Consider the following 103561-nt stretch of genomic DNA (forward strand, 5'->3'; position numbering starts at 1 on the left):
TTTAATTCTTTCAAATTCTCAGCTTTGCAGTTAGTGCATATTGCCCAAAGATCTTTAATATACATGATACCAGGACACTCTGCATTTCAGTCTCAATGAGAACCCCAGGCTTTTTGCAATTAAAGCCTTTATTTATTTATCTTTTTTTTTTCTCCCTAAACTTTACAGGAAAGCAAAACCAAAGCACCTTTATGTGTGAATTCTGAGAGGCTGAAAAATCTTTTTGCAGCATTTACCAGTTGAGTTTATTTGGTTGCACTTGGAAAGCAAGTCAAGGTAAATGTTCATCATATGTTCTAAAATGAATGGCATTTTTCTCCCTAGTTTATATGAGAAATAGTATTTTTCTAACAGGAGTGGACAACAAAATAATGTGCTGCTTCCATCTTCTACACACATTTAAAGAAAGCTCTGTTGGGAAGCAATGGAGGTCTGGCACTTTTTCCTCCTCCTCCTTCCATGGAATTAAAAGCCAGTAATGACAGTTTACAGGAGCCTTTGTGTGCTGCACCATTGCCACGTGGATGATAAAGGGATGCAGGGCAGGAGGTGATGATTGCCAGTGCACACCTTCTGGGTGTGTTGTGCAGCTCATATTTGAAACATGCAGTTCTCTCACCACACCCCAAAAATCTGGTTTTAATGGCTCTTAGGAAATGCTGCTGCTTGAGTAGGACATGCAGCCTGAGCTGAAGGAGTGCTGGTGGTTTCTGTGAGCAAGGCAGAAGAGCACACAGGATAAAAATCATCTTTATGTGCTTAGAACCTTTTAGTGCTCTGTATGGTCCATTCTCAATCACCCACATAATTAATTGGTCACAACAGATAAGCAAAACAGTTGTGACTAAAGTACTTTCATCTGTTATTCTTTTGTCTTTCAAACTGCAGTGTTATAAATGTTCCTGTAATGCTTATTTTTTTCTTAAAATAATATTTTTGTGATATGTTTTGATCTCAGAAAAGCAGGCAGGAACTGTTGAATTTCTGGATTTAATTTTAGTAATTTAATTTCAAATAAGGATAAATCATACAAAATTCTCTGAGAGCACTCAGGGGTATCTTTAAATTGTTCTTTTAAATCTTCTCTTTGGAATTGTCCTTTCTTTGGAAGTGGCAGTCAGCATAGATAGTGCTGTGGGAAAACTGAACCCGTAAGTAAAACTCCTCCTGTATTTACCTCTGCTGTAAGACACAGTTAATTAGGGATGGGCAGTTATCTCTGCTGCTTCTCTCATGCTGAGGAATTCATTCATCTGCATCTCTTAGCTATATATCTATAATTCACTGTTCTATCAAGTGCTACATATTGTTGCATATGTTTGTAATTAGTGAGGTTTTTAATCTGTCAGCTGTAAGCACTCAAATGGGTTTTGTATATTGAAACTGCAATCAAATCACACTCTTAAGTCCCAAGGAAAAGCTGAATAGCAAAGTATTTTGGGTCCTTTAAAGTGCCATTCCCATGGTGATGGGTGTGGCATAATAACCTAGATTAGAGCTTACTAAAATGAATGAGTAATAAAATCTGTAATGAGGTGGGTATAGCATGAGCAGGCATCACTCACATTTTCCCACAGATTCCTGTTGGCATAAGTCCTTGTGTTTATTTACAGCACTTGGAACATCAAAAATATTTTAAAATGCTCATGCACGTCTAAAAAATCAAATCTCTGCAAAATTCTGAGTATCAGTCAGGTGGGAAGTTGTGTCTTAAAAAGATCCAAATTCCTGACTCTAAATTTTTATAACCCAATTCACAGCGCTCAAAACGTCAAGAAAAGAGAAACAGCTGAGATTCTAGAAGATATCTGAAAGACGTGGTAGCTGCTAAAAATAATTATTTCACTGCAAGCTCTGTGAGGCAGCATAGCTGGGTAAAAAAAAAAGAAGAAAAAAAAGAGAAATGAAGGGGAGGAAAAAGCTCCAATCTAATCCAAGGGCTTCAGTTGCCATGGAAGCCCGTAGCACCTTCATTCTGTGCCATGGCTGTGCTGCCCCTGGGAAGGGAAAGCCACTGAAGATTGCTGCTGTTCCTAAGAACACAGTGCACAGTCATTGCTACATTTTGGGGGGTGGGAGGGGATGAGTCAGAGGGAGAATCGGTCGTGATTCCTGGAGCAGCTTTTAGAAAACAGGATGGATTTAATAGCCTGGTAATTACTGTGTGACAATTGGGCACTTCCTAGACTTCAGACAACTACAGCAGCAGAGATGTTTGCAATGTGTGTTTAGTTGTGACCCATGACTGAATGAACATGTATTTACCCCTTCTTTAGAATTCTGCACTTGATAGGAACAAAATCCTTCTGCTTTGCTTCGCTGTAGGTGAGAATTCAGCTTTTATTGCTATTTACATAAGTGCTGGAATGATTTGCATCTTTATTAATAGACTGGTTCCTCAGTTATCAGGGAAATGAAATATTCATCAAGAGGAACATTATTGTTAATTTAAGTATCTTGTTTAAACCAGAATGCAGAAAGGATTCTTGTTTAATTTGTTTAAATACTGCTCCCCATTGTTTTAGCCGTGTTAGGGTAGAACAAATAATGTAAAATTGGATGAAAGCTAGTCTTGAGTAGCTCAGCAAAGAACATGGGGTTGGAGAGCTTTTTCTTTTATTGCTGCTGGGTAGTCTGGCTGACCTGGGGAAGGGAAGCAGTAAGTACATTAGCAGTGAAAAGACTTCTTGCAGCCTTTACAGAAAAGAAACTACAGAAAATAGTAGTGCAAGTGCTGGGATTTTTGAAGCAGCACTTCTGAGATAAAAAAAAAGCAATTAGCTGCCTTTTCTGTAGCAGATGTGACCATCAGTTCTGTATAGGAATTGCCAGATGTGCATATTGAAGAGATCATTGAGATGGAAAAAAAATCTTAACTCAGAATTCTGGTACTTGGGTGAATACATCCCATTAAATAGAAAAATGGATTTCTTCTGTCAAGAGATCCTTACATTCAAAGGACAACATTTTAGCTCTTTAGAAAGCTTCAGCAACCTTGGAGCCTTCACAAATCTGAAAAAAGGCAGAAACAACTGCAACTGGTGTTCCCACATTATTGAGAATTCTAATTTCAAGGTGAGCCTTGTACTTGTGGCCAGGATGGCAGTAGTTATGTTGGCATCCTGAATTTCCCTGAAGCATCCAGCAATTCCTGTTCTCATGGAATTATGAAAATGCCTATATATTATTTGTTGACTGATCTGATCATGCAGATCAGAAAACAGCCACCAGGACTGGAATCAAAGATATTCTGGCTTTCAGTCATAGCTAATCCTGTACAGGAGTGTGGTTTATAGTACCAGCATCTTTTATTACAATGATTCCTACAAATTGGCTGTGCCCTGTGGGTGCAGGCTGGTACACAGAGGCTGTCAGCCATTTCCAGCTGGGATGAACTGAAGTTGCAGTTGCTCCAAAGCTACATTTTTATGGTATGAAGTTGATTCTGGTCAAAGAATGGATAACAAACTCTCTTTTTTTCCTGCAGGATCTTGAAGCTGTCTGTTCAGTACGAATTTACTGGAAAAAACAGTGGCACATTCTCTTGATCTTTGTGACATTCTCAATTCCTGCCTTTGTCCAGAACATTTTTACCATAGCTTTGCAAGGGAGTGAATCAAAATATTTACAGATTTAAACACATTTTATCCATTATTTCCCCACTGTTACTGCTCCCACATGATGACAAGTTCTACAATAACAGCACAAAGTTGCAGCTTCTAGTTTTCATCTTTAAACTGTTTTGTAGTTGCTGTGCTGTGTCCTAGATGCATCAGTCTGATATTGCTCCTGCAACTTTAATGCTGTGCACTGAACTGCAAGCATTTGAGATGGACTTGCATGGTGGTAAATTAACTGAGACAAAACATCAAATTAATGATGGAGGATGATAGATACACTTAGAGAAAAACCCATTCTACGGTAGCATCAGATCAGTACAGAAAGCTCCAGTCTGCACCACCAGAAAGAAGCACAGAGGTTCACCACTGCAGCTCTCAAGCCAGCAGATATTTTAGGCAAGTGTTCTGTAAAGTTAGTACAACTCTCCGGTTTCTACCCTTACTGCAATTTTTGTGGGATTATTTCCATTGCTAGGGGCTGCAGGGTCATTTTTTTTTTTTAAAGCAATCCTTTGCTGGCTCTGCACTTCTGAATGCAACCCAATGTTTAAATCCTGAAGTCCTTATTCAGCAAAACTTTTATCAAATTTTGCAGGGAGAAAGAGGGGTGGCTGTACATGGATTCGAATTCTGTTTCACCATATAATGGCCATGGCAAGAGATTGTGTTTAACGTTTAGGAAGTGAAATTCTAACAAACATTGCTAAATGCTGATGTAGTTGAAACCTATTATTTGGGGGAGTGCATCACACCATTTTGTGCTTTACCGTGCTGGATTAATGCCAAAGAACGAAGCCAAAATGAAACACAAATTGCAATCAGTCCCTAGCAATGGAACTGCTTTCTCATCACCCTTTTGTTCGAATGGCATCATGCAGAAACCCAACAAGCTCTGAGGCTGCAAACTGAGGTTTGCTTTGTGAGGAATTCAGTGGTGATGGGCCAGCTCTGGCTGGGATCCACTGCCTGTTTATAAGAGAAGAAGAAGTGGAGCAGAGCTGTTTGATTCTGCCTTGAAAATCGGTATTAAATTGTTGATGGTGGCATTGGAGCTGCTGCTCCAGCTGTTTAAACTTTAGCAGTGGGATAACGCCAGCTTCCAATGTGTTGCTTCACAAACACAATGAAAATAAAAATATTCAGTGCTTTGGGATAATAAATTTCTGCATGATGAATTTCTGGGCATCAGGACAAAAGGAAAATGGAGCGAAGCAGCAGACAGTGAAGTTATTCACCCACTAGAGCGATGTGCTTCACACCTCCCGTCTGTGCCCACCCTCTCCCCCTCCCACCCAGCCGGGCTGTGCCGCAGCGGCGGCTCCGGGACCACCGGGCGCGGCGGGGTCACCCCGAGCCGGGGCACAGCCGCTCCCTCCCCCGAGCTGCGGCTGCCGCGGGGCGAACAAAGCGGGGGGCGGACAAAGAGAGAGGAGGGGGCGCGGGGAGCTCGGGGGCACCGCCGGTGCCGCTGCCGCTGGTGCAGTCCCCGCCCCGGCGGGCGCAGACGTTGTGCCCGCCCCGCTCCGCCTCCTGCGAGCCGGGGCGGCGCCGCTGCAGAGGGGCCGCGGGAGAAGGAGCAGGAACAGGAGCGGGAGCAGCAGCCGGAGGAGGCGGCGGCGGGAGCTGCGCTGGCGGCGGGGCCGGTGAGGCGGCGGAGCCGGGGCTGGGGGGGCCGCCCTGAGGAGCGCGCGGGGCGACGGCGGCGCCTGAGGGCGGGGGGAGCCGCGTCCGCCGCCTCCCGCCTCGGGGCCTCCGCGCTTCCCGTCCGGGCGCCGCGCTGGGCGGGTCTGAGGGCGCGGGGGTCGGTGCCGAGGGGCCGTGAGGGGCAGCGGCGGGGCCGTGAGGGGCGGCGGCGGGCCGGGCCCCGGCGCTGAGGGCTGTTAGCGGCCGCCGCACGTGCTGCCCGCGCCGCCCCGCAGCGGCCGCTCCGGCGGGGGCCCGGCCGAGCCCCGGCGGGACGGGGCGCTGCGGACGCGGGGCCGGCGTGGAGCAGCAGCGGGACGGCCTCGTCTCCCCCAGCCCCCGGGGTGGTTGTGCGGAGCGGGGACGCGAAGGTTGGATCGCAGCCTCTGCTGGAGTCTCGCCCTGGGAAGCTGCGGCGCTGTGCTGGGTTAGTGGTGGCTTGAGCGGCTGATTCTGAGGGAAGAGGTTTGGGTATTCCTTATGTTCCTTGGTAAGTGCTGACCTGCATTTCCCAGCATTTGCATACGGATATTTTACTAATAATCTACCTTGGTATTTTTGGATTTGTTTTTTATGGCCGCTGCCCATCCTCGCGTTATAAAACCTCCTGGTTTCCAGGTGAGCTGCTCTGGCATCCCCTCAGGTGGCTCAGGAGAGTTTGCTGCCATGTTCTAGGCAGTGTCGGAGCTGCGGGATTCCCAGGCACAGGCGCTGCTCCAGGCCCCTCCTGTTCCCGCTATCGTGCTGTACCTCGGGCGATGCAGTGCTCCCTTTTCTGTGCCATGGCTGTCATGGGGCACAAGGTAATTGCTGCTGTTACTCACAGGGTAATGTGGCTCCTGCTGCATAAAAAAATCAGCAGTTAGTTTTTCCTTTCATCTTGGTGCTCATTCCGTGTTTTAAATATTTTTTCAAGATATAAACAAACAAAAGCTAACACCAAAGAAATTTTCCAAAATAGAGCATGGGGAGGAAAGTTTACTCTGTGATTGTATATGTTGATGATTAAATATATGACTGTGAAATGAGGACTTGTTCCTCCCCACCCCTTCATTTACCCACTGTGCTGAATGGGCAGGGTTTTATAGAAGTTCACAGGTTGCTTTGAGATCTTTGAGCAGAAGGATTTTAAAACATGTGATACTTGTGTTGACACGTAGGAAGGAGAAAGAAAAAGAGGTACAAAAGAGGAAGTACCTTGATGCTGGCTGCTTTGCAAAGTGTTTTATTGAAGGAGCAGAAATATGCATTCTGAATGCAATGTAAATTTGAAACTAGCAACGACAGAGAGTGGTTTTCCTGAAGTGTGTCCGTGTGCACCTGCTGCAAAAGTAGGAAGATTGCAAAGTAGATACTGTGAAGGAAAAGTAAACACCTCCCCTCCACCCACAGCAGCATTTCTTATTCTAAGGAAATTTTAACTGTTCATCTTTTACATTCTAAGCATTGTTAGTTCTTGCTGTAAAATGATAAGATTCCAGGGTTCTTTTCCTGCCCAGTCCTTGTATGCATGCTGGGAGATTTTCTAACTGTGCTACAGTGCACTAAAGCTTTCTGTGTACTGATGAGTTGTCTGAAACAGAAAAGCTTGGAAATTTGACCTTAAATGTCTGTATCTTTAGGGATCAAGAGGGAGATTTTATTTGGCAAAAAAGAGTTTTACATAATTTGTATGGTTCCCCTTAAAGAGAGGATCTCAGCTTTCTAGGGAGGGCAGAACACCAGCTGTCTTGCAGGCTCATTCCAGATGTATTCTGCAGGGAATAGCAGCATCTTTCCTCGTGTGATTGCACTGTAGGAAGGAGCAGGGCTCTCTCTGCTGATTGCTACAACTTGTAGAGCTCCTGAAGATTTCCTGTCTGACTTTCAGGTTGTATCTATTTGCCGTCTTCTGACTGTGGATAGCCAAGACAGACTTTATTTACTCAGCTTGGGCAGATTGCATAATTCATTTAGTGTTCCTCCCTTTATTTTTTAGCCCTGTTAAAGTTTTTCTTGGGAGGGACTGAAAATATATCAAAATAGATCCTCCTTAAAAAGAAATAGAGAGCTCTGCCTTGCCAATATGATTTTTCAGAGCTGCTTTTCTTTCTCTTTCTAAAACACTCGGGTCAAATGTTAACTCTGTATGTTGAATGCAAGTTTTCTAATGTTTGAACATGACAACCATGAATGAATGCAGCTCTTGTTTAATCCTTTGGCATTCCTTAGGGACTACTGGCTCTGCTGGCATGTATAAAGAGTAGCTCACTGGAATCCTTATTGGAGCAGCATGTTTGGAAATGCCTCAGATGGCTGGTGTTTTGTTATTTCATGAAAGGCAATTATATACTGCATTAGCTGTAATCTCAGCTGCTCTCAGCCCCATGCCAGTTTCTTCTGGAGCAACCATTTCGTTGGTGTGGACCAGCAGAACTCTGTCAGCAGCTCCCTGATGATTTAAACACCTCCTGCTTGTGCAGGTGTCTGTCCTCCACGTCCATTTGTTTTTGTAGAGTGAAGCTGCACTCTGTGGCTGACCCTTAGAAATACTCACAAATCTGGTACTGGCTCCTGGCCCCCAAAAGGCTGTGAAGGATTCAGGAGATGTATCCAAGGACAGGCTGTACAAGTTTATGCTTTAACACCAACCTAAGTTTTTCCACGTGGAACATCTCATTAATTATTTGTACAAACTCATAAAAATAGTACCATACAGTCTTTTAATTTATAAGATATGTCTTCACTGTATCCAGAAGAAGCACCATTAAAAGCTATTCATTTCCCTGATCCTCATAATCTTACTGTCTGTATTTTTAGCTTATTATGAGGGAAAATTGCAAGGCAGAGAGAGAAACTCAGTATTGTATAGAACCAGCTTATTTGCCTCTCATTCTGCTGCTCTGCTTGGCAGCAGCATCCACTCAATCACAGGAGTATTTATCTGAGTTCTGAATTCGTGTTTCTCCTGAGCTCTCTGCCAGCCATGCAGCAGTCATGGTGCTGATTTCAAAGGCTGAGCTATAAAGAGACAGCTGACTTGATGTTTTCACCCAGTGTGAAACAGTTACAGTTTCACCCAAGTCTATCAAAATTAAATCCGTACTATAAAAAGCAGCATCTTTGTTTCAGCTGCTTGGGTTGTAATTGTATTAGGGAGAAGCCTTTGTGCCTTTAAATGCTTTGGGGTTTGAGGCTGAAGGAGATGATGCTTTCTTTCTCAAAATTGAAATTCTAGATTCCAAATAACTTAAACTTGAGACTCTGTTATTTCAAAGTCATCATTTTATCCTGACTGATTGCACTTCCTGGGATGGCTGAAGTGCATTACCATGAACAGAAGTCAGTGTGGATAGTCAAACAAATTGTTCTTTTTCTTAATGAAATTTAGGTCTTTGGAGAAAAAATAATTTCCTGAGAAAAATGTAAGAAAATTAGTAAGTGACAATAATGGGTTTACCAGAAGAGGTGGCAATTATTTACTTAATTGGAAACTTTCTCTACACCTCAATCCTTGACTCCTTCTGTAGGGAATGATGTGTTGAGAAGGGAGGATCATGTGCTTTCTGATCTTTTAATAGACCAGAGCAGCAATGTTTTTATAATCTGTGTGCACAGTGGCAACTTGAAGTGTTAGAGTTTGCATCATATTAACAATTATCAGCTCTTCCTGATTAATTAAAGGCAGGCAGAATCTTTTTAAAAGGACTGATCAGGCTGTGTTTGAAATAGAAATGGATTGAGAATAAAATTACTCACAAATTGCTGGCCCAAAATAGTTTTTTACATTTGTGCTTCATATTAAACAGTCTGTGTTTCAGTGTTTCTTTACTGAGGATCCTGAGGGAGCATAGCAAGTTCTAGTATAATAAAACAGTGTGACTTAAAATGTCCTTGATGCAGAATTAAAATCCATAAGCAGAGCTGAAGCTTTGATGAATTACCTTCCTCATAGCAGTGCTGTAATATCTGACTGATGGTTTGGGCTCCTAAGCCTCTTACAATCTTTGATCTGATTCATCTTCTTAGAACAGTTTCTGAGATATCAGAATTCACCCCGCCTTTTCCCTTTCCCTGGCATGTGCTGGGACAATCCTGTTTATACAATTTGCAGCAAATATCCTGCACTTCCCAAGGTGGAAAAACAGCCTTGTATCTTATTTAGCAATTCCCTAAAACCAATTTTCAGTGGATTTGGGTCTCATAATGGTTGCCTTCCTAACTATATTAAGTTCAAGGTTTATATTATCTCCAAGTAAGCTGATAACCTGCTGCTGACAAATGTATTGATGGCAAATTTGCTTCAGAAATCAATTGTTCTAAAGGTACTGGGAGAAACTCAAACTCTTTAAACACAAGTCCCCCTCCTCCTGGGTCACCTGCTTCTGTGAAACTTGTAGGAATAGGATTTATTTTTATTAGAGATCTCCTGCCTTTTATTTTTATTTAGTTGAAATTACCCAGCAGGTGAAAATCAAAGGAGAAATATAGATTTGTGTGCAGGCTTGGCTGATGTTGAAAGATGATCTAAAATCTTTCCCAGGGTTCTGAATACCCAAGGATCTGTAAATTCACATGGAGAGCAGTTCCAGTCATCTCTGTGGTACAGAAGCACAACTTCTGCTCTTGGTTTCAGTTAAGAAATCAATCTGAAGTTGCTGGTTGAGCTGTAGGTTCCCATGTCCTTAACAGTGCTGTGGGGCTTTGGGATTCCCAAACATTCTTCCCCAGTCCCTCTCAGTGTGTAAGGCAGAAGGAGCATCTCTGAGATCTGAGGGAAGCAGGGATTTGCTCTTTGGAGTGAAAACCCAGGAGCTATTTTGGGGATGTCCTCAGTCCCGGGGCAGTGGTTCTGTGGTGGGATGAGTGATGACAAGGCTGAATGTTTGTGCTCGGAGATCCCTGTGTGCTCCTGTCTCACTGAACACACACTGCCTGCCTCACACCAAGGAATGTTTATCCAAACCAGTGCCCTGGAAAAATGAGTTGGAAGGTTTTTCAGGCCCTCTGCCACTGATAGGACAGCTCTGTTTCACTTTCTGTTGGTTTTTGCCACTCTTCGTTTGAGATTGAGTTCATCACATCAGTGCCACTGTCAGAGGAGCTGTGTCATCCCAGTGGGCACACTTCCCAAATTCCTGCAGGCTTTGGGCTCGTGTTATTATGGCAGCAAAAGCAAACTGTGTTTGGGTTAGACTAAAGCCCTACTCAAAGTTGCATGAGGCAGTAATTTCCTGGAGTTATCCTGGTAGCTACTGTGAAGTCACTTCAGAAGAGCAAGAATTGCTTTTGTTCGGTTAATGTAATGGTTATGCCTGGTTAAATGAAGTGGAGATGCACTTCTTCAAAAGTCTGTCTCTAGTAAAATTCATATTTATGTTAAAAAACAGAATATAAGAAACTGTGGCTTTGAGGTTTCTGTAGGATAAGTGTTTGCCTTTGTGAAGGGGTGACCTCTGGAATTCCTATGATGGTTATGTTGGATTGGGCTGGAAAGCAGAATGACATAAGGATCCTGTGTAAGTTATGAGATCTTCTCGCTTATTTCCTTACAAATTTTTTATTTTCCTGTTCCTGCACCTGCAAACAACAGATCTGAAAGGTCTGGATTTCTTTTGTTGTTTTTTACCTGATCAGTTCAGTTATAAATGCAATTTTTTTTCTACCTTTAAAGGTGAGGTACAAAACATTGGTTTCATGTGCAGGTACCAGCCCTCATGTTTTGATGTTGGCACTAAGCAGAGCATAGTAACCCAAATAAATGTTTTCCTGGCACTTGGCATAACAAACATTGAATTAAATAATGTCTTTTCTTCTAGTAGTGCTGTATCTGATGGCTATATTCAGATCATAACATTACTTGAGTAATTGACATAAAAATCAATGGTTTCTGGAAGACAAAATGAAACTGAAGCCATGTTTTTAAATGTTCCCTTTCTCTAATTGCTGTGTGTTGAATGAGTAATCAAAATTGACTTCCAAATGCCAACTCTTTTTGTATTGAAATCTTAAATTTTTTATTCTGTTTGTTTTCTGTTTTATATACAAATTCTTTCTTAAATTATCTTCATTTCAATGTGACTGATACCTGAAGATGCCTCTAATTCCAGTGTAACCCCTGAGCAGAGCAGTTAAAACCTTGGGCAAGCTCAGATGCTCAGTTTGGTTTGACAGTGGCTCTGCAGGGGCTGTTCCCTCAGTGCCACCACAATTTGCTGTTTGTGCCTCTCTTTGTGAACAAATGCCTACGGTGCTTTCTGGTGTGGCTCAGTCTGAGCTCGCTGCCCATTCAATAAATGCATCAGAGCTGACAAAACACAGGGAATTTGCAGTGAGTCAGGAGCATGAGGGTCACAGAGAAGTTCATTTGCCTTTTCACTGTCTGGCTTCAGTGGATCAATGCAGAGAGACCTGGATGTGAGTTCATTGCTCCAAAATTGTTGTATGTAAGTAGGGAGTGGCCAGGAGTGCTGCATCACTCCAGAGAAGCTCTGTAAAGTGAATTCATGAGGGCTTCCAAATCCATCCTTCAGGTTTAGCAACTTGTAATTGGGCAGGACTGGCTTTGAAGCTGAGTGAGACTTTTACAGTGGATATTGTGTGCTCTGGAATATTTCATTGTCAGTGTAATCCACTGCTTGCAGAGTGGTTATTCAGACTTCTTGGGTGTCCAGTAAGAAATTTCTCCAATAGACCCAGAATGCAGCAGAGGGGGAGTCAGGATTAGGAAGATTTTTGTTGTAGGATTCAGCTTCTCTTGTGCCCCCTTCCTCCAGAATTGTTCCTGGGAGGATGCTGCTGTGCATGTCCCAGTCTGGTCAGTGTGTGCACCTGCTGTGCAGGAATTACTCCCCTCAGAATCTTCCACAAGTGTGGCTCTGATCTGGCTCATTCTTGCACACAAAGAAATATTCTCCAAGAGGTAGCAAGTAGCGAAGAGCAGTGCAAGGAGAAGGCATTGATTTTGTTCAAAGCTAAAATGGGCTTGTATTTTTTAATCAGGTATGAATTTCAAAAGCTTATCAATTCAACTGTAACTATTCAGTGCTTTTGTAAATAAATACACTCAATTTTTACAGGAGTGTAATAACAGCCCTGGAGACTGCAAATACAACTTGTGGAGCTGTAGGAATTAGATCTGAATCATAGAGAACATGTTTATGTGCTTTAGTTTTAAGGCTGCAGTAATTTTAGGGGTTGTGTTCATAACTGTAGGGTCAGAACTCTTGGAGTAACTCGTGGACTGGAGGGGAAATCTTTCCAGGTCCAAAATTCCAAGTTACTTTCTCTAAACTCCAGATATTTGAGGAATGATTCATGAGCTCCCTCAAGCTTGGCAGCAGCAGCTGGACAGCAAATATGAAACAGGTATTTGAGAAATGCTGTTCAGGCAGAGATTTCAAACAGTGCTTCTTGTGCTGAGTTTGTTTTTCTCTCAGGAAGGTGAAGTTACTGCATCATTATGATCTTGGGAATATATTTTCCATTTAGCTTTTCTACAAAAGGATTTTCTGTTTTATTTTGGTCATTTTCCTTTTCTTCATGGTATGGGAATTTGTTTTCTAGGTGCTTATTTCTGACTGCCACAGGGGTTGCATGTGAGGGTCTCAGCTTACAGGGTCCTGTGAGACTTTTCAGCAGTTATCTGTTCTACAAACCCCTTTAGAATATTTACTTTTTATCTTTTAGTGTCACTGTTTAGATGTGATTTGCAAAGCATCTCCTCTATGCTCAGCACAATTAACAAATCAAGCGGTCTCTTTTTGAGCTTGGAAATGCGTTGGCATTGCAAAGCATTTTCCAGCAGTATTTTGTCTATTAATGGTGTTAACTAAGTTTAATATTAATCTTTCTAATTTGAAGTGTTTTGAAGAACTAGGAAAAGCTGGACTTAATTATCTTAGAGGCCTTTTCCAACCTAAACTATTCTGTGGTTCCACTGGTACTCCTAAATTCTTGCAGTGACTACAGGGTTAAGTAGAGAGAGCTAAGGTTTTTCTCCCTGTGTTCTTATTTAATTTAGTTCTTTTTAGAGTACTATTTGTTGAAAATAGTCTTGAAAGGAATGTTGGACAGCTGCTTTCTTTTTATTATAGGAATTCCTTTTTTGACAGTTGAAAAATATTCTGCTCTTGTAATTTTGTAATTACGTGGCTACATTTTATTTATTTTTTTTTAATATCAGCTTGCCAACAGAATTAATATCTATTATCACATAGCACATTAGTAGGATTTATTTACTTAAACCAATGGTTCCCAGCTTGTTCCTTGATCCATGCAATACTTAGAGGTCTTTAAAAGGTAAATAAAAATAATTATATCATGAATCAGTTAAAATTCATTTTGTGTGTAGTTACATATTTCCAGTAATAGCACAGGTGCAAAGCCTGTGCTTAAAATCTCTTTTTATGCTCATTTTGTTACTGGTAGAACACTTCAGTGGAATATATTATCAGAGGCTTTCTGGACCTTTCTTTAGGTTCCTGACAGGATATTTTGGGGACACAGGAATATTTTGTCAATTGGTTATAAGGATCCTTTTTCAGGAGATTCAAGGCAGGAAAGAACAAATTGAGACAAGCAGTGAGCTGCTGTCTTTTATGAGAACTGAAGTGAGATCATTGACATCTGGAGCCTGTTAGGATATGTTGGAGTGTAATGCTTAAAATCACTTGATGCAAATTTATGTGTTTTATGAGCTCCATTAGGCAATGCTGCTCCAAAGGCCCTGTCCCTAAGACCAAAATTTGCATTTTAACTATTGCAGTGAGGCAGTCAGTTATCAAAAAGTGTTGCCTATGATCTTAGCTTTTATTTTGTCTGAATTAAGCTACAATTTCAGTAACTCTGAAACCAGGACAGGAGGGATTGTGTTACTTCTGGCCTAATTGAAGGTCTGTGTGTTGAGAAAAGCAAATGACACAGCAAATATATAACCCATGACTGTGGAGAGCAAGATTAAACTATGAATGAGCACCCTGAGCCAAGAAATGCAGGGGTAGAACATTCTAACTTTCTGTTGAGCAGAGGCTTGTAAACCATCTATTAATAAATAATTAACTGAAACTGGCAAAGTCTAATTTGGGTGGTAATGCAGTGTGTGCTTTCTCGTGCTGTTCTTGTCCTTGCACAGGGCAGTTGTGCTGGGGCTGGAATGGTTTTTGGGGGCCAAAAAAGAGGTGATGATGTATGGACAAGAATGGCAGAGTGCTGGGGAACAGTTCCAGCTTCCAGGCTTTAGGAGAAACCTTCCTTAAGGAGGACTCCCCTTGGCCCAAATTCCCATCAGTTTGGTCTTTGGCACTGACTGAACTAAAAAGGACTGACCATGATGCTTCCTCTGTTTCTGTATTTGTACCAAATCCTTCTTTATCTTGAGCAGTTTCTGTGTTTCATGGATTTTGATGGGTTGAGGAAGGTAAGGGAGGTGAGCATGGAGATTCTGGAGTTGGAGAGGAGGGAATAGTGCCTGTAGCCTGAGGAAGGGAGCACATTTGTAAGAGAGAAGAAAAGGCTTTTCAGGCCAGTGGTGTGTAAGGTCAAAGTGCAGTTTTAGAGGATTTCTGAAAGGAAGGGTAAGGAAATGTGATGCAGAGTCATAACTCTGCAGGCAGGTGGGTGACAAACTTCTGGCAACACTAGAAAAAAAAAAGGTTCAGAAATCTCCCCAGCACTTCATAATTTTGATGGAGCAGAACTTAAATTGTAGGCAAACACAATTACATTCAAGGTGGTAATTCATGCTTTTTAAAATATAACATTGTTGCAGACTTAGAAAATGCCTTGAATTTGGCATGGCAGGTCTTGAAATAACATAAGGAATGTTTCACTTTGGTGTTCAGGTTCACAAAGCAGTGAATTGATTTTTAGGAACGCTGATTAATAATTCATAATACAGGAGGGATAAATCTTAAGACTGCTGCACAAAGACAGGATTGGTTTATTCTCCTTAGTTCTCCTTGCTGCAGCAGAGCTGTCTCTCCTGGCAGGTTTGTTTCACCTTTAACTGGGTGCTGAGCTCCCAGTTTGCACCCCTGGGCACTGGGAGGCTGCAGCTGTCCAACTTTCTGTCCTGACAGTGCCAGAGTGCTGAGTAAAGGGCAGGACCAGGACCTGCTTTGTACTTCTGGTTCGACGTGTTCTGAGCAAACAGCTGAGCAAACTCGCTGCGTGCCCGCTTCCTTTTCCCCTTCAGGTTTTTGTTGAGGTGAGGTGTGTGCTGCTGCTGTTGAAGTGGTGTAGCTGTTCTGGCAGTGCCTCATGTAAAAGTCAGCACAAAGCCAAGCTGTGTTCACACAGAATCGTTTATTCCTTTGAAGGGGGGAGAGCAGTCACCTTGAAGTCTGGCTTTGAATTCGCATTCGAGGTAGGAAAAATATACAGATTTTTCATTAGAGATGAAAAAGCCTTTCTGAAGCTTTTGTAATCAGAAAGAAAATGCCTCCTGTGGCAAAACACGTTCCCTGAAAAGCTTGGAGCTGGCTTCCAAGTTCTATCCTAGCAACGTTGGGAAGAGTCCCTCCTCTTAGCTGGGGCACCGGCAGGGGCTGCGAGCCAGCCTATCTTGTGATCTGAGGTCACACAGAGCTGAGGTGGCTCTTTGCTTTTCAGTTGTCATCATGTAACTCTTCAACAATTTAAGCTTTTCAGTTCCAATCTCTTAGAAACTTTACTCCTTTTATCCTGAAATTCCTCGCTGTCTTGATTTCTGTTGCTGTTATTTCTCTAGTCTCAAGTTGGTTTTGCTGGGATGTTGCAACATTGGAAAAATGTGACTGAAAGCAGTTGTGTGTGTGCAGCAGTTAAATCTATGTGTAATGTTAGCTATGCTGTTAAGGGTTTTGTTTTTCTTTCTTAAAATAGCCTTTTAGTTTAAATCTCAAGATAAATTCAGCAGCATTCAGCAAAGTGAGTTCTTTTGATGATTTAGGTTTTAATAGGAAATGGCCTTCAAAAGATAAAGAGCTGGAAATGCTGCTGTTTGCTTCTGGAAAGCATTTTTTATATACACAGGTTGTGTATATATAGAAGTCCCTTTTGCAGGAATTAACAGAGACCTTTGCTCATGTCTGATCTTTTTATCTACAGGTTTATTCCAGAGTTGAAAAAGCTTGAACAATATATTTTCTCCATGTTTGGAAAAAGATAGTTGCTGCAGACGAGGAGGATAATTGCAAAAAGATGAGTATGTTAAAACCAAGTGGACTGAAGGCTCCTTCAAAGACCATCAAGCACGGGAGTTCACTGCTCAAAACACCCGCACCTGTTGCTGCTGGTAAGGAATAATGAAATGTATTAATCATTCCCCTATTCATCTTCTGACAAAAAGTGCCTTGAATGCTCTAGTATACTATTTTTATTCTTTACACCAATGTATTTTTGCTTGTATTTCAGATTTTAAAAAATTACACATAGAACTTACAAAAACTCTAAAGGTTGCTAATTGGAAATCAAGCGATTTTCCTCAAACCTTGTCATGATAGAAATGCTTTGGGGGTTTTTGAAGTCAGACCTGTGATTTTTGTTGTTATAAAAACAACATTACTAAAACCTTTATTAAATTCAATGTCTCTGTCCTTAGATTCTGAATTTTTTTTTCCCAGTGATGACAGCATTTGCACAGGAAAATTAGGAGTTATGATCTCCTAATTAGGGACATTTTTACATTGAAACTCAGTAATGATGCTCTTTGGAATATTAGTGTATTTGATTCCCACTGTTTCTCATTGTGCTTTGATTCCAGCTCCAGCAGAAAAAGCAGCTCCTGGTGAGAAGACCTCAAGCACAGCCCCTGCAGATGCACACGAGGAGTTTGTGGATGATTTCAGGGTCGGGGAGCGCGTTTGGGTCAATGGAAACAAACCCGGCTTCATCCAGTTCCTGGGGGAGACGCAGTTTGCCCCGGGGCAGTGGGCAGGGATTGTCCTGGACGAGCCCATCGGGAAGAACGATGGCTCCGTGGCTGGAGTTCGATATTTCCAGTGTGAGCCCCTGAGGGGAATATTCACAAGGCCATCCAAACTGAGCAGGAAAGTGGTGACAGAGGACGAAGCCAACGGTACCCAGACAGCTCACGCTTCCAGAGCCACGTCCCCAACGTCCACATCAGCTGCTAGTGCAGTGTCCTCATCCACTGCTGCACTTCCCCCTTCAGGAATCCCACACAAAACTCCTCTTGCTGCTAAGGAACATGCAACTCCTTCTCAGATTAGCAATCTTTCCAAAACTGCCAGCGAATCTATATCAAACCTCTCGGAAGCTGGATCACTAAAGAAAGGAGAAAGGGAGCTCAAAATTGGAGATCGAGTGCTGGTAAGAGGTCCCTGTCTGCTTTTGATCAATTAATTAAAACTTCTGCTAATATTTAAAACTTTTCTGCCATTTCCTTGGTCAAGATAAGGTAAATTTATGCTCTAGCTTTCTTTGTCTCGTGTCTTCTGTAAACAAGCTCTTTGCATGCTGTGGGAATATCTTGGCTGTACCAAGATAAAATGGTTATTTTGGCAGGTTTTAATCTATTATGTTTTGTCCCTGTTTAAAACACAACGTTGTGTTTGACAACATATTTGTAGCTTATCTCTCTGTATCTTCAAGAGCTCCAGTTATGCTAAACAAAAACCAAAAGTGTGAGATTTCCATGCAGGTTTCTCCCCTGTCCAGGGCTGTGTCTTTAGAAAGCAAATAATTCAATAATTGATTGCTCCTGAGTGGTGATAGGCAGGAACAGAGGCAGTCACATAATTCCACTGCTCAGCCAGGAATTACGGGTGCTCTTGGGGATGTGCCACATTACTTGGCTGCCCATCCTGAATTCAGACCCCTAAATGCTTCTGCCAGTGTATCATCTCACCTTTTTTAAAGGGAGTTGCTGTGTTAGTTTTAACATTTTTTAAAAATTATTATCAGAAAACTGGTGGTTGGTTGTGTATGTTATGTTCTTAATTTAAAGACTGTTTATATAGCCTTTATATATAACTGGAGTGATCCTTGTATGCTCACCAGATCTGTGATAACTGCAACAGAAACCTGATTTTAGGTTGGATTTACTCATGTGAATCATTAAGCTAAAGAGTTCTCTCTCTCTTATTTTGATGCAATCTTCTCTTATGTATGATATAATTTTAGAGTTTCCATTAGGCAGGTGTGAATATCCTGGGATAGAAACATTTCTGGGGTTACTGTAAGGACATTATATAGAAAAAAAAAATCCCCTGGATTTTATTGTTTGTCCTGCACTGCCCCTCCAGAAAATTAATTCTGCAGTGAAGGTGGATTGATATTTTAATTAAGTTTGTTGTATCTTTGAAGGAAGAATTTGCCTCCTCTTTCTGTTTAAGAAGAGCTTAAAACACACAGGGCCAAGTTGAAGAAGGAGCCAAAGGTGAAGTGAGGGCAGGGGTTGGCTGACAGCTGGATTTGGGCTGAGATGTGTTTTCTTGGAGTGCCAATGGAAACAAAGATTTGTGGTTTATCCCTGGCTATTTCTGTCAGAGACTGAGCCCTGTTGTCCTCCAAACAACATCAGGGCTTTAACCACTTGTTTGCCTTTTCCTCAAGGACCTTTGTGAGCCCTTCTGGGATGTCCCTTCTGGGAGAATCCTCTGGTGCTCTGAAGGCAATGCTCTGCCTTCCCTGTGTCCAATTAGTGCAAATTGCAGAAGCAGCATATCCTAAGTGCCACAGTTTGATAATAATAAGGTCCCAAATTGTTAAGTAGGGCAAGTTAAACTTAATATTTCATCCTCTCTGCTACCTCTGTTTGCCTGAAGTCTTCCTCGTGAGTCATCAAATTGTGGTTTGAGGGTTTGGGGTAATTCCTAGCACAGTATGTTGGTGATGCATAACTATAATTTCTATACCAGTATAAGACACTCTGGAATGTGAATGTTAAAGGGGCAGGATCCTTGTTTACTCTTTTTCAATCCTTTGGGATCCCATGCTAATTATTTGTAGTAGATCCCAGACTCTGCTGTCATGTCTAATAATAATTCAGATGTAAATATCTTAAGTGGCCAGGTTAGTTCAAATAATCCTGAGCTTGGCTGATTAATTGATTCATCTGTTAATATATTTTTCCCTGGCACTGGACTCCTGTTCAGCACTGAACTGTAGAGTTGAGGTGTCACTGAGTAATTCTGGGAGCTGTCCTCAGGGCTTCCAACCAACAGCAGTTGTTGGGAAAAACCTGCCTGTCACCTGTGTCACTCGCTCAGCCATTCCTGCTCCATCAGAGGGACAAATTCACCTGGCCTCCTCCACATCTCTTGGATTTATTTATACTCACAGCAGTCCCTTTTCAGTAATACTTACCCAAGAGGATGAAGGGCTGGGTGGAAGTTGCCAGTCCCACCACAGCACAGAATTTCCCCTCCAAGTGACAATGTGGTGTCACAGCCACGTGAGGAGTTCCAGTCTGACCACACCATTGCAGGGCTGGAGGGGCTCAGTGCTGCAACATCCATCGGTTCTTGCAGCTTGCACCAGCTGCTCTGAGTGTTTTGTGAAGGTTTTTTGGTGATTCTGGACACATGGAGAGAGCAACTGTGGGGAATTGCAGTTTGAGAACAGGGAGCCTCCAGCTGTGTAGGACTGCAGTTCAAAACAATGAATTCGTGATAGACAAAAGCTCATTTGGGAGCCCTATTAAAACAGCTAATTGGAAAATGACATCCTGAAGGGCAGATTCATAGATGGGTAAGGCACAGCTCATCAGCCAAGATTACATTCCAGAATGGACATCAGATGGCCTCAACTTTCTTGATCTTAGTGTGTGATCTCAGGGCGTGGAGTTTTACACTGAAGTATTTCAATCTGTTCTTTTTTTTCCCCTCTAACTTGAATTCTAAAATGCCCTTAATGGGAGTTACCTTGTGTGGATCAGTTAAATTGCTTTAAGTTTCTTTTTATTGGTGGTAACTGGCTGGTTTGGGATGATTTCAACAAAAAAAGGCAAAATCTTACAGCTCTTTTTGTCTGCCCGGTCTGGATTAGCAAGGAACAAGAGGCCAATCAGACAGTGTTTACTAATTCACATCTCAACTTTTTGTGTTACACAGATGCAAATTGAGCACAAGTTTGAACCTGAAATGTTGGGTTCAATTTCAGGCTTTCCCAGCAGCTCAGCTTTGTTGGAACATTCTGCTGTTCCTGCAGAGATGTTAATACTGCTCCTCTCCAGGAAAGGAAGCTGTTACTCCTCAGGTTTGCTTCTTGTCCCAGCAACCTGGTGTCTCAGTGGGATGAGGTGGTTTGATTTAATGCTGTTAGGAGCAAAGAAGTCTTGAGGAGGTGATTAAAGCTCCAGTGTATGGCCTGGATTTTTTTGTGTGGAGAGAAAAGATGCCTTAGGGGTTTTTTCTTATTCCTTTGATCTCTGGTGGTTTCACCAGGCTTTTGTACATTTTAAGTTAGAATTACCAAATGCTAAGTGGTCCCATATGAGAGTCCTCCCAAACTTCTACAGGAGAGCCAGTATCTTCAAAATATAAAGGGTTAGTAATAAAGGAAGCTTCCAGTGAATATACTCCTGATTTATTTGATTATGAAGACAGGTACCCTACAGATCTTTCCTTAATTCAGATAACGTTAGGAAGAATAGTGGTTACATACAGATAGCTTGGGACACTTATTTGGAGTTAAAGATATTCCAGAGAAGTGAAAGAAAGAAAAATTCCAGAGGGAAAAAAACCCCAAAGAACAGAGAAAAGAAATACCAGAGAAAATAAATTCCACTGCAAAAACCAAGTAGGGCTGTGAGGTGATCAACTGTGTATTCTCAAAACCAGGCTGGCTCAGAGCATCTCATGTGAGGTTGTGCTGAACAGTGCTATAGATACACAGATAAAAAGAGGCAAAACAAGCAGCCTCGCTTTTTCAGGGGGTAAAAAAAAACCTCTTTTCCCAAAAGACCTTGGATATTAAAAAGACACTGACATCAAAACCGACAGTGCTTCAAGGTATTGGATATGTCAGCTGTGGGTGCCTGCAGAAAAATCCTTACAACAATCAGCTACAACCTTTCCTGGTTCTTCCCCTCAATTTGAAGAAGACATTTCCAGGCCATTAAATTGAGTTGTAAACATCAGAAAAATAACTCATGGTAGACATCAATGCCCATAAGGGAAATATAATAATTGTGGAGAAATTCCCATTGTCCTCTTGTCTTAGATGTTCTCTTGCTTGAGATTCCAGAGGAGTCAAAGCAAATCAAAAGCAAATCAAACTGAGTGAATACACAAGCATTCACTGAAGTATTATAGCCCTAAATGGATGTTCTAGTGGAAAAAGATCTTTAGATTTCTGTAGTTTACTCCTCAAAGATGATTAATTGAAACAGCACCCTGTGCTCTGCTATCTTGGGAATCTCTGATGATAAATCTGTCTCTCTCCAATCCCAATGTATCTGAGCCATATTCAGCAAGCTTGTGCTCAATTTTCCTTGCACTAATGAGAAACCAACAATACCTCATGATACTATTTGGAAATGTTGAAAATATAGGTAGATAAGTTGGATATATCAAAGAATTGTGGTTTCCTATGTGTAATTCACTATTCAGCTTTTCATTTGGTGCACTGATGTATCTTTTACTGAATAAAAATAGGGCTAAACCAAAGAAGAATTATTAATGCAAAGAGTGATACAAACAGCTCTGTATTAGGCATAATTTCCATTCTTAAGGTATGATGTATGTTCTGGAATCTGGATGTGATTTAACAGTTAGAATGTTAACTCTGGAATGCCTGATCTTGTATTTGGGGATTCTGTAACACAGGAAAATTGATGTGGAAATCTGCACTTCCTCCACTGTCCTCATCCAGCCTTTCTGGGGTTAATGATACAGTGCCAGAACTGCAGTTGATTTTTCTGCTGAAAATCAGGCTCCAGCTTCAGCATTTGAACCTGCTCTGAATAAGAATTTCTGTGCAGTTAGTGCCAGTGAAATGCCGTGCTCGGTGCTAAACCAGATGGGGAAAGAACAACAGAAAACCAATTCAGAAGACAAATTACTTTCAGGCTCAGCCAGTTTGGGTTTCCTGTGTGAGTTGTGGCCAGAGAACCTGTTTGCCCTGGTGTTGCACACTTGGGATTTCTTAAGAGCCCAATGCAAAGTTGATTTTAAAAACAAACAAACAAACCCCCCCCTGAACTACCCAACCAAAACAAAGCTTGTTAACAAAAGCGAGGAATCTGCTTCATGTGACAACTGTTGCCTGTACCAAAAGTTGAAGCAGCTTTGACAGCGTTGTCAGCTTTTCCCTGAAGGGACCAGATGCTGTATTTTAAATAAATAAATAAATAAAAATCTTATCAACTTAAGGGGCCTTAGCCTTCTCAAGGGATTAAAGTGCTTTCATTCATTTAACCAGTTACAGCTTCATCACAGTCTGCCAAATCTGCTGCTTCTGGGGCTGAGCTGTAAAGCTGCAACTCGGCCTCTGTCCATATGGTCACAAAAAGATGCAAACTCAATTTACAGGCATGTGCTGATGTGGCCTTTTTTTGCAGAGTTCTTCCTGTGCCTGAGTGCCATCTCATTTCTCTTTATTCTTTATTCTGTAAGTTTTACTTGTGCTTTGTTGTTTCTTCCCAAGGTCTTTAGGTGCTGGAGCAGGCAGGGGCTGACAGGAGATTATTGTCAGATTTGTTTCCACCCATGTAACCTATCTGCAAGTAAACATGACGTAGGGCTGTCAACTGATTACATTCCAGGCCTCTGAAGAGCAGCCAAGGGAAAAAGAAACTTCACATGTAGAGAGGAGTTTCTCCCTTCAGCATTATCATTGTGGTGTTTTTAAGGTTCTCTTTTTCTGGATTTTACAACTTTCTCAATAGAAAAGGCACTTCTGAGCTTAGTCTGTTTAAAAGGTTATGATAATATTTTACTGTTATGAGAACAAATATTCATTGGTGGTGTTGCAGGTAAAACAGTGCAGAAATATCTGGCACAGTGCATACAAGGATGGAAAAGGAAGAAAAATTTGGAAGTTGGCAATGTGTGAGTGGTTTGTGCTCTCCTGGGGCTCTTCTCTCGAGCCTCCTCCATCAAATGTGACAGTTTTAACTGCTCAGTCACACTTCTGCTTTATCCTTGAGCTGAGGTGACTGTGAGGTATTTTGATGGCTTTGTCATGTTAAGTCAAGGATTAAAGTAATTCCTATATTTATGTGTGACTGCTTAGGCACAGTACTGTGGATGCTGTAATGTATGATGTAGATTAGTTTGCTAAGTGGCTGCTACGGCATAAAATCCATGTATGAGAAAATATCTGAGGGCTAAGGGGTATCTAAAGGCTTTTCTTGCAACTCATCATCCAGGTGATTTTCCCTGTACAGAGCTCTGCTTTCTTTTAATGTTACTTTTAAGCATTTTTCAGGACGTGGCATTACCTATCTGCTCACAGCCAAGGTGTCAAATTTATCTTAAAACAAGGCACAGGTCTGAGTCACTCTGTTTTGGCAACTGCTTATTTAAATTCTGGGCTGTAATGGCAGGGACTGGTGACTCCCCACTGCTTTGGTAATAGGAATGTTGTTAATAGGAATAGTTAATTCATTTTTTGTGTGTGGATTCCCTGGCTCCCTTCCCCTCTCCCTGCCTTCCCAAGGGGGAATATCCAGGAACACGTTGTCCTCAGTCATTTCAACACAGGATGGGAGAAGGAACAGTTTGTTTATTTATTTATTTTAGTTTTTGCCCTTTTTTTTTTGTGTTGGTGATGAATTCACATGTGGCTTTTGTAGTATGGAATTGCTGTTAGGGGTTTTTTTTTGTGTTTCCTTTTGAGTTGGATGAATGAATTGAACCTCAATAGCTCATCAGTTTTAGTTGCTAAACTGTTTTCTCTGGAAGTGAAGGATTTTGTGGTAGCACAGTGTGTATCTTATTGCACATGAGGTTTTTTGCCCACTTTGGCCTTGCTTTTGAACTTGCAAGTTGACTACAAGCAAATTGGGTAGAAATGGAGAGTTTTCAAAGCAAATTCTTCCAAGTTCCATGGAAACAGCCCAATAGAAGGTGGAGACTCTGCCCACCAGTTCTGGAAAAGCTGCAATTTGCCTTCACAGAACTTTGCACATCACAGAATCCGCATGATAAGTCTTGTCTGAATCCTGTTGCCACCAGTGGAAACAGCAGAAGTCACTCTTGCATTTTTATGTAGTGAAGTCACTCACCCATAATATCCAATGCCACAGAAAAACTGCCATCATTAATCCTGCTGCTCACAGAATTGCTGGGTTGGAACATCTGAGTGATGGAGGCCAGTTTAAAGTCTGGGAGATGTTCTAGCACTCTTCCAGTTGTGCCTTGATCCAGTGTTTGGATGTTTTGTAGGTGTTTTTAAAAGGAAATAAGATAGTCTAAAGCAAATACCTAATATCTGTCTAATCTCAGCAAAAAAAGGGAAAAACTGACAGAACAAGCAGATGTTGACAAACTAAAACATGGCAGTTTTGTCAAACAGTTTTGCTTCCTTCTCTAAAACTGTAGATTTAATGGAGAAAATGCCATTACAGAGTTATGTGGTGGGATTATTATTATTTTCAAATCCTAAATACTATCTAACAGTCTAGCTTCAAAATTAGCTCTTGATTGATAGATTTAAGAACTCAGTATATTATATTTACTCAGTTATTTGAAAAACCCATTGGAATTCAGCAGGACTTCAGAACACAGCTGGAAGATGACTCAAGCAAGAGAAAGTATCTTGCAATAAAAGATTTTAAGAACCTAAGGTGGTAATGTTCAAAGGGAAAAATTGAGGCTTAAAACCTGTGTGTCCCTGCATGGTGGATGCTGCAGAGCTCTGTAGCCTTCCAAAACAAAGTAAAATAACGAGAGCCAGAGGCCACAGTCAAATTTGGTTTATTTTAAATTTAAGTATGGTTGAACAATGGAGTCATTAAGGATGAAAACAGCCTGTCAGTGGCAGCCTCTGGCCAAAATCCAGCCCAGGTTTTCCCTTTTGCCAACTCCATTCCAGACTCTGTCGAAAATCCGGTCCGGGTTTTTCCTTTTGCTGAGTTTTGGGGGGTTTTGGGGTTTTTTTGGTGTCTTTTTGTTGTTGTTCTTGGGGGGTTTTTTGATTTTTGTTTTGGTTTCTTTTTTGCTGAGTCCACTCTGGACTCCAGTCGAAATCTGGTCCAAGACAAGTCTTTGGCGCCCAATGTGAGGCTGAAGGGCATGGAGAGAAAAAGGATAAAAAAAGGAATTACAGTTCTTAACCAAATTTCTGTGTGCTGGAAATAAAAACTTCTTTAGGTATCACCTAATTTCTTTAGGTCCAGCTTACCCTGCTTTGATCATGGCTGTATTTCTCCCATTTGCAGGCCCTTATCTAACCATGGGTCCTGTAACCAAGGCTGCTGTGGCTGTTACCCAGTTTGCCTTATGGGTGAATAAGGTGAGGAGTTCAGGAACTTTAGCTTCCTCTGGAAGGCAGGCACATGGATTCAGAGCTATCACACACTAACTGTATTTTTGGGGTTACTTTAATAATGGTACTTACTGTGAGGACACTGGGGGAGATTTTCTCCCAACCCTTTACACAGCTCTTTGGGTCTGCCCCACCAGTTTGCTAAGGTTTCAAATCTTCTCTAAATGCTAATGGCATCATACAGTGCCTGGTGGTGCTGATTTGCCTGTTCTGTTCAGGACTCCAGGCAAAATCCAGTCCAGGTTTGAGTGTGATATCAGCTCTGCTGCAAAAACATTCTCACAGAAATTAGCTCAGTGCAGTTACAGGGTTAATTACAGATGGAGCTGGATGAAATGTAAAGACCTATTCCATGAGAACCAGAGGAGATGATCACTTTGTCCCCTCTGGCCTTGAAGGGGTGAACAAATTAAACACAATTTCTGTTACCTGCTGGAAACAGTTCTGCTAAATCTGGAAAAACAAGAGGAAGGTGATTCTGATCAGAACCTGATTAGTGGATCCCAGGTGTTTCAAAGGCTCTGTGTGGCTGGGTGGGTTTTGCTTGTCCAAGTTCTGCACTTTGTGAATTGTCCTGAAAATGGAGAAATACTCAGTGATGCTTTCAGGAGCCACCACGAGTTCATGCTCGGGCAGAAGGGGAGGCAGAGCAGTTGTTTTTCACCTTTTACCTTCTCTGGGCAGGTTTGAATAAGTGATATTGTTACACTGACAGTGTCCAGACCCTGCCTGTCCTCTTTTCCACCAGCACTGCTCAAATCACACTCATTTTTTAGACCATCTCTCTTTTCCCCCTCTGGATTACACTGGTTTATTTGTTACCTGCTTCTCCTTATCTTTGGAAATGTGGCTCCACAAAGGTTCTCACAGGGTCTGATGTGTTCACCCCCCTGTCCTTTCACCAGGAGCTTTTTAACCATTTCAGTTTCCAAACCCATTTTGCTGTTCCACTTTAGCTGGCAGCAAATTAATGTAAGCTCAGGTATAATTGGATAAATGGAATTTAATCACTTTTTGAATGTGTTTGACATAACTCTAGTGAGTTCCAAGCAAAATTCCTCACCTCACCATGACCTGCAGTCTAACCTAGATTCTCTGGAGTATTACAGCTTTGTATTTTACAGCTTGACTCTATGGAGTGTGGGAACTGACTGAGAAAACGTCTGGCAGTTCTTTTCTCTATCCATTATTTAGTGACCTGCCTTAGCATGAAAGAAGGTCATGGAAAACTGTCTTTGTGGTGGTTGTGCTCTGTTTTTTCATAGAACTTCCAGAAACCTTTTAATATTTTTCTCCTATTTCTTTTAGAAACTGATATTTTTTATTTAGTCCTTCGTATAGTACTGGGAAGTAGATCTGCTGGCAAATGCAGCTGGTTTGGGGTTGGGCTTTTTTACCTTTTTTTGCTGTAATTCTCCCAATTTTTAAAAATAATTTTTGTATAACAGATGCTGTACTCTGTAAGTACAATTCTTTTTTCATATTGATTTGAACAGTTGAGTTTAATCATGTCAGGATCTTTTTTCCCATTTATGGCACTATTAAGTCTGTATATGTACAGCAACTCATGAAGAGCCTTTACCACACTGTCTTGTACAGTAACATCTCACACCTCACATACCAAGGGAATAAATGATGATTATTTTCTTCTCAAGGCAGGTGTTGTCACTTGCAGGTACTAATTGCAGCTGGAGATAAATACACTTTTTGGGAGAGATGTCTGTGAATGACTGGAGGCCTTCAGTAGTCTCAGGCTTTATAAAGGAGGGCTGACCTGTCTTTAAAGCTGAAATTTAGAAAGCTTTTGCTTAAAACTGATCAAAACTGCCCATATAGAGCTTCACTGAATCTCTGAGCACATAACAGCCACAGGGTGCACCAATTCCTGCTCTTGTAAGGACACACAGAATGTGCAGAGAGAGAAATGTAGTAGCTGGTTATTCAAAGAAGCTGGACTGGGTTTGGAAAAAAGCAGAAATTCTTTGGCATCCTCCCTTGAGTCCTGTTCAAAATAACCCAGGTACCATGGTTACCAGAAGAGTCACTTTGCTGCTCCTCCTGGGAATCTGGTGTTGAGCAGCCCCATCTGCTCTGGGAGCTGAATTCCTGCATTTCCTGGCTCCCACCAGGCCCTGGGTCACTGCAGGGGCTGGAGCAGTTCCAGGGATGCTGGGCACTGCCAGATTCCTCCAGGTTGTGTCTCCCAGTTTGTGGTTTGAGTGTGGTCTCTTCGTAACAAACTCCTCCCATTTTTTACATAAACGTGGAAGATGAGCAGGGCCAAGGTATGAAACAGAAAAGGATGAATATTCTACAGAGAGTTTAATCTGTGCTATCCTGGAGCCAGCATCACTTCTTTAGGGGATGATCTGCAGTGTGAGTTGGAGGGAACAGATTGCAGCAGTTTTTCCTGTCCCTGGGAATCCCTGCATGGATTTATCCTGTTCCAGCACAGTGCTTCAGACACCTCTTACCTCACTGACCCCACTCACCTTCCTGTGGAGAGGTGCTGGGTGCCTGTGCTTGGGTAACTAATTTGGCTTTGTTTAAAAAAATCACCACAGACACAAACACACACCATGAAACAGGAAAAAAATTCCATTGCCTGGCTCAGGGGTTGTGGAAAAGGAGCTTGAGGAATCTCTCTGTGCAACCCCAAACCTGACTATTGTCTTTGAAGGGATGCTCCTTATCTAGGCCATTGTTCTAGTTTTCCTGTCTAATTTCTTAAATGGGTTTGTAGAGCCTCTTTTGATTTAACTCTTGTTTTTTCAGGTAGAAAACAGAACAAAATTGAGTGGGTAAATAGCTTCTAACCAGAACTAACCAGTCTTTTCACATGAAGAGACAAAAACCCCTACCCAGACTTGCTAGAAAAGGAATAAGGAGGAGAACTTGGAACTCAGTATGGACTGATAGTGCAATTAATTTTTTTTTTTGTTTGTACTTAAGATTTTTACCCTCTAGAAAAAGTAGCTGGTGTCTGAGGGTGAATACCATGTCCCTCACTTCAGGGGTAGTTCTTCTCAGGGATTATTTTATCAGTGTTATATATTCCTCCTCACCACTGTGCCAGAGATCTGGATTCTCTGGAACTCTTTGGGTGGTTACACTTCTTTTTCCTAAGCCAGTCCTAGTGCTTGTTTGTGTGTTCTCTGCCAAGAACACCAAATACCAAAGGTTCTACGAGTTACTATATTAGGCTGTCATGATAACTGTAAACTTTGTGTGTTTTTATTCCATGGAGAGTAATAATTTGCTACAGTGCCACTTAAAGCAGGATCTGAAGGTGACCTGCAGTTGTTCCAGAATTGCCTCTAATGGAGAGGAGGGGCTGCCACCCTAAGTGTGGACAAGAGGTGCCTCTGCCCCCCATTCTCACTTGAATAATATTTTTTAAAGTTCATTATTCTCCCTGTTTTTCTGAGGTTTGTGTGGATTAAGATTATTTTTCCTCATCAGCTGAAGCCTCATTTTGCCACCAGAGTACAAATGTGTGTGGCAGCTCCTGGGCACTGACCTGGGACTTTGTGGAGATGTAAAGTCCTTGATTCCTCACAGGTGACCTCATGACTAAACTCTTCCCAACTGGAATAATGTGAATTTTCTCATGTGCTGTGATCATGCACCTTAATTGACAGCACAAGGAGCTCATTGTTCTCTAGTAATCCTGGAAGTTCCCCCAAGAAATAGAATGTCTGCTGTAAAAATGATATTAAATAATAATTTGCTTTTTAGTTTATAGAAAGGAGAGTTACAGTCTTTAACAGGAGGTTTCATTCAAGCTCTCTGCCAAGGCCTCACAATATTCCTGGTTGTACAAGGTGTGCTGGAAAACACAGGTGGACATTTTCAAACCATTGGTGCATTTTCCATGTGGAATTCTGTGAATCTCTTGAAGAGGTTTCCATCACTGTGTCCCTGTTCTCACAATGCTGGATGCAGGCTGAACAGATTTGCACAAATTTGGGGCACAGCATATTGTCTTCCTGAACTGCAGGAATCCTGTGGCTCTTCCTGGCAAGTGTCAGCCACAAACACCTTTTCCTTCTTTGCTTAATTTAATTCTTCCATCCCCTGGGAATTGGGAAAAGCTGTAGCTCACAGCCATTGCCAGTAATTGGAATGGCTGTAAATATTTCATATGATAAGTTTGAAAGCCACTGCTTTGTAGGCTTTCATTTAGGAGTGTTTGGGTTGGATTTTTTTATTCTTGAAAGTGAAGAAAAGATAAAATGAACTCCTCTCCCCAAGGATTCAAATAGCTGGTTATATCTACAGTGTTGCCAAGTGCTCTGTATCATGCTTTTATTTTAAATACAAGAGGGCTGTACTATGTAGTTTATCCGAATTATTCCTTAGAGAAAATATGAAAGGAATTTTTTCTCATTTCATTTCTTTTATTTTTCCTCACAGAATTAGAATAAGAAGCAAACAGACCTTAGAACTCCTAATCTGCTGGTAGAAATTTATGTGAAACACTAGCACAAAATACTATTGCATTCAGAACATTGGGTGTACTGCCTCTTGTTAATTATATTTTGGTTGTGAAGATCAGTATTTGTTCAACATTAATACAAACTCACAGACAAAAAATTTCATAGCTTGAAATAAGAACTGGTTATGTCATTCCTGTGCTTTGTGAACATGGCTGTGCCAAGAGCTTCTTCACTGAATTTGGTGTTTTATTTGGAAAGCATTAAATGCAGGTGTGTTTCTTACTGCTTCAGGTCGGAGGAACAAAAGCTGGAGTCGTGCGTTTCCTGGGAGAAACTGACTTTGCTAAAGGAGAGTGGTGTGGGGTGGAGCTGGATGAGCCCCTGGGAAAGAACGATGGAGCTGTGGCCGGCACGAGGTTGGTGCATCCCCACATTTACTTTATGCCATTTTTCTCTGTATTCTCTTCTGGGTTTTTATATCTTCCATGAAATTTTCAATCAGGGGAGTGAGGGAGGCTCTAAAGCTGCCTTGTCTGCTGCTGGTGGGGAGGGTTGGTGTGCAATGGTTTGAATTCTCTGACGCCAACACTTCTCTCCCATTCGTGGGATGAGCTGATCTCTCCTCCCATGTGAGTTTTATTCATAGTCTGGTAATGGAAAACACAATTTCCTTCTTTTAAATGCCTGTTTGATTTCTCAGCTTGGAATAAATGCTCAGTTAAGAAAATCTCTGGATATCCAGTAGTTGTACTTAAGGGAAATCTTCCAGCATCCCAGGAGCTGGAAGTTCCTGTTCCAGCAGATGCCTCCTGGTAGAGATGGGAGCAGTGTAGCTGCTCCCTCCAATGTCACAATCAGAATTAATTCACATCACAATTTAACTTTCTTTCTCATTTGCCATAAGGAGTAGTCTTTAACCTCATTAAAAAGAGGTTTTACAAAGATTGTGTCACCTTAACGTAGGTGATCACAGCTTAAAATTATAAGTGGTTTTTGTCTATATTTAACCAAAAATATATGTTCTCTATCATCAAATATACATAAATGGTATGTATGCAATAAAATATAAAACTACTTGATTTAATTAAAAGCTGATTTCTATTTTTAACTCTGAGCCATCGCATCTGTTGGCAGTTCAGAGGAATGTGATGAAGGAGAAAGCTGTGGATATAAAACTGAATCTGAATGGAATTTTTTAGACACCAGAGCCGTAGTGTTTACTCTGAATTTCTGAAGTCTGATGTGATCATGCCGTTTGAGACTCCCAAAGCCCCTTTCCCATACGGGTGTTAAATAGAATTGCGATCCAATGCCTTGAACACTTTTATACTCCTGATCTAGAATTCTCCACCAACCCAGAAAAGAAGCTAACTCCCGCTCTCCTCTGCTTGCTTTGCCCTTGGAAGGTATTTCCAGTGCCAGCCCAAGTACGGGCTCTTCGCCCCGGTGCACAAGGTGACCAAGATCGGCTTCCCCTCCACGACCCCGGCCAAGGCCAAGCCCGCCGTGCGCAAGGTGCTGCCCACGCCCACGGCGCTGAAGCGCAGCCCCAGCGCCTCCTCGCTGAGCTCGCTGAGCTCCGTGGCCTCCTCCGTAAGCAGCAAGCCCAGCCGCACAGGACTCGTAAGCTGCTTTCTCCTTCGCATGCTCCCCCCTCCCGGCCCGGGCCCGCCCAGCTCGGCTCACGGTGCTCCTCATTCAAATTGTGCACGGAGGGAGGAAATCTTAGCTAGCCCTGGAGAGCAGCTGAGTAGTGGAATATTTAATTCAAGCTAACGGAGTGATTGCAATAAGAAAGGGGCTTAGGATGCCAACTAATTTCTCTGGCTGCAATCTGCATTTAATTCATTTTCTGAAGCTTCCAGATGTCACACTGGGTTTGTTTAAGCAGGAAGCTTCACGTTGGCTAAAATCTTCAAAATTTCCTTTTGCTGTTCAAGAGATGAGTCAGCTGAGAAATGCAGCAGGAGCGATTTCCAAGTCTCTGCTGACAAGAAGCCTCTTTCTTTTCTTTTAGATTTGGTTTTAATCCTGTGAATTTATAAGGGCTGAGTGTTGCCAAGTGCAGTGGCTCAGGTGAAATCTAACACAGTACTAATTCCACCTAATACACTTACTATGGATCCTTTTGAAGTTGCTCTGTTACATAAATGTCCTAATCTTGGCTTGCAGCAGTAAAATGGAAATCTGGGAAGGCTGAATTTTGAGAAATCTCTTTTATGGCAATTGAAAACATAGAAATAATTGGATTCTTTTTTCCTTTTTTTTTTTTTTTTTGAAACCACAGTCCATAGATCTAATTAGGAAGGAGTGACTCCCAATGATGTGGAGCAGGTTCCCTGTCCCACTGTCCCACTGACCAGCAGGTGCCCAGAGAGGTTACTTACCCTGGTCCTGCAGGACTGAAGTAGATTAACAGAGGTCAGCAGTCGGTCAGGGCACCAGGGTTAATACCTGGCCACAAAAAGGATTTTTATTTGGCACAAACAGTGGGACTTCATTACTTAATCCATTCTGGAAGTTGCACTTGCAGCTGCAGAGTGCCCTCTAGTTTGGGATCACAGCACTAACACGTGGAACCAAATGCTTTATTCCATGTGCTGTGATCCCCAGGTTACACCTTGTGAGTGTCTAAAATCTGTTTGCTCTTTTTGTTGTGTCCCAGGGATTTTGCATGATTTAGGTCATAAAATACAAAGCTGCTATAATCCATTTTATCTGGAATTAAAATTCCAGCTTTCTTCCCACTCTTTTTCTCAGGCAGTGTGAACATTTGGTGGCCATCCAAGTTAAAAGGATTGTCCAAATAATTCTGAGACTTTTTCTTTAAAAGTTAAGCTGCTGGGGAAACGAGATTTCCTGTAATCAGTTTTGACCCAGCAGACTTTTTCTCCTTCAATTTCTAGGAAAACTAAAATTTTTCTGGAGATTTCTGGACTCTTACATTGACTGCTCAGTTGTTCAGGGCTGTTTCTATTTTCTTTTTCCTGTGTAATAAAAGCAGCTGTCAGAGTAGGTGATCCAATGATTTAAGGAGCTGTCTGATGCAATTGGTGTTTGTTTCCGAATCTGAAGCTTCTCTGAAGAGTTTTGGATTTGTTTTGCAGTTGGGAGTGAAGGGTGATTTGAAGACCTAAAACTGTTAGAAAGCAATACACTCTGGAATGGGATTTTTTTCTGGAAACTGGGAGGATCTGAAACAATCAGAGTGAAGAGGGTTTATTCTGTCTGGTGACTGGATTGCAGAGTGTGCAGGGTGGGATCCAGGCTGGCAGGAGCTGGGGCAGGGATTGTGCAGCAGGGAAGGGGAGGTGTCTGTGCTGGCAGGAGAATAATCCCTGCTGTGCTCTCAGCTGGGGCTCTTGGCCAGTGCCAGCTTTCCAGGCTGGCTGTGGCAGCTAGTCAATGTTTTGATCTCTGGAAGGATCATGCTCCTGGTTTTGGGTGATTAAGCAGAGCTACAGGATACAACAGTAAATCTTCATGATTTGGGTTTTTTAAAAAAAATTAACTGAGCTGTCATTCTCATTTAATACTTGGTCAAGTTTCTCAGCTGTTAAAGTCAGGTTTTATGAACAGCACTGGGTTGTTTTTTTTTTTGTTCAGTTTTTTGCTTTTTTCACATCTATTGCTCACTTTGCTTTGTCATTTCAGGTTATTTACTTTCCCTTCTAGCTCAGGAACTCATGAGGGTGTAGCTGGTAGGGCCATAATGAATTTTCCCTGGTACTGATTCCAGTGGGGCAAGGTCAAGGAAAACCTGGTTTCATTTTAGCTACAGTTCTCCTGATGAATTTTAATCTGAATTCTTGAAACTTAATATTCCAGATCCTTTTCCCAGAAGTAATTTAATTCCAAGTGATAGAAACATATATTTTATTTTATATACCAGCTGTTGTTCTTCACAAGGTTTTAGCTGTAAGGCTGGCTTTAGGTCAAGGTAAATGCTCTTCATCCTGGCTGCTTTTGCCATGGTAGAGGTGCCAGATGCTGGTGGGAGTTCCCAAAGCTTTTCATGGAGCATCTGGAAGTGTTGGAGTGCTGCTGGTGACCCAAGAGAATGACCTGTTCAATAGAGACATGATGTTTTTGGCTTGCTAGGAAGCTGCCTTTCTTTCTTTAATGCAAAAAGATGCTTAGGAGCATCCTGAGCCAGCCTTTCTGTGTGTCTACACCTTTGACTGAGGCCTTTTATTTTCACTTCATCCCTCCTGCCTCTTCCTCCGGCTGCTCCTCCTTACAGGGCTCTGACCACATGTGGTGGCCACTGTTAAATTCTGGAAAAGGAAGTCATTTAAGTGTAAAAGGAGAAGGTACAGTAGGTCCCAGGAAGCATTTGCTTTACTAACCCTGTGTTTGTGGGTTTGGAGGTGCCCACTACAGCCCTGTTTCCTTTCTCTTGGTGCAGAACGATTTTTAACACATTTATTTTGTGAAGTTGACAGAAACCTCTTCCCGGTATGCAAGAAAAATTTCGGGCACCACGGCCCTGCAGGAGGCCCTGAAGGAGAAGCAGCAGCACATCGAGCAGCTCCTGGCAGAAAGGGACCTGGAGAGGGCAGAAGTTGCAAAAGCAACGAGTCACGTCGGGGAGATCGAGCAGGAATTGGCTCTGGTTCGCGATGGGCACGACCGGGTGAGGGAGTTTTTGTTCCTCTGAAACAGAGTTAACACAATGGACTTAACCTCCAAAATGGGATTTTCTTATTGAAAAGGGCTGGGAGTAAGAGGTGGTGTGCTAAAAGTAAAATAATCCATACCTGTGAGAAGTCCCTTGTGGGATTTTTGGCTTGATGAGATACCAAATCACTGAATTTAACTCATTTTTATTGAACTTCACCACAGTCTTTGATCATGTCCATATTTGATAACATTCCTATCACTTGGCCCATCACTTCACCAAATCCTGGTTACTGAGGTACAGGTACATAACTTGGAAAATTTCCTGTATTTCCCAGCTTAGTAAGTTTTGGTTTTGTTCCTGTTCCTGATTAGCACGTGCTGGAGATGGAGGCAAAAATGGACCAGCTCCGAGCTATGGTGGAGGCAGCTGACAGGGAGAAAGTGGAGCTCCTCAATCAGCTTGAGGAAGAGAAAAGGTAACCCCAGACTGTCCTTATTAGTGTAATTCATGTTCTTCTTGTGCATCTTGCTGTTCATCCTGATCCAGACATGTTTCTCAGTGCTGGGGTCTGTGGCATCTTGAAGTCCTGTGGATGCTTTGGATGTGTCTTGAATTTCTGGCTGTTTCCTACATGAGTGGTAGAATATATGGCATGTGAGATCAAGCTGCTGATTTAGGTGACCTCAGATCATCCAGAAGGATGACAAAAGGAGAGAATCAATGAAGATTTAAAGGGTTTTAATACAAAATACCCTCTTAAGAGCTGCAGGAGTAGTGATGCCTTGCTTTGGCACTGGTAGTGTTTTAAGGACAGACATTTCCCTCCCTCTCATGCTTTCTGTGAGATATTTCTCCTTAATGTTCCTGGCAGTTTGCTGGTGCAGTGGGAATGTTGTCACTGTCATTGTGATTTCCACTGAAAAGTGAGCTTGAAAACATTTGCTTCCAAAATTACCTGAATTTTAATGAGTTGTCCCCACAGGAAAGTTGAAGACCTTCAGTTCCGTGTGGAAGAAGAATCCATTACCAAAGGAGACCTAGAGGTAAAATATCTCCAGCTTTGTAAAAGGGATATCCAGGAGGGCAGGAATCATTAAAAGATGCAATCCTGGTTCAGCCACATGAAAATGATGCCCATTTCTGCAGCCCTTTAGTGAGCCAATTGTCCCAAAACTGCAGGACTGCACCTCAAATTCAATTACACACTTTAGCAAAGGCTGTGCTATGGAAAGGCTGTAGTTACTTAGAGAAATTAAATTAATTCATAGAAAATTCTACCTTTTGCTGTTAAAAATAACCACTAAGAAAAAGAAATCGTTTTGAAGTTACAAAATTGCAAGTTAATAGTTTTGCCTTTGAAAATGAATATCGAAGACTTGTCCTGTTTGATCAATTTCTTGAGTAATTCCTGTGCTTCCCTTAGGGAAGGTTGATTAATGGAGAGTGTTTTGTCTTGAGAGTTTGCACATAAAATCTAAATAACAATTCATGTGTGCAACTTTTATCTATTGTTTATGGAATTGTAATGTTGGGCTACAGCACAGTGTGTTATTGCACAATCAGAATAGAAAACATTTAGGGAAGGATTGCTGTCAGGTATTTGAGCACTTGCCGGTTTTTTATCCCAAAATTCCAATTAATAAGCAAGATAATTTTAATTGCTCTACTCCATTGTCTAATCAGAAAGATACTAGAACTTCCTGCACAGCATAAAGTACAAACTTAGTTAACTGTGTTGCTGTAAAGCATTTGTGATTGAAGTGCTAGCCTTATGAAGAATACTCATTTCATATAACATTTCTTTTATTTTAGTCTTTCATTCATTTTAAGATACCTATCTAGACTCTTCATAGAATGCTCCTTTTATTGTTAAGTCCATGGAAATATTTTAATTTTTTATTTTCTGTTAAATCAATCGATAATCAGAGCAAACCATCCTAAAGATTCTGGTTTGTCAAGCTGCTTAACTTGGGGGTTTAAACTGAATTCAAGCTGATGGAAAGTCCTCTGTTGTTTGTGTTGGAATGGTAGTGCTGAGTCTGCAGGTGAAACATTTTTGTTTGTTTGTTTTTTAATTTTACTGATAGCGAAAGAGGCAGATTTCGGAAGACCCAGAAAATGTAAGAGGGCACTTCAATGTGCAGAGACATCCCATGTTAACAGATTGTGTGCAGAAAATGCTTATACTGATTCACTAACTGCATAATCTGTTATTGAGACATTGACTCTGGTATTTGTGTGCATGTTGCTTTCAGAGCAATTACAACATTTCTTGGAAAGAATGTGTGTAATGACTAAACGTGGCAATGCCCATTAACTGCAGACAGGGCCAGTGTGGCATTGGAATTCTTAAAGGTCACAACCTTTGCAACTCACTGAGGAGTCCAGGAGCTTGCAGAACATGACTGACCAGCATCCTGAAGTGACCTTAATTTAAATGTAGGATTTTAGCTGTTTTCTTCACAAAATCCTGCCTGCTCTCCTATGAGATCTTGCTGCTGTTCAATAGATGACAATTTTTCTGAGGGAAAAAATCTGTCTGTTCTTCATCTCCCTATATTTGTTTCCTTTTTCTTGTATGAAATCCTGAGGGGAAAGATGATTAAACCCTCTGAACAATTACTTTACAAAGCTGTCTGATTTTACTGTATGTTCATGTAGTTCCTCTTCTAATTATGTAGGAAAAATGTGTTACTTGATAACAGAAATGGCCATGCAAGATGTGTAAGGAGCCCTCTTGCTTCTCCAGCTCAGAATAGTGGAATTTTAAAGGCAGATTTATCTCAGGCTGCCTCCTCTGCTGCATCCCCAGCCGAGACAGGAAGTTCTCAGGACCAGAACTGGATCCTATTGTGCATCCTTAGGGGTTCCCTTTGCTGAGATCCCTCAGGGATCTGGATCTCCTCCAGTCTCCCCATCAGGCTGATGCTTTGTTAGATATAAATCTGCATGTGCCCTTCCTTTCTCTTGTTTTGTGTGCTCCTTCTTTGATCCCATCTTTTCTCCTGACTTCCCTGTTCTGATGTTTCCATTCAAAATGGACATTTTCACTCTGCAGAGGAGTTTCCAGGCTGACACTCCCTGGTCCTGGTGGTGTCCTGTGATTGTCTCCCAGCACGAGGGGACTGCAGGGTGCCTTGCCCCATCCTAGAACTGATTGTCAGGATTTGTAGCCTCAGCACAATTTCCCAGTTTGATGGGAACCTCACAGGGAGGTTTATTCTGGAGTGAAGGAATAGCCAGAGCACACAGGTGCTGGAAAAGGCTGATGTCAGGCCCCCAAGTTTGGGTGGAATTCTGGGAGGTTCAAGGCAGAGTCAGAATCCCATTTCCACATCACTTCCCTGATTGTGAAGCTCTGGAGAAGGGGAAGATGATTCCTTTGGCTTTGTTGTCTGTTTTTTTCTTTCCTGCTTTTCTTTTCCATCCGAGTTAAGTTTTACAATCAAATTATTTTCTTCTTTTTGGGGTACTTTCTCTTATCAGTTCACTGTGTTCTGGGTTTCCTCAAAGAGAACCATAATCAGTAAGAATTTCTCTCTACATCATCAGGAGAAAAATTTGAGCAGTTCAAAATTTTGCAATGATTTTTACCTCAGTAAATCTGGAATCTGTCCCTTGGAAATCAGATTTGATTAAAGGATAATCTCTCATCTCTAAATGGGGAAAAAGGTGTCAAACAAAGATCTCTGGAGGATTCTTTTTTAATCTTTTATTTCCATTTTGGCAGGATTTTAACTTACTTGTCTTTGTAGTATATAAGAGATGGGATTTTAAAAAACCCAGTAATCAGTGATGGTCTGTCTGATCTTTGGAGCAGTAAAGCACTGTCCATAAAATTAATGATCAAAGACTTTGGGTTTTATGTAGCATAAAAAAACTTAAGGTTACGTATTCCAAAGGCACACAGGGGAAATTCTATAACCATGAGATTTGGGATTTCTTGGGTTTTAGTAGATCCCCTTGGTGAATTTGAGCAAGTAAGGTTTGCATTTCCAGCTTTTAAAGCAGATTGTTTTTCAGGCTTACTTACAGTTTGGTTGTGGATCAAAACTAACACTGATCTGTGTCAGAGAGAAAACTGAATTGTAGCCACTTATTAAATATTATTTCCCTTAGAATAATTAATTCCATTTTCAAAGGCTATGGGCAGGAAAAACAATAATCTGTGTTCTTGGAGCATTTTTGCCTGTTACACCCTGAAGATCTTCCACTGAGAGAGAAACAGACCTGCTACAGAGTGAAAACATCAGCACATCTAAGAAGCAACTTTCAAGTTTGTGGACCAAGGAGCTCCATAGAAACATGGCCAACTGTTTTCAGCTGTTTAAAAAATTAACCCCCTTGGATGTCTGGATGCTTTTTGGAAGGAAGAACTTGCTGCTGCTGGAAGGAATTCTGTGTTTGGAGAAGCAGATAAGGAGCTCATCCCCATCTTTATATTTCTCTTTCATTATTTTCTCTTCCCTACTTCAGAGGTGCAGGTCAGGTTTGAATTACCTGCTGGACTTTCCCTGCATCTCCCAAACTTCAGGCTCTCTTGCAGGCCTCAGGGACTATCTGAATATCAAGCCAGAATATCAGATATTCTGTGTTCTTGCTAAAAATTCTGTTTATGAGCAAAAAGCAGGAGGTACCTGCTCACTTGGGTTCTTCTGTGTCCCATTTCTCTTCAGGAACCTGTTAGAATTCCAAAGATCTTGCTTTTTTCTTACTTCCACATATTCTTCAATATATTTAGACATCCATAACTGCAGAGCAACCAGGCTGATCCACTTTTTTATCTAGTTTTGAGGAATCTTGTTGCTTGCTTCCTTCCTGAAAGAGGAGAAGAGAGGGGGAAGAGAGGGAGGGTTTTGGAGTTACAGACAACCATTCTCTTTCTGTTTCTGTTCAGATAATTCAAGCCATAGTGACAGAGGAGCCTTCATGTTCCCAGATCTTGGCCAGAAGCATTTTTATGGCTGAGAGTTAGAGACAGCTGCTTTCAAAAAAAGAAAGTTAAAGTTTTGATTTGTCACATGAGCTTCAGTGGAGAATTTTTGTCCCCTTGTTAATAAGTATTTTTTTTAATAAAGTCAGCCAGAGGCATTAAAGGAAAAGGTAGTGGGATGACGAGGAAAGGGACTCACCATCCTGTTAGAACAGGAAGAGATATATGTGCACATATATATTTTTTGACATAACTATTCTAATTTGTGCTGAAAACTTCATGTACTGATAAATAACTTCTACTCAGCTGCATGAAACTTTTTTTGTTCCCATTTTTCCGTTTGCTGTTCATTTTATTGATTTATTTATTTTACACATTTGATTTCATTTTTACACGCCCATCCATTCACACCTTCAGCCCATCCTCCTCATCCATAGCATTTTCCTGTCCATTTCCCCCCCTTGCATCCTCTCTGCTCACCTGTTAGAAGGCTCTGGCAGCACGGCCTGCATGTGGCTCCTCCTCTTGTGCTGGCATGTGATGGTGGCACCGTTGTGTTCTCTTCCTCTCCCTCTCCACTAACAGACGCAGACCAAACTGGAGCATGCCCGCATTAAGGAGCTTGAACAGAGCCTGCTCTTTGAAAAGACCAAAGCTGACAAACTCCAGAGAGAGTTAGAAGACACTAGGGTAATGGTTTTCCCTGTTTGAATAACGAGCCTGATCTGTGTTGTGGAAGATTTCTGATGGCACAGTGCCGGGGGTGACTCGTGCTGGAACAGGTCCTTGCTCCTGCCGTAGCCAGAGCTGGAACACTGTAAAAAATTAGGATTAATGTTGAGCTTCCATGGGGTGTGTGTGTGTGCCTGGACATGTGACTCGTTGAAGAACTCAGGTAAGATGTCTTCACACTGCAAAAGTAATCCTCGGATCCAAAAGTAGCAAGATGGGATCATGAGCTGACGGAAGGGAACATTCAGTGTCTCGTTTTAAAAATTAGCAGAGTTCATTAAACCCGAAAAACCTAAGATTGAACATGCCAGTCCTTTTAACACAAACTGAGTATTTGGGGCTTGGCTTCTGAGCTCCTCAGTAGCTGCTGCACTATTTGCTTTGCTAAATCATAGTTTGCAGTGGCTTTTTAGCTCTCTTTTCCCACCAATGATAAAAATTTTTAATGGATTTCCCAGTAATTACTAATACTGCTGCCTGTCAGACTATTACTGACATACTTGCTGCCAAGTCAGAAGTTCAGCAGATGTCAGTTCTTAAGAAGAAAGAGATATATACACACACACAAATATTCATGCTCACACATGGGGATTTTCTTGAAGGTCAGGTAGGATGAATAGAAAAACCCAGGATGAATATAAAACCAACAATTTAATGTGTAATAAGTACTTTTAAAGTGCAACTGTGGGTAAGTAATATCTTTTCCAGGAGGTCAAAGCAGTAACTTCCTAATTTGAATTAATTCTGGGAGCTTTGCTGTAGCAAAAATTGCTCCAACAATCAGTGAAAAGCTCAGATAGTGCCAGGACACTTTTTCAGAGAGAAGCAGATATAGAAGGGATTTCAGAGGATTTATCAGTTCAAAATATGTTTGTCATTTTCTGACAGTCTTACAGCTGGTGTGAGGTGAATTTGGAAGGAGTTGTTTCAACAAAGACCTCAAGGTTCTCCATTCTTTTCCAGTCTGCTTTAAAATGGTTCTGAGGAACATTTTGTTAATCATTGATTATACCCATCAGGGTGGTTTGTAAACTTTTCAGTAAGTTATTTCTAGATACTACCAGAAGAACAAATTTTAGTAAATTCTGTGTGTGTAGACAATAGAAGATGTTTGTCATATGAACTGTGGACACTTCTCCCTTTTGGAAGTAATTTGCAACGCTCGGTGGAAGCTTTTCAGCAAGGCCTGAGTGTCCTTGTATGAAATGTATCTTTTATAATTCTTCTTTTCTTCAAATGCTGTTGATCATAGGTGGCCACAGTGTCAGAAAAGTCCCGGATCATGGAGCTGGAGAGGGACCTGGCACTGAGGGTGAAGGAGGTGGCTGAGCTCCGAGGGAGGCTGGATTCCAGCAAACACATCGATGACGTGGACACATCTCTCTCCTTGCTACAAGAAATCAGTTCTTTGCAAGAAAAAATGGCAGCAGCTGGCAAAGAACATCAGAACGAGATGAACTCGCTGAAAGAGAAGTTTGGCCTTAGTGAGGAAGCCTTGCAGAAAGAGATCAAGTCCCTTTCAGCTTCAAATGAGAGAATGGCAAAGGAAAATGAATCCTTGAAAACCAAGCTTGACCACGCCAATAAGGAGAATTCCGACGTGATTGAGCTGTGGAAGTCCAAGCTGGAATCTGCAATTGCCTCCCATCAGCAAGCAATGGAAGAGCTGAAAGTTTCTTTCAGCAAAGGTGTTGGGGCTCAGACAGCAGAATTTGCTGAGTTAAAGACTCAGATTGAGAAGATGAAATTAGACTATGAGAACGAAATGGCAAATCTAAAAGTGAAGCAGGAAAATGAGAGATCTCAGCACTTGAAAGAGATCGAGTCGCTGAAAGCAAAACTGGTGGCAGTCACGGAGGAGAAAGAGCAAAACCTGGAAAGCCTGAAGACCAAACTGGAAAGTGTGGAAGATCAGCATCTAGTAGAAATGGAAGACACTTTAAACAAATTGCAGGAAGCTGAGATAAAGGTAAAGGAGCTAGAGGTACTGCAAGCCAAGTACAATGAACAAACCAAAGTTATTGATAGTCTTACACCACAGATCAAAGCTGCTGAAGAAAAGCTTTTGGACCTTGCTGCACTTGAGAAAGCCAATTCTGAAGGTAAATTGGAAATCGAGAAACTTAGCAAGCAGCTTGAGGCAGCTGAGAAACAAATTCAGACTTTAGAGACTGAAAAGGGTGATGGAATTAGCCAGGTTTGTATCAACATCCATCCTTTTCGTTTTCTTTTGCTTTTATTTTACATTTGTACCCTTTTAATCTGCTGTAGGAATTACATCACAGAAAAAAGGAGTTTTAGTGACTGTGTATCTTGGGACCATCTGAGGAGGGTTAGAGAAGCAGTACCTGGGTCGTATCTCAACAGGTTTTGCTGCTCCACCTGCACCAATCAGCAAAAGGAAAAAAATTCCTTCTGCTCTTCCTTGCTGCAGATTTGGGCATGTCTGTGCTGAAATCTTCCTGTTATGGAGAAGTTACTTTGTTGGCTTGTTTGGGAGAAAGGCTTTAACCTTTGGGAATAGACACAAGGACAGGGACTCAGTGGGGAAATATTTCCTCCATTACCTTTCCCCTTCTCTGACGAGATGATGGGAGGGGCTTTTAAAACAAAAGAAAGCACAGAAAATCCTGGTGGAACTTTTCTTTAGGCCAAGGCTCTGCAGGGATGTTTTTGGCACTGTTTGACAGCACTTTGGAGCCACAGACTGCAACTTGGTGCAGGATTTTCCTTGGGTTTGGATGAAACACCTCTGTAAAGCTGATGGCAGTGAAGAGTAGTGGGGAAATAACTGGAAAAAGCTTTCCTAAACTCTTCACAGGTGGTTCCAAGATACCAAATTTTTGCCTTTGACTCTCTTTTTTGAGGCCACACTGGGTTTCTGCACTACCCCTGGGTGTGGTACAGGAATTCCCTCCCTGTGTGTGGGTATTGATTTGATCAGCCAATTGAAGCACAAATCAATCATTTCAACTAATGAAAAGAGTAAAGAACCAAAAGTAGTGCTTGAACTAATGCTGAAACTTTGAAATTGTGAGTGTATTCAAAAAAGTCTCTCATTAAATAATGTATTCACAATTAATGCCAAAATAAAACTAAATTTTCATGATTTCAAATCTATTCCAAGATGCAATTAGTGCTGTGATGTATGTAGTCATCAGTGGAAATCAGCTCCACTCAGTTAACCCATCATGGTTTTTTCTTAATTTTTTTTTATTTTTCATCTTAGAGTGATTTTAATATTACACTTATTTCTTTCAGATTCACCTTTTAATTTTCCTAATTTTTCATTCATGTTTCTCATTTTATTTTACTCCATTTCATCACCTTTGTTAGGCCAGTAATCTGGCCAAAGAACTGCAGGGCAAAGAGCAAAAGCTTCTTGACTTTGAGAAAAACTTGAGTGCAGTAAATCAAGTTAAAGATTCTTTGGAAAAGGAGCTTCAAGTTTTGGTGAGTAATACCCCAAAATTTTGACTTTACTCTTTGGATTTTGGGTTTCATGGTGAGAGTGTAATGGAAGTCTGTGGATCAGCTCTGAGCAAAGCCTTCCAAAGGTGTTTTACTCCTGGAAAAAATGGGAAGGGTTCATGGCTAATGGCATCTGTCTCAGAATAAAAAGAGCATTTCACCTCAGTGCTATGTTATCAGGTGTTTTGTCTAACTAGAACTCATCTATTTATGGATTGTAGATAAAATTAAACCAAATCAAAAGCAGCAGCAGTTTAAATTTAGACTGCTCATTAAGGAACACTTAATGGCCCTTCATTGTAGCTGTTGTGCCAATTAATGCTTGCTACACACTTCTTATAAATGGTTTTAAAAGACATTTAAATAAATTTCCAAATACTGTCTTGTTGGGTGGGGTTTCCCTGAGGAACTACAATGGCATTAGTGACAAAACAATGGGATTTTTGGTCTTTCCATGGCCAATAGTAAATATTCAAACTTGGTGGAAACTTCCTGAAAATCCTCCCTCTTCTTCATTGTCTGGCATCAATTCCTGGTGGTAAAGCTGGAACAGTAAAGAACCAAAAGTACTGATGGAGATGGCTCACAGGGCTGCAGATGTCCCCTGTGCAGCCTGGGAGCAGCAGGGATCGAAACCCAAATTCTTGTTTCCCACCCTGGAATCTGTGGCAGCTGATGGAGGAGTTGCTTTAAATATTGAGGGAGTTGCAGCCAAGGCAAGGGAAGATCTGTGCTAAGCTGTAACTCAAAAACTTGAGTATGATACAGCAAAGAGTGTTCTATTTGTACATGAAAAATACCAAATACAGATTCAGTGGTTGAATTGTACTGTTACTACCAAGCCTTACATTAAGTTTTTATCAATTTTTCAGAAAGAAAAATTTACTAGTGCAGCTGATGAAGCAGAGAATGCTCAACAAGCTATGCAAGGTATGTACTTCTAAAATAAACAGAGAACTAAAAAGCTGCAGAAATTAAATGCCAAGAAAATGGAAGAAAATGGCTTTTTTAAACACTTTCAAGCTCATAGCTGATGTCACAGCACTTTCAGGGCTGTGGAAAGGACAGGATTATTTGTAGCCTCTCTGAAGGGTAACATACCTTGCAAGTAGGTAGAAGTGTCTGCATTTAAGCAGTTACTAACTTTGTTTTCCAAATTTTACTTGCCTAGAAACAGTGAAGAAGCTGAACCAAAAAGAAGAGCAGTTTGCACTCATGTCTTCAGAACTGGAGCAGCTCAAGTCTAGTTTGACTGGTAAGGAAGGGATGGAATGAAATGTTCTGGAAATGCATCAGCTTTATGCTCTGTAGCCTGTAGGAGGCTTTGCTGTGCCTTTCATCTCTTTAGATCTCTGTAAAACCAGTGCAGGGGGATTTTGCCCTGAAGCAAACCCTGCCTGGTGGTGGTGCCACAGGAGAAGTGATCCCAAGGCTGCCCTTGCCCCTGGCAGTGCCTGCCCTGCCCTGAGGCATTTTTTCACTGGAGCTGTGTGTTCCCTTCCTTGTTCATTTTCTGCTGCTGTGCTGAGCAGCTGATGAGTGCTTTCACCTGCAAGACCTGCAGGTCTCTTCCTCCATTGCTTCCTTCCCCTCTGAGACAGCAGAACTTGTACAACATCTCATGGCCTGGAGGGAATCACTTCTGAAACAAAGGGCTCATGACCAGCTCTCTTTGCTGCAGAGTCCTTAACCTTCTGCTGCAGTTACCAGTTCAAGCAATCATCATTTTTCCTTTTAAAGGGGTGATCTGTGAAGTTTGGAGCATCAGTATTGCTGGTTTTAGTTCTTTACAGTTCTCCAGCTGTTCTTTGCATACCCTTCCTGTAGAATTTACAGTTTAACCACGTTTGTTTTGCTCAGAGATGGAGAGGAAGCTGAGGGAGCGAGAAGAGAGGGAGCAGCAGCTGATGGAAGCAAAAGCCAAACTTGAAAATGACATTGCAGAGATCATGAAGTCATCAGGAGACAGCTCTGCCCAGCTCACAAGAATGAACGATGAGCTGAGGTCGAAAGAAAGGTATTTCATCACTGCCAGAGCATTGTCACATCACATCTCCACTCCCACACTCCCAGCTTCTCATTTTATTTTTCTGTAAATATCTGAACAAGATGCTCTTGAATGTCACATTGATATGACAAGTGAGCTTATTCTAGCAAACGAAATCCATCAAAACAATCTCCTGGGAGTGATTTGAAGAGCATCCAACACTGATAATTCCAAAATTCTTACATAAGGTGCTTCTTATTGCCCACAGTAAATGACCTCTTGAATAATCCAGACTATTTTGTGATTGTGCTTCATGATTATTTGATTAACTGATAAACTCAGTTTATTTAGATATATAAAAGACTTGGGTCACATTTTTGTGAGAGAAAATGCGAGGGGTTTTTCCCAAATAAAAATGCATGTACAATACTGGGGGGAAAATAACTTGGTGTTCCCTGTTTCACAGAACTCTATCTGTTCAACAATGAAATCTCTTTCTAAATGCTTGGTCAGAATATAGAACTTCAGCACAGTCTTGGCTCTTTTATCTCTGTGCTTGTGGTGCTGTCAGCAAAAAGTGATGTTCTTTCATTTGGTCTTTCCAGGCAGTTGGAGCAAATACAGCTCGAGCTCACAAAAGCAAATGAAAAGGCTGCTCAGCTTGAGGAAAACGTGGAGCAGACAGCACAGAAAGCTGAGCAGAGTCAGCAGGAAGCTCTCAAGATTCATCAAGCAGAACTGAAAACTCTACAGGATCGTTTAACAGACATGGTAAGAACAATTTTAAAAGTACTGAGATTGTGCAGAAAAACGGTCCCACTGCTGCTTGAACTGAGTTTTACTGTCTTACCTTCCACCAGGAAAAGCAGATTGAGAGCAGCCAACATCAGTACAAAGATCTTCAGGCAAAGCATGAAAAAGAAATTTCTGAGCTGGTGGCTAAACATGAAGCAGATATCCAAGGGTTGAAGCAGAACCTGCTGGATGCAGAAGAGGCGCTGAAAAGTGCCCAGAGGAAAAACAGCGAGCTGGAGGCACAGGCTGAGGAGCTGCAGAAACAAGCAGAGCAGGCCAGAGTAAGTGGCTTTTGTCACTCTGCAAGTGACTTAAAGTTTAAATTTTCTATCTCAGTGACTCGTTTTCTCTCTGCTTCAACCTTTCATAGCCAGATTTTTGTAGTTTTTCTGTTTTGAACTTTGCCAGGGTATGTGGATATGGGTGAGGGAGGAGAAGCCCACAGGACAAAGTGGTTGTTAGTTCTTCTCTCAGTTACACAAGAGTTGATGAGATGCAGTTCTTTAATATCAGTTAATATTTTATGTTCATAGATCTGGCTCAGCACAGCCAGTTGGAGCCAGATGTCATTCCCTGGTTTTTTTATATGCTTGGATTTTAAGATGCATTGTGAACTACTTCATTTGGAAGTGCTACACACCTTTTATTTGTAGTATGTTCTGCAGCTATTCAGTGTGTAGCTTGACTTTAGCAATTTTAATTTTTCTTCCTGTTTCTTTGACTTTACTGCTTGCTTTCATGCCTCAGCAATTATTTGCTATAATCTTTGCTGTATGATTTAGCAAATTATTTAGTGTATAAATTGACACACAATATTGACAGCACTGATGTGGTGTTTTGAATTAAAGGGATCACGACAACATATTTTTCAGAAAATCATGAGGAGTTGAAACTGAGAACTGGAAGTCAGTTTCTAATAGAACTCCTTGCATTTTAATTCACTTAGAGTCTCGTGAAATCATTCTGCAGCTCTTCTTTTGAACAATTTACAGTCAGTCAATTTATTGGGAGTACTTTTATAAATGACATGAAATTTTAGATGGAGAAACCTTTAAACCATGATAATTTTAATATTATTTAGCCATTAAAAACTTCTTGTGGATGATGAGTGTTCTGTAATGTAACAGGGGTGTCTGTCAGCAGTTGAGTTCAAACAGGCACTGTGTGTCAGTGTATGCACTTGTAAAACTTAAATTAAGTTGCTCTATTTGCCCTTAAAGCACATTTCTCATTTGTCTGCTTGACTTGATTTTTGTTTTCCCTTCTCCCCGACTTTATTTCTTTAGTCCTTAAGCTCTGTGTTAGCCTCATCCAGAAAAGAAATCGAACAAATGTCAGACAAGATGAGGGCTTTGATATCAGAAAAAGAGACTTTGGCACAGGAGGGGAATACTTTAAAATTAGAGAGAGGTCCCTTGTTATCAAAACTTAAAGAATTGGAATCAAAGATTTCGTTAATGCAACAAGACCAAGAAGAACTGAAGGCAGAAAATAAAAGAATCCTAAAGCAGAAGGAAGAAGCTGAGGCCAAAAGCCAGCAGGAGAGCACAGAAAGGGGAGCACTGGTTTCTGAGAAAAGCAAATTGCTCTCTGAACTCGAGGCAGTGCAGGCCAAGCTGCTGAAGGCAGCTCAGGAAAATGAGGCTCTCCAGTCCTTGGAGTTAACCTTGTTCCAAAAGCTGGAGGAACTTCAGGCCAGCAAAGATGCCATGGATGTGGCGTGTCAGAAACATGTCAAAGAATGGGAAGAGCTGGAGAGTTATCAGAAGAGACTTTTGGAAGAGAAAGATGCAGTTCTAAAAGACAAAGATGATGTTATCCAGAAGCTGGGAAGTTCTTGTGAGGCCCTGGCCAGAGACCAAAGGGAGCTCCAGCAAGAAGTGTCAACTCTGGCTGCAGAGAGAGTGTCAGCCCTACGGGAGCTCTTGGCTCTTCAAGACAGACACAAAGCCCTGGAAGAGGAGCTGGGCAGGGTCTTGACAGGCCTGCAGGAGGAGAAGGAGGTGCTCCTCAAAGGCACAGAAAAGCTGCAAGTGAGTTTAGACAAGGCAGTCAGTGAAAACCAAGTGTTAAAAGTGAGAGAAGAGGAGATGCAAACCCAGCTCACCAAAGCGATGAGCGACACCGCGGAGCTGCAGAATTCCCTGGAGAGCCTCACTTGTCTCCTTGAGGAAATGAAAGCTTCAAGAGACACACTCAGTTTGGAATGTAATCACTTACATCAAGAGAAAGAGGCTCTTTCCTCATCAGAACAAAGGCTTTTGGCTGAAAGGGAGCAACTTCTCAATGAAAATAAGGCAACTGCTGAGAAGCTTGTGAAGGCCTCAGCATATGCTGAGCTTTGTGAGAGAATCTGCACTGAGAAAATGAACGAGCTGACCTTGGAGAAGGAATCTGTCCTTCAGAAGTTGTTGCAGATTGAAGAGCACAATGAGGCTCTTCTCCAAGAGAGGAAGGAACTGGAGACAAAATACTTGGAGCTTCTTGATGAAAACAAGTCTTGTGCAAAGGCAGTGTCTGATCTGAAGAGGGAACGTGAGCTGGACCTCTTGTCCAGGAATGTTCTGGCTGAAGAGAGTGCCACACTCCGAGATTCCATTGAAGCCCTGAAGGGAGAACTCAGTAAGAAGACTGTAGAAAATGAAGAATTAATGGCCTGTAAATGTGACCTTTCCAATCTTCTGAAGAAGGCCCAGGATTCCAGAAGAGCATTAGAAGGTGAGCTGGCAGCTGCGTCACACACCGAGCAGGTCCTGTCGTCCTCCTTGGACACCTGCTCCTTTGCCAGGGAAATGCTGACCAGGGAGAGGGATGAGCTGCAGGAGGAGTGTCAGAAATTATACAGAGAGGTGGCTCGTGTGAAAGAATCCTTAACCTTGGAAAAGGAAGCTCGAAAACTGGACGAGAAATCATTTCTGTTGGGACGAACAGAACTTCAAAGGAATGTCTGCTGCTTGGAGAAGGAGCTAGAAAAGCTGAGAGAGGAAAATAAAGTTCTGGCTGAGAAAACACTTTTCATTGAGGAGAAAGAAAAATGTGAAATGAAACTGGTGGAAATAATGAGAGAGGAACAAGTCATCTGTGCAGAGAAGGAGCATTTCACTGCCAACATGAAGAGACTGAAGAGCAACTTTGCTTCCGTGTCCAAAACAGCAGCGGAGTTCCGGGGCGTGCACAGCGGCATCGCCAGGAAGATGGATGTGCTTGAGCACGAGATGGAGCTGATGGAGAAGGAGGGAACTGAGTACCTTCAGGACCTGGAGATCCTGAGGAATGAGCAGAAAAATCTGCTCCTCAGTCAGGAGGGACTAGTGAAGGAGAAGGGGATGATAATCTTCCGGGATTATTACAGACTGTATAAGGAGGTTAAACTTTTAGAACAAACTAACAGTGACCTCTCAGGCAAATTGTTGGAGTCTCAGGGCCAAAATCAGATGCTGCAGGAGCAAATGAACAATCTGATTTTGAAAGTAAAAGAAATTGAGACTCTCCAGGCCCAAGCAGTAGTACAGAAACCAGAGGTATTGAAATTCATAGTTAAAAGTCAAGTCTGGGGCTGGTTCTACTAATCCTGAGCACTAACCCCCGGTGTCCTGCCTGCACCTCACTGCACACTCAGCACTTCATAACACACTGCAGCTGTGGGCTCTCCCACTGTGGTACTTGGGGGTTGTTGCAAGTTGCAACTGTGAGTCTAAAAGACACTTTTTTTTTTCTTTTTTTTTTTAATATTTTTAACTACAAAAGCCTCTGTTGTTGCTGAATGTTGCAAGAAAGCAAACTGTGAATAAAAGGAAGTTGTGTTCCCTTAATCTAGGAGGAGACGCTGAGCAGCTCCTTCTGGTGAAGGACTCTGCAACATAAAATTCAAAGTAGTGATAGATAAGGTTTTAAATTGGATCTTTGTGTAATTTTATGTGCAATTCCAGCAAACTACCAATCTGAGTTACTCCAAAAGTATGAAAGAATGTGCTGCTTCTGTAAATGTAATTGGATAAAAGCAGTGTGAGAGAAAGGGAATGATGTTAAAAATTCTGGTGTTCTTTTTATTCACAGAAGTGTTTTGTATTCACCACCAACAAATTCTTTATAAAATACTTCGATTTTCAGTTTGTGTGGCTTGAAGCCCAGAAAATCACATTAAATGCAAATTGGAATCAGGAGATCCTATAGATTATACCTGCCTAAGTATTTTAATATCATTGTGAAGTATTTCCTTTATGAGGCCATAATGAACAACACTGAAATAATGCAATAATTGGCTTTATCTCTAATTCCATTATTTTCCAAATATTTGAGGTTTTGTAATTCCATATTTCTGAAAATATACCAGGCTGTTGGAAGTGAATATATGTTGTTATTACTGCCTGAAGAGGTGAGAGATCTGAGAGCAATCACAGTGGTGATAATGAGAAATCCAGGAATTAAAATTCCTCAGATGTGACATGAGCATGGGGTTATAATCTGTTTCTGCATAAAATTGAATCTTCAGTTCATTTTGTAGTTTATGCAGCTCCAAAATGCAAATAAATTCCTAGTTTAAGTCCTTGCTTACCTGGGAAGCAGCTGACAAACCACGGAGCTGTGCATAAAGTGTTGATCTTTTGCTGTCAGAGTTCCTGTTGGGAATAACTGGTTTTTTCCCCACCTCCTTTTATATCCAGGTGGCCAAACTGGCAGAAGATGTTTTCCAGGCAGTGGAGCAGGTGACCAAGGAGAAGGATGCCATTCACAAAGAGAAGATTGAAACTTTGGCCTCTTTGGAGAATTCAAGACAGACAAACCAGAAGCTGCAGAATGAAGTAATCACATTAAATGCTCTTCTGTGAAAAGTTTTTTGCCTGCTTTGTGAGAGCAACTGTTGAATTGGAGAGAATTGAAATAGGCAGGAGAGGATTCTGTCATTTTCCCACTGTGAAAAATTACTGGATGAGCACAGAGTGATGGAAAATGCACATGGTTTTCTGGTCATGGTCATTTTGTATTTTGCACGTGGTGTCAGTCCAAGGTGCAGCAGTTCCCGTTGGGATCTGTGTCCTGTCCATGTCTTCCCAGCACTCTGTGCTGCTCCAGGGCCTGGGAGGGGGAGGATGCCCTCAGCCTTTGCTGTTCTGCACTGCCAGAGCACTGGGGGGGAGCAGCTGGGCTGCCCCCACTGCAGGGACGGGGGCGATTCCAGCGGGATCTGCCAGAGTGGGATTGCAATTGGTGACGTTCGTGTGGGAGGGGTTCCCTTCCTGGATTAAAAAAATCCACAGGGTCCTGCAATGCCATGAGAATGGCTGCAGATTATCTGTTATGTAATAAATACACTCTGTGGTGCATGAAAACAAATCAGCTCCATGAGCTGCTGCTGTTTCTGTGGGGGACACGAGCTCAGGAAATCCGTGGCCAGCACCTCGTCCCATGCAGCAAGAGCTCCTCAAGGAATTCATTTCCTGGGGTGCAGGCACAGCATTCAGCCCTCCTGACTCTCAGAAAATAAGGTATGGAAAAGCAGAATTCATGAGTTATCTTAGAGGAATAAAGATCAAGGGGACAGCTGGTTTTAGCAATAAGCTCTGCATTTAAAAAACAAATAATGTTCTGAGTGCTGCAGCAGTTAATGGAGGTGGGCTTTACCTTGGGAGTTGGCCCCACATTCCTGAAAACCGCTCTCCAGTGGGCTTGGAATTCTTTGTGCTGCTCTATTTGAATGTAGAGGTCTTGTAACATCTGTTGTTGGACACACACATCAGTCCAGACAGCAGGCTGGGTTCATTTAGGGGCTAAAGATATATATATATATATATATATATATATATATATATATATATATATATATATATATATATATATATATATATATAAAGATAGAAAAAAAAAGAGCTCAAGGCTCCATTTGGCTGAGGGCTGTTTCCTGAGAACTGTGTGGTTTCGTTGGTGTAATGAGGGTTTTTTTCCTCTTTAAGTTGGACATGCTTAAACAAAACAACCTGAAAAATGAAGAGGAACTTAATAAGTCGAAAGAGCTTCTAAATCTGAAGAACAAGAAAGTGGAAGAACTTAAAAAAGAATTGTAAGTATTTCACTGTTAAATCTGTTCAATTTTGTGGGTACATTTACTTTTTTTTTTTTTTTTTTTTAAATTGTCTTTCAGCAACTTTCTGGTATCCTAACTTATAAAGCATATTGGGGCAAAATTGTTTGCCAAATGTTTGGCATGTGCAAAACTTGCCATGAGAATGTTGCTACTAAATTGCTGAAGGGAATTAAAGCAAATCCTTGGAGGATAGCTTGAAACAATTTGTTTGTTGGAGGGTACCCAAGGGCACCAGATAATATTAAAATCTTTATTAGAAGAGAATTCTGATTTAATTACAAATGCACTTGGAGTTTTAGGTGGCTTTGCTCACAGAAACTTGACTCTGCTTTTATTTTTCATTGATGGCTTTGTGAAGTTTGTTTCTGTGGCCCCATTGTGTATTTATTTCCTAAATGGTGTAAACCAAATCCTATATATGGGATATAAAACTTGAGTTAATTGTTCTTTATTTCAGCTGCTTCATTGAAAACCAGCATTTGACATACTACAGGCTCACGATGTGTAACACTGGTCACAAATGAACTGAAAGCATTTGAAATCATGACATTTGCCCTGTGGAATCTCATTGCAGCAAAGCTGCTGCTGTGCCACAGGGAATAAAGATCCCAGCTCTTGCTGCCCTGCAGGGGCTGCACATCCCCAGCTCCCAGAGGTGTCGTGCATTAAATCACAAATCACTTTCCACCTGTGCTCCCAGAGGAATTTCTTGGCTCACGGAGCAAGAGCTGGAATCTTGCTGACAGCTTAAGAGCAGCTCTGAGTAATTATTATTATTATTGTAGTTCCATTTGTCATTTTGTGACAGCTCTGTGGTGACACCAAGGCACAGGGGCCACCAGCTCACAGGATTCAGTGTCTGACTGTGGCTTTGGAAAACCTGGGGCCTTGCACAGACCCTTTGAGAAAGGCAGGATTTGTTTCCAGGAGCAATTCCTGCCTGAGTGCTTGTGGGAAATGACACAGTAAATGTCTGCTGGTTGCTCTGATGCTGGAACAGCAAGGGAGACTCTGATATTATGGAAAGGCAGCAGATATTGGGCTGGAATTTGCCAGGCAGGAATTATTGATAGGAGATGCTGCCTTGAAAATCTCCAGCACCACCAGGTGTTCTCAGGACTCTGATCACTCTGAAGGGGTTAATTCTGTTATTTCTTAGATTGAATGTGGCCTCTGATCATCAGAGCTGAGACCATGGGGAGAAAGGGAAGGTTGTCTAGTTTTTAATTGATCTTTGCTGGTTTTGTGTGTTGCCCTTTTTTAATTACAGTCAGAATGAGCGTGGTGACAGGGATTGCTGAGCAGCAGAGTGGGCAGAGAGCACAGCTCAGGGGGAGCTGGGTGAGGTGAGGAGGGCAGAGGGAATGTGGTGCCTTTGGAGCAGGTGGTGGAACAGGGACAGGGACAGGGACAGGGACAGGGACAGGGACAGGGACAGGGACAGGGTGTCCTCTGGAGAAGGCTGGGCTGAGGGGAGGCTGCAGTGCCCATGGCTGCTCCCAGGGCCACCCCTTGGGAACTCCTTGCCATGAACTCAGGAGCATTTCAGTGACCCCAGTACTGGGTGTGGGTTTTTTTAACACCCTGAATAATCTGTGCCTTAATGCCAGAAGAAAGAGGAGGAGGAGAGAGTGCTGCACCTCAGCAAGGGAGCAGGGATAGAAATAGGTGTGCTCCTGCTCAGCAGGAGTCACTGTGAGAGGTGGGAGCAGTTTGCTCCAGTCCAGGGGGATCAGGGTGGGAATTTGACAAAGTGAGACCAGGTAGAAGGAATGGTTGAAAAATCTGAGTCCCATGAGATGCTGAACTGAAATCAGACTTTTGTCTAAATGTGCCCAGTAAGAGACAACAGATCCTTGTATTTTGAAGTGCTTGAATAAGTTTGTGACGTAAGGGTTCTTCTACTTCCCCCAGTTATAAAAGTATTTTTAATATTCCAGTCAGGGTTTAGGACTGTAGTATTGGCACACAGGAGTACTGCATCTCCTTTTTTAAAAAACAAAAGAGTAATAAAAATTACTATTCAGTGAAATTAAAGGTATCTTTTGTGCTTTTTGAAAGATGTCAAATCTTAAAGATTTTCTGTTAGTCACTCATGTTTCAGCCAGCATGCTAAATGTTTTTAAAAATTCGTTCCAAATAAACATGTTTTAAGGAAATTGTACTCATTAGTAGCAACACAGGCTCATGAAAGCTGCAAAGCCTTTTTTCCTTCAGCTTTGGTTTTGTCTCATTTGCAGTTTTGTGTCTATTAAAATAATGGAATAGATGAGGTTTTGCTTCCTGTGATCCTGCACTATTGGATGTCAGACCTGATAGGGAGTAGTTAAATAAGTGCAGCTCAAAGCTGGTTTTTTCTGTTGCCTTTTTTTTTCCGAGTTTTCTTTCTTTTTTATGCTTTTAAGCAATTCTGTTTGACCTCTGGCTGCAAAGTTCCCTTCTGTGACCAGCCCAGGCTGCACAATCCCAGCCTGGCTGCCCGTGGGAATTCCCGAGTACCTGCAGCGCTGGCAGGGGAGGGCTCCGTGCAGCTCGGGGTTCATCCCGTCCCCGTGTCCCCGGGATTGTCACCGCTGTTCCCGATCCCCCAGCCACGTGACCCCGATGTATTTTTCCAAGCTGTGAAGCCGCCTCTCTCCCCCGGTTTTCCCTCGCCTCTCCCGTTCCTATGGTAACGATGCTCTCTGTGTGCTCGCAGCGAAGCGCTCAAGCTGGCAGAGGCTCACAAGTCCCAGCAGCTCGAGGCTCTGCAGGAGGAGAACGTGAAACTGGCCGAGGAGCTGGGCAGGAGCAGGGACGAGGTCTCGAGCCACCACCACAAGGTAGAGCGGCCGCCGCGGGCGGGGGGAGCTCCGGGGAGCCCTGCTGGAAAGGAGGAGAGGTGCTGGGAATGTGCAGAAATAAATTTGGAAGCCACCTGCACGGGGAGGTTGGAAGTGCAGGCTGACAGAAGGTTACATAACCCGGGAAGGATACTTGGGAAGGCTTGGGAATGAGCAGAAATGAAACGTGCTTTAGCCAAGTGTATTAACAGAGAGTTGCTATTTCTGTCGGGAGTGATTTTGTTACACAACTGTGGAAATGTCCATCCACCACTAAGGAAATGTAGATTTTTAATTCTTAGTCCTGCTCTCCTCACTGAGAACAAAGAGGATTTAGGATGCATTTCAGCATACTGTGTAAAACTATTTGGTTGGACTTGTGTCTGCTCAAACTTCACACTGTGCTGCAGCCAGGCAGTGGGTCCCAGGGAACAGAGCCCCTGCAAGGTGTTTTGCTGGTGGTACTTAATTTTTTTTTCTTTTTACTATTATATCTGAACATATTGTTGGAATCCTAAAATATGGGCAAGTTACTCAGCTTGTGTCACTGGTACTTGCCAAAAGACAAAACAGATTTCCAGCCCCTAATATGTGGAGGGTTTAGTTCTTGTGAAGCAGTTCCAGTGACAGGCATGCTGTGAAGGAATCTTTGGAAGATTGTATCCAAAAAATCCAAAAGCAGGAATGTAGGAGACCGAGGTTTGTGTCCTGCCTTTCTGAGAGAGCTCCTGTGCAGGGAGCGGATCCTGTTCCCCGTGACAGGGCACAGACTCTTCCACCCTGCAACAGGCTCAATATTTTTAAAGCCAAGAGGCTGATTTTTCCCCAAGGTTCCTGTTTGGAAGTCCTGAGGAGGGTGACTACAGCCTGGGCTAGTTTGTAAATCCCTTTAGCTGCTGGCAGGAGTAATGCTCAGGCTCCTTGGTCCTCAAGAGCCTTTGGAGGTGAGGAGCAGAGTCCCAGACGTGTGGGATCAGCACTGACTCATTCCCCATCTGAGGAGCAGAGTGGGGAGGGCACATCCCAAACAGCCAGTGGGAGCTGCTCCCCGCTCCCACAGGGTTTCCTAAATTATTTCAGAGTCCTTGAGGCAACCTGTTATTTTCAGGGAGAGTTGTAACTTCAGAAGGATTGGGCAGCATTGGTTAAATCCTCCTGCATTTTGTCACCCGGAGTGGCCCCGAGGGAGGGGACCCTGAGCCAGGGGCTGGCTGTGTCCCTGCCCTCGCTCTGTGGCCTCCCTGGTTTGCAGCTGCCCTCGGGGAGGATTCCTGCTGTGTGCATCCTGCTGGCTGTGGATCTGTCAGCAGGGATCCCTCTCACTGCCAGGACAGACAGCTGTAGTGTGGGAAGCACAGGGATGAATCCAGCACCTCACAGACTGGAGTTGTGTCAGCTCAGCCTGTCCTGCCCATGAGGAGATGGCTCCAAGAGCAAGGATCTGGAGGGTCTGCTGGAGCTTGGATGCACAGCCTGTTTGCCTTCTTCAGCCCTTTGTGTGGCACTGTGTCCCCTTCTGGAACACGGGATCTGAGTCTGGGCAGTGTGGGGATGGTGGGGATGCTGCCTGTGGGGTATTTGGGCTCTGAGATCTGGTGAACAGCTCAGCCTCCCAAAAGCCTGGGAGAGGCCTTTGGTATCCCAGACCTCCCCTCTCCTGTCACACCGTGCTCAGGCACCAGCAGCCACAGGCTTTGGGCTCCCTGGGTGCAGGAAAAATGTCACCATGAAGATTCCTTCAGTAGATTTTGGAGTGTCCATGGTGGCAGTGAAGGGTTTGCCCAGGAGCTCCTGAAAATCTGGGCAGTGGGGAGGAAAGCAGAGCACAGCAGAGCTCAGGCTGCAGAGGGTCTGTGCAGGTACCTGTGAAATGCATCAGGAAGGGGCAAACACAGGATTGGGAATTTTGAGCTGTTGCTGTGGTAACCACATAAATTCTAACAAGTGTGTTGTCAACTGGGTTAGACAATCTGTGGCTCCACAGCTTTTTCCTCAGGATCAGCCTTAGCCCTAGGCTGCAGTTCCTGCCTAGGGTTAGGGTTAGGGTTACACCTAGGGTTAGGGTTAGGGTTAGGGTTACACCTAGGGTTAGGGTTTTGAAAACCACAGAGCCCAGAGCTCCAGGCACACTGCAGCTGCAAAAGGCATCCCAAGGGGAACACAAAAGTGCCACAACATGGCTTCCTCCACTGCTTTTTCCTCAGAATCAGCCTTAGCCTGCTCGTGACACACTTTGCAAATTTAATGAATCCTGTGTCATGAATGATTTATCTGGACATCTAAAGGTTAAAGTGTCTCATGCCAGAGATGCTGATGGAGCTTTTCTGTATTGATCCATTTATAATTACCTCATTGTAATTTGTTAAAGAGTCACATTCAGATAGATACTGAGCTCAGGGAACTTTTCTAGCCTCAAATTATTTGTTGTGGCATTTTGGGAGCCTCAGACCTGCTCAGGCATTTGAAGTTTATTGGAGAAGGTGTAGAAATACCCAGCAGCTCACCTGGCCCATCTTTTATTAACAGTGTGCAAGGTTTGCTCCGAGGGTGCTGAGTGTGACTGTAGAGAAATGCCAGTGCTGGCAGAGGACAAGGAATCCAAAAACCAGCTGGCAAGTGTGATGGGCAGGAGATGAGTCCCCTCACTCTGGAGATGTGCAGGAGGAGAGGGGCCTGGAACCCCAGGGGTCAGGAGGAGAATCTGGAGAAGCTGCAGCTCCCTGGGAGTCCCATTTCTCAGACTTGTCATATTTCTTCTGTCAGCAGTCTGTACAGATGTCAGGAGTTCACACAAGCTGCCTCTGGGCCGGGAACAAGACAGAAACTGAGAACCAGGAGCTGCTCTGGTGCTGCTGGGTTTTGACTGGGTTTGACCTGCAGGAAAAACTCGGCCATACCCCCATAGTGCCTTGATGCTCTTCTCTCCCATAGTGGTCACTTGCCTTGAGAGACACATCTTGATTTGCTTTAAGAATTATTTTTAGAAAACTCTCCACGCCCTTCTAGTATCTATTTTTTGTATCAGTACAGTTTTCTGATTAAGGCCAGTGATACAATCCTGGTTAGTCCAGACCTGGAGTGTTCAGCAGCACTGCAGCACAGGGAAGGAGAAGGTAACTTGTCAGGAAATGTGGAGGAGATGGCTGCTCTCAGTGAGCTGCATTTAGCTGAGAGCTGGGGGCTGGCAGACACCCTGCCTGCTGAAGGAAACTTGTTTAACACCTTCTGTGCTGAACCTCAGGATCTGCAAAGTGCTGAGAGAATTCCCTGTGTCAGGGACAGGAGCTGTTGTCAGGGCTCTGAGGTTGCCCTTATAAATGTATGTGTTCCCTGACCTTGAGGATGATCCCTGGAAGCTCGTGAAATCCCACTGGAGCCTGTGCTCAGGGAGTTCTGGTACAGACAGTTCTCACAGCAGTAATTGCTGGCTTTGGCCTTTGAATAAAAAGGAAGGAGGAGATGGTGAAAAATAATTCATTTGCCTGAAAAATACTTGTGTTCTTACCTATTCCAGAAGATCATTTGCCCCAGTGTTTCTGTGTTGGGCTCTGCAGTTTTGTTGCTTTGCATTTCCTAGCCCAGTTTAGACCCAAGAACCAACAACAATCATTTCAGCTGAAGGCTTTGCAGGTTTTAAGGGCTTAAGAGTGGCCTCACCGAGTGACAGGTTCAGGATGTGGTAACAAACACCAGACCAACAGCTTTGGGATCAATAATTCATCTCTGAGGAACGGGGCAGTAACAAATCCGGGTCAGTGGTGCAGTGATCCAGCAATTCCCCAGTGCTGGGCTGAAAGCAATGGCCAGGCACACAGAGGGTTCTTCAGGGGTGTGGTGGGGTCTGGAAATCTCCTTTAACACAGGTCTCACCTCTGCTGTGTGCACAGGACATGGAAATGCTCCTAAAGCACCTCCAGGCCCTCACTAGCTGATGTTTTGGTCACTGAACAGTTTGTGTTTGGGTGCAGGTGCTGTGCCATGCAAATCTGCTGCTTTGAGGATCTGGGGGCTCTGCTGCCTCTCCCACGTTTATTTTATGATAATGATGCTCTGATATATCACACTAAGGAAACAATCTGTGGTGTATTAACTGGAGTCTGTCTGTTCTTGTGTTTTAGCTGGAAGAGGAGAGATCAGTACTCAATAACCAGTTATTAGAGATGAAAAAGAGGTAAGTTGTTCCTGCTGATGTGTGTTTAACCCCTCAGTCCTACAGAAATGGAACACAAAAACACTGCCAAGGGCTGTTCTTTTCTGTTGTGTCGTGGTTAAAAGTGCTGAGTTGTTGCACTCTTTGGATTAGAGATGGAAGCATCCACATTTGCTTTAGTTCCACACCTCCCACATTGTGGTAATTCTTATTTGCAGTGACCAGTTTAATGTTTGGTTTTAGTCTGCTCTGGAATGTTGGATTGTCCCTCAGTCTGATAAAATGTGTGTGCACAGATCTGACCCGGTGAGCTCCTGAAAAATAATGGACAATAAATACAGTGATGCTGAGGAGGGTTATCAGAGGAAGAGGGGAAAGGGGAAGAAAAGTGACTGAGCACTTGCTGCTCTCATGGTTTCAGGCTGTTGGGTTCCTTGTGGGTTATTGCAGTTCATTCAGCACTGCTTTTAAATGCCAGATTTGTCCTGGGGCATCCCTTTGTAAACTGCTGCTCAGGGAAAGGTCCCAAGTCACAAATCTGAGTGTCTGCAGTGTGTGCTTGGGAAGCTGATTGGCCCCTGTGCCTGGAGGGAAATGGGGGCTTTCAAAAGCAGTGCCATAAATCCTTAGAGAACAACACAGCTCCCCACGACACCTCAGCTGTTCCAGGAAAAACAAACCAACCCTGCTAAATTTCCTGGATTTATAATGGCCACAGCAAAGAACAGTGAGTGGCTTTTGGGTGTTTATGCACATCCTTGGCCACTCAGTATTATCACTGTTCCCTTCCTCATTCCCTGACACTCTGTTGGGAGGGGTTGTATCTCCTGCTGTTCCAAAGGCAGCAGGCACATGGGGTGTTCCCCAGGCCAGTGCTTCCCCAGGGAATGTCAGAGTTGGATCAGCTGAACCTCCAGCTTTAAGCAGCCTCACAAGCTGCATCACCAGCCTGTTACTGAAGATGTTTGAAAATGTGTTTTTAGTAGTGTAACTCCTGGAAGTCACTTGAGGAGAGGAAGGAGGGAGTGGGCACCAAGTCATTCAATACTTTTGGCAGTTCTGTTTCACAGAGAACATTTTCAAAGACAAACTCTTTGTAAGTTCTACAGAGGAAGGTGTGGCTCTGATCTTCTTTCTGTTTGACTCTGGGTGAGCTGCCTAAAATAATTCAGACAGTAATTAAATCAGTGAAGTGAATTTTACAATGAGTTTACCTTCAGTTGGTTACACTGAGGTGCCCCAGTTTGTGACTGGCTTAATGACATTGCTCAGCAGTGTTGAACAAACTGCAATAGAAGAGAAAATGAGCAACAGGAAGAGCCTGGCTGAGGCAAACTGCAGGCACTGGGGCTCAGAACATGTCAACATGTGGCATCAGTGCTAATGAAAAAGGTTTGGCTGAATAAAGAGCTAATTAGGTAAAAATAATGAGAAAAGTCTCTGAATTCCCAGATTCCACAGAATTTGGTGATGGGAAGATGACAATTCCCTCCTTTTGCCTTAAGAATTCGAGCTGCTGAACAAGAGCCATCTTTGTGTTTCAATTAGGTCAAATCTCTAGGGGTGGTTTTCTCACCTTCCTTCCGCCCCCAGGAATTCTCTCCCTCTGTTTTGGCATCCCCTTGTATGCAGTGCTCCAGCTGGGAGTGCCAGAGTTTGGTGTGGATGGATCCTGGGGGTTCTGTGTGGCTCAGCTCTGGGGTTCAGTGTGGGTTGCTGTCTGACTGTCTTTGAGCTTCGCTGTTTATGGATACTCATTTCAATCCTCTCTCTTCCCTTTCCTGCCCTTGCTTCCCTTGCTATATCTGTGTGTCTTTAATGGTAAGACTCAAGAAAGTCTATCCACGTTATAATAAATAATTCTTTTTTTTTTTAGTAAAGTTGTTGTACATATTTTGGCTGCCTTTGTCCCTTGGTGTCTTGCTTTTGTTTTGTAAAACACTCAGCTCTATATATATATATATAAAATAATAAAAAAAAATCTATATATTTTTTACCAAAACAGAAAAGGCCCTTGGTGCAAATATTGTTCTTCCTTAAAGTATTTTGCATTTGTACTCCATGTTTCTAACATGTGGTTCTTGTTATCTTGCATTTTTAAAGCTTACCCAGTAGCACTTTAAGGTATTTGCTTCATTCTTAGAATTTCTTATTTTTGTAGTAAGGGAAGAATCTGGGTGATTTTTTTTTTTTCTAATGCTAAACCAAAACAAACCCCTTTCTCCCACAACTTCCACACACTGCTCAGAACATGGTTTAAGCTTCTCAAGAAAGTGAGGTTTTAAAATGGCATTTAAATGAAAAAGTAATTTTTGTTGTTTTGATTTCCCCCCTGCTGGTAAGCAGATGTTTTGAACTTGAATTGGCAGGAAAAGAGTTTAAGTTCACTAAATCAATTTTTTTTTCACATAAAATAAATAGTTTCCACAAGATTTTCCTTGCAAGATCTCCCAGTGCAGTTATTTCCCATTCCCTGTGTGTGACTCCACTGCACACCATGCTCCCAGCAGCAGCCAAGCCCTGCCTGGAAGTGACCTGTGATCCACACTTAGGGATCACCACCTTCCTTGGCTGGAGCTCCTCCAGGTCCAGCATATTTGGGTCCCCCACTGGAGCAGCTCCTGGAGAGACTGTCCAGGGAAAGAAAACCCAAAGCTCCAGCACAGGGACCTTCTTCCCCTCCTGTTTTCTCTCCTCTTTTCTTCTCTCCTTTCTCTCCCCTTGTGTTTTAGCATTCGAGGCTCCTGTATTGAGTCTGTAAATATTTTATTTCTATCCTTACAACCCGTTTGCCTTTTTCAACCACCTCAGCATTGTGCTGGTTGAAGCCAAGCCCGACAAATGGCAAATTCACCACATTTGTGCCAAAAGCTTCTGTTTGGTGCTGATCTCTCCATGAAGATCTGACCAAGTGGAAACATTGGCTGAATCACAAGCTCTTGAGCATGGGCTGAGTCACTGGGGTTCCATCTGCCCTTCCCCAGCTGCGCGCACAGCACAGGAATGCTCGGGAGAACTCTCGGGTGCAGCAGAGCTCGTGAGCAGCAACTTCCAGATGTGATTCCCAGATGTCCTCAGGGTTTCCTTACCAGCAGATCCTGGATTTGCAGCTCTGCTCTGTCAGCAGCACCCCGTGCACTGGTGGCACATCCTTTCCCACCCCACCCCGTGCCTTTGGTCCGTGGGACAAAGCACTGAGCACCTCGGGAGAGGCAGAGCCTGGGAGCCCTGCGGGAGGACACGGAGGGGGCTGTGGGGCTCTGAGTGCTCTGCTGGCTCGGGGCTGGCCAGGGAACCTTTCCATGCCAGTGCCCTTTTGGGTTTCATTAACACTTTAACTTGTATTTGAAGGCAAGATCACACAGTCTGCAAGTTGTTGTGTTTCCACTTCCGTTGATTCTCTCATTGTAAAAATGTACCAAAACCAAATCAAATTTTGGTTCTTGTTTGGTAGCTGCCTCAGCTTTTCTAAACCCCAGATTCTCCACTTGCTGCTTCCATTCCCAAGTACAATCTGAACAATGAAAGAATTGCATTGATTGTGCTCTCATTGTTGAGTTTCTCTCTAGTTGGGGAGATTTCCTGTGTTTCATGGTCTGGGTATCGTGGCTCTCACTAACTGTAGATACCACAGAGATGGAAACTTTGCCATTTGAGCTCTGTAGCTCAAGTCCCCTGAGCATCCTCCCACATGGATGGGCTCTGCTCCTGATCCCTCAGCAGTGCTGGGGAGTGTAGAGCAGTTCAGAGTCCCTGCAGGAGCTCAGAGCTGATGGCAGCACTGCTGCCTGCACTGAAGAGCCAGTTCCTCTTGGAGAAAAGTTAATGGTTTGAAGTCACTTTTTTGTTGTTTTCTTTTTTAACCAAAATCTTTCAGCTTGTAAGGAAATTTGTAGCAATGCTCCTCCCATCAGAGGACAGTTACTCACTGTGTGTGTTCTGTGACCTGCCAGGAAGATCACCAGTGTGAGGGTGTCACAGCAGTGGTGTCCTAAGGCAGGAGCTGTAGGCAGAAGTTGTGTCTCTGTTAGATCCACAGAAAATATTGGGAAAACTGGATATATGTACACAGGAGAGAGTTGTGCCTGCTTTGGAGGATTTCTTTTTAACCCTTCTCCCATGAAGTAAAACAAATCCCATGTGGTTTCTCCATGTGCAGGAAATGATGATGTCACTGAAATTAGTGAGGACCAGCTGATATTTCCAGCCTCATCCATGCTTTGCATGACAACTTGTACAATGAGCTTTGCATGCCTGTTTTGTTGCTTGCTAGTAATTTTCAAGAAGTAACAAAACTCTCAAGTTAGGTTTTGTGGAAGATTGTGCAACATGTTTGTTTATCCTGTATCTCCCCAGTCTGTTAACTTGCTCCTTTAAATTCAAATGGATACGGTGCTATGCAGATTCTGGCATGTACTACCTAGGTAAAGTTTTTGCTTTGTTTCCACAGTTGTAACACCTGAAATGCTTGTACATATATAAAACTTTAGTCAAGTAGTAAATTGTAATTTGTTTTTTAAGAACCACTTCTTACAGTAGTTTAATACTTGAAATTAAATTAAACTACTTTAGGCCACTGAAGTTACCCATTCATTAGATGACTTCTGGTTTTACTTGGTTTTCTTTTAGAGAATCGACTTTAAAAAAAGAAATTGATGAAGAGAGAGCATCTTTACAGAAATCCATCAATGTTACTAGTGCCTTGATCACACAAAAAGATGAGGAACTGGAAAAACTCAGGCATGAGGTAAATGAGGAATGGATGATTCCTAATTTCAGTTAAGTTGCAGCCAGAGGCTGTGTGTGCTGGCTCCTGAAGAGGTGGCTGATCATTTTTCTTTTATGTGACATAGTTAAACCATAGCATCTTCAGATGCCTGTGCTGAGCCAGGTGACTCCTGGCACGTGCTTTTGTGGCTGTTCAGCCCTTGCTTCAAGGGCCCTGGCCTTGGTGCTGGAAGGTCCGAGTGTTGTCAAACAACTTTTCCAGATCACGGTGCTCCGCGGAGAAAACGCTTCTGCAAAAACCCTGCAGTCAGTGGTGAAGTCACTGGAGTCTGACAAACTGAAACTTGAGGAAAAGGTGAAGAACTTGGAGCAGAAACTCAAGGAAAACAACGAGCAGGCTTTAACTGTAATGAGCCCCTCAGGTAAAGCGAGAGCCACTCCTGTGTCTGTGCCCTCAGACTGTGACATGCTTTCTGACTGAGCCATGGCACATGTCACATTGTATCTTGTTTGGTTTTTTCCTTTAAAGGTGATGCTGCTACTCTACTTCAGGAGGAAATTGCAAGAGAGAAGCAGGTATTGGATGTGCACATGAGCATGCTGAACCAGCAGTGGGGCTGTAGGACGGGGGAATATTCCAAAAACAGTCCTTACTGGGTTTTGTCAGTCAGGATTTTAATGGGCAGATTTATCTTGTAGCCCCTCAGCTTCTGAAGGGAAATGTCAGTGACAGTAAATACTAAATCAAGTGATGAGTGATACTGGAGAAACAAGGGAATGTGAGGGACAAGCAGGAAATGAGGGTGGCAAGTTGTGCCCTGCAGCCTGAGAGGTACAGCCCAGCAATGCACTCACTGCTCCTTGGCATTCCCAAAGGTTTCTTGGATGTGCATGAGGAAAAGCTGTGGCTCACCTGAAGCTGGTGCTTGCCATCTTGGAGAAATGGGCTCCCTGACCTCCTGGGTACCTCTGAGCTCTGCAGTTCTTCCTAACTGCAGAACTGGGCTCAGAACAAGGGTTGGCAGCAATGGAGAAGGTGCTCAGCTGGCACAGGAAGATGTGATTCAGAGTAGGACAGTCACAGTGACCTCAGGGGCCTGTCCAAGAAATGCCTAGAAAATATGGTTGGAATAGAATCACCTTCTGCTCATGATAAGGCCTTTGTTAGATCCCAAATGTCAGGCACAGTGGTTACAAAATGTCCTTCCCAGTTGTGCAGCCACCAGAAGTGTCATGAATATACACTAACCACCCGTCTTTTTCTGGTTTTCTGCTTCCCTGGATTCACCTGCTGATGGCAACCCTTCCTTCCCCCAGGGCGAGGTTGGTTTCACTTCTTCCCTGCCCTGTTAATTTCCCAAGTGTTCCTTGGTTACCTTGAGGGAGGTGCCATCCCGCTGCCCCTCTGACTGTCCTTGTCCTTGGCTCTCCTAGATTGACTTCCTGAATTCAGTGATAGTGGATCTGCAGAGGAGAAATGAAGAATTGAACTTGAAGATACAAAGAATGTGTGAAGCAGCCCTCAATGGCAATGAAGAGGAGATAAATAACTATGACAGGTACAAATCCTAAAGGAAACCTTGGCTCTTGTTCTGGGGACTCTTGCTAGAGCTGCTTGGCAGGTGCACGATGCTCCAGCCTGATCTCAGCTCTCAGGACGGACAGACAGAGCTTTCCCTGAGTTCAGTGGTTGAATCCAGGGTTCTCTTTACACTGTGGTGTAACTGGGGGTGCAGGTGGTGCTCTGTAGTTATCGGTCCCAAACACTGATGTATCGTGACATGTCTGTTGCATGACTTGGTGAATCTGGCCCTTTCCAAGTGCAGAAGAGTCTTTGCTCCCAGGAGGCTGTAGCTGTGTTGGGATGGGAGAACCAATCCAGAGAAATACAAGTAAAACCTATTTGATGTATCATGACTTCAACTCTCTTCAGGGAAAAGAGAAACACTTTTACCTGTGTTTCTTTGTTTCTTTTAAATGTCTCTGTGCAAATATTTGCACAAACAGCAGCTTGTTCAGTAAATATTACTGTAGGGGATGGTGGGGGCACTGCAAGGTGGTGGAGAAGGGTTTGTATCCTATTTTTGGTGGAGCTCTGTGGCGTTTCCTGAGTCTCAGTAAGCATGAGCTCACTGCAGGGCCGTGGGCCCTGCTCCTGTGTGACAGAGGCATTGACTGGTGCCGCTCTTACAGCGAGGAGGAGAGCCTGTCCAAGAAGAAGCCGCGTCTCTTCTGCGACATCTGCGGCTGCTTCGACCTGCACGACACCGAGGACTGCCCGACGCAGGCGCAGGCGCTGGAGGAGCCGCCGCACTCGGCGCACCACGGCAGCCGGCGGGAGGAGCGGCCCTACTGCGACACCTGCGAGGTGTTCGGCCACTGGACGGCAGACTGCAACGACGACGAGACCTTCTGATGGGGGACAGTGCCCCGACCTCTGCACCACCAGCAGCTGCCTGTGCTGAATGTCAGGACAAGGGACAGTGACCCCCGCTCCCCTGCCCGCCCGCTCCTCAATCCCTACAAGCATAAATATTTTGATCTTCCACTAATAAATAAACCCTGTCCCTTTTTAATAAACTTCAGTGAAAGATAAATAAATGATTTAACAAGTGACTTTATGCTGTTTCTTCCCAGGTTCTGGGTTTGTCCTGCCCATAACAGGAAATGCCTCTGTGCTGTTGGATCTATTGGTGGGAAAACATGTATAGGAATGAAGCACTAGAGATATATTAAAGCTTATTTAAATACCTTAAAAATATGCTGTTAATTTTCATATTTGCACTAAACCATTTTAAGGCTGAATTTGTACATTTAGATTTTTAAGCTTTTTTTTGACACTGGACTGAGTTTAAAAATATTTCATCTTTATTTTCATTTACTCCTTTGATTGCAATGTCGCTCGGTGCTGTGAGCTCTGGGTTGTGGTTTGATGTGAAACGTGGAAGTGACACAGGTAAGGAGCTGCTGGGGGTTTTGGAAACCTGTATGCTGTGCACACCTGTGCACACCTGGAACAGTTTGTGGGCCATCCCTGTTTTGCATTCTTTCAGCTTCTATATAGTGAGTGTGGTGTGTGTGTATATATGCATATATATATAATAAAGTTATATTTTGGAAAAAAAAGTGTTTTCTTTTTTGCATTTCCATTCAGAGTGTGAGGGGTTCTGTGTGGGGACGGATGCGCCCAAGGGCTGCACTGTAAATGACAGAATCCATCAGCTGGGAAGAAACCTCTGAGATCACCAACTCTGTGACTCAACACCACCCTGTCAACATGCCCAGGGTACTACTGAGTGCCACATCCAGTCCTTACTTAAATATCTCCAGGGACAGTGACTCCACTGCCTCCCTGGGCAATATTTAATCACTCTTTCAGTGCAGATTCCTCCTGATGTCCAACCTGAAGCCCTTTCAGTGCAGCTTTAGGCCATTCCCTGTCCCTGTTCTCTGGAGCACAGCCCGAACCCCAGGCTGTCCCCTCTTAGCAGGAGTTGTGCAGAGCCAAAGGGCCCCTGAGCCTCCTTTTCTCCAGGCTGAGCCCCTTTCCAGCTCCGTCAGCCCCTCCTGGGGCTCCAGCCCCTTCCCAGCCCCTCACTGTCCTGGACACGGGGCTCCAGGTGTGGCCTCAGCAGCGCCCGCGCAGGGTGAAGCAGTTCCCTGGTGCTGCCGGTGACAGTCCCGGGTGCAGCCCGGTGCCAGTGGCCACACACGGCATACACACATGATGTCACACATGATCTCACACGAGCACCCCTCACCGCCCGTCCCAGCCCGCAGCACCGCGGGCGGTTCCCGGCCGTGCCCACTGACGCTCGCGGCCCCGCCCCGCGCTCTGTGCGGCTGCGCGGCCCCGCCCGGCGGTCACGCGGGTCGGGGCGGTCATGGCGGCGCACCTGAGCTCGGGCCGGGTGAACCTGACGGCGCTGCGCGAGGCGGGGCGGCGCGAGCTGCGCGAGTTCCTCGACAAGTGCGCGGGCTCCAAGGTGGGCACGGCGGGGCCGGGGCACGGCGGGGGTCGCGGGGTTCCGCGAGTGGCGTGGCCGGTGTGATCCCGCCGTCCCTTCCCGCAGGCCATCGTGTGGGACGAGTACCTGACCGGCCCCTTCGGGCTCATCGCGCAGTACTCGCTGCTCAAGGTAAGCGCCGCGGGGGCCGGGGACAGGGGGCCGGGCCCCGGCGCTCCCGCACTCGCCTTACGGCCGTGCCTCCGCGCAGGAGCATGAGGTGGAGAAGATGTTCACGCTCAAGCCGGGCCGGCTGCCCCCGGCCGACGTCAAGAACATCATCTTCTTCGTCAGGCCCAAGCTGGAGCTGATGGACATCATCACCGACAACGTGCTCAGGTACCGCGGGCAGGGCAGCGCAGGGCGGCCGTGAGGAGGGGACAGGCGTGGCCCGAATCACCGTGTGGTTTGCTACACCTGTGCAGGGAACGGGGTGCGATGTGCAGACACCAAACTGCAGCACAGCCACTCTGCAGCTTAAACTGGGGGTGTGAGACACCTTGGGCAGGGGGTCTTCACCTTTGCTGAGATGCAGAGGGTGCGTTCCTCCCGTTGAGGACGTACACACCTTCTAATTAGCTGGAATGAGTCATGCTTGGGTTGCTGTGCCTTTTGGGAGCTGCTGGACAGCCACGTCCCCCTGCCCTGGTGTCACAGCTGTGGCTGCACAAGGCTGGACACTGACACTCCAAATCCAGGAGTCAGCAGTGACCCAGTGCAGCGTTCCTGTTTTGTGTGAATCCAGTGCCCCCTGCCCGTGCTCTGTGCTGCTCCCGTGTGCAGCGAGTGACCGAGTGCTCTGCTCCTGCAGGGAAGACAGAGGCCGCTCTCCGCAGAGGGATTTCCACATCCTGTTCGTGCCGCGCCGCAGCCTCCTGTGCGAGCAGTGGCTGAAGGAGCAGGGCGTGCTGGGCTCCTTCATCCACCGCGAGCAGTACAGCCTGGACCTGATCCCCTTCGACGGAGACCTGCTCTCCATGGAGTCCGAGAGCGCCTTCAAGGTGTGCGCTCACCTCGTCCTTGAGGAAAAGCAGAATGTGGTTTTGTGCTGGATGTTGGTGCTGGTGCAGCAGCTCTCAGAGGGTTTGTGAGTGACCTGCATAGCAAGGAAAGGCCTTGCAGAGCAAACCTGGCTTGATCCTGAAGCCTGAACTTCCCTGTGTGTTTTCACACTAAATGCTGAAGGAGCAGTCACTACACCGAGCTGCATTCCAGTTCCTCCAGCTCCAGCTGCTGGTGTTACTGTCAGAAATGGAGCATTCCTGAGGCTTAAAGCACTCCGTTGTCACAAGGAGCCAGCATAGTTTGTGGTCCTGCACAGCCAGGGAGCTGTGTGATATTTCTCACTCCACTGAGCATTAACAACTGTCACATCCCAGCTGCATGTCCTGCATTCCCAGAGTGTTGCATCCAAGGACAGGACAGTTTGGGAGTTTCTTGGCCCTCTCTGTCCTATGTGTATCCCTGTACGGCAGGGCTTGCAGCTGTAATGAAGTGTTGGGTGCTCTGATTGGCCTAATTAGCAGGAGAAGGTCCTTCCAGTCACTTTCTTTTACTCCATCAAACTGGATTTGTGTATGGAGTTCAAAAATACTAGAGTCTAGTCATCAAAAAAATGATTTGATGTAGTGACAGCACAGGTAATAACGTCCATATATGCCAACAGCCATAGTTTGTCCCCAGCCTGTGTCTCCTCTGAACTGTTCACATGGACCCTGCTGTGCTGTGGAGGCATCTGTATTGGATTGACACCTCTCATCAGAATCCCTCTTGTTCTTTAGGAATGTTACCTGGAGAGTGACCAGACCAGTCTGTACCACGCAGCAAAGGGGCTGATGACACTGCAGGCTCTCTACGGAACCATCCCGCAGATTTTTGGGAAGGGCGACTGTGCTCGGGTGAGGCTGAACAAATGCATCTTGTTCTTTGGAACTGCCTTAAGGAGTCTTTGCTTAAATGCACCTCTGGGTTTTTTTAATCCAGCCATGACACACACACATCTTTTTTGCTTCTCTCTGATTACCAATTAACCCGTGGTTTAATTGGTATTTTTTTGTGGTGAGGGAGCAGCTTGAGGTGAATGCAGTGCTTTGGCCGTGCTGTCTTGCTGAGCTGCAGAGAGCAGCAGAGAAGGACTTTTGTTTTCTCAGTCTCGCCCTGCCCCATCCATCATCCAGTCTGTACCTCCTGCCATCCCCTTCCTTTATGAGCATGTGCCCTGCAGGGCCCAGAGGTCACATCCCTCTGCTGTGGCCTGCACCCTAACCAGAGCAGTCTGACTTCCTTGCAGCATGTGGCCAACATGATGATCAGGATGAAGCGGGAGTTCCCTGGGAGCCAGAATTCCATATTTCCTGTCTTTGATACCCTCCTGCTGCTGGACCGCAACGTGGACCTGCTGACCCCGCTGGCCACGCAGCTGACGTACGAGGGGCTGATCGATGAGATCTACGGCATCCAGAACAGTGAGTCTGTGGGGAAGGAGCAGCTTTCCCATGTCCTGGGGCAGGCTGCAGTGTGTTGGGTGGGTTTGTGCTTCACTAGATGTGATGTGGGAGCAGCTCAGCTGAAATCACTGTGGGGTTTGTTCAGTCCCAAGCTGGAGCCCATCAAGATCCACTCTGGCTCTTTTTGCCTGGGAAGGGGAGCCAAGTATAGTCCGTGGCTACTGAAAGGGCATCTTTTGGCTGTTGGTTGGGTGCAGGCACAGTGACAGAACAGGGAGTGTGTGAGTGGGAATGTAGTGTGTGCCTTCAGCATCCATCCTGTCTGAATCACGTGCCACACTGAGGGGACAGGGACAGTTTGTGAAATGCCATTATCAGAACTCTGTCCTGCTCCTCAGGGGGTAAGAAAACTCCAGGGAGGCATTTATGGGCTGTAATCCCTCCTGCTGGACTGGACTGGCTGCTGGGCTGCCTCCAAGCCTCTCTGAAAGCAGGGCAGCTGGCACTTGGTTCTGATGTTCTGATGTTTGTGTAGGTCCCTGGCTGGGTGCAGGGAGACTCTCCTTCATTAACACACAGGCACTGAGTGGTTTGAGTGTTAATATTACTTTGCTACTCAGAGCTGTTTCCAGCTCAGGGGACACATTTCCACAGCCTGCTGATCTTAACTTCTGCTGATGAAGTTCCAGTCCTTACAAGGGTTATTTCTCTTCATTTGGTAGCTTATGTGAAACTCCCTCCTGAAAAGTTTGCCCCAAAGAAGCAGGGTGAGGGTGGGAAAGATCTCCCCACAGAACCTAAGAAGCTCCAGCTGAACTCTGCAGAAGAGCTTTATGCCGAAATCCGAGACAAGAACTTCAACGCTGTGGGGTCGGTGCTGAGCAAGAAAGCCAAGATCATCTCAGCAGCCTTTGAGGTGAGGCCTGTGTCCAGCACTGCATCAGATAATTCAGTCTGTTCAGCAGGGCTGGGACTGGCAGCTCAAGCTGCTCCCATACAGTAATCCCCCATCCAGAGAAAAGCCAGGAAGCTGTTCCATTCTGTTCCCCTGCCCTGGGATGAGGTCACCTCCACTTGGACTGTTCTGAGTAGGTGTTGGTCAAATCACTTTTTAAGAAGCCTGTAGTAATGTGGATCCTCATTTCTTCCCACACCTCTGTTCTGGGGCTTTCCCTCTGCTCAGAGCTTGCCTAATCCAGCCTTGTGCTGTGTGAGCCCATAGATCCCATAATAGGAATTGTTCTCTTCAGTCTGCAGGAGTCAGGTGCTGCTTCCCTCTGCAAGAAGCCAAAGGTGATTTTTAGTGTGCTGATCAATTCCACTTGGCTGCTCGTGGTACTTGTTTACTCAAAGGTGCTTTTCCCTTCAGGATGCAGAGAAAAATCTAAGCAATAAAACACCAGAATGTACTTTCTCAGAGCATTATGGCTGGCATCAAAAACAACAGAAGTGTGCAAAAGACAGTTGTCATGCAGGAGGTTTGAACTGTAAATTCATGTTCATCTCAGACAAATCTGTAGAGCTGTGTGGGGCACGTTTGTGGTTTTGTTGAAAACATCCTGATGATGATTCATAACCGAGATCCTAAATCTTATTTTTCTGACCTCATGGGGACTCTCAAGAGAACTTGTTCACTCTTTGATTGTATTTCCTTGGTGGGGCTTTTTTAGCTTCTTACCTCTGCCACATCTAAAATGAGGTGGGGGTTCTTTAACTGAAATACTGAGTGCTGAGCCTCATTCCCAGTGCAGCTCTGCTTCTGCACTATTAGTGCTGGAGGTGCTAAAGATGGATTGTTCATACTGCTTGTTAAAAAAAGAGAATTCTAAGAAATTGTCAGCAGTAATAGGTGATAATGAAACAGCAGCATATTGGCAGCAGAGGACTTCAATCACAGGCTCCATCATGACTCTCCTGCCTGCACTTGCCCATTTAAATCCTTCACATATGAGTCAAATTATTACTATTTTTATTCCAAGTTGCAGCAAGAGGCAAGTAGCCCAAATGCAGTGCAGGCCTCTGGAGCTGAACTCTGTATGGTGCTTCAGCACATCCTGCCTCAAAACCTGGCATGTTGCTGCCACCAAGTAGAGTGAAATGGAGACCCTGCCAGCCCAATTCCTCAGCACCTTTCACTCCTGCTCCAAGCATTGGCCTAGAGCTCCCTGTCAGCCAGCAAACTAATTCTTCTCTGTGTGAAAAAGGGAGTTTGCCCTGGTAGGGAAATTGAGGAGCAGCTAGTGATGGCTGGAGTCAAACAAATGTGGATAAAATTATTAACAGCACTGGGATAATGGAAAATAACAGTCTACTGCTGCTGCTGTATTATGTTCTGCCTCTCCCCACGATCCAAGTGCTGTTACAGGTAATGCTGTGACTTCAGTGTAAGCATCTAAAGCCCTTTGTCTAAAAGGCTGCGTAGCTCTAACTCCCTACAGGAAGTGCAGTAATAATTCTTCATGATAAAATGATCTGTTTGGTGTTATTACCATGAACAAGGCCTAACCCAAGTGATGGATTTCTTCAGGAAAGGCACCATGCCAAGACTGTTGGAGAGATTAAGCAGTTTGTGTCCCAGCTGCCTCACATGCAGGCGGCGAGGAGCTCGCTGGCGAACCACACCTCCATCGCAGAGCTCATCAAAGACATCACCAGTGAGTAGGAATCTTTTAAATCCAGCAGGATGCCAGATCACCTGGTGGATATCAGTCAGTCTGGCAAAAACTGGCTTTGCTCCATCCAGTGCATCTCTGCTGAAATGTTAATGTAAAACATAAGCTCTCAGTTGCCGTTGTATTGATTTTCATTCTTTTCCCAAAGCATCTGAAGATTTCTTTGATAATTTAACAGTGGAGCAAGAGTTCATGTCTGGAATAGACACAGACAAGGTAAGCAGATAATGGCAATTAGCCACTCTTACATCTTCAAAATACTTTTTTTTTCTTCATTTGTTTTTTTCTGGTTTTTTGTTTCATTACCTGTCACTGCCTGTGCACAGCTGGGGTGCTTGACCTGTCCAGGGGCACACCATGCTCTGAGGGATCAGTGGAATATAGAAGATGGTTAATAAGAATTTTTCAGTGGCTGCTGAGTGAGGGACTGCTCTAGCGAGAGCCCAGGTGGAACCAGAGCTGGGTCACTGTTTTACAGATGGTCCTGGGCTGCCTGGAGAGCAGCTGCTCCTCTTTCTTGCTGTTTTGGAGAGCCAGGCAAACCAGATCTTTCTTTCCAGGTCTGATGGGCATTTTAACAACTCTTTAAATAATTGCTTATGTATTTTATTTAATAGGTTAACAATTATATTGAAGACTGCATAGCTCAGAAACATCCATTAATCAAGATCTTGCGTCTCGTTTGCTTGCAATCCGTGTGCAATAGTGGGCTGAAGCAGAAGGTTCTGGACCATTACAAAAGAGAGATTCTCCAGGTTAGGCTCTAACATCTGCAGGAATAAATTCCTGAGAAAATCCACATCAAATCTTCAGCTCTACACTTCAATTCTAGACAGACACATCTTACACCTGAATAATGTGCACAGAGGGAGCACTGGGGTTTCTGTTTGGGCAGATACTTGGGAGGTGCATTTGTGTGTTACAACATGTAGATACAGAGGTTTGTATCACTTTTTACTAATATTATTTAAATACTTTAAATTGCATATACTCTAGAAAGACCTTAACCAAAAAGTTTTTTTTAAACAAACATCTTTGGTTTTTGTTGGTTTTTTTTTCCTGTTTTAAACACTGGTCATGCGTTATTGCCATGGTATTAAAGGTTATTTCTTCATATTACAGACTTACGGCTATGAACATATATTGACCTTAAACAACTTGGAAAAAGCTGGACTCCTGAAACCCCAGACAGGTGGCAGGAATAACTACCCAACAATCAGGAAAACACTGCGCCTGTGGATGGATGATGTTAATGAGCAGGTAAATGGGCGCCTCAGCAGCACACATTACCTCTAACTATAGAATTATATGTAGCAGGAAAGCCTCCTTTTTTTATTTAATGTTACTGATTTCTTTGAGGCTGTTTTGCAGCATGAGGTAGCACTGACCTGCTGCTCCCTCCCTGTCTCTGTGTCCCCCAGAACCCCAATGACATCTCATACGTGTACAGCGGCTACGCCCCGCTGAGCGTGCGCCTGGCGCAGCTGCTGGCCCGGCCGGGCTGGCGCAGCATTGAGGAGGTTCTGAAGATGCTGCCAGGGCCCCACTTCGAGGAGAGGCAGCAGCTCCCCACTGGCCTGCAGAAAAAGCGTAAGTTTGGGTTTGTTTTCCCGTGGTTTACTGGAAAATACATCTGTCTGAGCAGGGAGTGAAGCAAACTGAAATCAGAGCAGGCACAGTCCACGTCTCTCTGTCATTCCCCTGTCCCACAGCAGTGTTAGATTAACCTAACTCTCCTTTGACAAATGGTTTCACTTCTCATCAGAGTACTAAAATAAACTCTAAACTTACACTGTGATGTTAATAAGTCATATTATGTGAAATAGGGTCAGCATCACTCTCAAACAGAAGCACATCCTGTAGCAACCCCAGAGCTGGGAGCAGACTGTGGATTTCTGTGTCCCAGCTTCTAATTCAGGTTATTTGAGTCTGACTGACAGTTGGTGCAGGGGAGCTGTAAAAATCACACCAAGCCAACCTGGACCTTTTTTGTGAACCCACAGGTCAGCACGGTGAGAACAGAGTGACCCTGGTGTTCTTCCTGGGCGGGGTCACGTACGCAGAAATCGCCGCGCTGAGATTCCTGTCCCAGATGGAGGATGGAGGCACAGAGTACATCATTGCCACTACAAAACTGATCAATGGGACAACCTGGATCAAATCCTTGATGGAGAAACTGGAGCCTGCCCCATTTTAGGGAGTGTGGTGAGAGACAGTAAGTGTGAGAGGCCCTGTGTAACAGAGGCACATCAGCTGGCACAGCTGCTCCGCTGGAGAAATGCAGCAGTGAAGGAAGCTCTCCTGGGACCAGCTCGTGAGCAGTTACCCTCATCCCTTCTGCACAGCGTTCCAGCTGTCTGTGGAACTTCCAAGGAGACAAGCAGGGTTGGAAGGCATTAATGATAAACAGTGGGAAAGAGAGAGATCCCTGCTCATGGTCTGACCTGGCAGCCAGGGGCTGGGGCAGCGGGAATGGGTCCTGGTCCTTCTCTGTGGCAAATTGCTGCTTTTTTTCTTTCAGCTTAGCTTTGGTGAGAGATGTGATTTCTGCTTTTTACCCTCCTAAGGTGCTGAGGAGGCAGGATGTTCTCTATTCCTGACTTCATACCACTATTCCCAGACTGTTTGTCTCTTTCTGGTGCCTGATACATTCCATGGATGCATTGGATGTGTCAGTCAGAGATCTGTACGCAGCTATACCTGTGATCCTCAAGCCTTTTCCTTCACTTATCCCCTGAAGGGATCGCTGTGAGGTGACTTCTTTGTCCTAGGTACACCCACCTGACTCTGGAAAGCTCCTCCAGAGTATGAATGACATCAGTGTGTCCTGAGTTTATGGCTGAAGACACACAAACACTCCCTGTGTGGGGGCCAAAAATAGCAAGAGCGGGGACCCAGTAAACAGTGGGTTTTAAACAGACACTTTTTTCACCCCCTGTTCAGGTTATAAACTGTGGTAGTTGCTGTCACAAGCTGTTGTAGGGCTCAAACTTGTAAAATGGAATTTTCCATGGGCTTGGTGGCTGGGCTCTTGGTGTGCAAGAGGCAGCTCCTGGCTGCTGAGGGGAAGGCAGAGCAGGGTCCTTGGTGGTGCCTGTGCTGGGCTGGACACTGTCGGTGTCCTCACAGCCACTGGGGACTCTTCCACACTGCACTTCACTCTTGAACACAACTAAAAAAAGCCCACTCCTCACCTTAAATCACTCTCTTAGCAAACATTTCTGCCTTAGTTATCATGTATAATGTGTCCCAATAAATCCCTCAATTTTTCCAAGTTGTCACAGTTGTGACTGCGGGTTTTGGTCTGTTTTATTTTCTAAGACTGAAGTCTGCCAAATCAGACCCTCCATGGAGACCCTCTGTTTAACTCTAGCTGACTTATTAAATAAAATAAAATAAAGATGTATTTAATTTTTTTCTTTTTGGAAGTGTTTGCACTCTTTCTCTCTCTCTAGAATACAAAAATAAAATAAAACCCTGCACTGTGGTAGCTGTACCTTTGTCTCCCTGTCCCAGGATAAATGGATAACTGAATTACTTAAGTTGAAACTATTTTTCAAATACCCAGGTGGTTTTTAATTAAGGCTTATGCATAACTTAATTATGTTCTGCCACCTGTAATACTACATTAGAAGTGGAATTGCTGAACTTTTGAAGAAAAATACAATTTCATTCACTGGAGACTTTCTATTTCAGGTGGGAAGGTAACTTGTAGACAGACTTAAAAAAAACATGCTGCAACTTCAGTGATGCAAGAAGAGCAAACATGGACTGTTTGCTCTGCAAGTTCCATTTAAAGTAGCTAATTTCAGAGTAGTTAAAAGGAAAACTGAATTAGGCTTGGATCAAAAATTAGATGTTACTGTGCAGAGAAAAACAAGAAATTGACTCAGAGCAAGAATGTCCTTGGGTTGGCCTTGAAGGATCTCTGTAGTATCACAATTTCCAGATTTTTTTTTTTTAAATTAAATTTTAACAGTTGAACTAATCCCAAGGAAATACTGGCCAGGCTGGTTTCTGAGCTACACCACAAGTGAATAAAGGAAAACGAGTGGCTCACCTTTCCCCTGGCCAGCAATCAGTAACACTACAGGCAAAACTTATTTTGGTTAAGAGTTTACACCAGACACTTGGTAAACTCTGAATTCATCACCAACATTGCAGCCTGGCTTTTTGCAGCCTACACTAGAACTGTGTAACCCCTCCACCTAGACAAAGCCTCTTCCTGGAACTATTCAACAATAAAATAAAAGCCATCCTGACACTGATCAATTCCCTGGAGGAGCAATTACTATTTAACAGGCTTCCTGAGCAGCTGATGATGTTCTGCTTCTGTCCAAGGCCCTGCTGACCATGTGGGTAATAATTTGATAACAAGAAAACCTAATTAAATTAAGCGACCATTTTCTACATCATAATATCTTTGTAGGTAAGAGATTTGATTTGCAGTACATAATCCTCCTTCTCTGCTGTCTACATTACTACAAAAAAAAAAAGAAAATATTACCCAACCTCTACCCCAAAAGACTTTCACTTTTCATACAACATTATCAGAAGCAGTTTTGCTAAGAATAAACATAGAGCCTGGCTTTCTCCTCCCCTCATTGCAAAGGAGCTGCATCATTTGAGCTCTAAAAGGTTGGGATGACTCCTTGGGAGGGAGGGTAAGGTGACACTACAGCAGTGACCCTGCAGGGGACTGTGCAGAGATTAGGCTGCCTTCAGCTCTCACTGACCTTTGGTAAAAAATCCTGGCTCAGCCTGCACAGTCCCACCCCAGGGATGAGCTCCAGCTGTGTGTGAGCATCCTCCCCGAGTGGCTCACGGAGCACAGGGTGCTCAGGGAACAGAGCAAGAGGCACTGCAGCCTTCGAGATAACAATAAAACGTGTAGGATGACACAAGGTTTTGTTAGAAGCAAACCCCCACACATCAACAAATGCAGGTTTTGGTCTGGTGACTCCAAGCCCTGGCACTGGAACTCTGGAAATGCTGTTGCCAAAGCCCCCGGGGGAAGGGGAGTGTTCGGCTGCTCCGAGCACCACGGCGCTGTCGGATCATAACCGGTGCTGACCACACCTAGAGCTCAGTCCTGGTGTGGGCTGCACACACACACACTCTGCTCCTGCTCCTGGATCACAGCAGGATCAGCCTACAGCACAAACCCCTGCAAAAGGGACAGCTGCGGAACAAAACTAGGGAGAAACACGAACTTGCCGAAGCAGAGCCCATCATCTGCCTGGGTAAGCAGTTTATTTCTTTATCAGCATCTTTCTAGATAACCAGAAATCTCGCACAGCCTGTGGACAGAAATCTGTAACGCTCTGAACAACAGAGAAACCACAGCTGGTTTAAAAATGCTGTAACTTCTGTACCGTATACATGAGCTTGGAATAGAATGGCTGAACTCGTTAAACAACACCAAAAAGTTAATTCTTTATCGCAAGAGCTCTTTAAAAAACATTCCAAGCAACAGGACAGGAATTCAGTTTAGTTTGGCTGGCTTTAGGCTGTTCAGAAGAGAAATAATCCTTCTGGGTTAGTTTCTATCCTAAGTCTGATTTTAAACTCCCTTTCCATGCTTGACCAAGAGCGTGAATATTGTTGATCAGGCACAGTTGTGATCAAAATTTAAAAGAACAAGTAAATTGAAGAGATAATAGAAATTTTTAGGTGAGTTTTTACAGTTTCAAATCTAAGAAGCCAATGACTTCAGGAAAAAAGTTCAGATTTAATTTAAACTAACAAATAAGCAATCGCTTCCAAAGCAATGCGTACATATGACTATACAATACTGCTAGAAGATGAATTCTAAGGCATCTTATCCCATGTCTCCCATTAACGGTTATTTTTAACACAAGATATAAATATTTGCGTGTGCAAACTTGTATTTAAACCTCAGTTTTCGTCATTCTTAAACAAAAGGCTCAGTTTGTGCCAGTACCTCCATTAGATGCAATTATAGAATTAAATATTAATGGTGGCTTCCTTGGAGGAATTGACCACTTTGATCAGAACACGCTGTTGGTAATGCACCATCAGCGGCCGCTCTGATCCTGGCGCTTCCTGGACGCACAGCCCCGCGGGGGAGATTTCAGGAGCCAGATGGACTCTGCAACACCCCCAGCCTCACCCCCATGGCCGTGCCCACGCCTGGGTCTGTATTTCCATCTGCTTCCTTACTAGTCCTGATCTGGAGACTTTGATCAGATCTCAAATTCTCTTTCCACACCTCGGCAGGGCTCTGAACAGGCCCACACCAGTCACTAACAACCTTCCAGGTGGTCACAGGACTTCTCCCCACGGCAGGGTGGTGTCCCTGCTGTGAACACTCACCTTGTTCCTTTGCTTCCAGGCCCAGCAGGAGCAGCCAGCTGCAGGGAGCCGGGAGAGCCATGCCGGACTCCTTCGCCATCCACTTCCTCAAGGTGCTGCGGGAGCTGCTGGCCTTTGTGCTGTTCAGCTACACCGTGCTGCTCGGGGCGCTGCTGCTGGCCGGCTGGACCACGTACTTCCTGGTGCTCAAATGAGGGCTCTGCCCCTGCTCCTACGGCCTTTCCAGGGGCACCCACGGCGCAGCTCCGCACTCGGGATGGAGGCCGCTTCCCCCTGCGCCCAACCCGCAGGAGCTCTGTGCTCTCGCTGCCTCACCGCAGTCTTATTTTCCTGTGTAAAAATAATAAAGGTTAAAAGAGAAAAGGTATCCCTATGCATGCACTTTACAGATCCTCGTGGCTCTCGCAGATTCTTTGTGTCTCCTGGACTCTGAACTATTTAAAAGCCTCCCAGCAGTTTTCTCCTGAGATTCCCACCCTGCTGAGCGCAGCACAGGGGATGGCAGGGATGCAGCACCACTCCAACACCTCAACAAACAAGTCCTGCCTTGTCCTGCTCTGCCTCATTAAGGGTGTGAAGGCAGACACACAGAAATTACTTGTAATTTGTTTTAGAAGTCCTGGAAAAAGACATTTCAGATCAGCACAGGGTTCCCCTCTCCCTACAGTTTTCTGAGGTACAGAGTTGTTACCTGGTGCTCTCAGGTCTGCCAGGCTTTAGAACAAATGTTTAAAGCACAGAGTAAGATTGAATATGTGTGATACAGCACTGCCCCAGTAAAGTAACCTGAACCGAGTCTCTGAAAACAGGAGAGAGAACAGGAATACCTGCTATAACTAAAAAGAATAGATTTAATTGATTAAGGCCATTTTGTGTGGAATTGCACAGGAAACCTTTGGTGGAGAAGGTGGAGATTATCACTAGCGTGGAACTACCCAAAATCAAAGCAGCATCTTGTACTTTAGAACAATAAAGATGAATTAAACCAGGGCCAGAAGGAGCACTGGTGTCTCTGAGTTGGTGGTGACAATCTGTCCCTGCTGGAATTCCCTTTTACCCAATGGAGCTTATTTCAACACAGATACAAAGTTGAATTTTTCAATTTCTTCCTTATCTGGGGGTTCTGCCCAATGTTCTCGTGGCCCATAAATTCCACATTTCTTTTGTCCAAATCCTTCTTCCCAAGCTTTGTTCACCTTTCCCAAATCTAATGTCACTAAAACACATCAAGCCCTAAACCTTATCAAGGCAATTCCACCACCAAGTAATCTGGCTTTTTAACACCTGGGCATCACTCAAAGCTTGTTGGCTGCTCTGTTTCACAGATTAAATATTCTTATCCGGCTTGAAAGCCACAAAACCAAACACCAAAGAACAGCCCGTTCTTAAGAGAATTTTTACACATTCCACATTTTGTAACAATGTTTCATAATCTCCCTCTCATTCCCAGCAGCTAAGCAAATTGTTGCCTATTTCTGACCCTTGCGATGTTGGGCATACCGGCGAAACACAGAAAGGTGTCGGGGGTGCTCCCCAGGGCCGTGAGGGCTGAGGGGCGGCGGGGACACCCCCGGGGACACCCCCGGTGCCATCTCCCGGTCCTTTCCCCTCAGGTTCCCGCCGCCGCCCTCACGGCACGGCGCGCGCCCCCTCCACGCGCCCCCGCTCTGCGCGTGCGCCGCCCTTGGCCCCGCCCACCAATCCCGCCCCCGCAGTCGCGCGGGGTGACGTCACTTCCCGCGCGCCGGGTGGGCGGGCCAAGATGGCGGCGGGCGGGCGGTGGCTGCGGAGCTGCTGCTCCGTGCTCAGGTACCGGGGGGAGAGGCTGAGGGGGACACGCGTTGCCCGCACCGCGCTCCCCACCCGCAGGCTGTAGACTAAAGAGTATACGGCGTAAAAGAAGGAAAATCCACCGGTTGTTTTCATTAAAATGCTGTAGAACAACAAAAAAACCCTCTCATTGCTCTGTGCTTCTGTTTTTCCGCTCGAGTATTTCCGTGACAGACCCTGCCCCCAGGGCATTTGCACAGCTTGGGTTGTAAATAAAACTGGCCGCAGAGACCCAAGTGTCGCTGGATTGTAACAAACCTGTCACATTTCTCACCTGCATGTACCACACACCACTCTTAAGCATGTTTTTTAACCTATTTTCCAGTATTATTGACTATCAGCAGTGTGCCCATACCAGCTAACATGTATTTTCTCTCTGGAAGTATTAATATTGCCCTAATTACTGCGCTTGCCTTTTCTCATGCTTATGATTAAACAACAACACAAAATTTGAAACAAATTTACACATCCGCTGTCACACAGCTGCACCACAGAAGCCTGGCATGGACACGCTCTCCTCGAACAGCTTCTGGGTGTTCTTCTCCTCGTTGATCCCCATTTCCCACCCCACACTGGGATGTTTCTGCTGCTAAACTTTGCCTCTTGCTTTTCCAGGCGCAGTTTCCCCGTCCTGGCCAGCGTCCGGCAGCGAGGCCTCGTGGGCAGGAGCGGGCAGTGGCGCCAGGCCGTGGGGCTGGGGGTGGCCCTGTGCGCTGTCCCCATCGTGGAGGTACCCCCAGCACCCCCTCCTTGCGCCAGTTTAACACCCAAACCCACCTGCCTGTCCTGGTTCTCCCCCTGGGCTTGCATCCTCATGGAGAGTTTGGCTCTCGCGGCTTTTCCTCACCGTTGTGTTTGAGTGGTGTCCGCAGGGAGGGCGATGGCCGGGTCACACGGGGTCACACGGGGTCACACAGGTGTCTTTTGTTGCAGCAGCAGAGCTCGGGGTCCCTCAGCAACGATGCCCTGATCAGAAGAGCCGTGTCCCTGGTGACAGACAGCACGGCCACGCTGCTCTCCCAGACCACGTACGCGCTGATCGAGGCGCTCACCGAGTACACCAAGGTGAGCCTCACACCTGGCAACCCCACTGCTGGCAGTGCCAGCTGCTCTGCCACTAGCTACACCCCTTAAACCACGCTCGAAATGGGCTTTTGCAAAATTAATTTAACCCAAGAGGTGAGGGGGGGTTGAAGATGTCATGTCCCTCAGGAGCTGCGGGGTCACTGTTCTACACCTAATGTGGAAGTTACTTTTAGCTTTGTTAAACTGTTGCTTTTGGGTTAAAAGTAGACAACACCAGAATGGTTTGAGATTGGAAGGACCTTAAAGCTCAGCCAGTCTCATGAGCAGGGACACCTTTCACTATCCCAGGGTGCTCCAAGGGCCGTGCAGCCTGGCTTGGGACATTCCAGAGATTGGCAGCCACAGCTTCTCTGAGCAGCCTGTGCCAGGGCCTCCCCACCCTCATAGCCAAGAATTTTTCCCAAACATCCCATCCAGATCTACCCTCTGTCAGCATGAATCCATTCCCCTTGTCCTGTCATTCCATGCTCTTGTAAGAAGTCAGAACTGGGGCTGAAGAATTTCATAACCATTATTTATATTACCTGTGTACTGGGCTCTCTGTTCTTGGGCATTTTATTGCCCTTCTCAGCTATTCTAAGGCCATGAAGCAAGTTCCATCAGAAGAATGGCATGAGCCATACTTAAGTCTGAAACAACAAGACACAGTTTTAATTTTGCAAATAAAGTGCCAGTTTGAGTAAAGTATTTGCATTCCAGTTTACATCCTTGTCAGCACATCAAGTGTATGGAGAGTAATTTTGCTAATTAACACTAGGTAACACTGAGACAACACCAGAGCTGTGCAGGCTGTCATGGTAACTGTACAAAATGATTCCTTCACAGGCAGTTTATACCCTGGTGTCTCTGTACAAGCAATACTCAAATCTCCTTGGGAAAATGAACTCGGAAGAGGTGGATGCAGTCTGGCAGGTGGTCATAGGAGCCAGAGTGGATGTGAGCAAACAAACCTCCCTCACCATCTGCCTCTCCAGCCCTGCTCTCCACAGCTCAGGAGAGCTCTCAGGTGTGTTAAACCTTGTTGATTCTTTCTCCTAGATGACCACCAAGCAGCAGGAGTACCTCAGGCTGGAGTCCAGCTGGATGACGGCGCTGCGACTGTCGGAGATGGCGGCAGAGGCCGCGTATCAGTCAGGTGAGCAGCACTGAGCCTCTGCCCCTTGTCCCCCTGCCCCTTGTCCCTCTCTCAGCACAGTTCAGACACACAGTGTACACTCAGTTAACACCACAGCTGACAGCTGGTGCCTGGTTTTTAGAGGTGCTGAGCACGTACATTCTGCTTTAGGCTGCGAGTCTGTAGGTGCATTCTGAGAGCTGGACCTGCAAACTTCACATGTGGTTTAGGTCAAGACTAACCATGGCCAAAAATGTCTGAGGGAAGGGTTCAGTTATTTTTAAATGCAAGGCTCAAACACGGTCCTGGGAGCCACAGAACCAAGGCTGCTTATGAATCCAGGAGGACTTTCCAGCTGGATTTAGTTATATTAAAAAAGGGAAATATACTAATTTTGGTTTTTTCTCCCTGGAGAGATTTCAGAGCTCTGAGACTGAGTTATGGACTGGTTTGTGGTAAATGGGCAAAGTTACTGGAGTGGAGAAGGGAGGGAAAGCAGTGAATATACAGAGACACCCTCATTCTGTAAGTGCCTGGAGAAGACCCAGAAATCTGTGGGAGCATGGGGGGAGAATGGTGGGAATTCAGCAGTGCCACAGGTATTCCCAGTGCTGTAGGTGCCAGGATGGGGTGAGGACTGAAAGGTTCTGGCACACAGGGACTGGGCTGGGCTTAGCTCTCAAACCCACTGGCACAAGGTGATCACTCAGCTGTCTCCCACTGGGATGGGAGAATTCAAGGGAGCAGTGACACCTCACAGCAGATAAAAGGCTTGAGTTAAATGAACAGTAAATGCATTAATACAGCCCAAGAGCCCTCACAACATGACAAAGCAGATGGTAATGCCATCCATTTCCTTAGCTGAAGGTTTGCCCAGTGCTCCTGTAACCCAGTGTGTCAATCCTTCCCTGCAGGTGCAGACCAGGCCTCGGTGACAGCCCGCAGCCACATCCAGGTGTTGAAGTCTCAGGTGCAGGAGGTGAGGCTGCTGTCCCAGAAAGCAGAGACCAAATTAGCTGAAGCTCAGACAGACGAGCTGATCAAAGCCCGAGGAGAGGACTCCTCATTGCCACAGGGTGTTTTAGGAAACACAGATGATGACCCTTACCTTCGGGAGGACTGAACAGAACTGAGCTCTCACAAATGAAACAGTCCCAAGCTCCTAAGTGTGGGATAGTGTCAAACTGCTGAAATAAGCCTGTGATTCCATTTTTTTTTCCCCCCAGAAAGGATTGCTTTACAAATCAAGTATTTGCAAGGCCTCAGTTTTGTTTGTAACTTACCTTGTTTGTAATACTTTTGGATTCATTTATTTAAATGTTTATCTATGCAAATGTGAAGACTGTTATCAGGGATGGCCTGGTGGTAATTGTGTCTCTGCTTGGCGGGTCCTGCTGCTCCCTTGGTGTGTTTGTGGGATCAGCCAGAGAAATGTATTTAAAAATCCTTGTTTTTAACCTGTGAGGTAAATGATGTCTGTGAGGAGATGCCTTTATTAAACTGTGCAAAAGCAGCTCATTGTGGGTGTGTCCATTTGGGGAAGAAATTAGGCCTTGCTTTCTGTTTGAATTTAAAAGTTTCTAACCTCTGAGTTGGCAGCTGCACCAAATTACACTGAGCTGCAGTCAGGGGAAATATTTGCTCTGGAGCTGAGAACTTCCCATGGAGTCACCCAGGCTCTTGGTGCAGTTTTGTTCAGCACAGCAACTTATTTCACCCAGAATCACCTCTGGGGGAGGTTCCCCAGGAAGCAAAGGGGAGGTTTGATTTTCAATATATTGTAGTTATAAACAAAATTGTTTTGGCAGCTGCTGTGTACTGTTCTACAAAGCACTGAGCAAAAGAGTTTTACATATTTGAATGCTTCCCAATGCAAGTTTCAGGAAATAATCTTAATTATTTCTTTTGCAAGCTTAATGTTTCACTGCTTAAGGTTTCAAAACCATGGATGTCTTTCACTGTTCATTTCCTAACTCGACAGCTGGTGTGAAATTTGCTTTGTAGAACAGCATACACTTGAACTTTATCACTGATGATTGGATCTCCATCTGCCAGGTTGTGTAAGAAAACACACATTAATCAAAGGTTTTTCAGCATAGATGTATCTGTGTCAAGGTTGGTGTTACTAAATTGAGTTGTGCCTGACCAAGAATTTTCTTACCTGCAGCATAAAAAATGTCTCATTTTGGCTGCCTTTGGAACAAATGCAATCTCAGGTGCACAGCACTGTTCATTTATAGATTAAGTAGTAAAAAGAAAATTAACAAACCATCTTTTCATGCTCCTCACTGGGTGCTGCTGAGTGCAAGGAGGATGGCACAGTCTGGAATTCAGCTCGCAGGGAGCTGCCCATGTCTGCTGTGCCAAACACAGCTCTGGGCTGGAGCATTAGGGAAAAAAACTCCTGTGATGAGAGGATTACTTGGGTGGTGGCACAGCTGAGCCCTCAGGAGCCAAACGCTGCAGTTTCAGGTCAGCCTCTAACCACAACTGCTTTCCTCTGGTAGCTTGTGCAGTTGAAGAACATCTGCCAAGCCCCTCACCCGAGTGCACAAACCAGTTGTGTACCTTTCAGGATGCCACAGTAACTCTACTCAGATGTTTGCATGGCACTGCCAGGAGCCTGCAAAGCCAGGAAAGTCTCTCTTCCCCTTTCAGGGCCTGCTCCCAGCCCTGCTATGACCCCACTTCTTGTTTCACTGCATGTACTGCTCTTCCTGCCCAAGAACTGTTCCCACACACATCCAGCCTGATGTGACTGGAACCAACCAGTCAGTGCAGCCAAGTCAAAGTGGGGGTGAGGAGCACGAATCACCCCAAAACGGGGCAGAAAGGAGTCCCTCACCTTTGTCAGGAAGTGAGAGCTGCCAGCTGGGGGTTAGCCCACACACCTAAGCCCACAACAGACATGACATCATGCTCTGTGCTCCTGAGTTTGCACTGGGAATCATCGAATGGATCATAAAAGTGCTGGCACAGCAGCTCACAGGGCACCACGGTGCCCACCCTGTGCAGTCTCCTCTCCAGGACCAGCAGCAGTGCCCAGAGAATTGTGCCCAGAGCCTGGGCTTGCTGCTGACACTCAGCCTTGTTTACAAACCTGAAACTACACACAGGCACTTTCTCAGCTACAGTTAATGACACCCTGTTGCCAGAACACACAGTAACAGCTTGCACAAGACCACCCTGAGGATGGACACTCACCAATTCTCTGAGACAAACCCCTCCTCACACCTGGCACAGAAACAGCTCCTGTGAGGTGACACCTTTCCCCCAAGAGCCTGGGTTAGCCCTGGGGCTCAGCCAGAGCTACCCCAGGTGCTCCAATAGGCCAAGGGAGCAGTGCTCATCCTACCAGCAGTCCTTCAGCATCCCACTGAGAGCTCCCACACCTCTGGTCTCAGGGTGTCCCTGTCTCTAGGACAAGAAGGAGCTTCCTGGCAGTACTTCCTGGGCACTTCTGAAAGCTCCAGCTCCCATCTGGTGGGGGATGGATGCTGGGCAGCTGGCACTACAGACAGCAATTACAACAGCACAGTACAAAGGACTCTGCTTGCTCTAATCACACACTTCTTGCTCATTTGCTTGTTTTTTCCCCTAAGACTTCCAGGCTGCTTCCTGCTCATCCACAACTCCTGCTCTAGCAGCAAGATACTGATAAACTTCACAAAAGAACCACAAAAACGTAGTCCTATATTTGATTTTTTTCTCAAATTAGCAACTCCAGCACATTCAGATTTATCACTTTTGTGCCAATGCATCTTGTCTGAACAGCTCACAGAAAAAGAAGCAACAATTATCCATTTCCACTAACATTTTCCTCTTTAATGCAAATACCCAGCACCAGATCTCAGCCTTCCCTGGCTTTTAGGGCTCTTAGCTTTCAGAAGACCTAAGAATATTCCCATGTAAATACTTTTCAAAACTATTTTATTTATACACAACATTACAACAACAATGAACCAAACACCTCCCACACAACATGGGAAGCTACAGCCACTCTTCCTGCCACCATGATTATTCAAAACACGTGGCCCTCTCAAACCAGATCAGTGTTTGTGCTAAAGTTTCCAGTGCATGTAAACTTTTGTGAGTTTCTGCAAAAGCCAAAGAGCTGGAGGCTGAGCCCAGTCCCCCAGATCATCATCACTGCTGTGTTAAGGCCATGTATTTTTGAAGTTCTTCCTTCCTCACTCCGCTCCCTTTCTCCTGCTGTCTGGTAGGGGCTGTGGGGTTGCTGCCCTGGGACAGCAGACCCAGCAGGACATACTGGCCTTTCTTCCATGCCTTCAAGTAAATTTCAAATGCTCTGTCACTCCTTAGTCATCGCTGGCTGTCCCACATGAGACTGACTTTGGCCAGCAGTCAGACACCAGTGCAGGTGGCACTTGTGACTTCCCCTAGCACAGTCTGTCTGAGAAGCCACTGACCACACCCCCACCCTGTGACAATTCAACTGCCTCAAGTAACCCCCAACATAAAAAGACTCACTGCAAACCAAACCACAACGGCTCCAGTGCAGCCTGTTAGTAACAGACACGTTTCTACCATGACCTGATTTTTAGTTTAAGTACCCTGTCACCAGCCACAGTCCTTGGGCTCATCAGTAGTTCCTTTTCCAGCCCCTGCTGTAGCTCTGTGTCACCGACACTGCACACCTAATGCTGCCATCCCTCACCAGCGTCCACATGATCCACATCTCCGTTGGGTTCAGTCTGTGCACAACCATCAGCTGTTTGTAAAAGCACGGATCAAAAGGGTTGAAAGGTCTCTGGATCCCAAATGTCTTAAAGCCAGCGTGGTTCTTTGGGGTCACTGACATCTTTGCCAGACACATTCCCACAAACACATCATCTATGGGGAAGAGCTCCATGTCCTCTGCGGTGCTCTGGAGGCGACGCACTGTCTCTCTGGACATCACGTATCCCCCTCCTCCTGCGTAGAGAGGATAGAAGGTGGCCCCATACATGGGCTCTGGAATGAAGTATTTGACCTTGGTGTTCCTGATGGGCCGGGCGTTGGCGATCACGTCCCCAACAAAGAGATCCTGTTCAGGGTCCAGCTCCTGGAGGAACTCCACGATGTTGTAAGTGTTGACAAACACGTCATCGTCTCCCTTCAGCACAAACCTGGCGTGCCGGCACTCCTCCGTGAACCAGCGGAGGAAATGCAGCTCCTTGAGGGTCAGGTTGAAGAAGTCGTCAACAAAATCCCACTGCAAGATGTCATCGAACTCCTGGCTCTCGTATGCCAGCAGCTGGTGCAGGGGCTGCTGCTGGATTTTGGCCTCGGAGCGCCCCAGGAGGAACACCAGCCTGATGTGCCTGCCCCCGATGGACACCTCCTTCCCCCACGTGTTCCTGATGGCCACGCGCCGGTCCACGTTGATGGGGGAAGACTTGATGGCCAGCAGGAGAAACATCTCTTTGCTACACCTGGAAGGCCTCACCAGAACTGAGAAGTTCCTGCAGTGCTTGTAGGTTAGGAAGATTCGATGAGGCTCGGGGAGGGCGAGAGAAGAATTGGCAAAGGTCAAGTTCGGCAAACACTTGCTGTGCTCGGCGCTGTCCAGAACCGAAGGCTGCACTCTGTGACCCACCGCATCCACTTTCTGCTCGGCTGATGACTCTGCCAACTTCGCCTCCTTCTTCAAGTAAAACACCCAGGCCAGCAGCGTGATTGAGAAGGTGTAAAATGCGAGGCTTTTAATCCTGGGATACATGGCAGCATCCGGCGCGGGACCGGCCCCGGGCGGGCAGATGAAGACGAGCCGCTCCCTCCCACCTCACCTGGGACGGGGACGTGTCTCGGTGCTTCCCCCCGCGTCTCACCAGGACCCGGTGCTGCCGGTGAGGACGGTCCAGAGCCCCCGGTCCCGCCGGGGCGCGCAGACCAGGCTGGAGCCGCCGTTCCACGGTGACCCCGCACGGCAAAACCCCCGCCCTGCTCTGCGGAGCCTCCTCCGCGCTTCACCGGGAGCCGCCGTTCCCTCCGCGCTTCACCGGGAGCCACTCCCGCCCCGCCCCGGCGCTGCCGAGCCCCGCCCCGGGCGGGGGGCTGGCACCGGCACCGGGGCAGCGCGTCCCCGGCACGGACACCCACCCTACACCCCGCACACCCACCCAACGCTCCCTGCCCGCTCCAGCTCCAGCAGAAGCTCAGCGCCAGCCACAGACCACCAGCTCCCAGCTCTGGCGGTCCAGCTAAACCAGGCTCCACGCAGCGTTACCCTGTGGTTTATTTCCACTCAGGCTTCTGCTGTGGACACATCACTGAGTATTCTCCACTGCCACGGCCACGTTCTCCTGGCTCTGGGTGCTGGCTGCCAAGGGCCATCGAAGCAGCTGCATCTGGAATTGAACTGTCAGCGGCACCGGCTGGGGCTCTTCATCCTCCTCCACTTCAGCAGCGTCTTTGTTTTTTCCTTTTCCTGTGGTAAGAAGTACATTTGTCACTGTCTTGAGAGAGTAAATAATCCTAAAAGCAGCAGTGACACCTTCCCTCAGGGAAAATTGAGTATGATTTTGGATGATAAGCCCAAAAAGCATCTTTAGGCTGGCAGTTGACCTGGGTGCAGCCTTGCTTTTTGTTGTGAAACTGCCCTAGGGCAAAAGAAAGATGCAGAAATAAATTATTTCAATTATCCTGGAAAATCAAGTGCGAGGTAAAATGAGACCTACGTGAGACTACTTCTGAAGACATCCTTCAGTGTCTGGGCAAATGGTTCACTTGTGACAAAGCCCGCTGCCTTTCCTCTTTGAGCCGTCTGGAAGTGATCCCAATTCCTCTGAGAACACTTATTATTTGTGTGCATTTGCTGAACTGAGGGACGCAAATCGGCCTCAGCTCCCGGCTGTGAGAGTGCCAGTCCCTGCTGGACACACGGCTGGGAGCCATCCCCTGTCCCCCGGGGCATGGCCCCTGCCACAGCTCCAAGGGCAGTCCCCAGGTGATGGGAAAGTGTCAAACACCCCCGGGGCAGCTGGTGGCTCACAGGGCAGGCAGGGTGTGCAGACACTGAGCTCAGCAGGGCTCCAGCAGCCCCCCACAAAAGCCACAGCTGGGGTGTTCTGGTGAGTCACAGCCATGGGACAGTGGGGGTAGCGAGCTGTGGGGCAGCTCTTCTTTAGGCACTGTGCATTTTGCACTCACACTTTGAATTATGCACTCAGTGGCCTCACAGTGCAGCCAAGCCAGCCACACCTGCACAGGCACACGGGGACACTAAATTAAGCACAAATCTCTAATTGCTGTGGGTTTCTTGCAGCAGCAGCACTTCTGTGCACACAACAGCACTTTTACCTTTGTTCAAGCTGAAGGGAAACCTCCTGCACACACTGACCACACACCAGGGAGGAAAGGAAGGAAGGAACAACCACTGCTGAAGCTGAGCTGTTTGACTGCAGCTGTCTGCTTCAGCAACAGGCTGAGTGTACATTGCAAATACAAATACACATCTTCTTGTGGGGGACAGCAATTCAATGAGTTTTCTTCTTTTCAGGTCACTAAGGGAGGCCACCAGCTTCTGTGAATGCAGCCCAGGACTGCAGAGCCCTGAGAGCCTCCCCAAAGATGGGGACCTTGCTGTGGGTGACAGGGCACAGGAAACCAGCCTGGAGCTCTGTGGGTTAATTGCACTCTTAAATCTGATGCCAAAGCAGGAAAACAAAGCTCCTTTGGTAGCTCTGAGCAGTACTGGGAGGCCTGGCCCTCTCCATGCCCTGGCTGACCCAGGAGCAGCTTTTCAGCATTGCTTGGCCACCCCTTCCCTCTCCCACTTCCTCCCGCTCTTGCATTACCCCACCAATGTGCTGGCACTGCTATTTTTGCAGTCAGAACCAAGACTGATGGAAAAATAACCTGCAAGAGGCAGGGTGAGGTTTGCCTCTGGCAGATCAAGCAAGGCTGCTGTCTGAGCTGCTCTGAGCCCTGCACTGGGGAGGCAGGGCACACACCTGGTGGGGTCGGGGTGGTCTCTTGGTGGGTGACAGCAGACTGGGATCTGTTCCCAGCCCTGCCATGGCTGGCTGGGGCACCTGGGGCTCTCTGTGCATCTCGTCTCCAAACCAGAGAGAACAACAATCCCCTCTGCAGAGTGCTTGGAGATGCGAGCTGGCAGTGAATGAGGAGCTCATTATGCATCCCAGGCAGCCCTCGCCCAGCTGCCTGCCCACGCCACCGCCCACATTTGGCAGCTGACGCAGCGGGCAGCCCTTTTCTCACCCAAAAATCTGCTTTGCCCATCTCCCCTGGCACAGGGTGCTGTAGGTGTGAGTCTCCCAGGGCAGCTGGCAGCCACCCCGGCTGCTTGTGCAGACAGCGGCTTGTAAAGAGTCCGGCTGTGTCTGTTCTGAGAGCCCCGCAGTCAATGTCTGTATTCACAGCCCCAGGCTCAGGATGTGAGTAAGTCCCTGCTCCTGGAGCTGGCAGGGTGGCCGGGCCCTGCTCCTGTTTGCTCTCTCACACACCCCGCCCTTTGTCCCGCCAGCTCCAGCCCCTGTCACCTTTGGAAGCCGCGGTTTTCTGGTCTCCTTTCTCTGCTTTGGGTTTTTTGTTCTTGTCTTTGCCTTTTTTTGCCTCCTGTGGAGAGAGATGTTTCCACAGTAAGGCTGTGTTGAAACTCACTGCCCTCATTGAGTCCTGTACCAGCTGTCATCATCTGGGTGCTGTCACTGGGATTTCAGGGGCAGGGGACAGAGGTGAGGGGCAGCAGGAGCACAGCAGAGTGGCTGCTCAGAGAAGAGAATCCAGGAAACAGAAAGTTGGTACAGCTGGTATGTGCTGCCATGCTGAGAGAGAGCACCAGAGGAAGCACGAGTGGCTGCTTACACATTCTGGAATGGAAAAACAAACTCATCTATTTTCCTAGGCCCAGAAAAAGTAGCAGAACTGCTCACTAATATCAGCCTTAAATAACCACACCAGCAGTGGTGGATGGTGGTCAGGCAGGGCTATTTCAGGAGAGAACTGAGGGATGGATGGAGGGATGGAGGGATGCCCAGGCCAGAGAAGGCATTTGCTGAAACCCAGCCTGCAGCCCTGCCCTGGGACATACTCCTTACCTTCTCCTCCAGAACTGGTGGTTCTGGTGGTTTTTCAGGGATCAGGATCCCAAAGTCACACACAATCGCCATCAGGTCCTCAGTGGCCAGCAGGGTCTCCAAGGGCACCCTCATGGTGCCCAGGGTGCTCCGAATGGGAGGGTCACTGCGGAATTCAATCGACTTCTTCTTCTTCTTCTTTTTCTGCTTGTCCTTGGACATGGGGACAGGCCTCAGCAGAAGATTGGGGTCCCTTTATCAGAGAGAAGCAACCCCAACCCAGCCCCTTGCCCACCACTGCATCTTGGCCAAGGTGTGTGTCAACAGCTGCTGCACACAAAGGGGGGACTTTGGGAGAGGTCTGACTCTCTGACCTACCAGACTGACCCAGGAGAAGGGTCCTTGTTCTCCCATCACTGTTTTTGCAACTCAGAGAGAATTTGGTCATTCTCTCCGGGCAGCCTACCTTTGCACCGTTCTTCTTCAGCTCCTGTCCTTCCTTATTTGTGACAGAATTTTCTTCTGGATCCACAGGCCATGAGAGCACCTGCCCAGAGAGAGGAGCTGGCCCAGAGTCACTGCTATCCCAGCCTGCCTCACAGAGGGAGTGTGATGCCACTGGCTGGGCCTCCCAGCAGCTCTTCCCCCTTCATCCAGCTCAGCCACACCCTCACCTTCTCCTCCACAACTGAGACAATGGTTCCAGCCTCCAGGTAGGACTTCAGCCCCACCAAGTCCTTGGCAATGTGCTCCTTCCTGTAGCTGCAGTCGATGGTGTCTGCCCAGGACTGTGCAGGGGTGGCAAAAACGTTTGCTGTGTAGGGACACAAAAAAGTTCAGAGCAGACCTCTCTGTCCCCTGCAGGACAGACAGACCTGCAGGACACAGCTTGTACCAGGTCATTATCCATCAGTCCCAGGAACAGCCCAGCTGGCACTGCCAGGGACATCCTGATGCCACCACACCCCACAAAGAGCTATAAACCTGTCCTGAGACATGGAACAGATGATCTATATTTCCTCATTACCAGGGTAGGCCATGGGTTCCTCTGTGGCTGGAGGCTCCTGATGGCTCTTTGTTTCTCCTGTGTCCTGAGCAGAGCTGTCCACATCCAGCACTGCCCCTGTGGGACTCTGGTGGATTTCTGTCCCCTGGAACAGAGATGGATTTGCCTCCAAAATCCTTTTCCCCAGCCCACCCATATGGGAAGAAGGGACTTCAGTGCCAGGAAAAGGGTCTGCCACAGTCAGCAGATGGGGACTGTGAGTTCCCTCCCACGGGCAGAGCTCTGGGCTCCCCAAGCCCAGAATGTGGGCAGCAGGGGCTTCTCCTGCTTGATGCAGCCACATGGGAATTCTGCCCCCAACACTGCTGCTTCCCACAGCAGGCCCATCACCCCATAGCCTGGAGATGCAGTTCCCCCTGCTGTGACCTGCCATGCTGCTTGTTTCCAGGAACACAATCAAGCACCAACCTCAGGACTGCCCCTGTCCTCCAGCTCTTCTCCCTCTGCAAACTGGTAGGTCACATAGTAGCTGCAGGCAATCAGTGGACCCTCAGAGCCAACCTCCAGCTGCTGAAAATCTTCGGGATTGGGGAGTCCCTTCATCTCCCCAATGCTCACAACCAGTCGTGCTTCACTCCTGATCAGCTCTGAAAGGAAGAGAATCCTGCCATGAAGCTGCAGCACTACCCTTCCAGAGAGAAGAAGAAACAGAGCAAGCAGAAACCTCCAGGTCCCATGTCCCCCTGCTGGCATCCCTCGGTGCCAGCCTGTGCAAATGCTGTGACAAATCACTGCCACGTGGCGTCACTACAAAGCCACGCAAACACCTCCTGGTTCGGTGCTCTGCTCCTTCGACGTTTGAATCTCCAAAAAGCACAATCCAGCACACAAACTCTTAGAGTAGGGATCATCAAGAGAGGCTTCCCATCCCGGCTGTCCCCAGCCTCCTGCTCTCATCCCAGTCAGGGATGTGCCACAGAGGTGGCACTGATGTGTGCCCACAGTGCAGCCCCCTGTGAGAACCCTCCCCAGCACTGATGTTCCTCTTGCCGCAGCTCAGGAGGGAAATGCATGATCTGAAACCAGATGGGAAGAAAAGCTGAGACAGGCCAGGACACTGAGGCAGTGCTGGGACTGGGATTGGTTGTTCTTGGGCCCCAGTCAGAAACTACCTCACTTGTAATGACACAACCACAATGCAAACCCCGCTCCTGAATCACAGGGTCAGCACGGGCAGGCTCAGAGGCAGGGCTCACCTGGCTGCCTTGCCAGCCCATGGAACTGCTGCCTCTCTTCAGGCCATATGTAGATGTCATCGAGGATGGACAGCTTGGGCAGGCTGTCCACGAGGAAGCCTCTATAAGCGGGGATGAGAGCCAGTGGGTTCCCCTGGAGCAGCAGGATGCGAAGGTTCTGCAGGGTGGACAGCTGGGAGACCAGTCCCAGCAGGTCTGTGAGGCTGTTAAAGCTCAGGTCAAGGGAGACAAGGTTTGGCCTAAGGAGAGAACCCAGGGAAGGATGTAAGGTAGCCAGCACCTATTTGAGGATAGAAAGCTAAAGCCCTGGACCAAAAATAGAAACAAAATTCATATTTCCCCAGCATAAACTGGGTTGAACTGAGGAATCCAATCTGGAGGCCAATTCCAAATCCCTGAGCCATACAGTCCATTGCCAGTCTGCCCCACAACACAAAAATGTTTCTTTAGCATCCATTGATGACCCCACTGCACCATTTGGTGAGGCAGTCTATGCTTCAGATGCTTACAGACTTCCAGCAGGGGCTTTGGGAAGGACATGGAAAAAGTAAATTGTCCAGGGAAATGGAACTGGGATGGGCAAGGTGTCAGGGCAGTTCCCCCGGTGATCTCCCCACTCCACACCTTGCTAAGGACCAAAACAACCTCTGGGCATGAGACAGATGACAGCAGAGACAGAGAGTAGACACAGAGCAAAGAAACAATTCAGTTGTTTCTGAATTTTCCCAACATTTTCCCTTTTTTTTTTCCCAAAAAGGGCCACCTCCATGGCTTGAGGTGAGCTGTTCACATCTGCTCATTTCCCTTTCAGGAGCCCACATTCAGCCTGTGGCATTACCAGAAATCCACAGTGAGGTGCTTTTCCTGGGAAGGACCACACAGCCGGTTGTAGCCCAGCCCCAAGTGCTGGAGCTCTGGGGGTGGCTGAGCACACAGGTCCTGCAGATCATCCACATCATTGTAGCAGAGCTCCAGCACCTGCCCAGGACAGAAGGAACAACAAACACCTTGGAAATGAGCTGTTCCTGGCACGCCCTTGAGCTGTTTGTCTTTTCCTGTGTTCCCACATGGGAATTCCTGCACAAACCCTGCTCGCTCACCTTCAGAGACCGGGGCAGGTGGGCCGAGGTTACTCTGCTGATGTGGTTGGCACTGAGGATGAGCTCCTCCAGCTGCTGGAACTTCAGCAGACCCTCATCCACCTCCTCCACCTGCAAAGAGCTGGGTTTGGCCAACTTGTCCTTGAGGCGCCTTGTGGCCAGGGTGACAAGACCACATCTTGACCTGTGTGACACGGGCTAGCACAACATCCTGGGGAGGCTGTGGGGAGAAGTTCTACTCTAGCTGCAGCACCTGGGAAGATCATGGGACGGCAAGGTGTCCTTTTCCCAGCATGTTTTCCCTGACAGCAGGAAAACAAGCTTTCCTGGCCTACAGCTTTATGGGTACCAGCAGCCGCACTTACCCCCTTGTCGAGTATCCGCAGGCACTTGACGAGCTGGAAGATTCTGGAGCCACGGAGGAGCTCGGGTGCCAGCACAACCACTTCCCTCAGGCACTGGGCCTGGGGGCTGCAGTCGGGGGGCAGTGCCCAGGGGCTGTGTGGGTCTCTCAGCAGCTCCAGCAGCACCTCAGTGGTCTCCTCTCCCAGAGGCACAGCCTCCGCCAGCCCCGCTGGCTGTGCCCGGGAGCTCCGGCGGGCATTGAGGCGGGATTTGTTCTGCGGACAGGGAGAGAGGAGAGGCAATGGCAGCCCTGTGCCACATCCCACGGCTGTGCCCCCCAGAGCCCTACCCAGCTGCCGAGGCCGCAGGGGAAGTCGTAGAGCCCCAGGTGATGCAGGTACTCCTGAAAAGCAGCCGAGACGATGCCGGGGGCTGCCATGCAGCCCCAGCCCGGCAGGGAATCCCCGGGCTCAGTGGCTTGTGTCCCTGTTGCTAGGAGATGGTGCCATGGAACCACACTCGCCAAGGAGAGGGTGCAGCAGGTCTGGAACAGCACCAAGCTCACCCGGCTGGGAATAAATCTCTGTTTTTCTGGTTCCCACTGGGTTCTGGGGCTGCTCCCCACCAGGGAAAGGGCTGGTGGCCTTATGCTGCACTTGCAGGGTGCAGCATCAGCATTCTTGCCTGGCTGAGGACCTGTGGCATGGAATTTGCCATTTCCCTTATCTGTGTCCTCAGTGTCACTCAGGCTTCAGGGAAGAAGCAGAGTCTCAGTCAGCTCCAAAATCCCAGCTCTCCCCTTTACGTGGAGGGCACTGCCACACAACCATGTAAGGCCAGAAAACAAGCTCACGGCTGACAATACCAGCTCCCACACTTGGAAAAAGTAGGTGAGCTCAAGGAACAAAAGCCACAGCTGTGTATCAGGTCAGCATCAGGTCTGCACAGGCAGAGATTGATTTCCTTTTTCCAGCGATAGGTGTTGTGGCAATGGCCACAAATTCCATTTTAGCGAGCTGACAGAGCAGCGTGTGTCAGCAGAACCTCACCAAATGAATTGCAGTTGCTCTGTGATGTCTGATGGTTACGTGGTGGAAAGCTGAACTTCTCAGGTTGGGTTTTACAGGACGGATGCTGACCTGCTCCCTTATCAGCTCAGCAGCTTATCACAGCCCTGTACAGACTGGGAAGGATGTGCACAGCATGCACAGGCTATGAGATAATGGCATGTCCTGGAGTGGAATAACCAGGTAAAGTGCTGTCCTTAGGAGAAAATGAAGTAAAATCTTTTGAAAGTCTTTGAAAGAAAATTACCAGCGGTTGAATTGTGTTTTGTGGAAAAGCAACGTTGTAAAAATTCTGCTTCTTTTATTTGCATCGCTATTTAAAATAACCAGCCCCCACTGCCTTCAGTGCTGCACAAAGAGATATTCCTGCTCTTGGGGGAAGATCAGATCCCAGTACTCCCTGGCTGTGCCCATCTGGGAGAGCTGGAAGGGGGCTGGCAGTGCCCAGTGGCATTTTTTATGTACAAGCTCCTGCACCTTCCCCAGATCGTCCTGTGGGCCATTGACCAACTGCATCTCTGCAAGTTTGGTGCTTCCAAACCCTCCTAAGATCACCCTCCTGCCTGAAAGGAGCCATCTGTACCCACCACTGCCTCTGCAGGGACATTCCTAAAGAACACCATGCACAAAGAAACATCTCTCTTTCTCTCTGTCTCAATTTTCCCACCAAATAATAATAAAACCCTCAAATAAAAGAAGTGTTTGCCAGAACTGTCATTTCCATAGGCCATGGTAACTCATCTCTTCCTTGGCATTACTTAGCACCCATTCTGTTTTGGTGTGTATGAGAATTTCCTGCATTTGGTTACTGGAAGCAGCAAACAGCCTCAGGGGAGCTGGAGAGATGGGCAACAGGGGTGGGGAGGAGGGATCTGAGCATCCCTTGGGAACAGGGTCTTACAGGCATCCAGCAAAAGGATTTATACATGGAACTGGAAGCCTGACCTACCTTGGACACTCCCTGCACTGGCCCACTCTTACACTGACTCTGCAGGAGAAGCAATGGCTTTGGGCGGCAATAACATGCTTCCAACCACCTTTATAAATAAAACAAGAGTTTATGATCTAAATCCCACACTTTGGAGAGCCCAAGGACTTAGATGGGATGGCCAAGGCAAGCTCAAAGAGATGACACAGGACACCCTCTATGTCAGTTTGAAACTGTGCACGTAGATCACAATCAGTGAAGACACATTTGAATCAACTTTTGATATAATCTTTCAAAAAGAAAAAAACTCGAATTATCACTGGCAAAAAAAAAAAAAATACTGTGGGGGAGCCACTGACGCAGGACTCCACAGCACTTAAATGCAGCCTGGCTGCCCCATCCACAGCACTCCAGCAGGCAGAAGCTCCAGAACCAGCTCCAACGCCAGCTCCCAGCCAAGCCACTGCCGTCCCATCCCGCCATGGAATGCAGAGCAGGTGGGTGTGACTTGCCCTTGCTGCAGGCTCTAAGGTTGCCCTGGCTGATGCACATCTCCACTTCATGCCTATATGCTTTAAAAATGTATCACGTTGCATAAAACTATGAAGATTTGCAAAAAGCTATGCAGAAGATTGAGACTAATCATTGTATTCTCTCTTTCCTTCTCTCTTTCCTTTTGGTTTCTTCTCTTCATCTGAATGCAGAGAACAACAGGTTTGCAATCTTCCTCTTCTGTTTACTGGTTCCTTTGGGCTCCATGGCACCGACAGAGACATCAGAAAGCAGAGTGACTACAGGACAGAGGCAGAATCACTTCACTACAGAGATACCAACCTACGCATCAGTAATACAACAGAAAGCACACGAGTTGTTTGAATTCTATGTAAGTGCACCATTTTCCACGTGCTGTGCCTATGTCTGTGGAGAAATCTCTTGAATTATTACAAAACATTAGAAAGACCACCAGAAAATAAGTATTTGGGTTAAACTCAAAAGTAGCTCTTCTCTGTATTCCATGCAAGAAGGAAAGTGTTCATTGTGTTATTTGAGGGCAGTTGGAGCAAGGGCAGCTGCAGGGAGCTTGGGTGACTTTGCCTCAGCTGGGATCTTCCTGATTCCCAATGTTCCTTCTCAGTCTCCTGTGTCCCACTGGGCATCTTCTTGCAGCAATTTAGTCAGGTCACTGGAAATGTGGTGAGAGTTGCTTTGCCCATCAGTCTGACCCTAGTGCTTGGGTACTTCTGCCAAAAATCCTGTTCACCTATCCTTTCCTTGGAAAGGAAAAACGTTCACTGAACGCAGGTGCCAATGTCTCAGAAAAAGTTCAGTTCCTGGGTCTGTGTTCCCAAGAGTATGTTGATAAAAATCAACACTGACATTTCCTCTGAATTTATTTTTGAAATCAAAACCATCTCTGCCAAAACAGATGGAAACAGAGGCCAAACCAGATCTCTGGAATAGGCAAATTTTGCCCCTACAGCAAAGAATAGAAGCCAAGGTTTAGAAAAGCTGAGACCCAAGGCAAGCAAGGCATGGGGATCTGCAAACTCTGTGCAATGCCTGCTTGATCAGAGGGATGAAGGTGTTAATGCAACAATTGAAACACAACCAAAAACGGGTACGCAAATGAGAAAGCGAAACCAAAGGATCAACAATTTAACAATTTCTCTCCTCTTCCTTCCCCACAGCACAAATGCATCTCTGCAACATTCCACCCTGAGCCCTGGACAGTTATGTCCAAGGCCAGAGAGATGGCAGACAGAATACCCCAATGTCCAGCTTTCCAGGCAAACTGCTGTGCTCTGCACCACATCCACCACGCTCTGAAAAGCCTGGGAGGTGACATAGAAACCTTCTGCACCCAGAGCTCCAAAGGCCTGGTCCAGGCCAACCTCAACCAGCTGGGCACCACCCTGAGCCAGGGCACTGCCTTCTACACCTGCAGCAGCCAGCACCTGGCCCAGCTGGAGCCCCAGGGCCACACCATGAGCCAGGCAGACACAAAAACCTACATCTGGTGGGTCCTAAAGAAATATGAGGACATCATGCAACTCACAGGAAAGCTGTACTCTGAAGCAGCAGTTTGATATGCCAGGGTGAAAAAATAACTACCAGGGGTTATGGGATCAGTTTGATGCCAGGATCAACATTGATAATTGCTATTCTAACTATGTAATCCAGTTTAATTTAATATTTAAAGGATGAATGTGTTATTGAATGTATTTATTATAAAACTATTTATATTGTCTTATTTGCAACACCATATAATGAGGATGGACTAACGTGAGTCAAGGTAATTTAATTAACCAGCCCTGACATATATAAGCAAAATATAATTTCAGTAATTTTAATGTTATTTATATTTTTATCTTGCAGTTGTTTTTCAAAAGAAAAGTTGATTGTCAGCAGGCTGATTTTGTACTTCTCTCTCTACTAGGGAATTTTATTTATGAATTTATACAACACATCTATTTTTATAAATCTATTTAAGCAATTAGTTTATATATTTATTTATTCATATTTTAAACTCATATTTTAATACTGAAAGGGATCTATTTGCTACTTAGTAAATAATGTTTTACTCATTTCCTGTTACCACCTTTGGATAGAAACTGGAACTTAATTAAAATATTAAATAAAACAAATATTGCTGGATTCTCTTTTTACTATTTCTTTTTTACAATATATTTTGCACTGGCCCTGTTCTGCTCAGACTTCTCCAGGAAAAGTGGGTTTGATATCAACTGAGTTACACTGCCAGCCCCCCAAAGGTCTGAGGGGGGATCCTGGAGAAGCACTCAAGTTTCCCAAGAGGAACTGAGAGACCAAGCTCCTTGCTGGAGCCAGAGGAAGAATTCCTCCCAAACAGGCCCCATTTCAGACACAACTGTGGAGATGTCACATAGTGGTGACATGAAGAAGGTAAAACCCCAACCTCCTATACTCCATTTTTAATAGAGAAAGAAGAGTGGTTGGGGGAAAATGAAAAACACTGCCTGGGGTTGTGCTTATCCTCAAGGCTGAAGGAACACCTGCCTGACCTTTTCAGGTGGGGTCAGCAAACCTGTCAGAGGAGGAAAATAGTCACACCCCAGGGCTTAAACATCGCCCCTGTGAAGGACTGACACAAACCACTTCAGCCTTGCTGAACCAGAGGATTATACAGGGCTGCTCCCTGTGGTTTCCTCTCCCATGCATGGCTTTTGTTTCTCCTTCTGAAGATATAAATAGCTCAACAAAAGTGTTTGCCTTAGAAAGGGAAATGCTTCCTCAGCAGTGCTAACAAGATGTCAAAGTGAGTCAGAAGGTCTGTCCAAACTCACGTCATGGAAAGAGCTACCTGAGCCAAGAGAGTTTTCTTCCCCAGGGGGGAACACTCAGAGCTACCTGAGCCAGGAGAGTTTTCTTCCCCAGGGGGGAACATTGAGACAGTCACTGCAGAGAGGAAAAGGCACCAGCCCCAGGCAGAACATTCAGAGAACACCTGCAGCCCTGTGGCCTTCCTGGTGCAGGGTCACCAGGCTCACATAAATCCTCCCCAGCTCTGGAGAGCTGCAAGTTGGGGGATACACCTGTGGCACGGGAGCATCTCTGCTGTGATCATGATTCAGTCCCCAGCAAAGATCTCCTGACATGCAGTTCCCCTTTTATGCTGGTTGAAAACAAAGCCTATGAGGAATGGAGGGTTTGGATGGAGGAGCCACAGATGGGCTCTGTAAGCAGTGTCAGAAGGGAGCAGCAGGACCCAGGGATTTGATGAGTCCCTTCTTTCCTGGGTTTGTTTCCATTTGGTGGTGGAAAAGCACTGGGGGTGTGACACACACACCTTGTTCTGATGTTAAACATCTCTCTGGATGACAACAGGGGCTCTTCTGGGTTTGCACACAGGGAACTTTCCCAGCACCCAAATAACCATTCCTCGTCTGCCCACCTCCTGGACAAAGTGCAGAGATGAGCTCCTGAGGGAAAATACAGGTTAAAACAAATAAATAAAAATCTAGTAAGCATTCTATTCCATTCTTTTAGAAATAAAGAGAGCCCTGGGCTGTGAAATCACTTACAGCAGTGATTTCATTTGGCATCATTTCCACAGAGCAAGTGTAGGTCCACTTTTGGCAGTGTTCAAGGATTAGCAGTGCCAGCCACAAAAAGAAACCACTTCACAAACTCTTCTGGCACCTCAGCTGAAGTTACAGCAGCCTCCCTGAAATCACCACTAAATCAGTAATACAGAAACAGTGCTCTGCAGCCACAGCTTCCTCCCAGAGAGCTTTGATAGCATCACTGCAATAACTCTGGCATTTGTAGTGCTTGGTCAAGAGTGAAGGCAAGCTGAAGAGTTGGTTTATCACTGTTGAAATAGCACTGCTCTTCACTCCCACCAAAATGCTTTATGTGAGATCAAGCTTGTGATTTCTGAAAAATTAAATGCAGGGTTTTTGAACCCTGCTGTACCTCCTGGAACTGCAGGCCTGACTCATCAGAAGTTCTCATGAGAAATACCAAATCAAAAGCACCAATCACAAGGATAACATCAACCAGCACAAACTCTTGTGCGGTGATTTTAAAATAAAATCCTTCTTTTCACTCTTCTATTACCTTTCACTTCAACTAGAGCCTCACTGCTGCTTCCACTAGGCAAGAAAATCCAAAATGCCAGGGAGGTGACAACTGCAGCACAGAGAACTGGAGTGTCCTACCAGAGAAAAACAAAAAATCAGTCATTAAAGGCAGATTTAGTAATTTCATTTTTAAATGGACTTAAGCAGCTTGGTGCCTAACACCAACATCAATCCCAAAAGGAGTCCAAACTTCAGCAACTCCACAGAGAACACAGAGCCCAGC

General features: G+C 45.4%; 6 protein-coding genes across 10 annotated transcripts; 4 read left to right on the plus strand and 2 right to left on the minus strand.

Annotated features, from left to right (window-relative positions):
- Nucleotides 1–5158: 5158 nt before the first annotated feature.
- Nucleotides 5159–66035, plus strand: CLIP1 (CAP-Gly domain containing linker protein 1). 4 transcript variants are annotated; one of them, XM_084217141.1, is made up of 25 exons: nucleotides 5159–5263; nucleotides 16371–16557; nucleotides 17026–17594; nucleotides 30449–30573; nucleotides 31564–31780; nucleotides 34596–34793; nucleotides 35153–35256; nucleotides 35764–35824; nucleotides 36869–36901; nucleotides 40300–40404; nucleotides 41699–42643; nucleotides 43783–43899; nucleotides 44790–44847; nucleotides 45089–45172; nucleotides 45778–45934; nucleotides 46510–46675; nucleotides 46765–46980; nucleotides 47986–50220; nucleotides 51364–51501; nucleotides 52651–52757; nucleotides 55480–55603; nucleotides 59722–59774; nucleotides 64383–64500; nucleotides 64744–64903; nucleotides 65011–66035. In XM_084217141.1, the coding sequence occupies exons 2-25, from the start codon at nucleotides 16464–16466 to the stop codon at nucleotides 65178–65180; spliced, it is 6354 nt and encodes a 2117-aa protein (XP_084073267.1). In that variant the 5' UTR covers nucleotides 5159–5263; nucleotides 16371–16463; the 3' UTR covers nucleotides 65181–66035. The 4 variants fall into 4 exon arrangements, with proteins under 4 accessions (XP_084073267.1, XP_084073269.1, XP_084073270.1 ...); XM_084217143.1 differs by having other exon boundaries at nucleotides 31564–31750; XM_084217142.1 differs by lacking the exon at nucleotides 5159–5263 and adding an exon at nucleotides 5451–5793.
- A 2317-nt stretch (nucleotides 66036–68352) lies between these two features.
- VPS33A (VPS33A core subunit of CORVET and HOPS complexes) lies at nucleotides 68353–77018 on the plus strand. The gene is made up of 13 exons (XM_084216997.1): nucleotides 68353–68467; nucleotides 68555–68620; nucleotides 68700–68827; nucleotides 69300–69489; nucleotides 70270–70386; nucleotides 70779–70953; nucleotides 71658–71851; nucleotides 73463–73589; nucleotides 73756–73823; nucleotides 74225–74362; nucleotides 74730–74867; nucleotides 75029–75197; nucleotides 75611–77018. Exons 1-13 carry the CDS (start codon nucleotides 68366–68368, stop codon nucleotides 75802–75804), a joined length of 1806 nt encoding a protein of 601 aa, XP_084073123.1. The 5' UTR covers nucleotides 68353–68365; the 3' UTR covers nucleotides 75805–77018.
- A 2726-nt stretch (nucleotides 77019–79744) lies between these two features.
- LOC311160508 (uncharacterized protein) lies at nucleotides 79745–80137 on the plus strand (the record flags this gene model as incomplete). Its single annotated transcript, XM_084217342.1, has 2 exons — nucleotides 79745–79764; nucleotides 79963–80137. 2 exons carry the CDS (start codon nucleotides 79745–79747, stop codon nucleotides 80135–80137), a joined length of 195 nt encoding a protein of 64 aa, XP_084073468.1.
- A 1558-nt stretch (nucleotides 80138–81695) lies between these two features.
- On the plus strand, nucleotides 81696–86131 carry DIABLO (diablo IAP-binding mitochondrial protein). Of its 2 annotated transcripts, none has more exons than XM_084216950.1 (6): nucleotides 81696–81752; nucleotides 82389–82503; nucleotides 82707–82838; nucleotides 83685–83795; nucleotides 83898–83994; nucleotides 84888–86131. In XM_084216950.1, exons 1-6 carry the CDS (start codon nucleotides 81706–81708, stop codon nucleotides 85094–85096), a joined length of 711 nt encoding a protein of 236 aa, XP_084073076.1. In that variant the 5' UTR covers nucleotides 81696–81705; the 3' UTR covers nucleotides 85097–86131. The 2 variants fall into 2 exon arrangements, with proteins under 2 accessions (XP_084073076.1, XP_084073077.1); XM_084216951.1 differs by having other exon boundaries at nucleotides 82710–82838.
- Nucleotides 86132–88576: 2445 nt separating this feature from the next.
- Nucleotides 88577–89695, minus strand: B3GNT4 (UDP-GlcNAc:betaGal beta-1,3-N-acetylglucosaminyltransferase 4; the record flags this gene model as incomplete). The annotated part of the gene is made up of 1 exon (XM_084217552.1): nucleotides 88577–89695. One exon carries the CDS (start codon nucleotides 89693–89695, stop codon nucleotides 88577–88579), a length of 1119 nt encoding a protein of 372 aa, XP_084073678.1.
- A 547-nt stretch (nucleotides 89696–90242) lies between these two features.
- On the minus strand, nucleotides 90243–97160 carry LRRC43 (leucine rich repeat containing 43; the record flags this gene model as incomplete). Its single annotated transcript, XM_084217343.1, has 12 exons — nucleotides 90243–90403; nucleotides 92478–92553; nucleotides 93036–93227; nucleotides 93481–93561; nucleotides 93689–93828; nucleotides 94042–94165; nucleotides 94489–94667; nucleotides 95277–95515; nucleotides 96115–96254; nucleotides 96377–96487; nucleotides 96742–96996; nucleotides 97071–97160. The coding sequence occupies 12 exons, from the start codon at nucleotides 97158–97160 to the stop codon at nucleotides 90243–90245; spliced, it is 1788 nt and encodes a 595-aa protein (XP_084073469.1).
- Nucleotides 97161–103561: the final 6401 nt, after the last annotated feature.

The sequence above is a fragment of the Fringilla coelebs genome (genome assembly GCF_963513975.1).
Source record: "Fringilla coelebs genome assembly, chromosome: 17".
NCBI classification, from domain to species: domain Eukaryota; kingdom Metazoa; phylum Chordata; class Aves; order Passeriformes; family Fringillidae; genus Fringilla; species Fringilla coelebs.

Excerpts from the sequence above, each read along its gene's own strand:
- CLIP1 (XM_084217141.1), top strand. The coding sequence starts at position 16,464 with ATGAGTATGTTAAAACCAAGTGGACTGAAGGCTCCTTCAAAGACCATC. Across the intron at positions 44,848-45,088 it reads TGCTCAACAAGCTATGCAAG|AAACAGTGAAGAAGCTGAAC; the intron begins GTATGTACTTCT and ends TTACTTGCCTAG. Across the intron at positions 45,935-46,509 it reads GAGCTGAGGTCGAAAGAAAG|GCAGTTGGAGCAAATACAGC; the intron begins GTATTTCATCAC and ends TGGTCTTTCCAG.
- VPS33A (XM_084216997.1), top strand. The coding sequence starts at position 68,366 with ATGGCGGCGCACCTGAGCTCGGGCCGGGTGAACCTGACGGCGCTGCGC. Across the intron at positions 68,621-68,699 it reads CGCAGTACTCGCTGCTCAAG|GAGCATGAGGTGGAGAAGAT; the intron begins GTAAGCGCCGCG and ends GCCTCCGCGCAG. Across the intron at positions 73,824-74,224 it reads CTGGAATAGACACAGACAAG|GTTAACAATTATATTGAAGA; the intron begins GTAAGCAGATAA and ends TTTATTTAATAG.
- DIABLO (XM_084216950.1), top strand. The coding sequence starts at position 81,706 with ATGGCGGCGGGCGGGCGGTGGCTGCGGAGCTGCTGCTCCGTGCTCAG. Across the intron at positions 82,839-83,684 it reads CGCTCACCGAGTACACCAAG|GCAGTTTATACCCTGGTGTC; the intron begins GTGAGCCTCACA and ends ATTCCTTCACAG. Across the intron at positions 83,995-84,887 it reads AGAGGCCGCGTATCAGTCAG|GTGCAGACCAGGCCTCGGTG; the intron begins GTGAGCAGCACT and ends CCTTCCCTGCAG.